The sequence below is a fragment of the Cydia splendana genome, chromosome 1 (assembly GCF_910591565.1).
Source record: "Cydia splendana chromosome 1, ilCydSple1.2, whole genome shotgun sequence".
In the NCBI taxonomy this organism is placed as follows: Eukaryota; Metazoa; Arthropoda; class Insecta; order Lepidoptera; family Tortricidae; genus Cydia; species Cydia splendana.
Genome location: NC_085960.1, coordinates 13,804,062 through 13,948,240, shown reverse-complemented (window position 1 = coordinate 13,948,240; position 144,179 = coordinate 13,804,062). Strand labels below are relative to the sequence as shown.

Below are 144,179 nucleotides of genomic sequence, written 5' to 3'. Positions count from 1 at the left end.
TCCTTAATCCCGCCCTAGGGCTGTAAAGTAGCACCATATGTACTGTAAACTACATTACAACCTCATTTAAGTGTTACAATATGATTGTAGTGATGGTGTACTTTAAATCGGCGTATTATAATTATATCAACATATCTACCACAATTATAATAAGTACCTAGGTAACATTAAAATTAAAATTTAATTTCGTATTTTAGAGCACATTTTATGGTATTAAAGTTTAGTATAAAAGTATAAAATAAAAATATTAAACAGGTGTGTAAAGAGCTCATTTTGTCCTTGGTTGTTTGCCAAACATTTTCCTGGCATAACAAAACTTAGTTACACCGTCAGGCAAACAAAAATGAAGAAGGCTGCAAGTGCAAATCGAATGTGCTCACCGAGGATTTTGTATAACACACGTAAGTAAGACTACAGAAATACATACTTACTATAAAAGTCTTGAATCATGACTTCATGACTGAGGTACAAACCTTGCCAGTGGCAAAAAAAAACATGTAATTAATTTCGATAGTCTGTCTACATCGTGTGAAAATACTATAAACATCATATTTTCATAGGGATTTGATGTTTATGATGGCATTTCCACGGCCATTGAGATGCGTACGTAATCATAAAAAGACTACTTACCATAATAATTAAATATAATGTCTAATGGCTCTGTTTAATAAAAGTAGAGACTAGAAAATGGCGGCAAATAAAAAAACTGTGAATTGTAGCACCGGGTATAAGGCGATAAAACAATAATGATACTTGAATATTGTTTATTGTTTATTAAGTAAAAGTTCATGTGGCTCTTATTTGTCAGCAGCAATGTTTTCATGGTTAATCCGTTTAAAAAAAATATGACAGAATATATCTGAACGAAGTTGTATTGAACTCGCGTGCGAGATGTTACAGTATAGGTACCTATATTAAGAACTCCCATTATGAATATCGTATATGGACCTACACTACAAACTCCAAATTAGTCGCTAAAAAGCAAAATCATGGTATTTTCGGAAATAGTTACCTACTTTAGATACTTAACATATGTACTTTAGGTTGCATTATGCATATTAAATATCAAAATGACTACGGCGTACTAGTCTATTAAAATATTATACCTATCAAGTACTAATAGGTACTTAATACGCTGCTTTCGTATCATATAAATCAGTCCTCTCTCATCTTGTTTTTCTTTAAATTAATCAATCATAATATATGTATCAGACGCAAATTTCTTTTAATATTTTTATCACGAATGTCATGATTTATCGAGATATTATATAAATATTTTACAAATTACCTTTAAACTAGCAATTCTTGTATATACCTATATATATTTATATATTTCGGAGATCTCGGAAATGGCTCTAACGATTTCGATGAAATTTGCTATATTTGCTGTTTTCGAGGGTGAAATATCGATGTAGCTAGGTCTTATCTCTGTAAAAACGCGCATTTTGAGTTTTTATAATTATATATGTTTTCCGAGCAAAGCTCGGTCTCCCAGATATTTATTATTCTATTTATTTATCTCTCTTCTCTATGAATATAAAAACACATTAAAAAACAATACAAAATATAAACCCAAAAAAAAAACCTATAAGGTGCCGCCTGCAGCGAGGCAGGGCCCAAGCTGCCAAATGGTATCGTCTAGGGTCGTCCCATTCGTTTTTTGCCATGTTCTTAAATTAGTCCTATTCTGCTTTCGTCACCCATTCTACATTCGTCACGTTCGTCGGTGGGCTTTCTCATCTTTGGTCATATTTGTTGTTTGCCTTTTTCTTATTCCGACCCATTCCGGTATTCGTCATTATCTTGTTTGGGCATGTTCGATGTTAGTCTATCTCGTTTTCAGTCTCATTCATTATTCGTCATTTTTTCATCGACACGTTCGTTGTTGGTCCCATTCGGTTATTGACAAGTTCTTAATTTGTCTTATTCTGTATTCTGTCGTATTCTTCATTCGTCACTTTCGCTGGTAGTCTTTGTCATCTTTGGCCATATTTGTTCATTGTCTTTTTCCCAGTGTGGTTATCAATTTCATCATCCCTTCCCTCCCGTGAGTGTCATAGAAGTCGCCCTGAAGAAGGTTGACAGCAGTTACCAAAGCTTTATTCAGTCTGAAACTATCTAAGTAGCCATATATGCTAATCTCCCCTACATGTGTATTGTTTAGGATACATTTAATTAATATTTAAGTATAAGGATTATTGTTTATGGAATCAAAGCAAAAAAACGAGACAAATAGTGAATGGGACGAATATCGAATGGGACGAATATCGATCAAGCTGTTTTTCAAAAATAAACCACGATGGATTTCTAAAGGTATCAAGATATCCTGTAAAAAAAAAACGGGAAATGCTGTGGAACTATAAATCCAATCCAAGTGCTTCGAATAAGACAGAGCTGCAAGCGTATTCTTATAAACTGAAAAAGATAATTCAACTTACACAAAAATTACAAAATAGACGGCACATACAAAAATCAAATAACAAAAATCGTGCTGCTTGGCAAATAATTAATAATAAGAATGAAAACCAACCTATAGAATCAATACATAAAATTGTTAACAAAAACAATGAAATGCTTACAGATCCCATCACTATTGCGAATGCTTTCAACGATTTCTATATAGGCGAGACTAATGTTGATCAAAACCGCCTACCTAATACTGATGAGAAATTACCGACAAATACCCTTAATACAATTTTTTTACATCCTGTGACACCTATCGACATTATTAGAATAATAAAAACATTGAAAAATACTAGAAGTACCGGAATCGACGAGATTACAACAAATGTGATCAAATACTGTGCTGAGGCAATATCGTATCCTTTAGCATTTATTTGTAACCAAATGCTTGAAAAAGGGATATTCCCAGATAACTTAAAAATCGCGGTAGTGAAGCCGCTATTCAAAAAAAATGACAAAGAGCAGCTAGAAAATTATAGACCTATAGCTTTATTATCCATCTTCTCTAAAATAGCTGAAAAAATCATTTATGAACGGATTTATAATTTTCTAGAACGAGAACAAATACTTGTACAAGAGCAAAATGGATTTCGAAAAAAAAAGTCGACGACCACAGCCATCTACGAATTGATAAAAACTGCCACTCATTATGTCGACAAAGGGGTACCGATTTGTGCGATATATATGGATCTATCGAAAGCATTCGATTTCGTCGACCATAACCGTTTGCTGAAAAAGTTAGAACGGTACGGAATCCGAAGTAACGCCCTAGACTTACTAAATTCATATTTAAGCAATAGAATGCAGTGTACTGAAATAAAAAGGCTATGTCCTGAGACAAAAGAAGAAACCGCTTACTATTCTAAATTAAGACCTTTGATTCGTGGGGTTCCACAAGGGAGCATCCTAGGCCCGTTGCTTTTCTTAGTTTATATAAACGACTTGCCAACACATGTTCAACATCCCATGATACTATTCGCAGATGACAGCACAGTTTTAATAAAATCAAACGACCCGACTACATATGAATCTGACATAAACAATACACTTAAGACTATCATCAACTGGCTGGAAACGAACAGACTAAAAATAAACATAGATAAAACAAAAATTATGCAATTCCATCAATCAAAATCAAAACCATTAAATCTTGACGTAAAATATAATGATCATAATGTTGAACACACAGACGTAACTAAGTTTCTAGGCATTGACATAGATAATCATATAAGCTGGAAAACACATACCTTGACGTTATGTAAACGATTAAATAGTTTTGTATTTGCCCTTAAAAGAATCGCTAAAATTTCGGATCGAAAAACTGCGTTACTAGCCTATCATGGATATGTTGGATCAATTCTTCGTTATGGTATGGTTTTCTGGGGCAACTCTATAAACAAAAAACTAGTTTTTGGTGCTCAAAAAAATTGTGTTCGCGCCATCTGTGGTGTAAAACGAACTGAAAGCTGTAGACCTTATTTCAAAGATCTTAATATAATGTCATTGGCCGGTCTTTATATTTATGAAGTGTCAGTTTTTGTTAAATCAAACCCCGATTTATTCCCATTAGTATCAGAAAACTCCAGGAACAGGCGTTTCAAGTACAAAATTAACCCAGTAGCTGGCAAAACTGCGTTATTGCGAAACGGCATACTGGGTATGGCCTCTAAAGTATATAATCATTTACCAGAAGAGTTAAAAGAGTTACACCTAAATCTATTTAAAAGAAAATTAAAGGCAGAGCTAATTGAAAAAACATATTATAAAATAGAACATTTTTTTAATGATAAAGTTTAATGTAATCCTATTTAAAATAATAATTCAATAATGTATTATAACGACATGTAAGATGGAAGTCTATTTTGTATTAACTCTCTTCCTGTTTCATATTTTTTTGACTATATAACATTATAACACTTTAAACTCTCGCGTTTTGTACACTTATTTAATTACACACACATATTTAATTATTAACTAATTTCGGGTAGTTTAGTGGTGTTTTATTAATATCTCCGTTGACATTTGTTGGGACGTCAGTCTTTCCGTGACCACAGCTGGTGCAACTCAGCTGAAACGTCGGAATTAAAGGTAAAAACAATGAAATTATATCGCGGTAGACCCGTTTGTGTAATTAAATATGTATATAACATTATACCTAATTATTTTTATTACTTATTTAAATCAGTAATAATATGCATGCACTAGATTAAGTAGTTAACTAGGTTAAACATACTCTAATTTTCACATGCCTAACGGCCGAATGTATTAAGGTTCAGAATCATTATTGTAACATCTCATGTACCATATGTTCTTGTGAATAAATGACAATTCAATTCAATCGAACGGGACCAATATTGAACGGGACAAATAAAGGATGTGTCCAAATTTCAAAAGAGCCTTAATAAGAAAAATACAAAATTAGAATAAGACCAAAGACGATAGGACGAAAAACGAATGAGACAAAATAAAGAAATTGACTAACATCGTAAATGCCCAAAGAAGATGATGACGAATACCGGAATAAGCCGAAATAAGAAAATGGCAAACAACCAAATATAACCAAATATGAAAACGACCACCGATGAACTTGGCGAATGTAGAATAGGTGACGAAAGCAGAATAGGACTAATTTAAGAACTTGACAAAAAACGAATGAGACGACCCTAGACGATACCTGCCAAATGATCAGGGTTGCAGAGAGAGTGTTGTTTGTTGACTTAGTATTGAAGTGACAACATACATCAGTGGGATACATAATGTGTAAAAGAAGTATAAATTCAAAATTTTGATTAGCCAGTTATTACAACAGTGAGGAACCGCCGGACTATCGGCGTCGTGTAACGCAGGGGTTACTTGTAGTACAAAACCAATTTTTAAACAAGCAGATACGTCTGCGAGCGATATTCCAAATGTTATATTAAAGGAAAAAATGGAAAAATTTACGCTTCCGGCAGGACTTGAACTCGCAACCGCAATCCGTGCGTTTGCTCTTAACCAATTGAGCAAACGCACGGATTGTGCCAGTTCTTGTTTGCGAAGGCGAGTCGCTCTCTACTGCCACTAATCATGATTCATCCCACACTTGTTGTTAAGGAAATAATTCCTGAGTTAGCACACCTCGCGGTCGTGGAGATTTTTGACGTTTAGGAAACCGCAACTCCACACTTCCGTGTCTACTGAGTAGATTTTGATAGCATTTTCACTATTTAGTGGAGTCCTTGTACTTCTGTCATATGATTGGAAACGCCATAAAAATGTACTCGTACTGTGCTATGGCGTAACAACTGTTTCCTCAAGAGTGATTCGGAACAAACACTCAAAATAAAGAAAATATATCAAATAATGCAAACTATGTCGCCAATTTGTTGAAATCTGGCTCTTCTGTTTTGACAAAATGTCAAAACAAACGTTAATACTGATAAACATAAACAAGCGCCTTTACATTCCTTCTTTCATTCGGCTATAATTTAGGTATGTCGATTAATAAAAGACTTACATATTTACTATTATTACAGTAATTGATTCGAAATTGCTATTCAAAGAAACATCTAAACCAACAAAAGTCATAGCATCGCGTATACATACTGCTAATAGCAGCCGGACGCTGCATCAAAATGCAGCGTCATTGACCGTAACTTTCAATACATATTACATACTGCTGCAGCGACGTCTGACCCTTCCTACATACAAGTTTGAATAACTACCTACCTACAGACCCGCTGGTCAGGTATCCCAAACTGCAAAAATGTAGCTGCTATCATCTGAAATGAAAACAAAATATTTTTCACGCCACTGTTCGGAAATGTGGCAATAGATGGTCTAAAACCAAGCTGGAAAGTAGGCAATAGCTGTAGCACCTGAACCACCACTACTACAATGTTTCATTGTTATCATCATCTGTCATTGGTGACGGTTCGCTACAGCAATGAGTATCATTTAAATCATAAAAATCAATAAAAGGTCTTTTTTGGCGCAACTTTTTCCTTCAAAAATAAAATTAAGTTATTTATAGGACCAATTTCTTGTTAGAAAAAAAAAAGAAATGTCATAACCATTCAGTTCATTTTTTTTTAACAATTATCCATTCAGTTCACGCTTAAGGCGTTTTTTACTTTTGTAGCTGTTTGTGTTTTTTTTTTAGCAAAAACGCTTCTAAGTTTAGAGTCGGTTTGAAGCAAATAACAGAAAAACGCCTCTTAAAAGTGATAAAAAAAGTAAAAAAGGCGGGATTTGAAAATACTTACTGATATGGATAGTGTAAATTGTGTTTGACTAAAAAATACAAGAAACGCGTATCTACGCTCGCTATAAAAATGAGTTCTTCTAGTGAAGAAAATGATATTCTTACGCTGACGCCTACCGAAATTCAAGAGACAGCACAGGCAGTGGCTAGTAATTTGCTACCTGAGAAATCGCGGGCAAGTACTTATAGTTATGCAAATGTTTTCTTATTTCCTCGCAGTAGTCGTGAAAAGCACTATGTAATGCCTCGGCCGGAAACGCTAAAGATGGACTCGTATTATTTGAGGGCCTCCACTAGCGTGTCTGCCCTCAAACGACTCGTCCATCTTTTAGCGGTTTTCCATCCTCTCCTACAATGTACTATATAAATCATTGAAGAGTAAGTACGAAGTGGTAGAATTAGTTTACGAATGACTAACAAACGTGGAATGAGATTGAACTTGCCGGTGACGGTGACAGATTGTTCATTTAGTTGAGCCTGTTCCGCCATTGTTTTCAAGTTTGTTTATTAGTAAACAAGTGGTGCCAGCCACTCTATAGATGTCCCGTCACAGCCCACCGGCCCGCAGTCATCTCTCGCGATTCGCATTACCTAGCTGGCTTTCGATCGGGCCACACCACTCACCTATTATCTATCTTATTATGATATTTATGTCTAACTAATAAACAAAAGTTTTAGTAGCAGTTGGATTGTTTTATGTGTGTGAAAGATGCAGTTGTCAGACGTCCTCTGTTTTATATTTTTAACGGTGAGTTTTTTAATATTTAATTATATCAAAATCAATATATTAAAATAGTACCTACCTATACCTACCCCTCAATAAAATTAAAAGTATGCTATTGCAAGAATAGGTGTAGGTATTTTGTGCGCCGCCCTCCTTAACATTTTTTTTATTTGGACCTATAACTATAACCTGATAAAAAAAATAGTTAATTATCGGCCAGTATTTATTTTTGGTGCCGAATTTCTTTTTAGTCAGATTCTGATAAAATTTGGTGGATAGATGAGTTCCCTATTCTGTACAAACTGAGTGCATTTTCAAAATTACGTTTTAAAAATATCACTGTGAAAAAAAAAAACATACATTTTAAAATCACATAGGTACTTAGGATTTCGCATTTATTCAAATCTTCCACATTGTATTCAAATGTAACGGAAAAAACATCGATAAAAAAGTCGGCTCTAGTGGTAGTAGGTAGGTAGTAGTTATATGGTATACATTTTTGTACATGTGGCTTACACATTTTGCAAATTCTTTAACACTATCCAAAACTAACTCACAAAAAGAAAACTACTTATTTTTTTTACCTTTACAAGTATTTGTAGTTCTACTTAGATATAGAAATTTAAATTAATTACACAGACTTCAAATATTTTAACCCAGTACGACTTATTTCAAATTGTGAATTAAGCACAAAAAAACATTAAAATGAGTTTAAAGGAAGCATCTAACACAATTTCATTAATTTCGGAAACATTCTCAGCGTGCAGCATACTGTCACTAACAATTTTTTCTAAGCAATGCACTCAAAAATAAGCATCATGGCATCTTGACCAGATTATCATTGTAATTTCATAAAATGCCATTTTAGAATTCATCGCTTCTAATCATGACATGGTTACAGTGCGACATAAAATAGTAGAAATTAAATAAAATGGAACTAAAAATTTTCCATACTAAATTGTTTACGTCAAAAATGTGACAGTTACGTAGGAAGTGGCGTCCTCAATAATTTTCTACAACTTCTTGTCAGACTATAGGTTAGGTATGACTTTTTGATAACGTGGCCTACCAATCATTCTATGAAATGATTGCCACATCATGAAATGATCAATTGTAAGATCTGGCCATGCCATATAAATTTAACGTAAAAATACACCTACTTTTGACCGCATAGCATAGTATTTGCACCTAAAACTATACCCTTGTTTCAAAAGTCGTATAGGACGTTGTAACGGGAACCTCGGACCTTTCGGAGAACAAGCAAGTTAACTGTCACTGAGCCATAGCAAACAGCTTAAGACAAACAAATTCCGTCACGGACTAAACTTGTTTGAGACCACTTTTACCACTCCATACAATTATGTACGGTATTTTCTAAATATCTACATAGTAAAAAAATTCCACAGTATAATTACAAGTTTAGGAAATAAAGTTGAATTTTAATCGATTCGGATTAAGTGTATAATATTATATCGTCACATAACCGCCGATACAGTTTTTTTAGCAAAACCTCAAGTGCATACTGCTCCATACATTTCAGCTCTTACTTCCCCAATAATTGAGCGCGACCAAAATCAACGCCCTTGAGTGGCAACCTCACCGGTAGCGTGCGTTCAGTCTGCAGATTAAAACACAACAGCGCAAGCAAATTAATGTTAAATGCTATCCTATCATATATCAGCGCGTAAGTACCATAATTATAATCTGAGGTACAATTTGACTCGAGAAAGTGACGTGGTTGATCATATTGTGGCTTTAAAGGGCCCACAGATTACCAGTTCGCCGGACGATATAAGACTGTCAGTTGTTCGAGTTCGAAACTGTCAACAACAACCCTTTTTTTAACTGACAGGCGGATATCGTTCGGCGAACTGGTAATCTGTAGGCCCCTTTAGTGGTAGATGTCGAGACAGAAAACAAGCCGACGTCGAAATCACAATTTTTGTTATAGTCCTTCTCGAGTCAGTGATATTGGGCTCTACACTCATGAATTTATTGCTTACACTGACACACTATAGCACTATCCTATATATTATATTAAGCATGACTCATGTTAGACCGGGCCGTGTCAGGGCCGGAGCTTCCAGAGCTTACTTTTCTATGACATGACAGGCGATCACGTGATGATTTCCATAGAAAACGACACGCCGGAAGCTCCGGGCCGGACACGCCCCGGTCTAACGTGAGTCATCATTTACTCTTTTCACTACAAGTAGGTAAACATTATGATTTTTAAGTATGTCTTTTAATAACAGGCTAAAGTGTAGGTACTGGGGCCCGTTTCTAAAAAGCTTGCAACTTGTAATACAAGCGTATGACGTTTAGCATCGCATGTAAGAAAGTTAGATAGGTTAGAAAGAAGTAGGAAGGTTAATTTACAAGAGTTATTTAATATTAATAAAAATAAAAATAGGAGTATAAGGCCGTGAGTCCTGTATAACGGAGCCGAAAATAGATTAACGTAAGACACGAAAGTCATTTTTAGGAGGCACTTCCCTGCAAGTCTCTACATCGCAGGCATCGCAGTTGGAGACGGCTCAGCTGTGGCTCCGGATCCTCAGCAAACTGAACGGAAACCTTCCGGAATGTAGAGCTTGCGCATAGCGCAACCCGGGGTAGTGCAGGCTAGACTGTTCCAATTTAAACCTCAGACTTGGTCCCTAGTATATTGGACATATTAGAACATGCACTCAACAGTGACTGCGACATCCGGCCCACAGAGGAAGAAATATTAGGAAAGTGATCCTTTAGCATAATTTTAGTGTTCACGGATGTAGCAGTCACAAAGAGAAATATAAAAGAAATTAAAGATTCACAACACTTACCCGATCCAGGGAAATGTACACAGCATATTATCAATAAGGCACGATACAAATAGCAACAAGATAAGTAATTATAATGTATTAGAGATATTTAATATCTTATTTGCAAAAAAATGTCGTAGACGTTCATCTATTTTCTTCATGTGACAGATTTCCGAAAACTATTTTATTTTGTTTTAAAATTTTTACAACCGGCCAGCACAAAGCGCCTAGCGCAAACGAGGTTTAATAGCAAACCGTTACAAGCGGATGCCACTACTTGACAGCTTTTGTTAGAAAGGGACTTCCACTTGTACTACAAGTTAGAAGCTTTTAAGAAACGGGTCCCTGGTATTAAATTATTATATTAAAGCAGATTTGTTTAGGTCGGATTCCTGGTGGAAAGCCAGTGTCGTGCGGTCCAGTGACTGGGTCAGCGTTAGGATTAAATTACATACGCAAGGAAAGGCATCACTTGCCGATACGTAGTTGTTCCAGAGCTTATGTTTTGCACTTGAAAAAGGAGTTATGACACCAACACTAGTTAAACAGCCGGCATATCGCCCTGTCTATGTTTGTAGACAGCGTTTTAACAAGGAAGATCTGAAATATTTTGGAGTCGATGGTGTCCTTTTAATCTAATTTTCTTTAAGTAAAGTCTTGTGGAAATTAAGTCATTCCGGGATTCGTTGCTGCCTAAACTTTACCTTTGAAATCCATAAACATAACCGGAAATGAAGACCAGCCACGTGCGTCATCCAAAACAGCCACGACCACTCTGACAAGAGTGCACGACTGAGAAGAAGAAACTTTACCTAGTGGTTTACTTCGATATACATCAACCCGGAAACAGTGTCCCTCAAATTCGGTGTACTCGACTGCGATCGCCAACCCGCCAGTCAAGCGTGGCGATTATGGCATTCACCCCCCCATCATGCAGGTAACAGACAACATACGCACTATGAGGACTGACGAAAAGATCTGAGAGCTGGAAGAGGAACTGAGCAGATTACACTGGGACATTGTAGGGTTATGCGAAGTCCGTAGAGAAGGGGAGGACACGACAACCCTGAAGTCTGGTAACTTGCTCTACCACCGGGAGGGCGACCAACAGTCCCAAGGTGGTGTCAGGTTTCTCGTTCACAAGTCTCTCGTAAACAACATAATAACTATCGACAGTGTGTCGAGCAGGGTGGTATACCTAATACTCAGAATATCCAAAAGATATTCGCTGAAGGTCATTCAGGTATACGCACCGACCTGTGGGCGCAGCACGGTTCCATTTTTATCGTCTATCACTATGCGCGTCCCTTTCGCACTTACGTACTTGTTAGAACGTGACAGGCATGGTGACAAGGGATAAAAACGCGACCGTGCTAAGCCGCCTGGTCACACTCCGATGGTGAAGTAGAGGCTATGTATGAGGACGTAAGTAGGGCCATACATACTTCTAAAACCTACTTTACTGTTGTTATGGGGGACTTCAAAGCAAAGTTGGGGAAAGAGAAGCGGTGATGAGTTGAGAGTGGGGCAATTTGGGTATGGGCAACGGAACCCTAGGGGTCAGAGGCTGGCCGACTTTCTGGAGAGAGAGGAACTCTTCATGATGAACTCTTTCTTCCAGAAGCCGCCTCACAGGAAATGGACCTGGATGAGTCCTGACGGTTCCACAAGAAACGAGATAGACTTCATCATGACCGACAAGAAACGGATATTCAGTGATCTCTGTGATCAACAGGGTAAAGACCGGTAGTGATCACCGAATCGTAAGAGACTATTGAGCAAAACCAAGGCTCCAAAGTGTTCGCAAAGGACAAGTCTATTGGGCAAAGCCAGCTGACAAAGCTGAAACGGGAAGATGGCAGCATAGCGTCGAGCAAAGCGGAGGTTTTAGGCGAGATCGAGAGGTTCTATGGACAGTTATACATTTCGATCGCAAAGCCCGTTGACAGCTTGGTAGGAGATCCAAGAGCCAAGCTGTCCCGACATTATACCGAAGATATCCCGGACATCAGTCTGTACGAGATTAGGATGGCCCTGAAGCAGCTTAAGAACAACAAGGCGCCGGGCAAAGACGGAATCACTTCAGAGCTTCTGAGAGCGGGTGGAACACCGGTACTTAAAGTCCTCCAGAAGATCTTTAATTCCGTCTTGTCCGAGGGCAAAACGCCTGAAACATGGAATAGAGGCGAGGTGGTGCTGTTTTTCAAAAACGGTGATAACAGCCTATTGAAGAACTACAGACCCATCACGCTCTTGTCATCACGAACCGTCTCGAACACAGACTTGATGACTTCCAGCCTCCCGAACAAACCGGTTTCCGAAAAGGCTATAGTACCATAGACCACATCCATACGCTGCGGCAAGTTATACAGAAGACCGAAGAGTATAACTTGCCATTATGCTTAGCGTTTGTGGACTATGAGAAAGCCTTCGATTCGGTGGTAACATGGGCGGTGCTTAAGTTTCTTCAGCGATGCCATATTGACTATCGGTACATCGAAGTGTTGAAGTGTTTGTATAGTAACGCCACCATGTCGGTCCGAGTACAGGAGCAGAGCACGAAGGCGATTCCATTGCGAAGAGGCGTAAGGCAGGGAGACGTTATCTCTCCGAAACTGGTTACTGCCGTAATGGAAGACGCCTTCAAGCTCCTGGAATGGCAAGGACTTGGCATCAACATCAACGGCGAATACATCACTCACCTTCGGTTTGCCGACGATATCGTAGTCATGGCAAAGTCGATGTAGGAACTCAGCATGATGCTCGATGACCTCAACCGAGTTTCACAACGGGTGGGCTTGAAAATGAACATGGACAAGACGAAACTTATGTCAAATGCCAATGTTGTGCCCATCCCAGCCTCTGTTGGGAACTCGGTACTCGAAGTTGTTGACTCGTACATCTACCTAGGACAAGTAGTCCAATTAGGTAGGTCCAACTTCGAGAAAGAGGTCAACAGCCGAATCCAACTCGGTTGGGCAGCGTTCGGGAAACTACGTAATGTCTTTTCGTCCGACATACCTCAGTGCCTCAAGACGAAAGTCTTTTAATCAATGTATGTTACCAGTGATGACTTACGGCTCCGAAACGTGGTCTTTCACTATCGGCCTCATCTCAAAACTCAAAGTCGCTCAACGAGCTATGGAGAGGGTTATGCTCGGAGTTTTCTCTACGTGATCGAATCAGAAATGAGGAGATCCGTAGACGAACCAAAGTCACCGACATAGCCCACCGGATTAGCAAGCTGAAGTGGCAATGGGCAGGCCACATTGCACGCAGAGAAGATGGCCGATGGGGTCGAAAAGTGCTCGAGTGGAGACCACGGACTAGCAACGACGTCCACCCACAAGATGGACAGACGACCTTGTTAAGGTCGCCGGAAGACCGTATGGAGGGGTACGTCCAAGGGGGAGGCCTATGTTCAGCAGTGGACGTCTTATGGCTGAGATGATGATGATGATGATGACATCAAAGTCAAAAATTAAGGCTCTATAAGCGTTCTTAAATTGCGGCTTGCAGTATCAAGAGAGATGTACCTTTGTTCTTCCACGACTCCATGAAAATCTTTATATTTTGTGTTTATTATCTTTAAGTAGACTATACAAACACAACGATATAGCAAATTGATGCTGTTGATTGGTTTTCAACACTGCCTGTTAAAGACCTATTAACTTATGGACATCACACGTATATGACATATGATTTAGTTTATTTTGTACAATATTGCTGTAGTATGTTGACCTTTAGCGTATGTAGGTATGTACCAACAGTTAACTGATGCCAGTTAAAGTTTATGGGCATCTTAATGGTTCTCTGCTAAGCGAGAAAGGCATTTTTTACTTTTGACCCATAATTTTAGTTCGTAATACGTACCCATGGAAAGAAAGCGCGGTCAAACCAGCTTCGGTAAATTATAATGTCATTTTGATATTATAAGTTACGTAAAATATAATTCTGAGGGCGATGTTCTGCACCTTTAGAAGATCGCTGGAGACTGTAATATATAATCATAGGTAATATGACATGAATTATTTGAGAGGAAAATAATTGCTTTAATCTCTTATTATAATTAAGAAATAGGAAGAAAGAAAGACGAGAAATTGCATAGACGTCTAGTTGAAATAATTAATCATTTTAGTTAACTAAATTACGTAGATACTGTACCTATACATGCATGTTCATAACTACTACAGCATAGGTACTTCATTTTAGTACAACAAAGTAGTTTAAATCAGCTAACCTACCTTTGTTCTAAGGAAAGAAGAAGGAAGGTATGAAAAAAGAGTAGATTTCTATTAAAAACAATGTTTTCATCTATTATTATCATTTATGTACAAGTTGTATACGTACATTTGTGACTAAGGTGTAGAGTGTTCGAAGTTAGAGTTTGTAGAGTTCGGGCGTGTAGAGTTAGTTTGAAGCTTGGCTCTACATGAGATTTGATAACTTTTTGACAGTGCGAACTATATTAGTGTAGTAAATGAAGCAAGTTGTTGTATGGAGACCCATGCATTAATTTCTCAGTCGATGAAATTTTGCTTGGTTACTGTATAGTATGAGCCGAAACTAACATATATAAATATCCAAAAAAAAAAACACTCCTAAGTTAGGTATTTATACGTCAAAATACAAATCTGTTTATATATTGAACCGAGTAATTCCTCAGTCCAAAATTATTTTACCAAATAAGTTATTTGTATCAGTATGTGATACTAGAAAAAAATCTAAAACTTTTGTCAAACATGAGAATATTTTTTTATGATAATTCCTTTTTTGACGCTCATTTTCATCGGAAAATTGCTCTGCCATTTTTTCGTTCTTCTATGATCTTAGAATATAATTTGGCGTAGTGGGTAAGAAAATCCAAAAAAAGACGCATACCCAAGTTTATGTATTTTAGAACTATTAAAAACTGAGAGTAGAAAATTTCTCAGCCTGATTTCTTTTTAAATATATAATACTTAAATCCAAAATATCCAAAAGAAATAGGCTACAAATATAATCCCTTGTACACCTCGCTCCCTATACACTGCTCCCGATGTTTAGTTTTTAATACGCTCGTTATTTTTTTGGATGTTTTTATAGTTGAATGGAAAGAAAACTGTGAACTTAATTCAATAAATAAAATGGATAGAGAAATTTTCCACAGCGAGTAAAAAGGCAGTTTCTGAATAAAGTATACTTACATGGTAAGTTTTTTAGATTTTCAATTTGTAGGTATAAATCGGCAATAAAATGGCATTCCAGTGAAAAAATTTGACTGAGCAATTTTTCGGTCCAAGACACGGCAAAAAAATATATTTTCTACTCATCGACTATAATCTGTGTATTAAAACTTCATATACAACTCTATAACCTCACTCTTTTTAACGTTGGATAGTATGGCACTTCCGACTCAACTAATATAATTGTATCGATACGGTTTAGTCAATTATAAAAATGTTTTAAATTAGAACTTCATACATTTCGATAAAATATTGCTTGTTTAAGGAGACTCAACTCCATACAAATTAGCCAACGATGGCGTTTCGGAACTAATACCGTCGCGGCATCTGTCATACTTCCGTCTACTTAAACACGCTGCTGCGTCGCGTCTGCTTTGTGATTGGTTGGCCAACTCAAACTTTTTTTCACAATGGACGCCCACGAGATTTTCTCTGCATTGAAATTTGAAAACTTGTAAAAGTGTTAAAGTTTTTGTTTTGTGAGTGAAACTGTGAAAAATACTAAATGAAAATGAGTGACAGCGATGAAAATATGTTGCCCACTACCTACTCAGGAAACGTGATTAGATTGAAGGTTGAATTATTCATAATTCAGTACTGGAACTAAGTATTGCATTGGGTTAATTTTGGTAACACTATATTTTTGATTTTTTCCCGTAATTACCCCAGGTGCATACCTTAAAAAATGTACGTAGTAGTTTTTCATATTAACTGTTTTACTATTTCTGTTAACTTGAGTAAAATAAGTCAGGTAGTAGCAGTAGAAAGTATGGTATTATTCATTATTTATTTTAGTTAACTCGTAGAAAAAGTATTGTATACAATAGTGATATAATCAAGTTTTTCAATCTCGTACCTTACTTAGGCAACTCAGCAAGCTTCGTTGCCTAAACACGGTACTCGACTGAAAAACTCTCTATTATATCACGATTGTATAATAAAATACTATTTTGTTAATATTTCTGCGGGGATATTTTTTTTTTGATATTTCATATATTGTTGCAATACGTTACATGAATATGTCTGGAGAAGAAAGTTTTAACGGAGCATTTTTCCGTAAAAAGATATTAACGATTTAAGACTTTAGGTATTTACTTAAATCCTATTATTATTTTTCTTTGGAAATTTATACAATACTTTTTATTTATTGATACTTTATCATACTGTAAAGTTTTTTCTGGCAGAGGAATTACTGCGGGGTCCACTACCTTTATTTACTACACTATATGGCCTCGTCTTAGTAACATTTAACATCATGACAATGTTTTAGTGGTATTTCTATCACATTTTCATTAAACATTCGCAAGTATTCCTTAAAATTGGATTTAACGCATGCTTTCATCGTGATCTTAGCGACACTTATAATATAATTTATAAGTATAAGTATAACAATTTGCGCATAACACTACAAAACGAAAGTGTTCACGCATGGTATGAAATGACACCACTTTAAACCGTTAATGTTACACCGATATCGTCACAGTCAAGTGTGAAGTGACAGTTTTTTATTGGTTCTCAGCTATAGTTTCGCAGAATATTAATACCAATTTAGTGTCCTATACAGTTACAGGGTCTCATGGTGTATTTTTTGCGAGTTAATACTCAAATTTTAGTTATTTTTAGAATCATTTTTGGTTAAATTTTGTAAAACTATTTTCTTTAGTAGTGACCCTGGTTTATGAGGTCCCGGGTTCGAATCCTGGTAAGTGTTTACCACAAATATCTGTCCTTGAGTAATTGGTATGGCTATCGTTGTCTAGTACCCACAACACAACGCAAGACTTTTATCTGTAAAAAGCTATATATTATGTGTGTAAAACTGTCCAGTATGTATATATTTATTTGCCAAAACAACACTACTTAAACTTGAAAGAGCCCAAAGAATTGTACTCAAAGTCATGACCTTTAAAAACTATCGTTATTCAACTACAAGCTTGTACAGTGAAATTTCGGTTCTAACTGTCAGGCAACTATTTATTAAGCAATTGATGCTCATACAGCACAAAACTTCACCTGACTTCCTCTATTCAAGACGAAGAAACGATATTGTATACTCCATTCCGAAACATAGTACTAAGTTTGCAAAACGATTCTCTATGGTTTTGGGCCCAGTAGTCTATAACAAAATTAGTAAAACTATAACCCTAAGAAAACTTACATCAATTTCTTGTAAGTCGAAATTAGAAGAATACTTAAAACTGCTGAGCTACGACAGCACTGAATGTTTAATAAAATGAGTAAATGGCATACACACACATTATTACTTACATAATAAACACACACCCATAGACACACACCTACAGACACTCACCCAATCACACTTCACAACGCTAACACATACCTATAGATTTAAGTAAATACCATACCTGAATATGTACAACTTGACATATTAAATAAAGTTATTACATAAGTTTCATATACCTAATATAAGTATTCGTTTTCACGTACATAACTATGCACCTATATAATTAAGTAAGTATAAAACCTAATTAAAGTTATTTAATAATCGTCTTATCACCCCTATCTAAAAGTTGTAAATGTATTAAAAAAAAATAGTTAAAATAAATAAAAAAGGTAAAATATATATTATAATACTAACTAACAAATCACTATGCCTACTTATATGCATAAAAACAAACCTAAAATGCATCCTTAATAGTTATAATTAACTAATTTATGAGTAATTTAAGATTAATGTGTTTCTTTTGCATATACTACATGTTTACACTTATGACTGCAACTACATCGGAATGCGGTTTTTTTGTCAAGCGACCCACGTGCACGGGTAACATTTATTTAACTCGACTGATAAAATAAATGATGCTAATTATTGACTGTTAAAATATTGAAAATAGAGGATGGCGAATCCTGTTTCCACCGTGATACAGTTTAATACTAGTACGGGGAACAGATGTACGAGTAGCTTACTTCATTCATAAAAATCATAAAATGTTTATATTATTTTATTGTAATCTTTAATACTAACAGTGCAGTTAACTGGCCAATTGTAGACCTTATTCTAACGACTTAGGGATTATGGTTGGTCACTGAACTGTGCGGTAACTACGCCATTATTTTCTTTGCACTTAGCGGCTAAGGTTATTAACTATAATTATAGTTGTGAACTAAAATGTAAGCTAAAATTGTGTCCTTTATTACTGAATAAAGATATTTGTATTTGTATATTTGTATTTATGTAAACAGCAATATTTTATACGAGTCCCAAGACAGAGACAAAAATGATTACTGTTATAAATCTATGATGGATTATAAGAAACGTACCTAATCCAAAATATATGTATATTAACTCCTATAATGAGCCTATGAGTTCACTAAAAGACAACATGTTAGCAATACCAAACAATACCTATGTTGTTAAGGCGACGGTAGCGGTGGGTAAAATTTCAGACTCTGTCAATTTACCCCATTTCACACACAAGCGCACTTCACGCACACTACCTCACTTTACTGGGACAGGTCAGTGACCCATCATGTTTTTTTTAAGATTGGACTTTTAGTTTAGTATTGACCACTAGCCTCCTTTGAGGGTAAAAGCGTTCCATTGAAAGATGAAAGAGAAACAATGCATTTAATCTTGCTTTCCTTGTCTGTTCATGTCACACGTGACGTACTTACCTATTTAATTAATTTGATTGATGACTGTTTTACTACCTAATATCTAATATTGCTTTGTCGAGATACGCGTTTTGTACAATTAAAGCGAATAAAACAAGATGTCATTAAGTCAGATATAAAATGTTATTTACTACTCTATACGGTTTTTCATAAGGTGCAAAATCCATTCAATAGGAATTTAAATAAATAAAGTTTCAGCAGGGTGGCATTTCCATTTTGGCGAATAAAGCGAAACAGAATAGTTCTATCGAACCTGCTTACAAATTTTCACGAGAATCAGTTGAGAAATGTGATCTGCAAAGGAGAACATACAAAAGCATTTTTGCCCAAGCTGAAACGGAGACCTTTGCTAACGCTCGGCCAATGATGGTTTAGGTACACCTATAAAAAATGGTTGTCCCTGCTGTAATTTTAATATCTTTAATCTTTATATTTCAACGGTATAGTTTTGCCTTCAAAAATAATCGGTACGCTAAACAATAGCGGTACCTTACTACTTATACGTTCACGAAATCGGTATCTGCATAACTTGATTGTTAGTAAACTAACCTGAAAAATAATCTCAAAATCACCGAAACATTTATGTACAGTCACCTGCAATAATATGTTACGTCATTAGCGCCAACTTTGCCTCCAGGGAAACTTTGCCCAAAACGACAAACATTTAAACAAATTCGTTAATGTAGAAAAAATTATAATAGTTATGGCCACCCTGCTATTTTTAGTAGAAAATAGGTTATATTTCTGTCAAAACTATATACCAAACTTGTGCATAACTTGACTTGGGAATTTAGAGTTTGAGCGAGTTGTCTAATATAGGGTATATTTCGGCGGGCATAAAATTGATAAATAATGAATGCAAGTAGAAAAAATTGAGAACTCTTTGACAAATATATCCGGGTTTGAGTTATAACACATGAAGCATAGATTATGTCTATTGAGATTGTAAAATGCTTAGGCGAGCCTTATTTGGAAATGGGAAAAAACGGGTGGGCAACATTGCCCAGCAAATTTATTTTAAAGTTTTTACACTTATCGCTAAGTTATTAACAGGGAATGGTAGGATTGCCCAAAACCTTTAAGTGATCCTTAGACATCATCATCATACGAGCTGTATTTGAATACCAAATTGACGTGGGCAATGTTGGCGAAAACCCCGGATATCTTTGCCCACCCTCTAAAACGCAAAAAAATGAGTAAAAACACGATAAAAAATATTTTTTTTTAATAAACTGATGCGTTTGATCACAATGGACGTGCTGAGCAAAAAAAGTCATATGATGTGATGTTTTTTGAGAAATTCGTTTTAAAAAATAAGCGGGCAAAGTTGTTGATAATGACGGTACCTACTCTTCGAAGGCCGCAAAAATATGTGACATGGTCTTATGGTTCTACAAATAAGATCGTGTCAGATATTTTTGCGGCCTTAGTTGTGTAACATAAATTGCAGGCGACTGTACATTTGGAATAATTATTTTATTTAGTTTCAACGAAAGTTTCAAGTTTAGTGCGAAAATACTTCAGATATGCAATATGCACAAAATGTAGACCTAATCGAAATAAAACATTGCTTTTTATAGCTAATTTATAAAACATTCGATACATAGGTATACATAACAATAACTAGAGCGCTATTGGCCTGTAAGCTTCATCTCGGTCTCCAAAGCCGCAAAAACTCGCTAGTACTTAGTGCTGGTCTAGCCGTTATTTTTTCTTGAAGATTTTCAGAGAACAGCACGTACACGCATTATACATATAGATGGAGCGAACCGCATAATCATTATCATTTATTCGTCGCAATCCATGGTATTACAGATCTAGGTACAAGACTTTCAGGTATTACTTATACGAATTACATAACTCTTCCTGTTAATAGGCATTATTTTAAGATAAAAGTTCTATAATATAATACAAGATTACAATTGTCATCAAAATTCATTGACGTACAGAAGTCAAATACGCTTTTAAACTGACGCAAAATGATACCAGCATAATAAAAATTGATCCCAATCAGTAAAGATGAGTCTTTAAACTTTTTTCATTTTAAGCGAGTTTTGAAGGAACATAATACTTAAATTCGACTGTAATCGTATTGTTTTAAGATAGTTTACTGCGGTTTTCAACCATTATAACAGCAAATCAAATTTAAATGAGACGCGAGCTGATATTTATGTACCCTATTTTATGAAATACAATTTATCTACTGGTATACTTTCTCGTGTGCGTATATGATTTAATGTCAATATAATTGTCAAAAGCAAGAAAATCAAGCTGTCATTTTCATTTGAAGAAGTACACGTGTGCTCCGGTGTAGCCCCAACGGGCATCTGACTTGAAGAAGAATTTTGAGTGATGTCGTCAATGTATGGAAATTGTTCGAAAGTTTACATTTGAGATTGAATTTCTGTGTTGTCTTTGTGAGTAAAAATATAAATCGATAATAAATTGGTAGCTGAATTATCTAGCTTTCAGAATCATACAATAATTCAATTACTGTCAAAGACAAAATTGTTTTGCTTCCATCTCAAACGGAACTCCATATTTTGATTTTTTGATACTTTTAGTGTCGATTTGTAGAGAATAACAGCAAATTAAAAATACAATGGCATGAAGAGTCGGTACACGGTTTCTTCGTGAACAAATTTACGTGTAATTTAATGCAATTATTAAACATTTATTGAACAAATTATGGTTACAAAGTGAGGTCTAAATCGAAAACGTCATATACCGGCCCCTTAAGTAAATAAATCACAGCGATATCACTATGAGCAAAAAGAATAGATAGTATAGAGGGGTCCTGTCATTGTAAATTTTGTAGTCACTGTAAATTTACTGCCATCTATCGACACACGACTAAAACTCAAAATGAAAACGTATAAAGTTATCAAAAAATGTATATATATGGATAAATGATTTTATTATTTTTATATCATTTTGATCCATGTTCATTCACTGATATCTATGTGTTAAAATTGTTAAATATGAAACGGTGTCGTTACGCCATCTAGCCGAGGATAGGCTAAAGGTGTGTGCGGCATCTATTCGAGAATGACTTTTACTTGAATTCCGAGGCACGTTTTTAGGGTTCCGTACCCAAAGGGTAAAACGGGACCCTATTACTAAGACTTCGCTGTCCGTCCGTCCGTCCGTCCGTCCGTCCGTCCGTCCGTCCGTCCGTCTGTCACCAGGCTGTATCTCACGAACCGTGATAGCTAGACAGTTGAAATTTTCACAGATGATGTATTTCTGTTGCCGCTATAACAACAAATACTAAAAACAGAATAAAATAAAGATTTAAATGGGGCTCCCATACAACAAACGTGATTTTTGACCAAAGTTAAGCAACGTCGGGAGTGGTCAGTATTTGGATGGGTGACCGTTTTTTTTTTGCTTTTTTTTTGTTTTTTTTTTTTTTTTGCATTATGGTACGGAACCCTTCGTGCGCGAGTCCGACTCGCACTTGCCCGGTTTTTTCCTTAGACTTTATTCGTCTTATACGAAGTTACATATGTCTTTGCTATGAGTAAATAAACTGTATTAATGCCATGTGGTTACACTGCTCACTATCACTTCACACGTCAAATCATTGTCAAACATATGTAGCTGTCTATAATTAACCTAACAACCATGCTCGTAACCACGTAACCCTAACCTATGCTGCACTTTTCCATAACCGGCGCGGCGACGTTCTCACTTTCGCCGAGAAAACTGCGCCGTTTAACGAAACGTAACGAGCTGTTAGCTGGCGTGGGTGATCGTTGGCGTTAATAGGGACCGTGCGCGTTCGAGAGCTTGCCATCTTGTGGCCTGAATCGGAAACATGTGCACATGACATGTACATTGCCAAAGCAAGTATGTACTACCATCTACCGTTCACGTAGAGTACGTTGCCTTGTGCAATAGGTTCTGCCATCTTGTGGGCTACATCGGAAGCATAAACGTCACATTTACGCCTCGCGCCAAAAATCTGACGGCTCCTGTGCTGCCTATAGTTCACGCTCGCCCCCTATAGTATGACAACTGGTTAGCCTGGGTGCACACAGCTTTGTTTGCTTTGACAATTAAGATTTTCTACCAACAATAGGGGATATTACTGCAATGTTCTGCCGCCAGAGTGCAGCACTACCGACTCAGTAAATTCATAGAATAACTTATACATACTGTGCTTTAAACTGTTTTTTGACAAGTTTTCACAGACAATAAAATATGACATAGATGCATCAAGGCGGTTTGTTAACAAGGGCCTACCGGTAAACGCGAAAATCGAAATTTAGTTATCTGCCTCTTTATCGCTCGAATATGCAAGAGTGATAGAGAGATTATATAACGAAATTTCGATTTTCTTGTTTCGCGGTAGGCCATGTGATTGACGTGACGTGTGATGTGTCAATGTGGTTTGTTTACTGTATGTGCCACAAAGGTGCCACCTACGCAGCGCTTTGCTTAATATTCCCTATTGATTTAAACGTTCCGGGAGTGGGCAGTCAACGTGAAAAAAATGTTCAATCGCTGGAAAGTGCAGGGGTCAAAATGTCCATACGGAACCGGATGTCTATGTGGCAAAAAGTAGGTTTGTTAGGTAGCTTCAGATGCCCGAAGGGCAAACCGCCCAGAAATAGGAGCCCCGCGGTCTAGTTACGTCTAGTTACATTGACAGCCGGTTCCGTATGGACATTTTGACCCCTGCACTTTCCAGCGATTGAACATTTTTTCACGTTGACTGCCCACTCCCGGAATGGATTTAAAGTATTTAATTTTGCTCCTAATTTATTGCGACGATCTTAATCTGTTGCTGCTCGAAAAGCTGTTGCTTTAAATATATATTTTCTATATTTGTACCAATAATACAACATATTATCTTACATTACTGTTTTAGAGAAGCTCATAAACAAATGAAATTAAAATGTTTAAACCAACCCACCTTAGTTAGGTTTCAGGGGTCTCTTTCCGGTGCATGCGACACTAAACTCAAAATACGACACTAAACTAATTATCAAATACTACCAATATTGAAAAAAACTATTCTCATAACGAATGAAAGCCAAATGAACTTGTTGCCAAAATGACCCGTTCTCGATTTGCACTTTCCCCAATATGGGCCAATTCCAAATGGACTGAAGCTCATAAAAACCGATACACAGAAGGCTCTTTTCCCAAAATACCCTAAATTTGCACTGCGGGAAAGTATCAGAACACCTAATTTCCATAAATGATTGATTCACAAAACGGCCTGTTCCCAAAATACACCAAATCCTCGATTGTCATAATGTGTACACGGTACGTTGCTTTTTAGGATTCCGTACAAAATATGTATCTTATACCTTTAAACGAGCAAATCTTGTATATTTATTTATTTACTTATATATATATATATTTCGGGGATCTTGGAAACGGCTCTGAGGATTTCGATGAAATTTGCTATGGGGGTTTTCGGGGGCGAAAAATCGATCTAGCTAGGTCTTATCTCTGGGAAAACGCACATTTTCGAGTTTTTATATGTTTTCCGAGCAAAGCTCAGTCACCCAAATATTACAAACTAATATAGGTACTTATGCAAAATAGTATCGATACTAACGAAATTTGAGCGAAATCAAAAAAAAAACGTTACCGGACTCTTTGCGGCTCGGCCACGACATTGAGCGATTTGAGAGACTTGCGACGGCGGCAGCGATAATAACCATAGGTTGGAGCGAGACACAGCCATAGGACCTTTCGTTATCACCTATGGTTGTCGCTGCCGCCGTCGCAAGTCGCTCAATGTCGTGGCCGAGCCGTTAGTTCATTATAGGTACTATCATAGAGAAAAAAATACAGAGAGTGCTCACTCCATACATCAGTTTTAGTACCAAAACGACTATTATTTTCGTAGTCGACATCTAGCATCGAGTAGCAGAATTATCAGTACTGTTACTTGACAATAGATGTTCCGAAAACCGAAAAGTCTAATGCTCAACAATTTTAACTTAATATTATAACCGGATTAACAGGAACTCTATTTTCAACTCTTTCTGCTTTTAATATTAGTTGTAAATTGTTGTTCAATACAATTTTCGTGAGTCGCAACACTAGAGAATTCTAGTATCAAGTAGCGGTACTGATAATTCCGCTACTCGATGCTAGATGTCGACTGCGAAAATAATAGTCGTTTTGGTATCAAAACTGATGTATGGAGTGAGCACTCTATTCTTACTATATTTCTCTATGGTACTATTGACCACTGAGCTAGCCCGAGGACAGACAGACGGACATGGTGAAACTAAAAGGGTTCTTAGTTTACTACGGAACCTTAAGTAATGAAGTACTAATAATATAGCTAAAACGATATGTACGAACAAATAAAAAAACACTTATTTTTAAATCTTAATCGTTTATTTTGACGTTTCCTCGGTTTGATACTATGATATTTTATATGTAGATGTGTTATACACGTTCCAAAATTGAAGCACTCACCTCGTGTCATGTGTACGAGTTTGTCTCAGTCTGCCTGACGCAAGCGCGAAGGTGTACACCGGTGCAAAGGTGTACTTTTCCACAAATAACGTGTATTAAGCAACAAAATGCCGACCTGCGTTATGTTGAAATGCTCAAATTATCCGCGGAAGCGCAAAAAAATTGACGGCGTCACATATCATTGGTAAGTAAAAGCTGAAATAACCCGTTTTTCTTCGGTTTAATCTTGAATTAAATAAACCCAGCCGCCATTTTCGCCGGCTGACAGAACGAGATAAGTTTATGTTCTCATCAGCGAGAATGACAAGGACGCACCAACTGCGTACATAGATTATCATAGCAGACGCGTCATGGTAAGTTGCATTCGTTGTTTGGTGCTTGTCGTACAAATAAAAGAAATATACTTAAATTTCAATTTTAATATTGAAGTTTTTTACTGCCATATTATTGTCCGGGTCGCGTCAATTAAGTAAATAGGTATATTGCTGTTTATACAAAGATTACTACAAAATTAGTATTTATTGTCAGGCATTTCATTTTCTCACACAGTAACAATTATTAATAACATAAAATTGTTAGTAAAATAAAGGATTTTGTTGTTATTGAGTTTGCTTTTTGTCAAAATGTTTCTATAGTATAAGAAAAATGATGAATAAAGAGTATAATATAATATCTTTTATTTACATAACTAAGTATGAAAACTTTTTACTTCGGTAGCGAGTACATTACTACATACAACTGCATTAAAATGATTTGCACCTTCTGTCAAACATCTTAGTCTTTGATATTTTTTTTTCTTAATAAGTTTTACGCTTCGCGCCTTATTCACTGTTTGCCGTCGTGTTATGGTGGTATCACTGATTTACCAAATTCACGCGCAAGTGACAAACACTAGCCGTCTCTTTTTTGGTTAGGTATTCTTTTAATTGTGCCGTCTCTTTTACGCATTTGCGTATGAAGTTGTAAACAAATTGTAACTAATGCTGCCGTGTCGTTGGCAGCATTGGTTGGCATCATTTTTTTCGCTTGATATGTTAGTGTATGGCTTATCTACATATAAAATATCATAGGTTTGATAACCAACAATGTCACATCGTTGCCTCTTCGCATCACTGAACAACGGATTTTTTATACGAGTGTCTTGGAACTTGGCTTCTCGCCTTAGTTTATATAGGAAGCACACTAAGGTTGGCTTGTGCGGCATGCGAATATTAAGCCGTCGATGCCAGCCCTCGACCGGATTATTGGTGCGGTGTTTTTCTTGAGAGCAACTCAATCTGTGGGCTCCTAATTTTAACCAGGTGTCTTCCATGTAACTCTTGAAAAGCAGGAATTCATTTCTTACTGGAGACTAGCTAAGTAGTGTCACCCAAAAATCGTATATCTCCGACTTCGGCAACAGCGGTATAACAGCACACAATTGAGTAAATTTGCGGCCCTCGCGGGTAGTATCCATTTTTAATGATGCTGGTTTCTTAAAAACCGCACGATTGTAATGAAAATAGCATCCCGTCAACTCACAGTTCGGGTACACTGATTCACATGCATTGATTTGCGCTAGTTCATAGTCGCATTTAAACTTATGTATAATTACTCCCATTTCATCTCGCAGCAACGTGAACAATCTTGTATAAGTGCTTTGTCTTTTATTCGGGAGCAGCGCTCACGTACAGGTACAACAGTGGTTGTAGTGTTGCTAGCGCCTATGTTAGCGTGTATAGAGTACAACTGACAAAATGGTTTAGGCTTCCTTTTATAGGTCCCATCACCTAAGTATTGTATTGGTTTTTCCGCTGATTTTCTCATATATTCGATGCAAGTCTTCGTCGAAAAAATTAAAATTTTCTCCGTGTCTCCATCTTCCACTCTTCCACTGTCAAAAATTCGTGGGCTAATAAATCAGGTAGGTACTTTGACATTTTCTAACCGATTAAACTCCGTATGCTTTTGGTTAAGAAACTTCTGCCTGGCTCTATATAAAGAACTTCTTACTTCATCAAAAGAGCACATACTAAAGCTGGAATCGGCTTCATGCAAATTTGTCCCAATTTTTTCAAAAACTCTCTTTACCGGTGTCATCTTTCTGCATACTTCTTTCTTACAAGAATCTATGGCAATATTGCGTATGTTCTCATTGTAGTGCCTCTTGCAGACATGGTCACTTACCTTCAGTACCGTGTCTTTATTTTTATTTAATGTCTCGGATGCGAACACCCTGTAGTGCGATTCGCACATTTCCAATTATTAGAATTTTTATTGGGCTGCTATTTAACTGATCACCAGATTTAGTAAAATTTAATACCAAAAAAATCTATTTTACCACCCTAAAATCATGAATGATCACCAAAATTATAACACCATTTTAATGTGAAATGATTACCAATTTTATTACATTTTACTATCCTTTTAAAGGAAATGACACCAAACTAATCATTATTAACCCAAAAATAGTCAATGATTACCAAATTTCAAACCCCATTTTAATGTGAAATGATAACCGAATGTTTACATCTTGCTATCCTATTAAAGAAAATGACACCAAAATAATCATTGTAAACCCAAAAATAGTAAATGACCACCAAAATTAGAACTCCATTTTAATGTAAAATGATAACCAAATTTTTAATTCTTGCTATCCTATTAAAGCAAATGGCTCCAAAATAATTATTGTAAACGCAAAAATAGTAAATGATCACAAAAATTGTAACCACATTTTAATTAAAAATGTGCAAACATTTAATATATCGTTATCCTATTAAATTAATTAATCCACTTCGTCACCTTTTTCTAGTAGCATTTTATTTCTGTAACAGTCGCAGTTCTAACCTAACCTAACCCACTTTTCTAGTAGCATTTTGTTTCTGTAAGGGTCGCAGTTCAAACCTAACCTAACCCAGTTTTCTAGTAGCATTTCTTTTCTGCAAGGGTCGCAGTTCAAACCTATCCTAACCCACTTTTCTAGTAGCATTTCGTTTCTGTATGGGTCGCAGTTCAAACCTAACCTAACCCACTTTTCTAGTAGCATTTCTTTTCTGTAAGGGTCGCAGTTCAAACCTAACCTAACTCACTTTTCTAGTAGCGTTTCGTATCTGTATGGGTAGCAGTTGAAACTTAACCTAACCTACTTTTCTAGTACCATTTCGTTTCTGTAAGGGTCGCAGTGCTAACCTAACCTAACCCACGTAACTGATAGCAGTTTAACTTTCTTTTCTAGTAGCATAACTAAATGCTACTAGAAAAGTAGATTAGGTTAGGTAGGTATGCGGTGCGGGCTACGGGGGGTTGAGCGGGAGGGGCTAGTCATTTTGACATCAGTTTACTTTATTTGGTAATATGTATACATTTTTTGGTAATCATAGTGGTTTATTTAGGTGAAAATATCGCATTAATTTGGTCTTCAAGATTTGGTGATCATTAAGGGGCCGGTATATGACGTTTTCGATTTAGACCTCACTTTGTAACCATAATTTGTTCAATAAATGTTTGATAATTGCATTAAATTACACGTAAATTTATTCACGAAGAAACCGTGTACCGACTCTTTATGCCATTATATTTTTAATTTGCTGTTATTCTCTACAAACCGACACTAAAAGTATCAAAAAATCAAAATATGGAGTTCCGTTTGAGACAGAAGCAAAACAATTTTGTCTTTGACAGTAATTGAATTATTGTATGATTTTGGAAGCTAGATAATTCAGCTACCAATTTATTATCGATTTATATTTTTACTCACAAATACAACACAGAAATTAAATCTCAAATGTAAACTTTCGAACAATTTCCATACATTGACGACATCACTCAAAATTCTTCTTCAAGTCAGATGCCCGTTGGGGCTACACCGGAGCACACGTGTACTTCTTCAAATGAAAATGACAGCTTGATTTTCTTGCTTTTGACAATTATATTGACATTAAATCATATACGCACACGAGAAAGCATACCAGTAGATAAAATGTATTTCAAAAAATAGGGTACATAAATATCAGCTCGCGTCTCATTTAAATTTCATTTGCTGTTATTTACGGGTCATTATTGTTGAAAACCGCAGTAAACTATCTTAAAATAATACGATTACAGCCGAATTTATATTATCTTCCTTCAAAACTCGCTTAAAATGAAAAAAGTTTAAAGACTCATCTTTACTGATTGGGATCAATTTTTATTATGCTGGTATCATTTTGCGTCATTTTAAAAACGTATTTGACTTCTGTATGTCAATGAATTTTGATGACAACTGTAATCTTGTATTATATTATAGAACTTTTATATTAAAATATTGCCTATTAACAGGAAGAGTTATGTAATTCGTATAAGTAATACCTGAAAGTCTTGTAACTAAATCTGTAATACCATGGATTGCGACGAATAAATTATTATGATTATGCCGTTCGTTCCGTCTATATGTATAATGCGTGTACGTGCTGTTCTCTGAAAATCTTCAAGAAAAAATAAAGGCTAGACCAGCACTAAGTACTAGCAAGTTTTTGCGGCTTTGGAGACCGAGATGAAGCTTACAGGCCAATAGCGTTGTGGCCTGGTTATTGTTATGTATACCTATGTATCGAATGTTTTATAAATTTACTATAAAAAGGAATGTTTTATTTCGATTAGGTCTACATTTTGTGCATATTGCATATCTGAAGTATTTTCGTACTAAACTTGAAACTTTCGTTGAAACTAAATAAAATAATTATTCCAAATGTACAGTCACCTGCAATTTATGTTACACAACGAAGGCCGCAAAAATATCTGACACGATCTTATTTGTAGAACCATAAGAGCATGTCACATATTTTTGCGACCTTCGAAGAGTAGGTACCGTCATTACTCATTATCATCAACTTTGTCCGCTTTTTTTTTTAAACACGAATTTCTCAAAAAAAATCACATCATATGACTTTTTTTGCTCAGCACGTCCATTGTGATCAAACGCATCAGTTTATGTGAAGAAAACATTTTTTTATCGTGTTTTTACCCATTTTTTTGCGTTTTAGAGGGCGGGCAAATAAAAAAATATCCGGGGTTTTCGCCAACATTGCCCACGTCAATTTGGTATTCAAATACAGCTCGTATATATGATGATGATGTCTAAGGATCACTTAAAGGTTTTGGGCAATCCTACCATTCCCTGTTAATAACTTAGCGATAAGTGTAAAAACTTTTAAATAAATTTGCTGGGCAATGTTGCCTACCCGTTTTTGCCCATTTCCAAATAAGGCTCGCCTAAGCATTTTACAAAGGCTAGGGTTGTCACTTTTGAGAAAATCTGTTACAATAGTTTAATGACCAAAAATATGATTTTTGTTGTGTTTTCATTCGTTAACGGGATAAAACATCTAAATAAAGGATAATAAGACAAATTTAATACAGTATATATTTATAAACTTATTTTAGTGTACAAACATAACCTTCTTTTACTTGCGAAGTTGGGTAAATTAGATGAAAGTGACAACCCTAATCCGTTTTTGGTGGTGGGCAATGTTGGTATAGCTGCCAAATTACCGGATTACTTTGCCCACCGCTAAAACTTTTGTGTATTTAGGCCTTATTAGTTTAAATCTCAATAGACATAATCTATGCTTCATGTGTTATAACTGAAACCCGGAAATATTTGTCAAAGGGTTCTCAATTTTTTCTACTTGCATTCATTATTTATCAATTTTTTGCCCGCCGAAATATAACCTATATTAGACAACTCGCTCAAACTCAAAATTCCCAAGTCAAGTTATGCACAAGTTTGGCATATACTTTGTCAGAAATATAACCAATTTTCTACTAAAAACAGCAGGGTGGCCATAACTATTATCAATTTTTCTACATTAACGAATTTGTTTAAAATTGTCGTTTTGGGCAAAGTTTCCCTGGAGGCAAAGTTGGCGCTAATGACGTAACATATTATTGCAGGTGACTGTACATAAATGTTTCGGTGATGTTGAGATTATTTTCCAGGTTAGTTTACTAACAATCAAGTTATGCAGATACCGATTTCGTGAACGTAGGTATAAGTAGTAAGGTACCGCTATTGTTTAGCGATACCGATTATTTTTGAAGGTAAAACTATACCGGTTGAAATATAAAGATATTAAAATTACAGCAGGGACAATCATTTTTTATAGGTGTACCTAAACCATCATTGGCCGAGCGTTAGCAAAGGTCTCCGTTTCAGCTTGGGCAAAAATGCTTTTGTATGTTCTCCTTTGCAGATCACATTTCTCAACTGATTCTCGTGAAAATTTGTAAGCAGGTTCGATAGAACTATTCTGTTTCGCTTTATCCGCCAAAATGGAATTGCCACCCTGCTGAAACTTTATTTATTTAAATTCCTATTGAATGGATTTTGCACCTTATGAAAAACCGTATAGAGTAGTAAATAACATTTTACATCTGACTTAATGACATCTTGTTTTATTCGCTTTAATTGTACAAAACGCGTATCTCGACAAAGCAATAGTAGGTAGTAAAACAGTCAACAATCAAATGAATTAAATAGGTACGTCACGTGTGACATGAACAGACAAGGAAAGCAAGATTAAATGCATTGTTTCTCTTTCATCTTTAAATGGAATGCTTTTACCCTCAAAGGAGGCTAGTGGTCAATACTAAACTAAAAGTCCAATCTTAAAAAAACATGATGGGTCACTGACCTGTCCCAGTAAAGTGAGGTAGTGTGCGTGAAGTGCGCTTGTGTGTGAAATGGGGTAAATTGACAGAATCTGATATTTTACCCACCGCTACCGTCGCCTTAATGATTTTTGGTGATCATTCAATATATTTGGTATTTGAATACAATTTGAAGTGCAGTCGTAATTAAAGTGGTGGTACTTTTGTATTTTTAGGCCTTATTTTTTTGGTGTTCAGTAATTTTTTTTGGTAAGCATGATTTTTTTATTTAGGGTACCAAAGTATTTTTTTTTTCATTATATTTGTAGCCTTTTTATTGTAGTGGCTAAAATTGTATCTGTGCCCGTCATAAAGGAGAGCGGAGCGCCCTTTTTGGTTTTCAATAAAAATAATTTATCTGCTAGAACTCCTCTCGACCATTGCGAATCTCAAGAAACAATAAATGATGACATCGATTCCTTTTACGCAGCGAAATGCTATACATGGAAGTATTCTGTCCGCTCAATTATGACCCAACGCAAACTACCCCGCGATAGGCGGTACTTACAAACTGCTCGATTGGCAATCTCAGTACCACCGAGATGACAGTCAGTGACAAATGGCTAAATTGATTTATAAAAACAACGTTTTTTTGTAATTAAAAATATATTCATGTGTCGTGAAGTGGTGCAGAAGTTATTTTAGTTCATACCAAGGACAGTGGAATCACTTTTCACTTGTAGTAAACAGATAACTTCAGTAGAATTTGGAAAAAACATGACGATTTGTTTTCAATACTACCGTGCTAAGCTAAAACGTAACAAGTGCATACGACTTTCATAACAACATACGACTTTTTAAATTGCGAGGATAATAGGGATGGTGTTATGCTAAATGAAGTAGACTATTTTATTAACTTGTGTTTGCTTTAGGTATTTTCTATATAATTATAAATGTAGTAATAAATTCCTTCTTACAGATTTGTATTTTCCTTTTTTATTTCATGAGATGGAGCTATAAAAAAACTACCTAGTTATTTCAAATTAATAATCGAATTTGGTATTGTCATTTTACATTACTTTCCATTCAGATTCCCACAAGATGTTATTCGCAGAGAACTATGGAAAAAAGCTGTCCAATTAGAGAGACATGAAATTGAGTGGATGCCTGGCAAGATATCTAGAATATGTTCTATTCATGAGATATAACCCGTGAGATAATCATACCCGGTCTCCTATATGTAGATACATTTTTCCTATCATGCTTTCACTGAATTAATTTAACAAATACACACATTATCTGAAAATGTTGATCATTTGAATCCACTCTCTACTGTCACATATATGTAGGTTCTCTCTCAAGCCATTTCCGTCAGTAGAAAAGAGCGGCAAACATATTAACTCACATTATAGACGGGTCTAACGCGAATTATATTCAATTACCTTGATTTACCGACGTAAATTTCGTTTCGTATAATGTGAGTTAATATGTGTTCAAAACGCGAAAGTTTAAAATATTATAAGAGCGGCAAATTTAGAAAATGTAAGCGCGCGAACGGCTGTGGTCCTATACAAAATTTTAATTTTGCACCTTTTTCTACTGACAAACTTTTTTCTGCTTGACCGGCTATATACATATAAAATATTCTGAACTGAAAGTGGGGATTTATTGTGACTCCGCCTGTTCAAATATTTTTGACCCGATTCGTGTACCCATGTAAATTTTGCAGACTGTATAGCCAGTCCGATTTCTAAGATCAAGTTCGCCATACATTTACTATGGCGTACTTGATCTTAGAAAAACGGATAGACTATACCTGAACGTGACTTCGCACTGCCATGCAGATTGATAATCGGGGGGCACGGCAGTGCCCCCGCCAAGTAAAATATACAAAATACTTATTATAGCGGAAAACATATATACAACAATGATATATTTACTTATGTTGAGTTAGTCTGTCATGTCTTAACAACATTTTAACTAGTTATCTTTTAATCTGCATTAAATTATTATACGTGAATTATTTGACTGGTTCTTCACTGTATGGCATAAACCTATCCCTGTCCAAGTCATATTCTAATCAAATATGAACCGCGAACTCTCAGCGGCCAGTACGTACAGCAAGAAGGTTATTAGCGGATTAATGTCGCTGATTGGTAGTTATTGACATTATATGCATTTCATCTACACTTAGCTATGTACCATTAGTGTAATAAAGATGACTATTATTTTGTTTACGAGCTTTGATTACAGGCTCTGTAAACGCGTCGTCTTATTTGAATGTAGGCGTAATTGTGTATGTGTGCTAATTTGGCCCGAGAATTTGAACGGTAATGTTCCTAAAGGCGGTATCCATGGTTATATATGATCGCAGCTTTTACGTCTAATATTGACACTTCATTTTTAAGTGGCCAATGTTAAGACAGCATCTGTAGTGGCAGTTTACACGAGGTTTTATTCTATTAAAACATGACAATCAAGAATTTAGTGTATTTTGGGAAAAGGCCGTTTTGTGAATCAATCATTATGGAAATCGGGTGTTCTGCGATTAAAATTTAGGGTATTTTGGGAAAACAGCCTTTTGTGTATCGGTTTTTATGAGCTTCAGTCCATTTGGAATTGGCCCATATTGAGGAAAGTGCAAATCGAGAACGGTTCATTTTGGCATTAAGTTCATTTGCGTTTCATTCGTTATGGGAATAGTTTTTTTTAACAATTTAACTGTCCCTCGCCTTCACTACTCACACGTCCGTGCATTACAGGTAATTCACAAATATATAGGGTGATTTCGGGGTCGTGATCCAGAACCACTTTTTCTGACTCTGTAAATGATCCACATTATCATATGGTATTTGATTAAAAGATAATTACTTGAATTATTCTTATTTTTCAAGTAAAATTAATGTTATACTAAGTAATTATGGTCACCCTATGACTTTTGACATACGCTGTATGGAAAGCGACAAGACGTCACATTGAGTAGGGTCACCAAATTGTATGCAAAAATGTTTTTTCCTGCTTGTCATCTGGAAAATAATCATCATTATTGGTGATAAACAATAATTGTGTGGTACTATACAGCACGTCCACGGATGATTTTATTATTTATTTTGCGGTACATATTCATGAAAAGAAATGTACTTTTATGTACTTATGTTTTTAAAAAATGTACTCGCACGGTTTTGGCATAGCGACATACAGGTCGTGGTCGTGCTCGGTAGATACTGCCTGGCACGACCACACTATATTTATGGTTAATTTAATGTCAAATGAATACAAAACAAATGTACTCAAATTGTACTATCTACAAGCACATCAAAATGTGACAGTCATACTGCAAAAATCGCTGTCATGATTAAAAAAGGTGAACCTAAGGGCTGATGTAGAAGGCGCGCGAACTCGCATGCGACATTCATTACATTTTTTTTCATGAATATGTACCGCAAAAGAAATAATAAAATCATCCGTGGACGTGCTGTATAGCCTTTTGTCCGGGTCTGCCTAAAACGTAGTCTGACTAATTCGCGTTATGCCTAGACCAACCGAGAAATAGTCGCACTAAGACTTAGGCCTAATGAGTTTTTGTCCTAAAGCGAACTTGGCACAGTGAGACTCGGACGTATTAAGATTTTGTGCAAAAGCGAATTTGGAGGCGTGAGACTTAGACTTATTACGTATTGGTCTAAAAGCGAATTTGACACGAGATATTTTTTTACGTCAGCCTAAAATTTGATTCCGTTTTAAATTCAACCGCTAGCGTCGTAAATAAAGTACCTTTAGGTACTTCCTTTCCTATTCCTTTAGGAAAGAAAGGCTCCGACAAAATTGTGACCGTATTGTTGTTTCAATTTACTTATATTTGTCAGAAAGGACGTTTATCACGAGGAATTTCGTACATTGACCCACCTGTTCCTATCTTCATCGCACGCGCATAATTATATTGCTGTCCTTCTCGCACAGTGTCATTGACCCGGCAGGACAGCAATATATCTCGTGTCAAATTCGCTTTTAGACCAATACGTAATAAGTCTAAGTCTCACGCTGCCAAATTCGCTTTTGCACAAGTTTCAAGTGGCCATTGAAGAGGTAAAATGTAATAGAAGTTCGTATGGTATGCTATTGTATTATTTGTGATATAGGCGTAACCTTTATGAGGGATCCACTTGTCGAATAATGCACAGGGGCCAATTGTCAGATCCGATACCCGTCACTGCTGGAGTTAAACAGGGCTGTTTGCTGTCACCATTGCTGTTCCTGATTGTCTTGGACGACGTGATGCGCAGAGTTACCAGTCAAGGGGAAAGGGGGCTGCCCTGGGTCAATGGCAAAACCCTTGAAGATATTGACTTCGCTGATGACCTGTGCTTACTCGCTACGACACAAGACTATCTCCAGTCGAAGACCGATGACCTGGCCGATGCCGCAGGAAGAGAGGGATTGCGTATCAACTGTGCTAAAACGAAAGCTATGCGCCTGCACGCCCAGAATGCAACGCCTATTCTAGTAAACGGGGAGCCAGTTGAAGAAGTAACAAAATTTACATATCTGGGAAGTGTTATGAACCCCCTGGGAGGTGCAGAAGCGGATGTTGAAGCTCGCATCAATAAAGCCCGCGCCGCATATGCGCAGTTGAAACCCGTATGGACTTCCACAGTCATCACTCGCCGCACCAAGCTAAGGGTTTTCAACTCGAACGTAAAGTCGGTCCTCCTATATGGATGCGAGACATGGCCCGTCAAGCAAGACATAACCAGTAGACTCCAGGTGTTTGTAAACAAGTGTTTGCGGCGAATCGTAGGAGTCTACTGGCCACGGACCATCTCTAATGTTAAACTATGGGAACTGACTGGCCAAAACCCTTTAGCTAAGGAGATACTTCTGCGGAAATGGCGCTGGATAGGACATGTTTTACGAAGGCCAAACAATCACCTATCCAAGCAAGGGCTGACCTGGAAAATTCCCGGAAAAAGAGGACAAGGTCGCCCACGTACCACCTGGAGGCGCACAGTGGAAAAAGAGGCGGCATCAGTTGGCCTCGGCTGGGCGGAGCTGGAAGAGGCCGCGCTGGACCGCGAAGAATGGAAATCCCTTCTGAGAGCCCTATGTCCCTGATGAGGGATAACAGGATATCATCATAGGCGTAACGTGTTTTAGCCTAACTGCTAATTAGGCGTATCGCGAAATGGACAAACAGCTACTTAGGCTTACTACGTTTGGGACATATTGCGAAATAGGTGGTATAAGTAATAGGTCAATAGCGATTTAGACGAATAGCGAATTTCAAATGAAGTTTTGTCATAACGCGAATTAGTCAGACTACGTTTTAGGCAGACCCGGACAAAAGGATCATTAGGCTCATCTTTGGATTCTGTATGATGTCTGGCTCTCTTGCTCCACGACCCCGAAATCACCCTGTATAGAGCATTCCGGGAGTGCGCAGTCAACGTGAAAAAATGTTCAAACGCTGGAAAGTGCAGGGGTCAAAATGTCCATACGGAACCGGCTGTCTATGTGGCAAAAAGTAGGTAGGTTAGGTTCGTTAGGTAGCTTCAGATGCCCGAAGGGCAAACCGCCCAGAAAAAGGAGCCCCGCGAAGCGGGGCTCCGTCTCGTTACGTCTAGTTACATAGACAGCCGGTTCCGTATGGACATTTTGACCCCTGCACTTTCCAGCGATTGAACATTTTTTCACGTTGACTGCCCACTCCCGGAATCGTATAGAGCATTCCCATTTCTGATGTCACTTGGACGTGACAGAGCTAGTTTGACGGTGCATGTCATGTAATGCACGGACGGTAAACGTGTTAATATTGGTAGTATTTGAGGATTGGTGTATTTTGAGTTTAGTGTCGCATGCACCGGAAAGAGGGGTCTCAATCCTATCATTTTATATAGCCGCAAATCGGCAGAGCCAGGGGCAGTAATTAAACTCTACAGATATCGTTTTAATTGTTTCATAATCGCACTCATTCATTTTAGAACTTAAGGTATAAAATTATATTAAAATCCCGAGATACTTTTTAAAATTGGAGTTGCAAAAAGAACTAGGCCTGATTTAGTTAAATTGTGTTTTATCCCATTCTTACAAATACGTAAGTCAAAATGACAGATAAGGACAAACGATTATTAGCTAATAGGGGATATTAGTGCAATGTTCTGCCGCCAGAGTGCAGCACTACCGGCTCAGTAAATTCATAGACTAACTTATACATACTGTGCCTTATACTGTTTTTTGACAAGTTTTCACAGACAATAAAATATGACATTGATGCATCAAGGCGGTTTGTTAACAAGGGCCTACCGGTAAACGCGAAAATCGAAATTTAGTTATCTGCCTCTTTATCGCTCGAATATGCAAGAGTGATAGAGAGATTAGAATTTAGATAACGAAATTTTGATTTTCTTGTTTCGCGGTAGGCCATGTGATTGACGTGTGATGTGTCAATGTGGTTTGTTTACTGTACGTGCCACAAAGGTGCCACCTACGCAAAGCTTTGCCTAATAGAGTCGGACCAAGAAAAGTCTGCAGCGGATTTGATAGCACGCAGTGCAAGTGTCATACGTCATAATTTCATAGATTTAGATTTTAGATTTTTAGATATTAATAACAAGCTTAAATCTAAAATAGGCCCCTGAGGCATTGTACCTACAGTCGACGTCAAAAATATGTTTACACATTTGCACCTTACTCCTTTGTAATAAGGCGAAAAATGTAAACATATCTTTGACGTCGACTGCACCAAGGATGCTGGCGGCATTTCCTCGCTGTATCGCAATGCTGATATACGTTGATTTGATAATGAAAATCAGGGGAGGTTCTTTATTAGCCGAGTCCACACTGAACGAGCATGATAGGCGCGAGGCAGTTTCCTCGCGCACAAGACGGCCAGTGTAGACGTGCCTCGCGCGCGCCGCCTCGGCAGGCACGTCTACATTGGCCGCTTTGTGCGCGAGGAAATTGCCCCGCGCGTATGCTCGTTCTGTGTTGACCCGGCTATTTTCCAGCTAAATATGAAGGAGTCAATATGGCACTTGAATGAGGCTCATTTAGACGATGCGAGAACTCGCATGCGAGTTTCATTACATTGCAGGTTTTGATCGGTCTGATGAATTGGACGTAACAGTCCGCAATGTAACTAAAATCGCATGCGAGTTCGCCCGCCGTCTAAATCAGTCCTAATGCACGTAATTTTAAGAGTTAACAGACGTAGACATCAGGAACAATCTTCGGATTTGGCGCTCAGTAGCGCACGCTTGAAGGTGGAGCGCGCTCGAGCAACGCGCGCTTGAAGATGGAGCGCGCTCAGGCAAGCTTGGAGAAGGAGCGCACTCAAGCACGCACACTAGCCGCACCGACGTAGTCTTCCAAAAGTCGTTCAAAAGAAGTAGGCCCGTGCAAGAAGTATGAGCAGATTAAGAATAGTTAAGCTTTTATGAAGTTAGGCCAGGAGAGTAAGGGTTTCTTGAGGGTGCGGGCCTGCCTAGGCCCCCCGCACGGACCCTTAGTTTGGAAATGTTCTTGGTTGAGAGCTTGTGATGAATTGATCACTATGATGGCCGCTAAGCTGCTTATATAGTAATCCTTAGGAACTAGCGAACCAAATTTGAAAATTTAAAATAAATTATAAACCAGTTACATATTAGTACATAATTTTAAATAACCTTTTCTGAAACTATACAACTTGGACTTCTTGGTAGAAAATGTTGACAGTTTGACGGATCATGTCAGTCAAATAAATAAATATGTCAAAGTAAAGTAGAAATCGAGAAACCCAAGGAAAATACGATTTAAATAAGCTAAAATGATACAAATATGGAAAAGGTAAGGTTTAAGACGGCTTATGGCCGCATTTAGCATGGTATTGGTAGGGAGAATTTAGAATTGGTAGCCAGAACGTAAGATATTTAAAATCACAAGTTTCAGGGAGTAATTTAGAAGACAAGAAACAGAAAGACAAAGCGTTAAGGAAATATAACAGATTGGAGAATCCAGAGAATCAGCCCGTGGGAGCAAGGACTGCGAGCTAGGACCCAGGTACGAGATGCTATAATGGTTAATTCTTGACAGTAACCGCCAAGAATTTGACTATCGGAAATTATTTCTTCTTTTTTACTAGATAAATAGCACTTAGTAAAATTGAAGTAATGGTAACACTTGCAATTGCAATATATTTTACGAAAAATAAATATTTTCTTGATTCATCCATCCTTGTGAGTTCACCAAAAAACATGAGCTATCGCGTTCATAGCTGCATCTAAATGTATTATTAAATAACTGCTAGGTGGTATCGCGTATCGGTAGGTACCTAAATTCTATTTAACTATTATTTTAACTGTTCTTACACTTTCACCACCTAATGAGATGAATACGGCTTCCTATCCTCTTTCAACATCGTAACACCTTTTATAAGGTTCACTACTTGTTACGACATATGACATATCTACCTCCACATGTGTGAGATAATATGTAGCATAATAAAATAGTATGACATTAATAAACGAGTTCAGTAAAGCATGCGGCAAGGGCAGTGGGACTTAGATTTAAAGTAAATACCGATGGAGTTTGTATAGCGGTCTATTCCTAAACAAGGAAACAGAACCATTTATACGAAAATTAGCTTTATTGTCGGTGTATGTGTTTGTTTGTCTATCTATCAAAACTATAGAGGGTAGAGGTACCTCTACCTTCCATAATCAAAACTTTCTTGCATAAACGACATCTGTCACCTGTCTGTGGTCCTTTCCTGTGTCTTATTTGTATTTTTGTGTTCTGTATGATAAAAAGTTTTTAAGCTACTCGACACTTGTACCATTTTATTGCATATTTGTAACACCTTGATATTTGTAATAAATTGTAGGGCAGTAATCTCAGCTCAACCTATTTCTTTCTGCAGGTATACCTACTTACATCTCTTGTATAGTGATAACCGGTTCTAAATAAATTTGCTACACTTCATGGCTTGAGGATCCTCCATTTCATTATAATAAAATCGATTTACATTGGAGATTTCTAATCTCCCACGCAATTACACAACTCGTGTGCGACTGAGGAAGAATCGATAATCTCTATTAGTTCATAATTATGTGAAAATTCATTGTGACATTGTCGCGAACCTGGAATATCTCAAGAACACTTTTTACTCGGAAACAAAACTGTTAGTTTCTTTAGATACCATTCAGGGCAGATTGATTAAACGGCGCGATTCAGGAAATGAATTAGAGATTAACTAGATACGATATAGTAAAGATATGTGACGTCCCACGGGTAAAGGCACCTTATGGCGGTTGGCGCTTACGCTATTATTAACGTCTCTCCAATATTATTGCGACGCTATGCGACGTAAGCGCCAGCCACCATAAGGTACTTTTTGCCGTGGAACGTCATATCTAGTGAATCTCTAATTCATTTCCCGAATCGCGGCGCTAGCCGCCATAAGGTACCTTTTGCCGTGGAACGTCACGTCACATATCTTTACTATTTCATATCTAGTGAATCTCTAATTAATTTCCCGAATCGAGCCTTTAGTAAGAGTTAGACAAGAGAGTAGAGCATGTACTTAAGTATGCTGAGTATTTCGACTTTTAACCTATGAGCTATGAGATATTCAAATGATTTTCGAGAATCGTCTTGTTTTTTACTTAATATTGATTTTTATGGACGTGTGTTAGAGCTTTATGGAGCCAGACCAATTTTTTCAATCAAATTTTTATTGAAAATATTCAACAATTTTCATCGTTTGTGGTGAAAAAATAATGTAAGGAAAACAACGAGAGAAGTTAGGTAAGGCGCTTAACTATTAATAAAGACAGAAAAGTTCGATTATCTCGTAAACCATGAAAATTTTACTAGACCTATAAACAGTGCATTTTCTGGACCAGCCTAAGGTGGCTGTCGGTGGTCAGAACGTTATTCATTAATTACTGGGCACCCTGTATAATTATCCAACTATTACTCACCAAATTTCACGAGAATTCGTTGAAAAATGCGACCTGAAGACGAGAACATCCAGACATACGAAATATTTTTTTCCCAAGCTGGAACGGAGACCTTCGCTTTCGCTCGGTCAAAGAATGTGTCTGGAAACCTAGAGATGCTGGCATGCAGCAAGTAGTTACAGTAAAATGCAAATAACGGTTTAATAATTAACTGTCGTGGCTGCGGTTGCGGGTGCTTGAACCCATTTCCTACCTTTGCCTTGAGAGGAAGCATTCAATTCATTTCCTATTATATCAAAAAGCAGACGTCGTGTCTTTATTATTTCATTTTCTCTATTATTTCTTAACGTGTAATTATTTATACACCGTGAGCTGGTGAAACCCGACAGATTTTAAAGGTGTATCTGAAATCGCTCTTGTTTTAGAGATAATGACAAATCTTGTGAAAATTTGTACCCGTAATAACTTATAGTGAAAAACGCCTGTTGGCTGCGACGCTGCCACTATGTGACTTGGTTTAGTTATAGTTAGACATACCTACTGACGTACATTAAAGTTTTAAAGGAAACTCGCAAATGTTAAATAACTTCACTTATTCGTTGTAATGTTTTTTTTCTTTCGTAAAGATGTAAAAAGAAATAACGTGTCGTGTAAAAAGGAGTCACATTTGGCCAAAACATATTTTGCTCCATATTTTCTCAGGAATACGTGGTTATCTGTTCTCTCTGTCGGGGTTTACCAGCCCACGGTGTACACCAAATAATGTTTGTTGAATGTTTTTGGAATTTCATTAATAAGCAACACAGATACGAATTTAAGAAAGTTTATCGTCTTCTTAACAGTTTCACTTTATCGCGTAATACAGAAAAGGGTGTAATTTAAATATGGAGGTATGCAAGTTACGCCCATCTGTAACGTGTGGTGCTGTCGCAATGGCTAATTTCTCCTGTTTGTGTAGTGACCCCCGGGATCACAATTATCATACAAGTAAAGACATACACATCCGAGACTTGAATACTACGTGCACATGTAACGTGTGTCATGTTACTCATGTCCATGTTGTATGAAAAAAAACTTTATAAATAGGTGTGGCGTTGTGGATCCATGTCAACTTAAAGGTACCAACCGGTAGATTGTGTTGTTATACCGTCGTATTTTAAGATAGATAGGATTCTGTTTATTTAAGTATACGTATTATACCTAACGTTCATTTAAAATCGCTTTACTTAAAATATTATTTGTGACGTCCCACGGGTAAAGGTATCTTATGGCGGTTGACGCTTACGCTATTATTAACGTCGCTCCAATATTATTGCGGCGCTATGCGACGTAAGCGCTACCCGCCATAAAGTACCTTTTGCCGTGGAACGTCAAATTTATTTCTACAACAATAAATAAAATAAAATAAAATAATTTACACAGATCGACCTAGTCCCACCCACAGTAAGCTCAATAAGGCTTATAGTAAGTACAATACTTTATTTATAAATGTGAAGATGATGAATTTATCTCCTTAAATCTTCCCCAGCGAGTATGCGCCCACTGTTGGGCATACGCCTCTCCAAATCTCCTCCAAGCAGCCCGATTTGCCGCTTCTCTCCTCCAGAGTGGGCCTGCAATCTTTTTGATGCCATCCTCCCATCTTGTTGGAGGTCTGTGATCTGGTCTTTTTGAACGAGGCCTCCACGCTAGGATAAGCTTGCTCCATCTCCTATCATCTCTGCGATATACGTGTCCGGCGAAGATGATGATTTTATCTGGTTAAATAGTGAGCTATGAAGATATTAAAACTTCATGGCTGATCGGTGATCAGTTATTTCGCGCCGCAGTAAAAACCAAATGTATCATGAGATCCATCTCCGTAATCGTAAAAACATAAAAACTGAAACAAACATGGCAACGAATGCAAAATGACGAATCATCTAAAAGTGAAACTGGGCCGTTGCTGTCACGCAGCTACTGCTGTATCAACATGATATTGTTTAAAAAACCAGCCAAGTGCGAGTCCGACTCGCGCACGAAGGGTTCCGTACCATTACACAAAAAATGGCAAAAAAATCAATTTTGCTGTATGGGAGCCCCACTTAAATATTTATTTTATTCTGTTTTTAGTATTTGTTGTTAGAGCTGCAACAGAAATACATCATCTGTGAAAATTTCAATTGTCTAGCTATCGGGGTTCATGAGATACAGCCTGGTGACAGACAGACGGACAGACGGACAGCAGACGGACAGTGGAGTCTTAGTAATAGAGTCCCGTTCTTTGGACACGGAACCCTGAAAACAAAGCGCTGATTGTAACACATTCCTGAAATGTTGAAAGCTACGAGTATTAGACACGATTATTGCTACAATTTTAAGTGTTTGTTTTGATAAAAGTAATATTTATTTAAACGTGTTAACATAGTGAGTTTCAGAGACAAAAGTTATATTTTGAATTTAGCAATCAATACATATCGTCACTTGTAATATGAATTAACGTAACCGCCAAATGTCGATTTTTCGGCAAAAGCCAAAAACTAATATGCAAATTAGAAAAAGTGGTGTAACGTAGGTAAAATATATTATATTTTACCTACGCAGAGCCTCATGACTCAGAAAGTAACATGATTGTGGAAATTATGACATAGGTAAATACCTACTCGTAGTCAGCAATCAGTCAATCAAATTGTATTTGTCACCTACTGCACTTTTACTCTCTTATGGTTACTGCAATGTGCACATCACTATAATAGAGGAAGGAATTCGTTTTAGTTGATTTATTATGGTTATTTGTTAGCTTTGTTTTTTATTAGACTGTTATCTTTACACAGTAGTTTTCACTTTCTACCTGACTATAAGGAAAACAAAATAAAAACTTCCAAAATTTGGACTTTTTAGATAGAAATTACAGGTAGCGAAAACCATAATGGCACCTTCAAGTGTTCTTCAATCATGGCCCCAAAGATGCATGCGATCCGGAAATTCTAATTGCTATAATTAAAACGTCTGCCACAACATAATATTGTTGTAACAACCACATAGTGCAGACACGTATGTACGGTTACTTTCTGTAAATCTCAATTAATTACACGACAAAGACGCATTCCCGACGTGGCTCTCGAAACAAAAAGTAAATCACGGGTGTGTGCGTGTCCGTAACTGTGTGCTTCGTTATTATAGAAGATGTACCTACACAGTTCCATATAATAAAATAAAATGACAAATTTACTAGCTTCCGATCTAGAATTACAAAAAAAAACGGTAAATGCCAAGTACATCAGTCATTTGTGAGGCGGGTTTGTAGCGAATTTCAAGGAGTACTTTTATGTGTTAAACATGTAGGTACATATTCCTTTGATAGGCATCAATTTCTTCTCTCTTTCTAATAAGATGCTACTACTGGGACAGTTTTGCATCTAACTGATACTAATTCAGAAACTGAAGCACAAAGGCTTACACGTTTTTCTTTTTCAATATTTTCCCTAATAGCAAAACGGTTGGTAAATAAAACGAAATAAGTACAAGAAAACAAAAGAAAAATGATAACATGCTTACTAGCATGTTATAATTTTTCTTTTGTATTAGAGTCAGACCAATAAAATTCTGCAGCGGATTTGATAGCCCACGCACTATCAAATCCGCTGCAGACTTTTCTTGGTCCGACTCTACCTAGTCTGACAAAAAATGTAGAAATTAAAAAGTGACAATACTTTAGTGTTGTCCCGTTTCCCGTTTCTTAGGTTGATTTGAAAGAGACGACACTACAGTACTGGCACTTTTTAATTTCTACTCTTTTTTGTCAGACTGTACCTACTCGAAAAAGACAATAAAATATTATCCACTGATCCAAATCATCCTTCATTACGAAAACACGCTCTTTATCTTTATCCCTAAGGTTTGGTAAGATTGAGAATCTAATGCTTTTAATGTGAAATCTTCCGAATAGATACAAATAGCATCTAAAAATTTTCTCGTAAAAAGGACCGCACTTGTGTGAATATGATTAATTAAATTACCTAATACATAGTTATAATTATCTGAACCGAGTCGCCGAGCGAATATCCAAGCTTACCTAAGCGATTCGTGGCAAAATGCCGGGACAACGCTAGGAACATCATGATGATTTAAACAAAACACGTGTCTTACTAATGATATTCCATAAACTTTCAGTAGGTATGCTCCATGAAAAAAAAGTAAAAAAAATGCATCGAAATGGTACTTTACGTGCCTTTCAAAGGTATTTTTAAGACACGCATAAATTCTTGAACTGTCAAGTTAATTATCATTTTTCTCCTTTACAGATAGCAGTCGCAGTAACATGCGTCGGAGCAGAGAACACAAAGCAAGACCTAGTTGAGAAAAGAACCAGTCGGCGGGCCAAAAGAGAAGCAATATTAATAACTGGGTATCCACCAAATAACTTCAAAACGAGTAATGCCAATCAACGGGCAACTAAGCTAAGATACTGGCATAAGAAACCGAAACGTGGCTCCCTCAAACCTATGTATGGGCCGCCGCCATCTGCCCCTAATCGATTGACTATTAAAAAGTATAAGAATAAACAATTAAGGTCTAAGTATAACAAATTTAATAGTAAACGAAACACAAGATACCCATCGTCAAAACCCTATTACGGTCGACCGCCACAGCGGCCGCCTAAACCATGGCCTCAGACTTACTACCCACAAGAACCTGTTGGCTTTGGTGAACCTCCTCAAGAATTAGCACAAGAATACGTGCAACCACCGAAACAGAGCTACGGAGAACCCCCTGTAGATTCTTATGGAAATCCCTTGATGAACAGTTTTCCGACGGGATTATCAACTATTGAAAACCCTAACAACAATTTCGCGGACTTTGAACTACAGCAGTTCCAATCACTGCAAGGCTATAAGCAAGATGCCAACATAGATGCTAACAACGCATATTCCAAACATCATCCAGTTTATGCTAAGCCCGAAATAGAAGAACATGATCACGTGGAACCGCAAAAGTATTCAGAATTCAAATTCGATTCTTATGCAGATGTATATAATCAAAATCCAATAAAAGAATACCAGCCTACCAACCAAAATACCAACCATCATGATTCGCACATTGTTAAAAAATATAAACCTTTGAAAGGCAAGTCGAGAGCGAACGAGTACGATAACCATGACCATGTGATTGTGGGAGGTCAGTACGCAGAACCGCCCGGCCGTCTAGTTCCAAACTACCCCCACGAGGCCCCGCACCACGAAGGGGACGAAGTAGCACAAGACAGTTACATTGAATCGACACCGATTTCATCCACTTCTATATCGCCATATATCAACTACAAACACAGTAATATGGCCTTCAGTCCGCAAAATTTGAACGACGCCTTCAGCCCCTTCATCAATTGACACGCGTACCAAGCAGGTGTTTGAAATTGCCTTCATTGGCTACCTCATATTCAAGATCATCAATAAAGCAGGTGTACATCATATTTATAGACATTCTGATATTCTTTAAAAACCTGAGGCTAGATGACTTGCTACAAATATCTGTCCGAGCCCTGTCAATATGCATTTACCTTTATGGTATTTAATTTATCGGAAAAGTAGTACCTAAGTAGTGAGTGTTCATTTAAAAACAAAAAATACTGCCTGTGTTTACATTTAATGCTGTCGTGCAATATGTTCGTATTATTGTTTTGTGGGAGTATCTCGATAAATAAATCATTAATAATAAAATTAATAAAGAAGTTCTAGTTCATTTTAGATTCCATCAACTCTCAATAGCCCTTACACCCTGGCGGGTGCTGCCTCTGCGTGCGTCCCATGACACGGGTAAGGGCAGCATCCGCTCGGTGTACCCCTTACATTTCATTAAAATATCAAAAGGGCCTCTACGTGTTGGCTTCGACTCCGCGCACGTCTCCCAAAGGTCCGGAACACCATTGTTCCGTGATGGGAAAGACATACAAATTAATAAATTAACCCATTTTAACACTTTCTAAGTCTGTTCATTCTTAAAATAGTAGGGGGAAGCGGGGTAGATAGGCACAAGGGGCAGTTTTGAACACCCACACTAATTCCTTAACTAAAAACTTATGTTGACCTTCTACAATGCTAAAACGTGGCTTTGTATGTGTGAGTGAGGTACCAGCTTCGGCACATCTCTCCTGCTAGCCGTTCATTGTGGCTTGGTGCGTGAAAACGTGTTTCCGCGGTTGCATAGTAAATAAATTATGATTTTTTTATCGAGTTGTGGTGCGAAGTTTTAAACTTTATCGGATGAACATTATAATGAGCGCTAAGTACGTTTATTCAGTAATAAAGTTAGCTTATTATTTTAAAGTAATATTTAATAGTATATTTTGAAATAAATATTCTTAATTTATTTCACCATTGGGGTACTTTGGTACAATAAAGTTTGGGGCAGCTTTGAACATATCAAAGTGCCCCTCTAGTGTATCTAAGTGCCCTGCCAGTTTTAATGCTAAGAAAATATTTTAATTTATTTGTTTAGAGAATAGTGTTAACGTTCAAGGAGAAAGAAAATTGATAAAGAAAAGTTAAAACAACTCAAGTAACTTTTTTTCAAAAACTGACACTGATTTCATTAAAAGCTTTTTTTTGTTGTTTTAGTGCACCTGCTTAATAACTGTAGTATGTTCTAATAGCACCGCACTTAATAGACGTTTTATAATGTTTAAAAAGTTTACTACCAATGGTCAGCTAAGTTGATCTGTAACGTGTGCTCTGCGGGGCAGTTTGAAACACTTACGGGGCACTTTGATTCACGTGCCAAAGTACCCCAAAATGATGTATCAAAGTGTCCCATGTAATATATCAAAGTGCCCTGCAAGTGGGGCACAATTGAACAAATCCCATTTTTTGTTAAAATAATATCTCTTTTACTGGCCATAAATAATAATATCTCTTTTACTGGCCATAAATTTAACAAAAAAAGGTATACTTTGTGTACCTTAGTAAATTTGTCATCTACTAAGTACAAAAAGAATGTATTTTGAGTTTATTTTGCGGCCTAAAATCAATTTAAAAATAAGGTGTACCAAGCTGCCCCGCTTCCCCCTACCTACCTAGTTTGCATTATTATTTAGCACATAACTTTGCATACGCTTAGCTTATAATTATTTGTAATTATGTATAGCTAATTTATTATAGAGATAGTTTGATTCTCGGGGAATAGGCATAGGATAGTTTTTATCCCAAAAATTACCCCTTAAAAGTGAAAAGTGAGGTATAGGTTTGTATGGGGAATCAATAAACGCTGAACATGAAATCTACGTCTACCCTACCAAAGATGCAGGTACGGTAGATATACTTAGAACCTAAACTTAAACAATTATTAACATCGGTTTACCTTTATTTTGCCGTCAATTTTTCTGCAGATTTTAGTCTCACAGAAAAATTTTCAAGTAATTTCAAATCGCAAAATAATCTTTACATAGAATATTTACTTCAAATAATTTTAGTTCGGATTAGTTATGTTTCACCAAAAAATTTAAACATTAGTTTTGTTTCAAGAACAATTTGTTCGTGTAATTTCATTTCACAGAATCATCGATCTGTAGAAAAGTCACTTCTTATAAATACGGTTCACAAAAATTGTATATACAGAATAGTCATCTAGTCTAATTTTATTTATTTAGTCGTTAATTTAACGCAATCTGCTTCTCTGGAAGGAATTCGTTTATAGGGGTTTCCGTTCTAGCCTAACCCACTTTTCTGGCAACAGTTCGTTTTCTTGGGGGTCGCAGTTCTAACCTAACCTAACCAACTTTTCTGGCAAGTTCGTTTTCTTGGGGGTCGCAGTTCTAACCTAACCTAACCCACTTTTCCGACAAGAAAACGAACCCTTGCTGTTCGTTTTCTTAGAGGTTGCAGCTCTAAAGTAACCTAAACACCTTTTTTAGCAATTTCAATGAATAATACGAGTATGTGAAAGGTAATTTAGTAAAATAATAATTGCTGAAATTAATATTCTGTGAACTGTAGTGTCGCACAAATAATATTCAATGAATAATAATTCTACAGTCAGTCTTTTATTTTATTTAAAAATCTTTCAATTCTGAATTTTAATCAAGTTACAAAATATGTTTTTTTGAAATGAATAATCGAAGAAACAGAATTGTAACAAAAATGTGCGATTCGATTATTCTATGAATAATTTTCTGTATAACAAAATTCTGCAAAAAATTTGGCGGTAACATAAGGGTACACCATTAACATCAGACGTCGCCGACGCTGATATACTTACATGGGGCCGGATAGTCGGCTCTCCCAACTAGTCGGTACATCTCTACTTCCACCAAACTCAAATATATATTTTTCACCACACCAGCTCGGAAAGGCTTACTTTGCACTTCAAAAACGGATAGCAAAGTTGCACTTTGCTATCAGTAATTCACATGTGAGGCAAAGTAATCAAATGCAAATTTTGAGTTGTTTTCTTATGTTTGCTGGTAGAATTGACTTTTAAATGATGATTTTGGATGATAAATATTTAATATATAACATTCATTTGAATTTGATTTGGTTTGATTTTGTTTGATATTTTACATTTAATATTTACTTCGGGTTGGTGTGGTGAAAAATTTTGTGTTTCACTCGGGGGCAAATTTTGTTTAACCCTCGTGCTTTGAAACCCTCGCAACGCTCAAGATTCCATTTTTCGAACCACTCGCTACGCTCGTGGTTCAATTTTGGAATCTTTCGCTTGCTCGGGTATCAATATTTGCACGAGCGGTTAAACAACAACTTTGCCCCCTTGTAAAACAAATAACTATTATAAGTTTATAACTTAAACCTGAAATAAATTAAAATTAAAACAAAGTTTCACGAACATTATTTTATTAAAACACTTAACAGATTGCACCTTAACCTGAACCTAGCAAAATTATAGTAAATTAATTGTTCTAAAAGTATTATTAATAATAATTTATTATAAACACAAAATATCAACATAAGATTAAGCATTCAGAAAAGACTATTGAAGATGTGTATTTGTAACTCGTCAAATATGATGTGCATCCTAATATTAAACCTATCAGCCAACTTTGAGTGGACAGTAGATCAGTTTGCTTTTAAAGTTTGACCATTCATCAGGCGCTTACTACGCTATTTTGGCGTATTTTGTTTTTATATTTACGTCCCTATGGAACTATAACTAGTGCATGACATTCTATAATGTCATCCACTAGTTATAGTTCTTTGTAACTCTTAAAGTTAGTGCATTTTGAATAGATCTACGTCTCTTCCTCCTGGCGTTGCCGCAGGCGGCCCGCGCGGCCTCGCAGGCGGCGTGCGCAGCCTGTTTGGTCGCATTACAGTCCGAGCATGCGCACTGCAGCTTGTGCTGTAAGTGGGATAACCTCGCTCGAGCTTCAGCAAGATTTCTAGACTTCTCCTGTAGACCAATCTTTGTCTTTTCTAGTACACAGAGAGCGGATTTTTCCACTTGGGCTGCTACATTGACCGCTTGTATCATTAATTTGTGCTGTAGACAAAAACGATTATTATTAATACATCATTAATTTATCAGATTACACATTAGTAAAGACGCAAAGGTACAATTTTTGATTAGGTTTGATATCTTTTATCTTTTATAGAGCTCAATATAAGTTGCAAGTGAAAATGACCACCCTATGACATAGGTACCTACTCGTCTTTTTGTATTTTTTATGCAGAATATTTATGCCGGGACCACACTAACGGTAAACGCCATTGGTTATCGCGATAATTGACACTTCATACGGCCACACTGGGATTAACGGCGTTAGTGTGGCCCCAGCATTAGGACTATGAAGTGAATTTGAAGCTAAAATAGTGCATAATAAAGGCCGGCCGTTGAAAGGTAAATATGTAATATTACATAGCTTTCTGTATAAACATTATACTCAGCCAAATGTAATTTTGGTGGAGATTATATTTGTTACTAAAACTAATTCGTAAAGATTTCATTAATACTTATTTTAACTGTAGAGATATAATTTTGAAATTTAAAGATGCGAGGTGCCTGCATAGCTACCTACTTCTGCCGATCCGCAGTTTGCATCTGACGAGGGCGTGGTGACTCGTCGTAGCCAAAGAGATGTACATTCGCCATCAGATATATCGGGAAAAAAATACAAAAAAGGAGCGGCCGAGGTGCTCAAAAATATTTCAACACGCACTCTAGCGCCTTGACTATAGAGGCGTGTTCAGATATTTGTGAGCACCTTGACCGCTCCCATATATCTGATGGCGAAGTGACTGTACTGAGACTGAGCTAAGCTTCGAGCAACACGGAAGGGAGGCGGCATTCGCACTATTTCCCCTCTGCCGAGGTACAAGATTAGCGCGTCAATCTAATCTAGCGCGGGTAATAAAACTAGTTGCACTTGGATTTTTCACTAGACCGAGTCCAGACGCGCGCGTGAACACTGCTGCACAAAAATGCCCGTTTGCTCGGTTTTTTGTTATAAAAAGAGGTCGGGGACATCAAATTTACAAAAAGAAAGTGTTACATTTCACATGTAATATTTTTTTTTACATATCATACGTTTAATTACATTCAAACACAATTATTATATTTTAGTCTCATGTAATTGTTGGATTTATCGATTTTGCTCGCTCAGTACAAATTGCGGATCGGTCGAGTGACAAATCCGACTTCTCATCTCTCAGAATACAATAACATACTTCAACGAAAATGTGTTAGTGTGCGTGTTGTGACACTTGTCACTCGTCCGTACACAAAAAGAGATCGAGGTTTGCAAGATTTGTATTTGACGTGTGTCATTTTCTATGTATTTGTGTCGTCATTACAGATTGGATTTTGTATGTAAGTGTGTGAGAAGTGCGACTGTGTGCACCTTTCCCCCCGCGAAAAATGGCAGAAAGATTTGTACGGTGAGATATCGCTTGGGCCCCTCCCTTCCGATGTGTCGGAAGCCGGTGTTGCTCGAAGGAGCTAAGCCTTTAGAGCCTGCGCTCCCACATTGCCCCCACTATGGGGTTTTCTAACATAGTCGAGCTTACCTGACCATTAGCCTGCTGCGCGAGCTGGCTAGCGGCGGCCACCGTGCCCTGCTGCTGGTGCACGGCCTGCAGGTTCTGCGCCACCACGGCCTCCGTCTCCTTGACCTCCTGCTGGAGCTGCTCAACAACTGCCTGCTTGCCCGCGAGCGCGGCCTCCGCCGCTTTCGCTGCTTGTAGAGCCTTTTCCGCTAGTTGAGTTTTCACCTGGAACGGGACTCATATTTTTTAATTTCAACAACTCAAATGGCGCAATGCTCTTGACGCGACTTCATTGTTAAGAGAATAAGAGAACTATGAAGTTCTTGGAATAATGGATTACCTACAGCCTCCTTGTATTCGTACGGCGTACCTACCACGTTCCTGGCCGACTAAGACCGGAAAATAAGATTGTATTTTCGCATTAATTATTACCAAGAAAATGTCCCCTGATAATTTAAGAATACAGATTAATAAGTGGCTATGTCCTCGGCCCGTAGACGACCTTAGTTCTTCTGTCAGAAGTAGTATTAAAATTACTATCAGATAACCAGCCAGCAATATTTTTTTAATAAAATAAAATGTGGTTCATCAACCTAAACTAGTGCAATATAAAGTTGGTCAAGCAGATCTTGTCAGTAGAAAAAGGCGGCAAATTAGAAAAATGTAGGCGCGAAGGGATATCGACTCATAGAAAATTTGAATTTCGCGCCTTTTTCTACTGACAAGATTTGCTTGACCATCTATATAAAGGGGTTTGAGACCTTCTAGTGGATTTATTACCTGTGGCAGAAAGCCTTGGTCTTCCAATTAATTACTAGTATAGTTAAAACGTAAGATAATTATTTAAAAAAAACGACGAAGCCTGTTGCGGATATCATCATTGGTATGTTTGGGACGAAATATGTTGCTGATTTGCATTTGTAGCCACCGGACGAAGCCTGCGTTGCGGATTTCTTACATACCTATAACTGGAGTATTTTTTAAGATTTTGTTTTTGTCGGTTATTGTAACATGACTTGTAGTTATAGTGAGCTGGGAATATAAGTAAAAACGTTGTTGACAATATTAAACTGAGAAAACAATAATATAAATTGAGAGTCGCTAACCATATGCGCGGCCTGCGCTCCAGCCGCGTTTTGAGCCGCTTGCGCAGCCTTAGCTTCCGCCGCCGCTTTCTGCGCGATGCTGGACGCGCACTTGGTCTTGGCGCAGTCACGTCCTGCCGTCTCATGCGGGGGCTCTGGACTTTGTACCTTTGTCAAAAACAAAAACGGAAAAAAATCTCTAACACGTGGAAATAATTCGTAGGTAATAAATAATAGGCTGCGACATTGAACTTTTATGTTACGCTACTGTTGATTTTAGGCTGTGTTTTCACGACTTTATTTAAAAAAGTACTACATGTACATTTGGCATTAACTGGCCTCGCATCGCTCGACCCTCACGCTTGGCAGATATTGCCTATTATCCGGCTTTTGTAGTAATATGGTATTTTAGGCTAGATAGACAGAACGGCAGCAGTAGCACAATAATAAACGCTGCACCTAGATTAGCGAGGAGGCAAGATCATTATACCAAAAACCGGCCAAGTGTGGGTCGGACTCGCGTTCCAAGGGTTCCGTATATTACCCAATTTTTAATAATGTATTTTTTATAGGTATGTAAAACGCGAGTGAATTGCCTTTAAAAAACCCGGAGGGTTCGGATCAAAAACTAAGTAATTAGTCCGACTCACGCTTGACTGCATATTTCTAATAGATTTTCCTGTCATCTATAGATAAAGAACTATTTTGTATATTTTTTTCAAAATAATAGACCCAGTAGTTTCGGAGATAAAGGGCCGAATGGTCATTTTTTGGCTATTTTCAAAACTCTTTATTTTAAAATTACAAAAAAAAATATTTTGAGATTCTCAAAATGAGCTCTTTCATTTATTTGATATGTAACACGATATACTTTAAAAAACATTATTTTTTTAATTTTCTCATTTACCCCCCAAAAGTGGCATTCATGTTTAAAATTCATTTGTTTACGTAAGATGTCCGTCTTTGGGTCACAAATTTACATATGTGTACCAAATTTCAACTTAATTGGTCCAGTATATTTGGAGAAAATGGGCTGTCACAGACGGACAGACAGACGCACGAGTGATCCTATAAGGATTCCGTTTTTTTCCTTTTGAGGTACGGAACTCTAAAAATAAAGAACATGCGTTTATGGATCGGGCCCGGGGTGAATAGCGGTTATTCGACTGACAAGAACTGGGGTTTTAAATATAAAACCTAATAATTGCTGTCAAGCAATTATTTGGGTTGACACAACTTGACGTCCCTTTCCGTGCACGGCCGCAGATAATGACTTGAATTTTGACAACATTTTACATTACAAAGGGACAGAATGATTCTTCTCTGAATCGCTGTCGAGGTTTTGTAGGAAGTGTCCTTTCTGTACGGTAATACTTTTAATTATTATCCTACTAATGAATATTATATTACGCTAACGTAATAGTACAGTCAGCAGCAGAAGTTGCTAAACGGGCTAGGTGTTCAAAATGCTCTTGACGCGACTTCATTGTTAAGAGAATAAGAGCGTGTCAAGGTAATTTTGAAAACCTCGCCCGCTTAGCAACTTCTGCTGCTGAGCTGATGTACCTGACTCTGTACACGCTGTTGTAGTGCTTTATCCTGCGGCAATGTCCACACCGAAGTCGCCAAAAGTACTAAAAAACACAACCTCATTATAGGCACATTAATAAAATGTCACTAAATGCAAATAAAATGTAAAAATTAAAGATTATTCTGCAGAAATGTTTTGTCATCAGTGACGGAAACAAATCACAATCTACTGTCATTTCAAACTCATTTGACTTATTTGGCATCATATCATATTGTTGACCAGCCAGGACAAGAAGGCCAGCTACAAGAGAACTAGCAGATACTCTTTTAATCTTATGCCTAGGTAAACGTGTAGGTATAAGATTAAAAGGCCAGACATGAAGGGATTCGCCGAATGCCGAGCCAATTAATTCAAAGACGTTTTAAAATCGTATATTAGTCGATTTTAAAGAACTCACAATAAACTTGAAACCTCTGTATAATTAGGTATTTCTGTAAAAAGAAGACAATTTTTGAAACTTCAGTTACCTTATGTCTAACGTGTCAAAACTGTAGTCATTTTCTGTAAATTTAAATTAAATTATTGTGTTTATATAAAAGCGTAATATTATGAATTGATGATGAATGACGAGTCGATAAAACGTTAAATTGCTTCCGAGTAAATTGCAAAAGTTATATTCAGCAAGCTACTTTGAAAAAGCCGGCGATACCCAGAAGTTGTCGGTAAGAATATTTTTTAATATTAAGGTCAATGTGGCTAATTTCGTCATAGGGACTATTCCGTCCACTAGCGTTTTTCTCGAACAACTAACAAATTTTTTCAATTCATTCATTCAAATGTTTCAGCAATCAAAAGCAAATGATTATTTTTTCCTACGATTGAAAATCAAAGAAATATAATATGCTCGTGGACGGAATGGCCCCTATGACGGAATTATCCACATTGACCAGGGTTGTTGACGCATGTTGAATTTTATAATTAAATCTAATGACCAAATTCACACAGTAAATACCTCAAAGTTTCAATATTTAAGCTCTTTATGTTTTTTTAAACATCCAAAAAGGAAAAAAATAATGGTACCATTCGATTCCTTACATTTTATTAATAAAATATTGTACAGCAACTACATATATAAACGTAATATTTCACTGACAAAATTGCAATTTCTTTGTTTTTCATACATCGAAACGGCTTCTAAGCAATACTGACGTCACGGTGTATTTTTGTCGTCAGTAAACTGCAATTGTCAGACACTGACTATCATTTTCATTTTGTATTATTTTAAGGCAATGGAACCTATATAGACATTTGATCCTGAAAACAAACCTGATCGACTGATACCAGGAATAAAACAAATTTTTATTCATGGTATCAGTCGATCAGGCCTTTAAACACTGTGTTTTTTTATTTCCGTTAATTTCAAGGGTGTATTCTTGAGCGTAAATCAAGTAACTTTCTCAAAGACACCGGAAGGTATTCTAATTAACTCCATTTCGGAGATAATCAATCATAAGGCCCCTACAAGCGTGTACACTTGCCTTAGGGCCTGTTTACATATTGATCAGTGTTTAGTAGGTATTTGCTATTAAGCATGAGCCTACTCAGCCTAGATAGTACCTATACTATCTCGGATGATCGATGTTCGAAATGTCATTATTTAATATATTTTCAATTGTTTGGTTGAGTTTAATGTAATGCCCGTGTTACAACAACGCTATTATAACAAACAATTTTTTTCATTACCTGTACCATTTAGCTTTCTTAAACGTACTTAACCCCAAACCCCTTAATACCCGGAAGTTAACGGAATTCAAAAAAACAATGTGTATAAGCTTGTTTCATGTACACACTGGATAAAGCGATAATCAAAGAAACATAGCAACATCAAGATTGGGTAATTCGCCAGTAACTGGCCACCGGCCAATAACTGGCCACCCTAAACTAAAAATGAATTATATTCAGCTATAAGGCGGCTAGTTATTGAAGGCTGTGGCCAGTTATTGAAACCTTATAATAAAATGAATTCTGTTTGTAGGTGAATAAAATTCATTTTAGTTTAGGGTGGCCAGTTACTAACAGGTGGCCATTTACTGGCGAATTACCTAGGTACTTTACGAGATTCGTACAATGCATACAAACTTTGAGCCTGTATTCAGCCATGATTAATCCCCATCTGTTTTATCTTGCAGATTTGGAAGATGATTTGTGTCTCCGTGTCATTAACAATATTGGCAGTCGAATCGCTTGTGGCTCGCATATCCTCTTTCAGTGAGGCGTTCATAACCTTCAGACCAAAAGAACTCGTCGAGTGTTTGAAGAAGACAAGGAGATAATGACCTGCATCTCGTGTTTATTAGTCCTATTAACCGTTGGTTGTCTCACCAGTGTCCCATTAGTTTACCGCAAATTCTTTATGAAGGAATGGCCTGCAAAATCATCAAAGAGTAAATTGTGCCCTGCCAAAAAAGAGGCTTCTTAAATGCAATAAAGATTAATAGTAAAATAATAGTGTTTTTCTAAAATTATACTAATATAGGAAAAAAAATACATTCACACGATATCTAGATATTCTAAGTAGGCAAGATTCATCGTGTCTGAAATTCGCTTACACTACTGTCACAGAATAAGTAATACTATAAGTCAACGTCTAGGGTTGTTAACCAGGTCAAAAGCGGGTAGGGCTATACAATTATACATCGTTGTACTGATATAAGACACACAGATTCCTGACTACTGAGACTACTGAGTCTGTGCGGAAAGAGAAGAGTCCAGGCGGCGTAACACGGTCGCGTTTTTATCCCTTGTCACCATGCCTGTCACGTTCTAACAAGTATGTAAGTGCGAAAGGGACGCGCATAGTGATAGACGATAAAAATGGAACCGTGCTGGGCCCACTGCACGGATATGTTCTTGTCTACGTATCAGCGTAATAAAACGGTATCCGACACTTTTTATCCCGCGGTCTCTTTATTATACTGTGCCGCGGTGTTAAAAAGTGACAGTTATTTTATCACGTGGATAAACATTAAACTTGGATAAAGCCATCCATAATACGCCGGCTGGAATGTATGGGGCCCAATACATTCTACGACTCTTCTCTCCGAACAGACTCTATTGTGAATGTATGCGCAGCCACGAGTTTCAATTAGGTCCAAGCAATCCGTTTTTGTTAAAAAAAAAACAATGGGTTGCACTCCGGGAGTGCCGACAGAAGTGAAAACTCAATGACTAGTGAAAAATGTCTGCAGCACTATGTATAATTGACCCATCCTCCTTTCTATTGAAAAACTTAAGTTCCGAAATTGCTGGTCAGTGAGTTTGTTTAAAATTCGAAATTCAAATTTGTAGCGTTAATTGTTTAAAATTCGAATAGAAATTGTATTAAAGTTACCTTGCAGACCTCGCATCAAAATATATTTGGTCATGATATTTTGAGTTTTATTCACCAGTACTAGAGTTCACTTTTATTAGCGATTTCATAAAGATGTAGCTTTATTGAATTATATTTGAGTGATATAAGGTTAGAATGTAACTGTGAGATCCTCGTATTTCAACCCGTACAAGATTAGAACCTTTTTCATGTAATGCCATTGAGTTTTTATGTTTTCCAGAAAAAATAAAGAAGAAGAAATTTTCCAATAAAGAAGATAGATTTAAGCTACTGTTACACATGCTGATTTCTAGCACGAAAGCATGCCACTATTGAGCAATTGCTACTTAGTAGCATGTGTGTCGAAACATTGCTAATAATGAGCATGCTCGTTTTGAGTTTGCTAAAAATCAACGGTCGTGCGATTTTTGGGCATGCTACCTGCAGCGCGGGTGGAGGGGGGCGTGCTTTTAGCGCTTGTGAACAGGTTTGCTTATTGAGCATGCTAGTATCGATCAGTCGTTTGCAACAGGTGCGCATGAACAATTTTAACGCCAAAATGTCTCGCTGGGGCGACGAAAAAACGCTCAAATTTGTAAATTTGTATCGAAATAACGAGTGCTTGTGGAATCCCCGCATACCGCAGTATAAAAATAATGTTTTTAGAAATAATGCGTACCAAGACATATTAACGAACATGGAGGATGCGTCCTTGACTTTGAAAATCATTAAAACTAAGATTAAGAATTTAAGGTCTGTGTACCATACCGAATTAAAAAAAAATGAAGAATCAAAGCGATCCGGTTCTGGTGCCGCTACAGTATATAAACCATCCGCGGCATGGTTTCATGAAATGAATTCCTTCCTTGGGGACACCGGCGAGTACAGGGAAGCTACTTCTACGGAAATGGTGAGTTTCAGTTTTTAATTAATAAATAAAAATGCACTTAACTGTTTGTAAAAAATAATTATTTAATATCATAGAACAAGTACAGCATGTTTTACATTTAACAGGGCAGAATTTATATCATATGACCTTGCCACGGTACCGCTTCTGTAGTTTCAAAGAGCTGCGCATAGGTGTTTCTTATTGCTTTTGCCCTTCGAGAAGCGTGGTTATTGTAGCGTGTAGGTGGTAAGCCTTCCAAAGCTCGCCGCAGTTGTGCCCTCCATGCTCCTGGTACCACAACACCTTGTTGTATATCTTCAAAGTCTACGCATCTTTGCGTGATGTACATATCTGATGTTTTCCGAAGCCAATTGTGTAAAGCGCAAGCAGCTAATGTAATTCGATCAACTTTTTTGGGGTTCATATCGATGGTATTCATAAAAACTCGAAATCTTGTTACTAAAATACCAAACGCATTTTCAACGATTCGTCGGGCTCTCGATAAACGGTAGTTAAATATTTTTTCTCTACGCGTTTGGGTTGTTCGATAGGGCTTCATAAGATATGACTTTAGAGGAAAAGCAGCGTCCGCCACAATAACCGATTGGTCCGGTAAATTGAGAGTATTGTTTTCCAAAGCTTGTGCCAAATTCGATTTTTGATAAACACCTCCATCAGAAGCTCTTCCATTAGTTCCAACATGTACGTATGAAAAACAATAGTCATCATCAACTAAGGCCAGAAGTATAATGCTATGGGCGCCCATATAGTTATAGTAGTCAGAAGTATCATCAGGAGCCAGTATATTTATGTGTTTACCATCTAACGCTCCAACACATCCTGGAAAGTTCCATTTTGTACGAAAGCCATGCTCAATGCGTATCCAGTCTTCACGGCTTGGAATCTGTAAAAAAGAACTTTATTACATTACAGTACACTATTATGTTGCAGGATTCAGACCAGTCTTCGCAGCATTCGGACGTGTTTTTGCAGCATCCAGAAAATTCAACTACGCCAGAGAATGTAATGTCACCACCTTCGACGATCCCAGAAGACAAACCTCAATCAAGCTCATCTAGTCAATCTAGTGTCACATCGACTCGACGTAAAAGAAGAGCCCCACAGGAGGAGCCAATTAATGATGCACTCAACCGGTTGGAAAACATAAGTTCTGCGATAAATACACACACAGAATATGATGAATTCCATTATTTTGGCCAGAATCTTGCAGCGCAACTGCGAAGCCTGCCACTGTATGATGCATTAGACGTACAAACTCAAATCCAGAACATTTTGACTACAGCAAGACGTCGCCATCTGTGCCTTAACTTATCTCCCGTGACAGAAACAACTTCAATTAATACTCCATACACGCAAACTATAACAACAGGTTCTGCTTTAAGCGCAGCTCCACAAACAGGCACACAAATTTACAGACTTCCTCTCTCTTCGCTCAATAATGACAGCCTTGATTTATTGCAACAAGCGTGGCAGACTTCTTAAACCTAGTTATTACTTAATAAGTATGTTCAAATGTTGTTGATCTCTTTTTGTAAGTAATAGAAGCATCTATAAGATCTTTAGTTATTACTTAATGTGTTCAAATGTTGTTGATCTCTTTTTGCAAGTAATATAAGCATCTATAAGATCTTTAGTTATTACTTAATGTGTTCAGATGTTGATGATCTCTTTATGCAAGTAATAGAAGCATCTATAAGATCATTGTTATTGCTTAATGTGTTCAAATGTTGTTGATCTCTTTTTGCAAGTAATAGAAGCATCTATAAGATCTTTAGTTATTACTTAATGTTCAAATGTTGTTGATTACTACCTACTTAATACATAATGTTATAAGCAGGTGGTCGTAATTTTAGCAGCAATTTAGGAAAGCATCTGAGCCAATTAGAATAAACAACATAATAATCTAAACTGATCATCTCCTTAAAAAAAATTTACAAATTTCTTTAATTCTGCTATGCTGGACTGAAATTGCTGAAAAAATTACGATCACTGATTTGACTGATTATTAGTGATTATACGTAATAGATTATACTTAATAAATATTCAAATCTTGTTGTTGATTATCTACTACTTAATTCATGTAAGTGTATAAGTAATAGAAGTTCTTATATAAAAGGTTGTTGTTGATTACCTAACCACTTAATTCATATAAGTGATAGAAGTACATAAAAGAGTTACTTATTTCTTAAAAAATGGTTAAATGTTGTTGATTACTACTTAATACAAATGAAAAAATAATAATTAATTATCTATATTCTGGAGCAGTCAGAGGGCCTACCGCGAACCACGTACGACGTATTGCCTCTCTGTCGCACTTGTAAATTTGTGCGTGCGACAGGAAGGCAACACATCGGACGTGGTTCGCGGTAGGCCCTCAGGGCTACGAGTTCACAGATTTATGAACATAATTTTGATACACTCCAAAATTTGATTGGAAAATTACTTTTTTGTTCAAACATTATTGATTATTTTTAATAAATGCCTTATCTCTACTATAAACTGTTTTACTTACCCTTATATAATCCTTCAAAGCACTGTATATTGCTTCACATACTTCAGGTAGAAATATCGATATAGTAGATCTTCCAACCCTGTAAAGTGCTTCCAATGTATGTAAAGAATCTCCAGTTGCTAAATATCTTAATGTCACTTCCAACTTCACTTTAGCTGGGATAGCATTTCGCATGTGTGTATCTTGTTTCTGTATAGCGTTTGCAACTTGAGATAGTAAAAAGTCAAATTGATGCGGTAGCATCCGCAAATAGTTTTTATAACCCGCAGCATCTTCTTCTCGCATTTCTGTAAGCAATTCAGCACTTGCACCAAAGTCCTGTCTTCTAGATATCCAATCACGGACCCAAATCTTTCTCTTTCTTTTCTCTTTTTGCCGAGCTGATATAAGTTTCTGGATGCATTGCATCGCCAGCAAAAGGATGATCTTATTCAGCTCCATACGGATAGCTGTTTGATTGTCCATAGCTTTGTTTGAACTGACAGAGAGCGAGAGAGCACGCTATAAAACAGCATGTGTATTTGGAGTGTTTGCTTTGAGTATGCTTATTCAGGAGCATACTTAAAACTAGCATGCGTATTGCTAGCAAATGTAAACTGCTCATAAGCATGCTCGTATTGAGCATACTCAATAGCACGCTTTTTAGCATGCTATTTTAGAGCATGTGTAACAGTACCTTTATTTAAATGAGTTCACGTCTCTGTTCGAATTTTAAAGTTATATCTCTTGTCAATGTCAATAAGTGGTTGCAAAGCGGATAGGGCAAAAAGGATAGCCACCTGCTTACTAAGTTTACTGTATGTAATGTAGCAACATATTTATATTGATTCTCTTCTTATATTTAATTACACAGATTCTCTTCTTCTCTAGAATATGTAGAAATGCTGATTATACGACTGTTATTAATAATATAACTAGATAAAATACACAAAAATGCGGCCTTTTTTCCATAATGACCATGACTAAAAAACTCTTCCGTTATCTGCTATCTTTGGTGTCTAGGTGACAAAAAGAAAAACAAAAATTCAAAATTAGAACTATCACTTCAATGTTATTCACGGTCTGTCAACTTTTGTATTAAAAATTTATTGTCTAATATAATAATGTCTTGAAATTATAGTAAAAAGTGCTTTGATCGCAAGTCTACCCACAAGCGATCAATACTAACTGAGCGCGTCTTTGGGAACTGTCCTTGTAAGTATAAATTAATTTATACTTGTACTCAGACTTATATTATCAACAAGGCCTATATCTACCATAGTTATCCCTGTAACATATAAGAGGAAATGTGTCTGTGTAATCGTATTTTCTAAATTGTATGGTTATAAAGGCTTCTAAAGGCGGGACTCCACCAGGGTGCGGTACTGTGCGGCACAAGCATATTCAGTACAAAAATGCTTGTGCCGCACAGTGCCGCACACTGGTGGAATCCCGCCGTAATAAAATTTAAGAACCCAAAATGCTGCTAATTGACAGCTGTCAAGGTCCAACTGGATGCAGTCTTTGTAGTCAAGGTACTTACAAGTGGGAAAAATTTAAACTCTCACTGACTTTGCTATTCGTGATATCTTATTTGTTTCCATTCTGTCCTCCCGAGGCGTAGGCCATTATCTATAGATCACATTCTAAAAATCTTGTTAACTTATAATCATCATTTTCCTCGCGTTATCCCGGCATTATGCCACGGCTTATGGGAGCCTGGGGTCCGCTTGGCAACTGATCCCGAGAATTGGCGTAGGCACTAGTTTTTTACGGAAGCGACTGCCATCTGACCTTCCAACCCAGAGGGTAAACTTGTTAACTTATAATAAATTGAGAAAAAAAAATCATTAAACAAGCGCATCGGCAAGGTCCGGTTATTAGAGTTCGTGGTGTTCAGTGATAATATCTGAGAGATTGAAGAACTGTTCCGGTTAATCCGGACATTTGTCAGATAAGCCCCATTTCTTTATTCGTTTCGGGTATCAACCATGCACATATTCAGGCATAATTTGTTGTATGGGACTTACATTATTACGCTACATCAAACGCATAGTAAGAAACTACTATGAAATGCATAGTAGTAATAATCTCTGGCACATAGGTATACATAATTGTAAGCCGCATACCTGCTTATGTTAATTTACTTTGTTCCAGAGGCAGTTGCTGGTGACACTTTACCCAGGAGCTGCATGATTTGCCTGTCACTACTTACGGTGATTGGTGTTACTGCGTTTATTCTGTGCGTGCCGTTCTACACTAGAAGTCTACTCCAGCGCAAGTGCTCGTGCTCGGGCCTACCGATTTGCCCTGACTGCGGCATGCCTTATTGAAACTCAGACGCGCTTACTACAAACGTTCAAATGATCTGTATCACGACCGCGACCGCAGTCGCGGCTGCGGTGATTGTAGCGTGTGGTCCGGTCGTTTGTGAGAGAATTATGAAATGTGTTTGCCCAGGTGGTAAAAAATAATGTGCTCCAAGTAATTTAATAAAAAAATCGTCATTATATGCATTTTTAATCATGTAGAAACATTGGTCAATGTTTCTACTTCACTTTGTTTTTCACATCAAATACCGGGTGTGGCCTGTAACATAAGCAAAAAATTAAACTGTAGGCTGTACTCCTCATACTGACCAACATTTGTTCAGCGACTTTTAAAAATAACTTGGGGTTTGATTTTTAATACACTTTTAAAGTTTATTCTAAGACGCAATGTATTGCGAATTTTGTTATGTTTAAGGCGTGACAAGCAACGTCAATCACAATGATATGTGATACTCGGAAGTTCATCAGGATCCCCTGGGGGATCAGGCTAGGGGATCCTGGTGAACTGCATGGGCGTGGCGATGGCGTCCATTGAAAATAATATTTATTTTGTATGAAAAATAGGGAGTCTAAATACTTAAATCTAAATCTAAATATATAAACGTGAAAGACCTGACTGACTGACTGACTTAAATCAACGCACAGCCCAAACCGCTGGGACTAGAAAGTCCAAATTTGGCAACTAGATTCCTTATAAGGTCTAGGGGTCCACTAAGAAAGGATTTTTCAAAATTCATCCCCTAAAGGAGTGAAATGGGGGTCCAAAGTTTGTATGGGGAAACAAGATTAGTTAGACTATTTTATTCCAAATTTCACAGGAGTATTCCTAAAGATAAATGAGTAAACACGTGTTTCAGGTTTTTTGAAAATTGAACCCCTAAGAGGGGGAAAAGTCCCCAATAGGGTTGATATCTCAAAATATCAATATGGGTATCGTTTTCATAGTATTTTGAGACGCTAATAACAAAAATGGCATCAAAATTAAAATTAACGTACCCGAAGTGAACAATCATCCCCCTGGTGGGGGTGCAATGGGGTTGAAATTTCAAAATATCAATATGGGTATCATTTCCATGGTTTTGTGGGACGCTAATTACAAAAATGGGATCAAAATTAAAATATAACGTAGCCGACGTGAACTATGGCCCCTGGTGGGGAATGCTAATTACGAAGATAGCATAGACGGTTGTAACATACACGCTGATTTACAGCCACACGTGATCCAGACTTTTGAGAATGCAATGCCTTAAAGTAAATTTTTTTAGCTATTAGCTCAGGGAAAATTTCACTAATACCTACAATGGCTGTTGAATCGTTGGATATTGATGGGACCATGTTGGCTCACACCGTAGTACCTATAATTGGAGATGGAGCCTGTCAGGCCGCGTAGCCAAGATGCCAATCGCTTACTCTCCGTAGCGATCGAAACGCAACTGTCACTGTCGCGCTAATATGGAAGAGTTGTCGAAGCGACAGCGATTGTAACCTTGGCTAGGCCGGCTGTTTCGCGCCATCTCCTATCTTCTGTATGATACGCAGGTGATGGCCAGGGAGGTGCGCGAGCAAATCGTTAGTCACGTGGTGGCCAACTGGGAGGAGTTTGTTATTATGTCTCATAACAGTAACGGTGATAATTACTCCAGCTCCGTTGAAGACTGCCTTGAAATGTCGCGCCCGTTTACTTACGGCAGTCTCTGCGAGTTGGTAGCGGCAGGACAACTGTTTCCGTGGGTTTTCGAAGTTTACCGCCACAATGAGCTATATATGAGAGTTGGTACTGTGGGTAATCCGGTGGGCCAACTAAGATTTTCAAGTGATTTGTCGAGCGGTCATTTTGACGTATATATTCGCAGTGAATTACTCGTAAGACCCACAATATCAGAGCCCCCTTCTTCACTCCTCTCTGTGGTTGCCAAGAAGATTACCACGAGAAGGAATGAAGAGATTACCACCCCACCACCCCATTTAGAATCAGACTCATCATTATCTCTTACCGCTACCAAAACAGTTACTAAAAAACGCCGTGCCAGGTTCACGAATACTACACGGAACAAACAACTAAAAGCTGCCGCAAATAAATATATGCAAAACAAATCATCAGATCACCAAGCTGCCGTAAGCAATTACCAAAAAATGAACCCTGATGATGTACACAGAGAAGCAGTAGCTAGGTATCAGCAAGCCCACCCCGAGGTAAACCGTGACACCTCTGCTAGGTATCAGCAAACCCACCCCGAGGTAAACCGTGACACCTCCGCTAGGTATCAGCAAATCACACACACTGATACACTTCATCCATGTAAAACTCCGCACCATTTTGCAATTCTCTCTCAAGTTGCCGTTTAATGTCGTCCGAAAAACTGTCCTTATATTTTTCCCAGAGACTTAACGGGTCAGTAAGTTGACAAAAAACTAACATTATTATGAAAAGTTCACGCAGCTTGAAGGGAGAATCGCACAACGCAGCTTCCTCTAAAGTTGAGTCCCAAATGTTTATCGTCCTCTAGCAATCCAAGGGAGAACCACTAATGTAGTGTATAAGGAGGTGCTATAGGTACAAAAGGCTACAACTACATAAATAAAAAATATAAATTAAAAGGTGTTAGGTACAAAACGTACATTAGATTATATTAAATAAGTCGAGCTCGATTAATCGATATAATTACAATTCAGTACGGTTACCATCAGTTTGTCACTGACATAAACGCCGTCGAGAACGTAATTTACTTTCTATATACCCCGTTTGCACTAATATGCGAGTGCGAGCGAGATGTATAGAAAGTAAATTACGTTCTCGACGGCGTTTATGTCAGTGACAAACTGATGGTAACCGTACTGGTGTCTTCAAGTCAAGAGTGAATACTGTGAATAAGCTTTTACTGAAATAGTGAGCTACACCTTCGGCCTTTTCATCACTTTCCAGCAGGTGAGACTAAGGTCAGTCACTGTTCAGTCCGTAAAAAAAAAAAAAATTAAAAAAACTCTCCTGCGCGTGCGAAGCCGCGGGCAAAAGCTAGTACTTAATAAAAGTGTCACCGTTTGAGGAGTACAATCTATGTTTTAATTATTTGCTCGTGTTACAGGCCATACCGTACTTAGGATAGGATAAATATCTAGGCGAATATTTAGTGGTGTTATTTTATTTAAATATATCTACTGAATACATTTATTTTTCCTCAATATGATCTGTATCGCCTATTAAAGCAGGCATTTAGTTTACGTCCACTCATTTGTCAACGGTGTGTGGATAAACTGGTATTTTGTACAATTGAATCTGGACCGATTTAACCCTTTATAAGGCCCCATTTATACAGATATGCTACGTGAAAGTTAAATACACTACCATGTTTGTAATGCACTGGGGAACACATCTACGCCAAAAAAAAAACGAAATCATTAAGAAAAACATGTGGTCAATATATGCACTCAGCCTGTTAGTGCACTTGAGTTTTCAGATGATCTGTTTCCAATACCCCTATTCATTGACATTGACATAACAAACATAAGGTGCTCTGTACAGACTGGCGTTTAATTGACTACATACGGTAAATCGAACATTATTGTGTATCTTGTAGTGGGTAGGATTAATATACGAATATCACTGAAAAAATTATAAGCTCTTGCAATTCACGATGGAGAGTGGATTTATCAAAATTAGACCTTGTCATCATACCAATAAGAGTCTCGCTACTCGCCATCGTGAATTGCAAGAGCTATAATTCAAATTATTAGATACAGCGACGTGTATATTTTTAATAGTATAATGGAAACAATGACGATAGCTTGCTTCCCTTGACAGGCATAGTGCATAAATTGACCACATACTATAGATTAATTAATTACACAAAAATTAAATACTGACCGAAAAAGTATGAACGAGGAAAGAAAGCCTGATATATTCGCTATATAATACCATTATAGTTAAATAATAAAGAGGATGTTCTTCTCCGTAAATGTTTATTAACTAAGTGGTTTCCAAATCGTCTCTGCCTTATAAAGGGTTAAATTATGGATTGTTGAATTTGGTAAGAAAATAGCTTCGAGTCCCAAGGAAGGACATAGGTTAGGGGTCATCCATTAATTAGGTCACACGAATTTCTGGGTTTTTTGACACCTCCCTCCCTCCTTGTCACACTTGGTCACATTTGGCAAACCCCTCCCCCCCAGTGTGACGTCACATTTTTTTCTTCGAAATCGGAAAATCGAATTATGTATTTCAGTTAGACCAAGAAAAGTCTGCAGCGATTTTGATAGCCCACGCAGTGCAAGTGTTATTTAAGAAGTTTGCTCAGTATAATCCGAAACCTCCCTGGCAACGGGAATGCACTTATTTTTAGCCACCCTGTATACTATATATATACTGTATATCCATCAAATATCCATACTTCCATATTATAAATGCGAAAGTGTGTCTGTTACCTCTTCACGCTTAAAAAACCGCTGAACTGATTTGGACAAAATTTGGTATGGAGGTATTTACTTTAGGTCCCGAGAAAGGACATAGTTTTTATCAATCATCATCATTCCACGCAGACGAAGTCGCGGGCAGAAGCTAGTTTCTAATATTTACGTAAAAATAACTTACCAACCATTGACGTAGATATCTAAGGACTGGCCTTACGGGCAATAAGAATGAGGCATGAATGGTAGGTACAGTCGAGGACATAAATATGTATACATTTCTTCACCTTAACCCATTGAAATAAGGTGAAAAAATGTATACATATTTATGTCCTCGACTGTACCAGTACAGCCAGCGGTGTGACACCGCTACAACGCGATTGGTTGATGAATTCGCAATACGCGGGCGACTGGTTGATGAGTTCGCATCACGCGCGCGATTGGATGATGAGCTCGCATCACGCGCACGATTGGTTACGAGTTCGCATCACGCGCGCGATTGTACGCAACTAGTTGCGTTAGACTGCACGATTGGCTCGAATTCGTGAGTGACACCGCTGAACTACACTGGATACACAGCCGTCCCCAAAAAGACGAGCGACCGACCGCCCCGCAAGGTGGGGCGCGACCCGAGACAGCCTCCACAGCCGGAAGGCGGAAGAGGCCACTCGCACCCCTTCAAAAGGGTGCCGAAGGATTTCACAGCAACCGCTGAACTAGTACCATTTTTAGTGCCCGTAAGGCCAGTTCTAGAGATACGTCAATGTTACCAAAACAACACATATAATCTCGATTCGCTCTTGTTGCAGATTTATATCCGCTGAACAGCTGAAGCGAAGAATGACATGAATTATTAACCTAAAAGCTATGCTGACTGCTGCAGATTATATTACGGTGGCACTGCTGGCTATTGGTGTAATGTTTTTATGTTGTATGCCCTTCGTTCAATGTTCTTTTTATCTACGAAATTATGCGTGCTATGCTATGCTATGCTTAAGAAATGTTGAATTAAATTCACCGTGATATCACTGATAACATAGAGTTAGACCAAGAAAAGTCTGCAGAGAATTTGATAGCCCACGCAGTGCAAGTGTTACCTATTTTAAACGTCAAACTTCTATGAAATTATGACGTATACATAACACTCAACTCTAGCAGGTTTCGAGTTAAACAACAATGTTAAATAAGTATTTCAGCAAGACTCGAGCTTGCAACAATTCAGAAGTCCGAGTTTTTCCAAAGCGGTGATTTTTTCCATTTTTAGGGTTCCGTACCTCAAAAGGAAAAAACGGAACCCTTATAGGATCACTCGTGCGTCTGTCTGTCCGTCTGTCACAGCCTATTTGCTCCAAAACTACTCGACCAATTCAGTTGAAATTTGGTACACATATGCAACTCTTTGACCCAAAGACGGACATGTAATTAAAACAAAAGAATTTTGAACATAGGGGGCACTTTTGGGGGGAAAATGTCAAACTTAAAAAACAACGTTTTACAAACTATATCGTGTTACATATTAAATGAAAGGGCTTATTTTGAGGATCTCAAATATATTTTTTATATAATATTAGAATAAACAGTTTAGAAGTTATTCAAGAAAATAGGCAATAAATTACAATCCCCCCCCCCCTTTATCTCCGAAACTACTGGGTCTAAAATTTTGAAAAAAATGCACAAAATAGTTCTTTACCTATAGATGACAGGAAAACCTATTAGAAATGTGCAGTCAAGCGTGATTCGGACTTAAGAAAACAAAACGCGGTTGGGCTGTTTTAGGGACACAGCCGTAATGGTTTACGTGAAACGGGGTGTGGACAGCTATTGCGAAGGCCGAAGGCTGCTCAAACACAGAACAAAATAAGTACCTACAAGTCTCTGAAACTCATCATCATTAACTTAATAGATCTTATTTTGTTGGTGGAGTATCTTCCAGCTTTCCCTATCTTGCCAGCTCTTGGACTTTCTGATTCGACACGACCCCTACTTTTTCTTCCACTTGTTCTAAAAAGCTGCGTCTGGGTTTTCCTCTACCCCGCTTGCATCATATCCGCCCCTCCGGGATAGTTTTAAAGAAGTGGTCGTGTCGTATTAAGTATGCAATCATCTGAAACTACTAGGCGTGAATTTTGAAAAAAAAAACACAAAATAGAGTTATTTACCTATAGATTACTGGAAAACCTATAAGTCTGCAGTCAAGCGTGAGTCGGACTTCAGAATATAAGTTGTGGGTAGGCTGTATCAGGGCCACAGCCGCAATTGTTTATTACGTGAAACGTGGTGCATATTGTGGACAGCTAGTGCGAAGGTCGAAGGCTAAGCTCTGCGTGGGGCTGTAGGCCTGAAGCATCCGAGAGAGGCGCGCCTCCCTCCACGCAAGGTCGAAGGTTGAGCTGTAGGAGGTTAGTGCTCAAATATAGAACAAATAATTGGTTTAAGTAGCTAAATGAGAAGGCAGAACTACACCGAGTCAGACGTATATCTGCTATCTTGAAATAACAGAGATACGCTTAACCAACGCAAAAAGAATATAGACGCTAGGTTATGCTTAACATAATACTTGAACAAAGTTTTGGTTAAATTAGAACTTTGCTTTAGTTAATGCGTAACTAACTTTACTATCCTCTGATAGCTCAGTTAAAAACATGGAAATGCCTGGCCGTGCACCTAGCCAGCCCTGTGTTCCAAGTTGAATGTAAGAACTTTGCTTTGTTCGCTTGTTCTAAAATGAGTGCAGTACGGAACCCTTGAGACGCGAGTTCGACTCGCACTTGACCGGTTTTTTTTCTATTGTAGTAGGGTATTGCTCGCAGACGTATCTACTTGATAAAAATTAACTATTATCTGATAACTTAACAAAAAGAGATATGTGTTCCATATATAGAACAATTAAACTGTTGCAGAGCATCCCTATTCAGACAAGTAGCATATTCGAGGGTGCTGATACTCTCGGCGCGTTATTTACGCTACTATTGATGCTGATTGCTGACTGTACCTCTATTAAATTTTTTGAAGTATAGCAATCATCATTCGCCTGCCCTTATCCCATTCATCTCGGGTTTTTGAAGTATAGCAATATGAAATCTTTATTGTGGAACTGCCGAAGTACCTAGGTAGTTTAAAAAGAAACCCAATTATTTTAAGCAGTGTCTTATTTTTAAAGAGGCTACGAATATTCGGCAACTATTCAGTATTCGGCCTATTCGGCCGAATGTTCGTATTATCGGCGTATACCGAATATCTGTTGCACCTAAAAAGAAAAATTACACAATAAAAATAACCAAAAACTAGGTATATTTAATATTTAAAATGTATTCTTGGAAAGTTGTTAAATAGAAAGACCCTTTTTTGAGCATTTGTTGATTACAAAATATTTTATTTTTGGGTCTGATTTGATTGACAATAATTAAATTCATTAATTCTGTTCAACAAAAACTATATCTTAAGGTGGGATCAGACGGTTCACTCGGATGAATACTCGATATACTCGAGTGAATGTTTCATTTTCCTTTCATTTCACGTTCACACGGCTGCTGGAAAGATTATTAATTTTTTTCTTTTCTTTCACTATGGCGTCGAATGAAGTTGTGCATCTTGGTATAAGTTTAATTTGTGATCATTTAATAAAGATTTTAACAAATAAGATGCAAAGAAAGCGTCCTCGGTAATGGCTGCGACCTTGGATCGCAAGAAGAAATTTATTTGGAGCCTCGAATACATTGCTGAGAGACCTAGCCGTTGAAGATCCGAAATCGTATTGCAATCATTTGCGGATGACTTAAAGTAATTTTGTAGAATTTCTATTATTAGTAATAGGTCCGTTAATAGCGAAAGAAAACACTTTAATGAGAGACAGTATACCTAGCCGAATAAAACTCCAAATTGTACTGCGATACCTTGCTACTGGCGATTGTTTTGGAACTATGGGATATTTATACAGAGTACCTAGAATTACCATGTATCCTACTTTGTTCGTTCCACTTGAACACCATTTTATTGCTTTTACGTTATCTTTGTCTAGCTAGATAGTAGGTAGTATACCCACAGGATTCGGGAAAAATATGCAAAATCCGAATGAACGTTCATTTCTGTGTTCACACTATTCATTTTTTGTTCATTCGAAGTGCGAGTGAAAGATGCCGAATGAAAATATCCAACATTGTTGGATTCTTTCACTAATTAATTCATTTTTCATTTTTGGTTCATTTTGTGTTCAGACGTGTCACTTTGAGTGAAAGATGAATAATGAAACTTGAAAATGAACAAAAAATGAACCATCTGACCCCACCTTTAGCAAACGTTGTGCTTTGTTGGCGAACAGTTTTCATAATAATTGTGACTCAAAATGTTCGCATGCCATGCCGAATATTCGGCGCTTCAGCCAAGAGAGGGGCCGAATATTCGGCATTCGGTATTCGGCCAAAACCACTATTCGGGGCATATCTACTTATTTTGACTTGTTTGATTTCAGGCGGCATTAGGGCGATCCTGTTTTCCCGCTGCCCCCGAAACTCTCCAGCCTATTGGTCGCTGCTCACGATCGGCATAGTCTTGTGCATTGTTTGCTGTCCGCTGCTGACCAACAAAGGATGCAGTTGCTCCTCTACACCGGTCTGTCCCGACTGTGGGTTAACTTATTAATCATCGCCATGCATATATTCGATTATCATGTGTCAGGGTATAAAATTAATATTACGAATATTCCATTTTGATGCAGATGCCATAATGTCATGAACATGAAATGTGCCCTGATATAATATTTTCTGTAAATGATCAGTATTTTCTTTTATTTCACTAATTTATTTATGCCTTGTATGCAAAATCATTTGTTATAGAAGCAAATAAAAGTGATCTTTCATTATTAAGTACTCATTTTACTTGGGAAAGGTCTATTGTTTTATTAGTTGCTTTAAGTAATGGCTCTGTGAGCTATAATAGACCCTGTAATCCCTGTAAAAAGCTAATTTGACAAATACAGTCCAAAACACCAGAACCAACCGCTCAGCCGTGTCAGTCGTGTGTTACGGACGTTTGAAAAAAAAAGCGCGGAAAAGTTGAAATTTAATGGAAAAGCCCGGAATTTTTTAACGTATGCAACTTATTATTATTAGAAACGTCATATTTTCATTACAAAAAAAAATATTTCAAATCACCAATTTGAAAAAGGGCTTTTTCTTCCCTGCTAGGAGGGATCAAAGTGGTTCTTTTTTCCCTGTTAGGAGGGATCAAAGTAACACTTTTCTGTACTAGGCCACTATTCTTAATTTTTTGCACATATTTTTTTTAACTAAAATAATATTTTTAAACATCATGTGATGTGAAAAGCAGTATGTGTCACATCGTAGCAAAATGATTTCCACCTTGGGCGTAGCACACACTTGAATTCCTCACTACGCTCAGGGTTCTACTTTAGAATCCTTCGCTTCGTTTAGGATTCAATGTAATGTAAATGTGTCATTTTGCTCCCTTGTGACACAATCTGCTATTTTGCCACACATTGCCACAATTTTCTCATTGCAAATGCCATGCAGGGTTATATACTTTGGTCCAATTCTAGTGTTTAAAAAATAGTCTTGATATAAAATGACAGACGTAAATCAGGAAACATTTTTAATTCTACACTAAAACATACACCATAATATCACTTGACTGAATCCTTGTCTAATCTAACGTATAAATTGAGCAATACGCTATGTCACCCAAAGAAAGTATGCACAAACTTGCATTGCTTATATTCGCAGCTAACATAAAAACAACACTAAGGGCCAGTTGCACCAACCACAATTGACAGACTGATCAACGTTAGTCAGCAGTTAACTATGAAACACCTATACAAAAATATTTAACGAACATTTAAGGGTGACATACAGTTTGGTGCAATAGACCCTAACAGCTACAACAACGACAGTTAAATCAGTAACCATAATTATATATTTTTTCTAACATCAGTCGAAATAAATAAATCGAAAAAGTTAGAATAGATCCTAAATTGTGCATCTTTCTGACGGTGACTGAACAACATAAGTTGTAAACATTGGCTTCACCACTAACACTAATGCATTGGAAGTGAAATAAATAAATAGCAACATTTATATGACACTTAAATTAGTTATTGACTAAAATTCGATGAATAAATACTACGTTCGTTCTTTACTTCTGAAATGTTTCTCCGGGGTCACAACTGTGACCGTTTCTTTTTTTATTCTTCTGTTTGACTTTCCTAAGATCGCCTCGTCTAATTTCTGGATAGTGGCTGACTGAGTAGGATATTCACCTACTAGTCTAGCAACGGACGTTGGTCTGACAATTTGAACTTTTTCGTTATTAACCATTGCCATTTCTGTAAATTCTGTATTTATCTTTTCTGCACTAGTTCTTTCTATGCTAGATCTGTAAAATCTTTTGACGGGCGGTGAATTTACAGCCTCTTTTAAAATAGTCGAATCTATTTTATCTAAAGTTTCAACTTCATCGGTCAGTTTCTCCTGTTTGACACCAGTGTTATTTAATTCCTCCACAGTTTTAATTTCTTGTTTAACTATTTCTACGGACGGTGTACTTTTAAAAGGCTTAATGGTGGTAGTAGTAGTTGGAGTAGGCGATGTAATAGGTATAGTTGTTGTTGAGCTACTTCTTCTTAACGACATTTTTCTTTTATACTTTCTCTCAGTAGATTCGGAAGAAGTGGTTTTAACGTTTTCTGCTGAAGTATCATTTTTGTTAACATTTATATCAGCATTGACTGTAACTAATCGAAATTCTGAGCTGGTTTGTTCGTTTGATTGTCTATTAATTGGTGTTCGAGGTTTATTTGTTCTAAGACCATTAGTGTTATTAAATGGCTTATAGTTTCTTGTTCCTCTGTAAACTGGAGCTGTTTCATTATTGGTTCGATGGTTACTCCTTTCGTCAACAAAAGGCTGTGGTGTTATAATTTGTATGGCGTTAGGAGCATTTCCAACCTCTACTTGCGAATTTTGATTCTGATTCTGGTTCTCTAAAATAGTGATTGCTTCTTTAACGCCCGCTACGTCTTCAGGATTGGTTGAGTGACCTGTAACGTAAATATAAAAAAAATATTGAACTACAGGTTATATTAAGGCGGATCCCTTTGTTGGACATAATTATTGAAAGTCATAATGTAATGATTGTCAGATTATCATTAGTCATAATTCTGAAACCATTAACTTTTCAGGATTTTCGTAAGGTTATGCGTTATGCTATAGATAGGTTATGTAAGGTTAGGTTTGTTTTATGGCGATCCTGAAAAGTTACGCATTCTTGAGAAAAACCAAATTATGACTACCTAACGAAAATGCGGACAAGCAATGATTTAATACTTTATGGGAAACAATAGAGACTCATTTAAGGATAGGGTGGTAAGATTCGCTGTCAACGAGTAAATTTCGGTAGCTCAGTTGGTAGGGCGACGGGTTGCTCCTATGGTCGCGAATTAGATTCTCGCCCAGGAACTGTCCTTTTTTTCCACTTTATTTCATTGTGGTGTCCTTTGCAGACGTTTCTGTTTAATACAAAATTAATTTCGTTCGTAGTTTTCTTTAAAAATGAAACTTTTTTCACTTGTTACTAAACTCGTCCTTATTTTCTTACAAAATATGTGACCAGGTTCTTTACCTTAGTTGAATTTAAGTCTGTACTTACTGTTTTCGTCTTGCATCTCTTTCTTATAGCTAGAGAAGAAAGTGAGTGCTTTCATGAGCTGGTAGCTTTTCGAAACAGGGATGTTGGTATCGTAGAGGCGGCGGGTGCTCGGGCAGTCCACGTAGAACCACCAGTTGCACTTCAGGATTGTCTGGTCGAAGAGGGTCGACTCAGGGCAGAGGAAGGACTTCATAACTAGACCGTCGTCGGTGAGGGCGCACACGTGGAATACCTGAAATTGAGATGGAATGTGTTTTATAGGTTAGGTTATGATATAGCATCTGGTTGCATATATTTGGTTTTTAGAATCAATTTACTTGAAGTTTACACATTTAGACAAAAAATGTAAAGACTGAAAGAAAAATATATTCAGCCTCTTAGGCGTACAGTTAGACCAAGAAAAGTCTGCAGCGATTTTGATAGCCCACGCATTGCATGTGTTATTTATACGTCATAATTTCATAGAAGTTTGACGTTTAAAATAACACTTGCACTGCGTAGGCTATCAAAATTACTGCAGACTTTTCTTGGTCTAACTCTATCCAATTTTGATATTATTTTTAATAATTAGGTAATAGTTTATGTATAGGATTGGTGGATCTTTTATTATTTCTGCATATTTATGTATACAAAACGCTCGATCGCTGTATAAAAATATAGGTACTCACAGGCCAATTCGAGTTTTAGTTATTCGATCTGTTTGCGATGTTATACTGATCTGTCAGTGTCAAAAGTGATGTTTTTGGCTGAAGAAATGTCACTGACAGATCCGATCAGTATCCTATCAGAGACAGATCGAATAATTGAAACTCGAATTGACCTATTAAGTATAATCGTCTGCAAAACTTCACTTAGGATGAAGTTACATCGTGTAAACATTAATTAAGTATTTGAGTTAATTTGCAATTTTCTATTCGACAGGTAACTTTAAACCTTAACCTCAAACGTATGTACCTACATCTAATAGCCAACAGCCTCGTCCGTTCTGGTTCCGTCGGAAATGAAAGGTACATTTAACATTTTATTTTAAACAAATACCTAAGGGTATTGACGTCCGTTTCTATCAACATACTTGTGCTGTCGCTATCAGATATCTGATATCTGATGGCGACTGAATGACGTGAATGAAATAAAAGCTCGTAAAGTATGTTTATGTTAAATGTGGTTCCCTGACATCACAGATGAATAGTAAAGTTTAAACTGGAGCGTTTGAGCAAAAAGTCGTCAATGTGATGCATTTCTCCGATTGTAGTTATCTGACGATCTGCGGGCTCAGCACGGTTCCATTTTTATCGACTATCACTATGCGCGTCCCTTTCGCACTTACATACTTGTTAGAACGTGACAGGCATGGTGACAAGGGATAAAAACGCGACCGTGCTAAGCCGCCTGGACATGATCATTAAACATTCCAGTTTTGCCATTCGTATTACTTTCTCTTGCTGATCAAACCATGTAGGAAATCATACGTTAGATTGTCATTTATCAAAATATTTAGATCAACTCATTGATCCACAAACAAGTAAATTATTAACGATTTTAAGTGCCTACTTATGTACTACTTAGATATGTATGATAATCATTTCACAATACAATTTTATTATAATTTTACAAAACTTACCATACATCCAAGGCTCTCATCACCGTACAAACCAGGGAAGTACTTTTGGTCACCGCAGTGGAAAGATGTGTCAGGCAGATCCACCTTGGATTGGAAGTGGTCGTCAAAATTCTTCTCATAACCAATGGGGTAATATTCTTTAGGGGCGTTCATTACTTTACCCGATGTGGGGAACCTATTTAGAAAAAATTATAATACGGTTTTAGTAGAGAAACACACATTTTTGAATACATAGACTATATTATGTTGGCTACTGCAAGTACCTGGCAGGTTTTTGTTTAACTTGTGGTACAACGATCTCTGGCTCCGGCTCTGGTTCGGATTGAAACACTATTGGCGCTTCAGTAGTCGTTGTCGTAGTCGTCGTGGATGTCGTCGTTGTCGTCGGCAACGGTACATTCGCGTACTTGTTCAACAACTGCTGCTGCCGTAATGCTATCGCCGCCTCCACTGCCTCCATTGATATGTTACCGGCTTTGGCTATCTCAACAATCTTCGCATTTATGTCTTCCTTGTTAAACTTTAGGGTTACATCGTCACCATAACCGGTTATAGAGTTATAGTCGTCGACTTTCTTTGTATTGTACACAGGATAACTCGCCAGATCTTGGATTTGTTGAGGAGCAGGGTCTACAAAGTGAGAAATAGGATTGGTTTGGTGGAAAGATTGAGTGTTTTGATTGAAAGAGAAAGTGGGTGCTTTTGAAAATGGAACAATTTTAAAAGAGTTATTTAAGACTGGTGCAGGTATGATCGTCATAGCGGCCTGGGTAGGCGGAGCTGCAATAGGCATGGGAATGAATGGGTTTAGTGTAGTCGGTATGGAGTATAGTTTTGGAGTGTTAACTATAATGGGAGTCGGTGTGATTCTGTAGAGTGGCTGAGCCATATGTGTTGCAGTCATCTGTGACACCATTTTGGATACTTGTTCGTGTGATACGTGTGGGTAGTTCTCACTTGGATAAGCCACTCCGGCTTTGGCTTGCGGGACTTGCAGAGGTGTGTAGACTTTGGTTACTGCAATCGGGAGAACCCTCATGTTTTCGTCTTTCGGCGGTAGTGGCTTAAATGCTGGTACGCCCATGGGAAGTGGTTTAGCCATAGTTACGGTGGGGTTGACTCTGGTCAGTTTAGTGGGCGCTTCGATGGTTGGCCCTGGCACGATGATAGGCCGCATAGTACTGGATGCCCGGCGGTGTAGACTTGTTAGTTTGTCCATTGCCGATTGGTTCGGACGGCTGGGTGGTGCAGGTGGCCGCATCATAATTCTGTTTTGTTTTCCACGTTTCTGAAATATTTTACCGACTAATTTAGTAAAATTATTAAAAATTCGTACTAGATTAAGAATGTTCAAACAACAAATAGGGTTTTTACTAGTTTGAGGCGAAGTCAAAAGGAAAGGTTATGAATTGACACTAGATATTATATGATACATGTGTGTGTAAATTTGTATCTTATTACGTGTGTTTCATAGTGTCGAAATTACTGAGCCGATTTTGATGTACGAGTATGAAGTGTTAGTAAATTTGATTGTAGGTATCGCTCGGGTAGTATAAGTTACATTTTAACCTACTTTAAAAATGTAAGAGGAAGTACGAAAAAATCCTAACCAAGTCACATATTTCCTGAACTTTTTATTATTTTGTTACCTCTTGTTTCCCAGCCTGTCTGCCTGCGTCATTGACAAGGTTAGGGGGCGCTCCGTTCTTAACGCTGACTGAGCGCCGCCGGCTCGGATCCAAGTTGGTGAGGGACTGCTCGAAACCAAGCTCGTCACCCAGGCTGAAACCTGGAATTTGATAAGGAAATTGTTTACATTCAATTGCAATAATAAGTTGTATGTATACGGATAATTGAAGTTGCATGTTTAACACTCAAAAGAAGTTTGCCAAACTAAGTCACACACGTGTTACTTAGGTACATTTCCTTAAAAAAAAACATATTAGCAAAACCTGTTGATATTTTAGAATGTTTAGAAAATAGCCGACTTCGTCACGTAACACCATAAACTTGTGTGGTCTACGAGTAAATTACGTACGTAGTCTTGCCTTTTTGTACGAAGTTGTAAATAAAGTAATCAACTCATTCAATTGCTTTAGAAAGCCACTGAATACATTATTACATTCTTCTAGTAAAAGGGTATTTAGATTTAACCAGGTACTTTTTAAGTGATACGGATTGTATTATTTAGGTAATATTGCATAATAACAATTTTCTACGCGACTTTACGTGTTAAAAACTACACCTTATAATAAGAAGAAGGTATTTGATATAAGATTCTGCTGTAACCTTGATGCATATAATTCAAATTGCTACCTGCTTAATTAATAATACCCTTCTTGTACCTTTACCTACTAGGTATTTATATCAAACATGAATAAAATACGATATTACTATCTCATGAGTAATGAAATTTTAATGGAGCTCAACTTTAATGGCAATGCATTTCTCAATACAATAGAAACATGAGATGTTAAATAAGTCGTTGCTTTATGTTCTGTGTAGAAGACCATAAAAAATATCCCATCAAAACATAAATGTGAAATGAGAGCCAAATTCAATATTAAGAATAGGTATGCGTCGTTGTAGGCTTCGCCGGAAAAAGAATTGAGATTTACCTATATGGGTGCCAAGTTCTAGTTCGTTTGGGATGTAGGTAATTAAAGTTCAGGATTTGACTTCCGCGACTGCCGCGTGTCTAGATATTGGTTATGCACTACTACAACCACACTTCAAAAACTTGCATCTGTATGTCAACGGGTCATCGTTTCCCAGTAGAATACAAACAGACGCTTCTTTACACTGGCAGAAACACCAGAAATGAGTTTCAATAGCAAGCAGACTAAAATCGTCTCTAAATCTACACCTATAAAGCTCTATGTCGTATTCAGAGTGTTAAAGAAAGGTGCAAAGACATCAAATATGCATTGGTAACGGGTTCTACTTAGAGGTAACGTACTATATCGACTGCACAACGTGCAGGTGTTTTCTAAAGGCAAGGTCAAGAACGTGTAAAACTGGCCTTTGCTATTGTACCTGACACGATGAAAAGTTCATTAAAAATAGATGTAATATTCCTCTTAATGCATAAAGTCCAATAAGGTAGGGTCGCCTAAGACCGGATGTGACCTAAGTTCGTATGCATAGAATTTACGAATTTACGATATTTTTCACTGATGGCAACATAGTTTGCTTCGCCATTGTGTTCCGCCCCTCCCGTCATTCCGCGATCGGCACTGCGACGATTAGCACCTGAGCACCGGAAGTTTTAAAAAAAGTTGCCGTTTTTCACCTTGATCCGGTCTTCCCTCCTCGAGTTTGTTTTCACGCTATGGTATTTATAATTTTATTGCCTTTTAAGTTAATTATTGCGTGGTTTTAGCAAATTCTCTATAGATTTGTATACTTTGATTACGCCTAGGACGTCTGTAGGAAAAGATCCGGACTTTTCTCCCCTTGCCGAAGATCGGACTAATCACTGAGGCACTTAAAAAACTCAGCGGTTCTCAAAATTTCGGATCGTAATAAAGGGATATATAATGAAAAAAAAACGTGATACATGACAAGACAATATATATACGTGAATTCAGCCCTTTTTTACAAATAACCAATATATATCCGGTCTTAATTCACCATCTTAGAACGCTCCCAGGCTGAGTTATTAAAGTTTGAGAATCTCAATTTAGCTCCAATTTGCCTGAGGAGGTAAGATCGGACTAAAAAATCGCTAAAAAGAAAGAATTAGTTGGTCTAGTCACACCACGCGGAATATCAGGATGATTTTGTGATATGTTATTGTCAAGTTAAGATCGGATATTTTCCTGTTATGCACTCTAATGCCGCACCAACAGAGTTGAAGTTGTGCAGTAGTCCGAACTTCGGCAACACTAGAGTTTCGTGTAACGTATCCAGAAAAAAAAACCGTCACTTTGAAGGCGTGTCTCACACAAACTATTGCGTTTATCGAAATAAATAAAATATGACCAAATTCATTGTTTCATTGTTAATTACTTTCAATAACAGATGTTTCGTTCGTGGCTTCCGACCTCCGTGGCGACCTGACATAGATAGACTGACTGACTGGCTGACTGACATACATATTTGGAACTTTGGAACTATGAACCTTTAAATTCAAAATTAGACATGACAACAAGAAGACAAAAAGTTCACGACAGACAGCCGACCTGGACGGACGACCAGACAGATACAACATGGTCCTTCAACCTCGAAAACCAGACTATGGAAACAAGAAGTAAAAAGAGTAAGGTCCTTCAACCTTAAAAAACTAGACTATGGAGTCCTCGGCCCGCCCGCCCGGGAGCCGACGCCACGCGCCAACCCCAGTTAAGTATTACCCGTGCGCCCTTTGCCGCGACCGCGCTACGCGCGCATCAGCCGCGCGCCCTCGCCGTGCTCTGCGCGTTCCGCGCGCAACAGCCGCGCACCATCGCCGCTCCGTACATGCTGGCCGCGCGCACTCGCTGCTCCTCGGGCGAAACAGTTCAATCGCATACTTCCACAGCCTCGTCCACCGCAAGTAACTGACGACACACTGCGAGGGACGACGCCGCCGACCGCATGGAAGAGCTCCGGCGCGAAGTGGAGCACCTGGAGCTCAAACAGACAAGACAAGACTTCGCGCCAACGACTACGATTGAACGCCGCTAACTAAACTTCTAGCAAGACAATCTGCCTAAGAGCTGCCGTTCTTTTTCAGAGACGCTCGCGGCTGTCTGTCGTGAACTCAATTACCTAAGTCGTCCCGTAATATAAGACACGACGTCGTAAGGGCCTTTGTTACAACCTACGTGCAAGCATCGTGGCAACAATGACACTGACAGAAAAGACAAAAGAAATCTGACAAATATAAAATATATTTGGGAATTATTTCCAAATTACCGTCTATCCTACAAATATACGCCAGAAATTACGATCGCAGGACAATACGAATTTCGACCGACTGTATCATGAAGACTGTGAACGCGGCCACGCACATCGCACATAGTTCCCATTCCTTCAAAGCCCGTAGAGGAGCCGAGCCGTGCGATGGAGCCCGCGGCGCGGCGGCGCGCCACGCCGTATCACCACCCAAGAAGCTCGCGCTAACCATAGTCTAATAAAACATGGTCTTCCATTCCCAGAGTGACACGGGCCTACGTCACAACAACATGGCCGCTGTATATAGCGCTATCGCATATTATCATATAGCGCTGTCGCATGATGACGTAGGCCCGTGTCAGTTAGGTGACCTAGAAAAGACGGGAATGGAGTACCAGGCGGAGTATATTATTATACCATGGCGCTAACGACGAAGCAACCTACGACCAGCTGACCCGCCATGTTCAGATGTTCACAGTAAACAAACAGAACAGTAAGTCAACTAAGTGTGTCACATGCGAAGACAACCACAGTATAGAGAAGTGCTCTAGATCCCTGGCCCTCTCTATGGACGCCCGCGGGAGTACGTGACAACTCAGAAACTGTGCTTCTCATGCATGTCACCTCGACACCAAATCCTATGTGAACACTGCAACAGGTCACACCACATGACGTTGCACGCCGAGCCGAAGCCCACCGAACTGAAAACAACGTTGCTCGAGCCGAAGCCCACCGAACTGAAAACAACGTTGCTCGAGCCGAAGCCCGCCGAACTGAAGCCTACGTTGCCCGAGCCGAAAGCCCGCCGAACTGAAGCCTACGTTACCCGAGCCGAAGCCCGCCGAACTGAAGCCTACGTTGCCCGATCCGAAGCCCTCATCAGCCGCCGCTGTCGTCACTCACACCGACGTACAACCGACTAGTCACGTCACTCTCAAAATCGCCAGAGTGATGGTCAGTGTGCCGCTGGGATCGGAGACTATATTGACAATACCTGACGAAGGAGCGAATGCTAGTAGGACGAGGACCTCGCGCCCTGGCTTGGAGTCTCCTGCCCTGCGACGGACCTAGGACTCACGGGCGCCTGCAGCCTGCAGCCAAGGGGCCGCAGCGCGTCAACATCAACGTCCACGACGTGAAGGCTGAAGACTCCTATACTTTTGTAAAACTGTTAAATGTTTAGCTTTGCCTATGTTTAATAAACATAACATAACTTTAGGTAGGCTATTTTGGTAGGTTAGGGCGTAACTACGATTTAATAAAGTTTTTCTGACGACTTAGGGACGACTGACGACATTGACAAATAAATGTTACTTCTTTTAGGTAATGACTATAGACCTTATTAGGAGCTTAGGGAGCTCTTCTCAGGGCATAACTGCAGTGACTCTAGGGACACGTAGTGCATGGCAAAATCCTGACTTTTTCCTAATGACGTTGCAGTCCTGCATTTATGCACCTGTGACGAACTCAATGACGCAATAAGACGGTCATTTTCGACCGAGGGATTTGGTGTCAAATCCAAGCTTTCCTCATGAACCAACTACGTATGCACAACTAGTGTCATAAGGAAATTGTTTTTCTAAATCCTTCCCATAGACACGTGTGGTACTAGACACAACTGGTTTACTGTCATTTAATTTGAGTTCCCAAATACACAACTATAGTCTTGCCTGTTTTTGTAGAATTGTAGTCGCCATCAGATATACGTATAGGTCTTCCCATACAACCATTTCCAGTCGCCGTTACGACGCGGTGTAGACACATCTTGTTTCGACACCGTCTGTTTCGGTCACAATTCCAGTCGCAGAGTCACGTCATGCTCCACAGCAGAACCAACTTGGCTTTTTTGAATATAAATATATAAGAAAATATCTATATAATATCTATAAAATTCTAGACTAGTTTAAAAAATATCTATATCACTAGCTTCGTTGTGAGCTTTATTATAAGGTGGCGCTGCTGTAGAGCATACTCCACAGCAGCGCCACCATTAAACATCTATTACTGCTTATCGTACAGGCACATATATGACATCAAATAATTCTATAACAAATCTATACTGTCGTCCACTGACCTAGCTTACGAAATTCCTCATTTTATTTTGAATATACGAACTTACGGTGCCACAAACTTTTTGTGAGAAATAATTATTGCAGCGCCTGACTTGAAAATCTAGGCAATTACACAAAAAGTGTAGAAGTAAGTAATTACTCTCAGGCATTTGTTTACATACGTACTACAAATATGTATTTTTTAGCGTTTTTAGAGGGGAGTAAATAAGGAATAATTAACACCTATTATTCTAAGTCTAACGCTAAAAAGTACACATTTGTAGTACGTATGTAAACAAATGCCTGAGAGTAATTACTTCTACACTTTTTGTGTAATTGCCTAGATTTTCAAGTCAGGCGCTGCAATAATTATTTCTCACAAAAAGTTTGTGGCACCGTAAGTTCGTATATTCAAAATAAAATGAGGAATTTCGTAAGCTAGGTCATTATAGAATTGTTATAGAATTATTTGATGTCATATATGTGCCTGTACTATAAGCAGTAATAGATATTTAATGGTGGCGCTGCTGTGGAGTATGCTCTACAGCAGCGCCACCTTATAATAAAGCTCACAACGAAGCTAGTGATATAGATATTTTTTAAACTAGTCTAGAATTTTATAGACATTATAGATATTTTCTTATATATTTATATTCAAAAAAGCCTAGGTGGTTCTGCTGTGGAGCATGACGTCCCAAGCCGTCGCCGTGTCGACACAGTTACCAGAAATGGGGAAGGGTCGACACATGACACAAAGTGACATAAAGTGTGGTCGCCGTGTGCACACATTGTTACAAGTTTGCGACTACTTTATACCAAAATCATTTGTTCATTCGTTCATTTTGTTCCTGTCAAATGGAAACTGTCAGATGGAAAAATACTTAAAAAAAACCGGGCAAGTGCGAGTCGGACTCGCGCACGAAGGGTTCCGTACCATAATGCAAAAAAAAAAGAAAAAAAAAACAAACAAAAAACGGTCACCCATCCAAGTACTGACCACTCCCGACGTTGCTTAACTTTGGTCAAAAATCACGTTTGTTGTATGGGAGCCCCATTTAAATCTTTATTTTATTCTGTTTTTAGTATTTGTTGTTATAGCGGCAACAGAAATACATCATCTGTGAAAATTTCAACTGTCTAGCTATCACGGTTCGTGAGATACAGCCTGGTGACAGACGGACGGACGGACGGACGGACGGACAGTGAAGTCTTAGTAATAGGGTCCCGTTTTACCCTTTGGGTACGGAACCCTAATAAAAAATAAGTGACATTAATACGCCATCTCTAAAACGGATTACAAGACGTAATTATATATTGTTTGCATTTATATTACAATAGGACTTAAATTATTATGGGGGAATTAAACTGCTCGAGTGATTTGATAAACTAAGTGTAATATAATCAACGCGCCACCACATTGTTTTAGTTTAGCCGGCAATGAAATTGTTTACTTCTCAGTGCCTGTGTTCATAACTATATTATTTGATGCATTTTTAGTACTTCGTTGCGTTTACTATATTTAAATAACAGAAATAACTCTTTACATACTGCTAAACTTGTTAATTATGATGTATAAATATGGTTTCAGGCTGTCAACGTCTCAGAAATATTGCAGTCACAAAGTAGTTGCAATGTTTCGACTTTGTGTCGACTCTGTGTAGACACATGACACGCGCTGTCAAAAGTAATAACAAAGTTACTGGATTTGCAAAATGGCTCCTTGTGTTCATTCGTTTTCAGATATTCTCAAAGTGTAAGAGCCATGCCGTGGTCAGAGATGAGGGCATTAATCGACTAACTGTTTATTCGACTAATTAATGGAATAAAAAAACTTAATCCTCAAATTATAATCGCGATTAATTTAGTCGACCTAACATAGATTGAAATTGAATTAATCTGAATATTAATCGAATAAATTATCGATTAAATCTCGATTGAAAGTTGACAGGGGGACATTTTTGTACGTAAATGTAATAGGATTTGCATGTAAATATTTCCCACCTTTTCGGGGTGGGGACAAATGGGAACACACAATTTTTGGATGTATTCCCATTTATTCCCGCAGGGAACAGATGGAATAGGATTTGCATGTAAATATTTCCCATTTTTTCCCACCTTATCGGGGCGGGAACAAATGGGAACACAATTTTTGGATGTATTTGCATTAAAACATGTATTCCCATTTATTCCCGCAGGGAACAGATGGAATAGGATTTGCATGTAAATATTTCCCATTTTTTCCCACCTTATCGGGGTGGGGACAAATGGGAACACACAATTATCTGATGTATTCCCATTTGTCCCCACCAGGAACAGATGGAATAGGCGTTGCATATAAATATTTTTTTCACACAATTTTCAGATGTATTCCCAGTTGTCTACGACGGGAACTGAGGGAATAGGCGCTGCATATAATACGTACACCATTTGTCTCCGCATCACGTAGGGCGGGAACAAATAGGAATACACCAGTAATGAGTGTATTCCCATTTGTTCCGACGAGAAACATATCAGACATCTTGGAATCCAAAATGATCATCATTTTCGAATTCTGCACTCCCTAAAACCTATAAATCGACATCCGTGACGACGCAAGTTATCTTTATTTTCAAATCCACCCAATTGCTACAGAATACAAAGGACAAAAAAAGAAGCAAGGAGGTAATGAGACAAGCAAAAATACGATGATTCCTCGACGCAATTGGGTGATTCTTAAATTGTGTCCAGATTTTTTTTGTCATAAAAGTTTTTATTTTTCACATATAACTCTCACAAGTTCCGTGACATTTCGACCTTGTAATTTTTTAAATGTTTTTGTTTATCTATGAGGATCTCACTAGAATAATGTAATCAAGGTATGTTTATGCTTGATGATTGAAATAGTAACTCAAAAAATATATATTTGTGTCTTATATTCCTGCCGAAGACTTTTATTTTTCCTTTTCCTTCTACACAAGTTAGGCCAAGTAATAAGAATTTAGGGCTCTCAATTTTATCTTGACTTCTACATCAGTAAAGCTACGAGGCCATGTTTGGTCTCTTTTTCGTATAAATTCGCAGTACCAAATTTAGGTATGGTACAGTAGCGGCGCGTGAGAATTTTTGTTAGGTAACCCGTAGCAAAAAAAAAAACACCTACCTAACCTAACATTAGGTACTTACTTCTTCTGCGCTAGATGTGACCTTGGACGCGAACCGTTGCAGTTAGTTAGTGTAGCCCCTAGTAGTATATAATATAACCTTTGCCGTACTTGTCATCACTAATTAATCTCAAAAGATAGCGTGCTAAAAGTGTTGACTCATTTAGCAATCAATTTACAACACAACAATCAAAATGGGCTACGTAAAAATACCTATTCTTAAAAAACACGAACTGACCTTAAATACACCTGCACTGCGAACAATACACAACACTTACTTACACACAAAATACTAGCAAAACTGAATTTCACTGGTTAAGTAAGTTTTAAATATCAATTTATGCACAAAAGTAACTAAATCACATATAATTTTCCAATAACAAGTGTTTGTAAAACACCGGGAATGGCGTATGAATACCGGGAAAGCTAGATCTAGAAATAGGACTTTATTTGAAGAAACCTCCGTTAATAAATAACTCAATTTGAAACTACATAAGATTCTTGGGCTCAGTAATAAAAGTTATCTGTATTTTCAAGGTTTCCGCAAAATATGATATTAATAGCAGCGAAATACGATAACATTTTGCACATTAACATTCAATTAATGTTTTATATGGCAACATTAAAGAATTGTGGAAAACATTACACACTCCAATTTTAACCTTATTGCCTTGAATTATGGGTTATATTTTCAAATGAAGCAATTTCCACAAAATTGTGGAAAATTACACACTCCAATATAAACCTTATTGACTTGAATTAAGGTTTTTATTTAAAATGAAACAAGAAAAAATTGTGGAAAACACTACACACTCCAATATAAACCTTATTACCTTACATTTAAGGTTTCTATTCAAATAAATAACTCGACGCAGGACCGAGTTATTTTTGAGCTCTTATACGCGGACTACCATAGCGGAGTTTATGCGTGTGTGCGTGAATTTTCGTATCTGTGGTGGTGGCTCATCAATGAATAGTGAAGTTTAGACTCGAGAAGCTCACTTCGCGCGCCCGCTATGATTGGTTGAAAAATCTATTACTAATCTTTTAGTACCTAGTACGTAGTGTTTTCGTTATGAATAATAAGTTTGGTATATGTAGCAAGAAATGTTAGGCAAGCCGGTGGGAATCGGGTTGTATGGAGTCGCCGCCACTGGTATGGTATCACATTGACACCATTCCGAAGTAAAAACATATAAACTTATTAAAATACTTTCTTTTGTGTTGTTAGTCGGACTCGCGTATTAAGGGTTCCGTACATTAAGTCCGACTCGCGCTTGACTGCACATTTCTAATAGGTTTTTTTGGGTATAAAATTAATTTGTTTACCTTACATGTCCGTCTTTGGGTCCCTAATTTACATATATGTACCAAATTTCAACTTAATTGGTCCAGTAGTTTCCGCGAAAATAGGCTGTGACAGACGGACAGACATACAGACGCACGTGTGATCCTATAAGGGTTCCGTTTTTTCCTTTTGAGGTACGGAACCCTAAAAAGATTTTTTTTTAATTTTGTGGAATGGTGTCAATGTGATACCATAAATGGATTCAGCACCCCAGATTTATACGAAAACGATACCAAACACGGCCTAGCACCTTCACTGATGTAGATATATCAAGATAAAATTGAGAGCCCTAAATAAACTTTCAAGAGCGGATATCTCAAAAACTATTCAACATATCAAAAAATTGACTGAATAAACTTGTAACAAATTAAATTAACTTTCATTTTGTATAAGTGGCCATGTCGCTAAGATGCATAGTTTCCGAGATATAATCGAAAAACCGGAAAATGGGACCTTCAAAGCCCCCTCTCTCCCCCCCGCTCAAGGGCTACGGCCGCGGACTTTTGATATGTTCACCTCCTAACTTGTCCAAACCAAGTCAAAAATTGTGTTCCGAGCATTTCCCTCTACGTACAACTTTTATGAGCATTCGTTGCCTGACCTAAGTAGCGTATTGCATTTCTTTAAAAACTTTTCTGTAAAAGGTTGACAGGTGTTGGGTGTTTATATGGTTTTGGTCGATTATTATCATTTGCATCGCCCATGATGACTTACTAGAATTACGAGCACACGAGACACTAATAGTAGTTTGACAAACCTTGGTTTTCAAGAGGTATTTTATATTGACATTTGCTGTCACAAATTTGCTGTCAGATTTAGTCGCAAACCGCACGCAAAGTGCACACAATGTGTCGACACCTTGTTACGGAAATGTGTATACACGGCGACGGCACTTTGTTTCGAAACAATTCTAGACACATTGTGTGGACTCTGTTACGACACATCTGACATTTAGTTACCACTTTGATGATTCTGCGACTGGAATGGTTATATGGGTTTTTCGTGCACATTTGTGGAATATTTCCAATTTATTAAAAGCCAGTAGGAATATGTGAACATTATAACTTCCATAAATATTCCCAGCGGTAGAGCTAGCGTAGCGTAGCGGTACATTCAACCTCCTTAACCTTTTCGACGCCGTGTCAAACACAAAGCAGTCACCCGGACGCCACGTCACCAAAGTGTCAAAACTGAAATTGAACTTTATGCATATGCACGTAGGTCTATGTTGCTCTGTGGTCTATGACCCATTAATCAGTCTTTGGCGTTGAACCTGCGGTGCGGATATATCGGTCATTGGCGTCCAAAAGGTTAACGGGCCTGACTTCCTGACTACTTTCCCCGGTATACTCCAAGCTGACGTTGTCATGGGTGCTAGTCTCCCCCCGCGTTTTGAGGGAGTATATCCAAATTTGACAGACCTACGACGTTCCGGACCGACTGTACTGACAAACCTACGACGTTCCGGACCGAGAGCGGTTAGCGCCGTTTGTCGGCCTGAGCCGGCCGCATACATATCGCGATGGTGCGGCGGCGGGGCGGCGGCGGTGCGGTGTCGGCGCGGAGGTGCGGCGGCGGTGCGGTGTCGGCGCGGAGGCGGCACCGTGTTCAGGCGCCCTGACAAGCGACGACTTGACCTGACTTTGACTCGACGTACGGACTTGAGTCATGACTTGACCTGACTTTGACTCTACGTACCGACTTGACCCTGCCTGGCACGGACCAGGTCAGCACGGCTTGACATGGTCTGACCCGGCCTGACGTGGTCTGACCAGGCCTGACACGGCCCAACGTGCTGACCCAGCCTGGCGTCTGACCCGCCTGACATGGCCTGGCGTCTGACCAGGCCTGACACGGCCTGACGTGGTCTGACCCAGCCTGTCATGGCCTGACGTGGTCTGACCCAGCCCGATACGGCCTGACTGACTTGACACGACCTGATTTGACGCGGCCTGGCGTCTGACCGGCCTGACACGGCCTGGTGTCTGACCCGGCCTGACACGGCCTGACGTGGTCTGACCCGGCCTGTCACGGCCTGACATGGTCTGACCCGGCCCGACACGGCCTGACACGGCCTGACTTGACTTGACACGACCTGACCTGACTCGACATGGCCCGACTTGACTAAGCCACGGTGGTCGGAAGCCCCTCAGCCTTTGAGTATTGGCAAACATCCAATACTGGAGGTGGGGATGTCGTGGCTTCCGACCTCCGTGGCGACCTGACATAGACAGACTGACTGACTGGCTGACTGACATACATATTTGGAACTTTGGAACTACGGACCTTTAAATTCAAAATTAGACATGACAACAAGAAGAAAAAACCAGAAAAAACCAGACCAGTTCACGACAGACAGCCGACCTGGACGGACGACCAGACAGACACAACAACAGCACATTTAGAAAATAGTCGTAGGGTATGAAAAAAAATATACTGAAACCCTGTAAAAATTAAAAAAAAGCGTCCGATCTTAGCCGACCCTACCTTACGTTAGTCTTGTTAGATAAATTTTAGTAATATAGCTCGATAAACAACAAAAACATATCAACATTAAACAAAAAAATCGCAGTTTTCTCGCGCCTCCTGAAAAATAGCATTTTGTCCTTTACGCCAATTGAACCCAAAGGTATCGATCGATATGTACAATTTTGAGACAATGACTTAGAAATTTGCTTTGGCCAACTGTCAGTGTCAAAAGCAACTGCCTGATTCGGAAAGGACAATACGACCAACTACTGTGTTGCCACTCTCAATATTATTATTAGGTTCCGATTATGGTAAGTTATTTAATTAGCGTTTTAATTTTTGTGTAAAACGCTGTCATTTGGTGATTTAAGCCAGCCGGTACCGCTCCCTCACCCCGCTTGTACACCCCACTCCCTACACACTGCTCCCGATATGTTTAGTTTTTAATACGCTCGTTAATTTTTTGGATGTTTTTATAGTTGAATGGAAAGAAAACTGTGAACTTAATTCAATAAATAAAATGGATAGAGAAATTTTCCAAAGCGAGTATAAAGGCAATTTCTGAAAATAGTATAGTTACATGGTTATAGTTACTTTTTTTAGATTTTCATTTTGTAGGTATAAAACGGCAATAAAATGGCATTCCAATGAAAAAATTTGACTGAGCAATTTTCCGGTCCAAGACACGCCAAAAAAATATATTTTATTAATATTGGTATTTCTGCTGGGATATTTTTTTTGATATTTCATATATTGTTGCAATACGTTACATGAACATGTCCGGTGAAGAAAGTTTGAACGGAGCATTTTTCCGTAATAATATATTAACGATTTAAGACTTTAGGTATTTACTTTAATTCTATTATTATTATTCTTTGGAAATGTATACAATACTTTTTATTTATTGATACTTTATCGTACTGTAAAGTTTTTTCTGGCAGAGGAATTACTGCGGGGTCCACTACCTTGATTTCCTACACTATAAGACATAAGTTAGTAATATTTACCTATGCTAGCGTGCGCCTTTACTCCGCCAAGATTCCTCACTCTGAAGAGACCAGATTTCTTGAAAGCACAGTTGATTTTGAAGCCGAAGTCTGATTCTAGAACGCATGTTGGCTGCGTGAATTCTGGAAATAAAAAACAAAAAATATGTAAAACAAACATATTAAAATAATTAAAATATCGTAATGTATCAGTTAAGGGGTTTACATTTTATAATACTTTACAAAAAAAAACTCCAATTCGACGACAGCCATTTTGGAGGCAAAGTCTCCAAATTATTATACACTAGTAATTTATGCACTTGTATGTATTTTATCAGGTTATGGTATCGAGGCAACGTAATGTTCCAGCAGTTCACACAAATTTCAGGCTTTTTGCAAACTCAAACGGAAATCATTAGGTTTAGTAAGCTTTTTAAAAGGCGATAAAAATTATCAAACATAAAGTATCGTCATTTTGATTAAACAATTAGGGGTGCTCATCTATTGATTTTTTGACCTAACTAAAATGCCTGCAAGTTTGTCAAAATTACCGCTATAAACGTTTTCAATTTGGGCCTATTTGAAGTACAAAGATACAAACACAAGCCTTTGTGTTAACTGCATTCGGAAAATAACATAGTTGTGAAGATTACAATTAAGGCAGTAGAATAATATCCTTAATTTACAATGCACGTTTTAGTGTTTAACTGTACGAGTAGTTAAATGAACTCTATTGACTAGTTAATAAGGCTAACAGCAGACAGCTAACAGCTACAGCTGCTAAAAGCTAGTGAGTGGTTAAGAATGTTGAGATAATTATTCAAATTGTTTTAACTGGTCTTAACAAAATTACCCATCAAAACTACATCATACTTTTATTATTTTATCCTACTGGCCTGCGTTCCATCTATGGCCATCTACATATGAAGAGCTTCATATTACCACCCGGCTTTCAACTACATGCTTCCAGGGAATGTTGACCTTCTTTGACCACATGGCCCGCCAAGACCCGTCCAGCTTTGAAAAGCTTGTCCTGTTGGGATGCGTCGAAGGGAGAAGAAGTAGAGGCAGGGCTCCAACTCGTTGGTCTGATGCCATACGCGACGCCACGGGCGTCAACATCCAGGGGGCAATACAGTTAGCCCAAAACAAGGGGGTTTGGAGAGCGGTGGTGAAAAACTGCACTCCTTATGGTCACGACCCTCAGCCTTGAGGAACCGACACAGAAGAAGCAATGTAAGTATACCTACCTTAAATTATACGTAGGTACAGAGAAACAGCAGCAACTGGTTCAGGACATAAAATATAAGGCTTAGTAGTTTGACCTAGATTTCACCAGCCCACGAGACATGGCCTTAAAGAACTAATGTTTTGTTTGCCTTTTGACAAACAGAATAAGTGATATCATAGTCTAAATATACACTCAAAGGGGCCACTATGCCCGTCAATACATATTGTATTGTATTGTAGTTCGGGCGATTTTCCCCAACTCGACGTCTTGCGCCTATTTTACATATACATATACTAAGTAAGTACTTTACCTTAAGTAATATAATTTAAAATTAACAGGCATTTCCGGCGTTGGGTACTTCCTGTGCATCATTGTGATATGTAAGTCTAAGTGCGTCTTACTCTTACTCTACATGCATAGTCTAATAAAATAAAACATGGTCTTCTCTTCCCAGACCCAGAGTAACACAAGCCTACCAGGCCTATTCGGATTTCGAGATAATCACAAGATCTTGAGACGATTTAGAGATCAACTAGATCTACATTAGATATCGACTAGATGTGACTTGGATATCTAAGTCATAACTTGTCGAAATCGTTCAAGAGGACCTCCAGAATCGCGGAAACGTCAAATTTGTCATATCTATCTTACAAATATCTTTAAATTATCCGTATCGTAACTTGTTGAAGTCTAGTAGAAATCTAATTCATTTTCCGAATCGAGCCGTACGTCACAATAACATTGGCTACAAATATAATGACCACCAAAAAATACTTTGCTACCCTAAATAAAAAAATCATGCTTACCAAAAAAAATTACTGAACACCAAAAAAATAAGGCCTAAAAATACAAAAGTACCACCGTTTTAATTACGACTGCACTTCAAATTGTATTCAAATACCAAATATATTGACTGATCACCAAAAATCATTAATGATCACCAAATCTTGAAGACCAAATTAATGCGATATTTTCACCTAAATAAACCACTATGATTACCAAAAAATGTATACATACTACCAAATAAAGTAAACTGATGCCAAAATTACTAACCCCTCCCGCTCAACCCCCCGTACCCCGCACCGAATACCCACCTAACCTAACCTACTTTTCTAGTGGCATTTCGTTATGCTACTAGAAAAGTAAGTTAAACTGCTATCAGTTAAGTGGGTTAGGTTAGGTTAGCACTGCGACCGTTACAGAAACGAAATGGTACTAATAAAAAACACGACTGCGAAAAAGCGAACTGAAAAGACAAAAATAATTTTTAGTTGTGTTAGTTACTCAACTTAATGAATGTAAAAAAATATTAGAATATGAGTGTTTAGTGAAGGTTATAAACAACAAACGCAAAAGTTTTATGCTCATTTAGAATCGTGACTGTACCTGTGTATTTTATTTCAATTGCAGTCGGGGACCTTGATGTATTGACATTTTCCCATTTAAAAGGTCCCCGACTGCAATTGAAATAAAATACACAGGTACAGTCACGATCCTAAATGAGCATAAAACTTTTGCGTTTGTTGTTTATAACCTTCACTAAACACTCAAATTCTAATAATTTTTTACATTCATTAAGTTGAGTAACTAACACAACTAAAAATTATTTTTGTCTTTTCAGTTCGCTTTTTCGCAGTCGTGTTTTTTAATTTTTAATTAATTAATTTTATTTTATACTTTTTAGAATTTTTACATTCATTAAGTTGAGTAACTAACACAACTAAAAAATATTTTTATCTTTTCAGTTCGCTTTTTCGCAGTCGTGTTTTTTAATTTTTTATTTATTTAATTAATTTTGGGGTCATGATTTCGTTAATAACCATTTGAAGTCACTTTATATTTCTTTTGCGAGGGCGTCCTCAGTACAGAAAGGCACGCAGAGCGCCGCATATATCGGGCTACGCCCGACTACTTTGGAACGCGTACAGTGCGCCACGAACGTCGGGCTACGCCCGACGCTTTGAGCAAGAGGGCACTGAAGGCGTCTTGGTAAGGGTACAGCGTGTCACGTATGTGGGCCTACGCCCGACACTTAGTGTGAGAGAGTCGAAGGCGCCTGGCTTTGGACCGAGTGCAGCGCGCCACGTACGTCGGGCTACATCCGACTCTTTTACCATTAGGGCGCCGAAGGCGCCCGGCTTTAGAACGCGTACAACGCGCCTCGTACACGCCCGACGCTTTGAGTAAGAGGGCGCCTTCGGCGCCCGACACTTTTAGTATGAGAAAGTAGAAGTCGCCTGGCTTTGGACCGCGCGCAGCGCGCCACGTACGTCGGGCTACGCCCGACTCTTTTAGTATGAGGGCGCCGAAGGCGCCCGGCTTTGGAACGCGTACAGCGCGCCACGTACGTCGGACTACGCCCGACGCTTTGAGTAAGAGGCCGGCTTTGGTAATCATACAGCGTGTCACGCTACACCCAATACTTTTAATATGAGAGATTTGAAGGTGCCTGGCTTTGGACTGCGTGCAGCGCGCCACGTACATCGGGCTACGCCAAAACCTTTAAGTGTGAGGGCGCCGAATGTGCCCGGCTTTGGTATGCGTACAGCGTGTCACGTACGTCGGACTACGCCCGACACTTTTAGTATGAGAAAGTAGAAGTCGCCTGGCCTTGGACCGCGCGCAGTGCGCCACGTATGTACGTCGGGCTACGCCCGACTCTTTTAGTATGAGGGCGCCGAAGGCGCCCGGCTTTGGAACGCGTACAACGCGCCACGTATGTCGGGCTACGGCCGATGCTTTGAGTATGAGGGCGCCGAAGGCGCTCGGCTTTGGTAAGCGTATAGCGTGTCACTTACGTCGGGCTACGCCTGACCCTTTTAGTGTGGGGGCGTCTTTGGCGCCTGGCTTTGGACCGAGTGCATATACTTGGACAAGTTGCAGGAAGCGCACATCTTTCTTACGCTCTGAGCCGTAGGCCCTACGTGGAGCTCACCCTTCGGCCTTAAAAAAATGTCATCATCATCATAAATGTTAAAATTAAATCAAACCATACGGTTATAATGATACTTTCACGATTTGTTCTGCCAAAGTCGGTGCAGAGTTAGCTTAGACGGACTCTGTATCGTATCGATTAATAAATAGAAGTTATATTTTAAACTTTTCGATTCCATAAGCGCAATTACGAACATGTTTTAAAAACTATGAGTAGTATGTACCTACCTAATATAATATACTTAATTATATTTTTTTATGATCAGCGGTCAAACCCTTTCCTTTTATTTTAATAAGTATCCCATTCAATAATAATATTTGGTTTTATGAGATTAGCTTCTCTTAACATATTTTGTCAATTCTTACTTTCTCAAAATGAAACTTAAACCCACATGTTGCATATATAGTATCAATCGGCTTTCAGCCCTTCATTTTGATACCCTACTCGATAGGTTTGCACGATATTTTTTTCTAAAGGTTGCGTAATATGGCGTATTAAGTCCGCCATATTGTTTTTATAATGACGTCACATAGCCTATGTTACCCGGAATGACGTAAGGATTCTAATGATGTATCATACGTCTAAATCGGATAAGGCATTCAGAAGTTAAGGTGGAATAAAGAAACTCACATACATACAAACATGAACGCTGAAAACAATACACTCTTTTTGTTTGGGCAGTCGTGTAAAAAGTAGGTTAGGTTAGGTTTGAACTGCGACCTTTACAGAAATGAAATGCTACTATAAAAGTGGGTTAGGTCATAGTCTAATAAAACATGGTCTTCCATTCCCAGAGTGACACGGGCCTACGTCACAACAACATGGCCGCTATATATAGCGCTATCGCATATTATCATATAGCGCTGTCGCATAATGACGTAGGCCCGTGTCAGTTAGGTGACCTAGAAAAGACGGGAATGGAGTACCAGGCGTAGTATATTATTATACCATGGGTTAGGTTAGGTTAGAACTGCAATCCTCACAGAACCGAAATGCTACTAGAAAAGTGGGTTAGGTTAGGTTTCAACTGCGACCCATACAGAAACGAAATGCTACTAGAAAAGTGGGTTAAGTTTGCTATCCTATTAAAGCTAATCACTCCAAAATAATCATTCTTCCAGAAACAAAATGCTACTAGAAAAGTGGGTTAGGTTAGGTTTGAACTGCGACCCTTACAGAACCAAACTGCTATCAGAAAAGTGGGTTAGGTTAGGTTTGAACTGCGACCCTGGCAGAAAAGAAATGCTACTAGAAAAGTGAGTTAGGTTAGGTTTGAACTGCGACCCTTACAGAAAAAAAATGCTACTAGAAAAAGGTGACGAAGTGGATTAATTAATTTAATAGGATAACGATATATTAAATATTTGCACATTTTTAATTAAAATGTGGTTACAATTTTGGTGGTCATTTACTATTTTTGGGTTTACAATGATTATTTTGGAGTCATTTGCTTTAATAGGATAGCAAGATTAAAAAATTTGGTTATAAATTTACATTAAAATGGAGTTCTAATGTTGGTGGTCATTTATACTATTTTTGGGTTTACAATGATTATTTTGGTGTCATTTTCTTTAATAGGATAGCAAGATGTAAAAATTTGGTTATCATTTCACATTAAAATGGGGTTTGAAATTTGGTAATCATTTACTATTTTTGGGTTAATATTGATTAGTTTGGTGTCATTTCCTTTAAAAGGATAGTAAAATGTAATAAAATTGGTTATCATTTCATATTAAAATGGTGTTATAATTTTGGTGATCATTCAGTATTTTAGGGTGGTAAAATATATTTTTTTGGTATTAAATTTTATTAAATCTGGTGATCAGTTAAATAGCAGCCAATAACATTAACACTTTATATAGCGCTATTGCATATTATTATATAGCGCTGTCGCATGATGACGTCGGCTTGTGTCAGTCACGTGGTCGGAAGAGAGTACCAGGCGGAGTATATTATTATGCCATGGTTACATGTATATCGTAATACTATTGTTCATTCTTCTTAAAATAATAAAATTATTATTAATTAGACTAAATAGTCTAGAAAGGAAAAATTATTTGGTTCAATAGAAATGTAAAATGAGATCTTAAGTAATTTTCTGCAACAGTCTTAACTCTGTCTGTACTATAAATATAAAACGAATAACAGAGAGTTCTGTTGAACGTAATAATGCTCAAAATCATTTTTGAACGAGCGTTAGCGAAGTTTCAGCTTGGGCAAAAATGCTATCGCATCTCCGGATGTACTTACTCCTCTACAGGTCGCAATTCTCAACCGATTCTCGTGAAATTTGATGAGCAGGTTCGATGATTAAATAGATTTTTTTGTCGATTCAGTTTTTAGAAAAAAATCAAAATTGTGGAGCCATACATTTATTCACCCATTCACCAGTATGCCGGACTCGCTTTCAAGTCGAATGTATTGCATCACTTTCATACCCAACAATAAAATCCGGATCTAGTTCCTTATAATGTTTAGTCGGACAGAACCTACAAAACCTTATAAAATTGATTGTCGCTTCGTTCGGCCGGCAATTCCCAATTTCCCGGCCTTTGTCGTAGTAATAGGGTAGTAGTATACTATTAATTCTGTTAATCGTTGCAGAAGATATTACCGGTACCAGAAGACAGTAACAGGTTATACTTCCTTTATGTTGACCTAATATAATCTAAACCTATCACTCGATGTAAAAGGATAGTCGTGTTACCTATATTATAATTTATAACAACATCGTAACATAGCATCTGTCAAATTCAGCGTTAATTTTCCCAGTGCTTTAGCTGTTTTTTATCCTATGGCAAATCTCGACGCACGTTCGTAGCGAAAACCATACTTAGTAGCAAATTACCGTGATTGTAAAGATGGCATAACTCTACATGATATTTCTGCACATAAGTAATCTTAATATTACGTCGGTTACTCAACGCGGTTTCTACTGGACAGTTTTCGCTAGAAATGATTAAACTAGCGAATTACACCCGACTGCTTTGTCTGGATTATGATTAAAAATTATATTTATTATAAGTATAAATAAGATACAATTGTAATGGCTTCTAAAATTAAAGTAGGTACATATTGTTACTTAGTAGTTAGTACCTAGTATTCATGGTTTTATTAACAAAAATATAGTTAGTAAAATTTATCCAAATTTCAACTCAAATTAAGTAAAATTTCCGTAAATCAAGGCACACACAGTCGCCATCAGATAGGTATATCGAAGCGGCTAAGGTGCTCACAAATATCTGAACACGAGTGCGTGTCAAGATATTTAAAAGCAACTCAGCTTGTCCGATATAGGATGGCAACTGTACATTTTTTTAATGGAAAGTTAAATAAATTGACTTCAGTGATTATTTTTAAATGATTCATAGGTATTTTAATGAAATGCTGTAATTAATTAAGTAGGTAGGTATCCATTATCCAATGACCCCAGAGTCATCCTAATCACTTGTGGATATATTTTACACAACCGCGTGTAAACAGACAATGGTAGGAGCCATGCAATCGGCATTTCATTTAATAATTTACGAATATTTCATGAAAAGTGCAAACAATGGCATATTTCTGCACTAAGAACCGTTCAGAAAATTGTTTGGGTTTTGGTAATCGATTAATATTTGTGTCAACTGAAAGAGGTATTCATGAAGTTGTTACTTTTATCGAAGTTGCAACTCGAAATAACTAAACTTACTGCCCTATTCGAACTTTAAAATACGTAAAATATTACGTCTAGATACGATATGGATTAGATATGTCAGTGCCAAAAGTGAGGTTTTTTATGAAGAAACGTCACATTTGACACTGACTTCTAATCCATATCGTATGTAGCCATAATATTTGACGTATCCTAAAGTTCGAATCGGGCCGTTATGGTCCGTCTGCCCTCCTAAATGAAATATTTTGCGATATAAACATAAACTAAATATGAATCAGCCGAGCCGGTGCGACATGAACTGCTTGCTTTACAACACGCGGATGCGTTAAATACAATTTGCCGCCTATTCCGGTTTATTAGTCTGATGCCGTGCTACATTAACGGATTATTTGTTGCAACAGTAAGCGCCACTGGCACCATTCCACTAACTCGGGTTAACCGGTTAAACCTGGAGTTACCATGGTTACCAGTACAATTTGACACTGGGTTAACGGTTTAACGGGTTAACCCCTGTTTAGTGGGATGGTGCAAGTGGCGCTAAGTCAATTGTTTTTATTCCTTCTATTTTCCTCCGTGTTACGTTAGCAGGTCTATTTTAATTTAACATTTGTTTCAATACGTACTGCTCTGCTCTCCCGTTCGTTGAACCGATGTTGAATAAGGTAAACAATCGTATGTCACGAATGTGGTCAGCCGGATGTTTGGGAGAAAGCCCGGGCTACTTGCGGACGGGTAGCGTCGGCAGCGTGAGGCAATCGCTCAGCAAAATGGCTGCTGACCTTTTTTGGCTAAGAGTGAATGGCCAGGATTATATAAAAATATTGCTACTGATGCAAAAAAAATAATCGATATAAATTAGTAGTTAGATGTTCATAATGCAATCATTTTAAGATACTGACCTATAAAAGATTTTGAAACCATAATTTATAAGCAACGACGGCATAAATACAAAATATTTTAAATTATGTAGGTATATAAACGGCTTATAACCAGATTAAGTCTATCTTGCATTACATTGATTGCTTATACAGGGTGTTTGGTACATCGTTTGCCAAATTAAAACGGCAGATAGGTTGAGTCATTTGCTATCTTCCCAGGCCTAGAAATTTTTAATTTTGTGAAATTTTTTTTTTTCAGCTCTATGCCAGTTTTTCGTAAATTTCAAATTTTTACTTGCGCTGTAGTTATAAAAAATAACCATGGCCAATTTTTTTTATCTAGGCATGAGAAGATAGCAAATGACTCAACCTATCTGCCGTTTTAGCAAACGATGTAAGTACCAAACACCCTGTATATTAATATTTTAGAAAACCATTATGTGTATTTATAATAGGTAACAGATTATTCAATACGGTATTAAAGTACTTGTAGGTATCTTTTACAATGCAGATATTTTTATTGCCCCATCTGTCAATAAATCAAGACTGAATCAGTCTTTTCAACACATTTCACAACTTGAAAATTGTTTGAAGGTTAAAAAAAGTGTTGAAATTATAACTGGTGTGCCTGCGATCGACTGCTTTTCAATGCATCAGATTTTCCTTGAAAATATTATGTTTAGTTTAGTGTAGGTATTAGTACTTATGTACGAACTTATGTACGAATTGATATTTACCAGTCGCTTTTCGGTGAAGGAATACATCGTGAGGAAACTGGACTAACCCCAATAATGCCTAGTTAACCTTCTGGGTTGAAAGGTCAGATTTAGCAGTCGCTTTCGTAAAAACTAGTGCCTATGCCAATACTTGCGGTTAGTTGACAAGCGGACCCCAGGCTCCTATGAGCCGAGGCAAAATGCCGGGACAACACGAGGACGATGATGTAGTAGTATTAGTTTAATGGCAATATTAAAGACTCAAAAAAGTATATCCATTAAATCACTAATATACATATATTGTGTGATATGATATGAGTCAAATCGGCAACATTTAAGGTTGTAAGATTATCATTAGCCTTCGTTTGAATCCCACTGAACACGGTAAAGTGACAACGTCCCACATTAAAGAAATATAAGTATCAATCTTTCTTGTAGTCAGATAGTACAATAAAATTATATAGAACGAACATAGTACAATAAAATTATATAGAACGAACTGACAACTGTAACACTTAAATTACGCTATCTGCCAATTTGGCATGAAATCGTGTGTTGGAGAGTTATTTGTAGAAAGAAAAGTGAAAATATTGCGACCTAACGAAGCGTAGAGCGGCAAGCGTGCGCAAATTGTATGGACAGCACGTAGCTTGGACAATTATAACTGATACATTTTAGAGAGAGAAGGATGGTATTTGCGATTCAAATGGGAAATTTGCGACTAATGGGCAACTATGGTTTCTCTAGCTAGAGTTAGCTTAGTACCTACCTACGTTTCAAAACAGAACTGTTGTACCTACGGCGTACTTTCGATAGAGATGTCGGTTTACGTATGTGCACCGAAGGTCATTGGGCGTTTTTGACCCGCTTTATGAACTTTCCCGTACAGAGACCAAACTAGTTTTAAAATAGAGAATTTAATCTCACTTTTCCAAATATGTATTTTTGAAGTGAAAACTTCTTTAGCGGCGCTGAGCACTTTTTGAGGTGGGGAAAAAATGATAAACATTAAACTCGATTCAGACGCGTAACGTAACGGTGACGTCATGTGTCACGGACAATGTTATTCACAAAAGAACTTTAGTCATAACGTATCATAATCAGGTCAATTAGGTATTTAAAACTGGACTTTTATTTAAGCAATAAAGCTCAATGTTCTAATCTTGTACGGGCTGAAATACGAGGATTTCACAGTTATATAACTTTATATCACTCCAATATAATTCAATAAAGCTACATCTTGATGAAATCGCTAATAAAAGTGAACACTAGTACTGGTGAATAAAACTCAAAATATCACGACCAAATATATTTAGATGCGAGGTCTGCAAGGTAACTTTACAATTTCTATTCGAATTTTAAACAATTAACGCTACAATTTTAAGCTCACTGGCCAGCAATTTCGGAACTAAAGTTTTTCAATAGAAAGGAGGATGGGTCAATTATACATAGTGCTGCAGTCATTTTGGACTAGTCATTGAGTTTTCACTTCTGTCGGCACTCCCGGGGTGCAACCCGTTGTTTTTTTTTATGTATCAACCGGCAGAAAAAAGTTATTCAACAGTATGTGTACGAGATAGTGACGATAGTGTTATTAATGTTTTTACTTTCAGCATTGTGCAAAAGTGTGGTTCACGCAGCATGATAAACGTTTTATAGCACAATGGCAAATGAAATGTAGTCAATTGTAGGTAGGTACCAAAATGCACATACGACAAATGAAATGTTGTCAACTGTGGGTAGGTGCCAAAATGCGCATACGACAAATGAAATGTTGTCAATTGTGGGTAGGTACCAAAATGCGCATACGACAAATGAAATGTTGTCAATTGTGGGTAGGTACCAAAATGCGCATACGACGCCATCGCTTGAGGCCCCTGTACACAATGGGCCAGCGTTAGAGGGAGCAAGTGATATTGCTATCTCATTCTACCGCATGGCTGCATCCCTTGGACTGGCCGGCGCTGGCCCATTGTGTACAGGGGCCTTTGGACCGCCTCGCAGTCGTACGTCATCTGACGTTTCGATCTTGGTTTTTAGAACTGGATTTTATTTTAGTTCTTCTTGATATTAAACAATACAACAACAGCAACGCAATATAACAGCAGCTATTCAAAGTATTTCTGAAATAATTACAATAGTTCTGACTTAATTCATTGCAAAAATGCTATAATGATAAGAAATGATTTTTATTTTTTTCTCAATTCTCCCATGGCTTGCAAGAATGCGACTCATACCACTGAGTAGCAGATACATTTACCTACATACACTGTGGGTCATATACTCATATGTCTGAACAAAACGCCTTTTAATCCAATTTGTGCAGTAGTTTCGGAGCAAATAGGCTGTGACAGATGGACGCGATCTATGGGTTCCGCTTTGTTTTTTTGAGGTACGGAACCCTAAAAATCTAAAAATTGATATTTTATATATTTTTACATATATGTTTATCTTTTACGTGAGTTCCTGTTTTCCGGATATTAGAGAATTGTTCGCGGAACTTCGACCATTGAATGAAATATAAAGGCTAATAATTTAATATCACAGTATTATTATGACACTATTCATCTTGTCGAAATTTCAGAAGAGTGAATTTGACCAATTGCTACATTTAGAGTAGAGGATTTATATGATATAGACGATATAGTTCATTTCCTACTACTTAACTCTAATATGTTTTTTTTTATAAAAACAATTCAGCTGACGTTTATAGCAGTTTGCTGTCAAACTTATACAAAGTGATCAATTGATCATGGTTATTTTATCTTAAGAAAAAAGTCACCTAGACATTAACTAAGCAATTGTTTTTCACTTAACTCGTTCGAGCGACGCGACGACAGCAGTGAAACAGTAATCTCACTTGATTGCCTCTAAATCGCCGTGAAATCGCCGAGCACCGGCGCATCTCACATTGTGAGCAGAGCACATTACTTGCATTACACATTGTTACGATTGTGACAAGTTATCAACATAAATAACTTTCGTTTTCGTTTCAATTCATCGGATTACAAACCGGCAGCAGTGGTAGTAGGAATTTTCTACGTCACGTAGGCAACTTAAAAATATATTTAGGTACAATGTATTTTAACATTTTTAACTGTCACATTAGCTCAATCGTTAATGACACATTGAAAGGAAAAATATATATAATTTTGCAGCAAACGCCATATTATAACAATAACATATGGGAACAAAAAACAACGAGATATGATGATTAAGTTATTAACTTATTAACGAAAATTGTAGACATAATTGGCCTGATGACAAATTTTGAAATCCCTTTTAATATTATCGGTACACTTGTATTGGTTCCGAAGAACACAATATTTCAGCTATACTCATAAGATTTAACATAAATAATTGCATTTTATTATAGCTAGTTTAAACCTCGCGCGAAAACGCCTCACACGCAATTTGTGACGTCATAAATTATGGTGGTAGGCATTGTTTACATACTTACAGTTACGAATTTCCCTTGAATCCGACTGATATTGTTAATTCAGCACCATATATTACGATTAGGGGTGATAAATACATTACAAAAATTGTTCACAATAAGTCATTTTATACAAAGACTCTCACACGGTTGCAATTTAAGATGAATTATTTAGATAAGTACATGTAAATTTTGAGTGAAAATCACCGAGCGCCGGGTTTACTTTTTAATTTTTAATTTTTTCTAGTTACGACAGCCAACATGGCAATGATAGTTCCATTCAGCCAAAAAATTAAAAAAGTTTTTTTGTGAAATATCGTATTATTTAGCGTTTTATTTATATAATAACAAATAAATATTTACTTTATATCGTGTAATAATATTTTTTGGACGTAATAAATGTTTAGTGGCGAAATAATATTTTTTTTGAACTTCCAAACTCTTTGGTGAGGACGTAATGGATTACAGTCAGTGAGGTTGTCTATGTTGCTCTAAGAAATATGTCATACATTGATGACGTCAATTCTTAGCTCGCTTCTGATTCGCGTTTCAGTCAAAATGTCCGATTAGAGAATTTTGCAGTTTTATTTTATTGAATATATTAATAATCCTAATGTTTATACTGAGATTGGGCCATTTTTTAGAATCCTATTTACGTATATGTTTCTTTGAAACCATTATTTCCATGATTCTTTGTTACTGTCATCAGGCCAATTGGTTAATAATTTATTTTGCACGTAATATAATAATTAAAGAAAGTGTATGTTTGTACACGCATTCAGGATTTTTTCCCACAAATACTAATAGGAGTTTACGATTCAGAGAGTTAACTACAATGGGATTTCATTTTATCTCATAAATTTAAGGCTAATGCGTTATGTGCAGTCTAATACTTAGCTTAGCATGTTAGTAGAATGTGGTAATTACAAGTTTTTTTTTCTAACAAATTATGTTGCAGTTTTCTACTGGCTGGCGGAATAGCGAGAAATAGGTTATCCACCCATAAATACCTAACTGGGAAGCTGTAAGTACGGATAGGTATGTCTGTTTTATATCCGACTGGCGATAAAAGGCGGATAATTGTTCTTCGTGACTTGTTGCTACGTACATACCTATGAAGCTGTGCGAATAGGCTTTGATAAACACTGAGGCACTTATTAAACTAGATTACAAATAAATACATTATAAATTTCTAAACCAGAAACCATCATTTGAATCATGAGTCGTTTTATTTATTATCGTTCAAATAAGTAAATAACAAGGTATTTTTAGCACAAAAGGAACGCTACTGTCTTTATATTCATAGCAGGTATTAACGTTGTTACATCAGTCGAAACTCGCCTGACTAAGCATTTCACATGCCGCCGAGGTTTGACACGGGTTTTCCTGCACTTATCATTTAGAACACGTTTTGAATCTAGCCGTTACTCGGATTATGGTCAGACGAGTTAGTATGGGAACTTCAGCGATAGACTACTTAATTTCATTCTGGTTTCGTTAATGTGGGACACATAATATTTCTAGTATAAGACGGCTATGCTAACTAACTACGCTTCACCAAGAAGCATATGCGGAACGATACGTATATATCATTACGTACCTACATCTGTATGTGTATTGTGTGGGGACTTTATATGTTTACAAACGTTAAGTCAGTAACTACCTGACTACTTATATTAATAACAATGTTGACCAACAGCCATTCTACGGTATGTACGGTACGGTATAAGTAACAATATTTAAAAAAAATAATTATAAAAACCCTTTTCTTTCTGCTAGAGTGTCGGGTTACAATTTATGGAAATTTCAAAAAAAATACATGCGTTTTCATTGCTCTTGAATGTGTTAGAATCTATAATGTATTGTACTTGGCGATATTACTTTTACACTTTTGTAGGACATGAATAAATACTGTGACTGGATACCAAGTTTACATATTAACGACAGTAGTGTAGTAAATAAAGGTAGTGGACCCCGCAGTAATTCCTCAGCCAGAAAAAACTTTACAGTATGATAAAGTATCAATAAATAAAAAGTATTGTATAAATTTCCAAAGAATAATAATAATAGAATTAAAGTAAATACCTAAAGTCTTAAATCGTTAATATCTTTTTACGGAAAAATGCTCCGTTCAAACTTTCTTCACCAGACATATTCATGTAACGTATTCCAACAATATATGAAATATCAAAAAAATATCCCAGCAGAAATACCAGTATTAATAAAATAAAATTATTTGGCGTGTCTTGGACCGGAAAATTGCTCAGTCTAATTTTTTCACTGGAATGCCATTTTATTGCCGTTTTATACCTACAAAATGAAAATCTAAAAATTTTCCACTCTCAGTTTTTAATAGTTCTATAATAAATACATTTCGATACGCATTTTTTTTGGATTTTTTTACCCACTGCGCCAAATTATACTCTAAGATCATATAAGAAGAAAAAAATGACAGAGCAATTTTCCGATGTATATGAGCGTCAAAAAAAGGACGTATCATAAAAAAATATTCTCATGTTTGACAAAACTTTTAGATTTTTTTTTGGTATCACATACTGATACAAATAACTTATTTTGTAAAATAATTTTGGACTGAGGAATTACTCGGTGCAATATATAATCAGATTTGTGTTTTTACCTAACTTAGGAGTGTTTTTTTTTTGGATATTTATAATGTTAGTCTCGGCTCATACTATACAATAACCAAGCTAAATTTCATCGACTGAGAAATTAATGCATGGGTCTCCATACAACAACTTGCTTCATTTACTACACTACAGGGGTTTCTCGCAGACCCGTCCGTAACGTATCAAAGGTCACTTTCGTTTTCATGGGGAAAGTTACCGGTTGGCCGGGGTTGGCTTAAACGACATTTTATCTTGACCGTGAAATATTACGAAACGTTGTATAACCTGAACTGAGAATAATCGGTTTTATAAGAATGGCAGTAAGGCGTGTAAATTTAAGTGAATCTTTGATTCTTAAAGAAGTTTTTCGCTTATAGCCCACTCAATTTGGCTCGGGTGATAGATGTAATACATTAGTTACCCGTAGGTCGTTCATTCATAACAATCATAACTATAGTATTTTTAAACTGGATGGGTACGCGGACAGGTGTCATTTCAATACAGTTTTGCGCGATTTGGTGTTTTAGGTTATATGGAGATGACACCTGTCACTCGCCATCGAGTTTGCAAAATACTATATAACCAGGATGAACTTAAATTGTCAGGCCACGGTTGTAATAATTTTATAAGTATAAGGGGGTGGGAGGGAGGGGGAGACTTATGTACGAAATATCATTTGATATTTACCACTGTCTTTCTCGTGAAACATCGTGAGGAAACCTGCATACATCTGCGAAGAAATTCAAAGGTGTATGTGAAGTCCCCAATCCGCATTGGGCTAGCGTGGGGACTATAGCCCAAGCCCTCTCGCGTATGAGAGGAGGTCTTTTTTTTGTATTGGGAGGAAAATCCGTTATGGATACCTCTGCACCGCAGGGACAGGCGGAGGTTATGTCGGACTTTCACCGACTAAAAACCTCCCAGTAGTCCTCCTCGGCGCATTTCGGACGGCTCTGGGATCTCCAATGAACGCGCCAGTGCCGTTCTAGCGCTACAGGGCGATGAGAGGAGGCCTGTACCCAGCAGTGGGACGTATATAGGTTGAATTATTATTAGTATTATTTAAAATATTATAGTATTATTATTCTCAAATTCTTTGATATACTTAATAAAAAGAGCCAATGATTACTAATCGGCCCGCTTGGTGATTTAATTATATAAACGTAAGATAAAACATAATCACGTGCCTACTACGTGCCTATACTATCTATTGTGTAGGGTGTGTGTAGATATAAAACAATGGCCTGATCTTGACCTATCTCAACTGGCGTCACTTTAGTCCATGGGCCAGGCAAGATTTCGGTATAATTTTGAGGTACCAAGTTTCCTTTTCACAGCAGTTAGATAGGCTTATTATCATGTTAAAAAACCATGATTGCCATCGCAAAATGGTAGCTAACAAAAATGGCCGCCAATCCAAGATGGCGGCTATTGAGTTTTAAGAAATCAACCATAATTCGAGAAATATACGTCCGATTTCGTTGCTGTTTATTTTTAACCAAAGCTCTATAAGTGAGCTTAAAATGATGTTTATATATTATATCGATAAAGTCAACCATTAATTAGTAATTAAAGAAATATCGAAAATTTTCTCATTTATTTGTGATACTTTTTTTTTAATTAAATTTTTAAAAAATATGTCGTACATTACAAAAAAGTTTTAAGTGAGGCAAAATAGTGTATTAAATTAACTTTAATTTGACGTACAATTTGTATGGGACTGATGACTGAAAACACATGGAAATATGAATTTGGTTTTACTTCCGTTGAAATTCACCGTTGACTAAATCACTGCGTACAGAACAAAAAGCTTCGGATAGATGTTGTAGGGTACAAAAATCAAGTTTTTAGTATATTTCAATAACTTTAGCAAATGATTATAATAATATTAGAATGATAGTATTATTAGTTTTATTTGTTACAAGTAAAAACTACTTTAAACTCTTGCGTTTTGTACACATAATGAATATTACTAATAGATCTAACGCGATTAAATTTCAATATTCGTTGAAACGTCGGAAAAAAGGTAAAAAAATGAAACTTAATCGCGTTTGACCCGTTAGTAACATTAATTAGCTAAAAACTAGTTATTCAGTGAAAATCTTTTCGGCTACAAATCAAGATGATGCAAAGTGAACGAGATATTTGTATAATATGTAGCGAAATAGGACCATTTTGTAAAGTACACCCCCAAAAAGATGGACAGTAAGCAGTATTATTCAATTATAATGCAGCATTAATAAGGAATGTTGAGTCTATTCTTATCTTATTATTATTGTTTTCGGGAGCCCTTGCTTGGGGGACACTTCGACTCATAGGGATCTTTTGCGCAATTACCCCCTAGAAAAGATCCGTCAACTACTCAAGAGCTTTTCCCACCATATCCATATGCCGGATGATGGAGCTCATGGTTAGCGTTTTAAAGTCCTTTGGTTCCAGATATCCTGTTCCAAAGTCCTTTATTCTTTGTCTGACGAGGGCGTGAAATTCACAAATTAGGTGTTTTACTGTCTCTCTTCGCCACACATACGACAATCGGTGTTGTCAGAGTGTCCCATCTTGGCCAGAATTCCTTTGACCCCGTAATGGCCAGTAAACACCCTTGTTATGATTTGGAGTTGTCTTTTGCTAAGTTTCCAAAGCTTTTTGCTCCAACCGGAGTCTACTCCTTGTATAAAGAGCTTTGCGTGCTTTAGACCCGTCAGACTGTCCCATTCTTCCTGATGTTTGATCTTAGTATATATGGTCTTTAATAGCCGTTATGATGGTTCCCTGTGAGAGCCCCACGAATCGTTCCGGACCTATAAGGTTACTTACAGATTCAGCTCTGGCAAGTTCATCTGCATTTTCATTGCCTATGAATCCCTCTTGCCCTGGGATCCATACCAGTTGCACTCTGTTTTGCCTTCCAAGCTGGTTCAGAGCTTGGACGCCATTGTATACCAGTCTAGAGTCCACTAGAGTCTATTACTAAACGACGTGATATAGGTACCGGATGAAAACTCTTTACTTAAAAGTTATATTTAAAGAAAAATCTTTGAAGAATCTGTTACGCTGACGACATCCTCTATTAAGTAAGAAATAAGTTTCGCAAGTAAATAGAGAATTTTGAGATTTCACTCTTGGGTTTATGATAACATGCTTCTGCAGTTACAATATCATTTCACCACACCAGCTGATAAAGGCTCTCTTGATTGTTCCAAAGCTGATAAGATAGTTTCATTTTATTCACATGTGAGGCAAAGTAATCAAATGCAAATTTTGAGTTGTTTTCTTATGTTTGCTGGTAGAATTGACTTTTAAATGATGATTTTGAATGATAAACATTTAATAGCATTCAGTTTGAATCGATTCGCTTTGATTTTGTTTGATATTTTACAGTTAGTATTTTCCTCGTGTTGGTGTGGTGAAAACCTCGCTACGCTCAAGATTCCATTTTTCGAACCACGAGCGTAGGGAGTCTTTTTGTCTGTAATTTTATCAAAGACGTGATATTGGTGAAATGGACTCTATATTGGCAGTGATATTTCACAGTATATACCTAACAATTCATCCGGTATATCACGTCGTTTAGTAATAGCCTCAAAACTCCTTATTAATGCTGCATTAAATAACAATTCCCAAGATTGTCCGTCTTTTAGGGCCTATCTCGCCACATATTATACACATATCTAGTTCACTTTATTTGTAGCCGAACACATTTTCACTGAAGACATTTCTATTTATACCGAATACCAGTTTTTACTTGGAACAAATCAAAACCAATATTACTATCATACTACTATTCAGGGCTCGGAAGCGGTATTAAAATACCTGTTAATATCGTTATAAAACCTGATTATATCATTCATCATGGAACGCGAACTACAAAATTACTTCTAACCGGTAAGAAGGGGAACGGAATTTTATGGTTCGCGGGGTACGATATAACACCGGTTACGGTTACTGTCGGCTTTCGGAGACTCTCAGTTAACCTCGTTGTCATGTGTGAAAGAGATTTTCTATCTTACTTCGACATTTTCAATTTAATCGGTTAATTTAGTTCGACAAAAACGAAAGGCGAACGCATCTCAACGGTATCTCAATAGAACAGTTCTTTAACTGGTAACCGAAACGAAATCCTTTTCGTTCCCGGGTTTATGAACGAAACCGGTTTGAAAAATAAAACGGTTTCCGAGCCCTGCTACTATTATTATAAATTATTAAAATATACTAAAAATATCATTTTTGTACTCTACAACTTCTATCTGACGCTTTTTGTTCTGTACGCAGTTCACTGACGAAATTACTATTTCAATCGAATACTAGTTTTTACCTAATTAATGTTACTAACGGGTCTAACGCGATATAATTTTATTATTTTACCTTTTTTCCGACGTTTCAGCGAATAATGAAATTTAATCCCGTTAGACCCGTTAGTAACATTAATAATTTTAATTAAGTATACAAAACGCGAGAGTTTAAAGTAGCTTTTACTTGTAAAAAAGAAAACCATTATTACTATCATTTTACTATTATTATAAATTATTGCTATTATTATTAAACTATACTAAAAACATAATTTTTGTACTCTACAAATTCTATCTGAAGCTTTTTGTTCTGTACGCAGTTATTTAGTCAACGGTGAATTTCAACGGAAGTAAAATTAAATTCATGTTTCCATGTGTTTTCAGTCATCAGTCCCATACAAATTATACGTCAAATTAAAGCTAATTTAACACACTATTTTGTGTCATTTAAAACTTTTTTGTAATGTACGAGATATTTTGTAAAAACACAATTACAAAAAAATAAGAAAATTTACAATATTTCTTTAATTACTAATTAACTGTTGACTTTATCGATATAATGTACAAAGATAATTTTAAGCTCACATATAGAGCTTTTGTTTAAAAAAAATTAAATTGCAATGAATTCAGTCGAATACTTCTCGAGTTACGGTTGATTTTTTAAACTCAATATCCGCCATCTTGGATTGGCGGCCATTTTTGTTAGCTACCATTTTGAGATGGCAATCATGGTTTTTTAACATCATAATAAGCCTATCTAACTGCTGTGAAAAGGAAACTTGGTACCCCAAATTTATACCATTTTCAAAAATTTGACCAGCTGGCCCATGGACTACTTACAGAGCTCTAGCTTACGGATATTACGTAACAGTCATTATAAACACATTATTGCATACATTGACTCGACCTAGTGATCTAATGGATGCAATGGGCGCTGTGATACGACTTAATCATGTACAAGAACCTAAGCTAAACTTTAGCGTTTTTTTATACATAAATATTTTAAAAGTTAGTTTTTTTACTGAGGTCCATTGCAGCACGGGCATTAACATTCGCATAATTAAGGTTACCAATTTATACAAATGTACCTAATTGGAACTAAACACGTAAAAACCCCATAAATATTCATTAATTTGAATATTGGAATAAATATAAATATAATGGATTATAAATTCAATTAGGCTTGCAATATAAAAAATCATATAATATTTTTACGAGCACGGACAATCACTTATTCAAACTTTAACTTCAAAAATAGTTTTATACTTGATAAGTACTAAACTAAAATGCCTAGTTTGAATGATCTAGCAGCTAACTAAGCACTAGAATTAAAAATATGTAGGTACTTTGCTTATATCTATATGTCAATAGTTCTGACCTACACTTGACTTGTTTGGTTGACAACGGTGTATACTTTAGTATAAATAAATAGCTTTTTCACTTCTCATGCTCAAAAAGTGCACCTTTATGTCGTGCGTAGACGACATAAAATCGCATTTTATGCTCTAGAGCATAAAGTAAAATCATCTATTACGACCCTTATTGACTTAGCAATAAAGTCCAAATTCTGCCATACAAACTGCCAGCCCTGCCGGCGCGCCCCCGACCGGCGCTCTCCCGATCGGCGTGCCCCGCGCCTCCGACCGGCCCAAGAACAATTTTCTTTAGTCTTGAATAAATACGTTAAAATAACCTAAAATATTTGATTTTTTGTATATTTTCCTCGCAATCGAAGTGAAAAGCAGAGTGTACAACAAGGGCATAAATGTCCATTTTTACACTCGTCTACTATTTTGGTCTTCGCTTCGCTCAGACCAAAAAATTGCCTCGGGTAAAAATGGTTCACTTTATGCCCTTGTTGTACAATCTACTATATACCTATAGTACCTAGTGTATTAAACTGTTAAACAGTACTTAAGTAAACTATTCGTTCCTTATGTTAATAAACAGGCTGATTGACACTGTATTGTGGCGACACGTACGTCCTTCAAACTAGAAGGGATTAGTGCTAAATGTAATCCACAAATATATTCATTCATACAGTAATATTCATTGAACCCTCTAGAAGATGTCAAAAGAAATTTTGAATAACAAATCCCAAAGGTTTTGCATGTCAAACCCCAGTCATGTCGACAGACCGTATTACAAAAGGAACCATTCTCTCATAAATTGACACTAAAATGTTAGTCAACAGCAGAGTCGACACCATCTATTGCAATAAATATTACCCATTATAAGCTGTTAGCGAGTTTACGAAACCACACAAGGGTCAAGCTATTGTTTAGCTTCAAAATTAATTTTTAGGGGAAAGCTTGTATTTAGGCAACAGTTGAAGGTTTTGATCTAACATACACTGACAAGTAGACACGTAATTCTTAAGTAACGTGTTACGTCCCTAATCGCTTACTTTGTTGTTTGACTTGTAGCTTGACTTGATTGTTAGATGGCTGCACAGGTTAATGGTTGTGATGTGACTATCCCACCGTATAACCGTAATAATACTAAATAATACAAGAATTCACAATTTATATATGTGATATAAATATAACTAACTATAAAAACAAAAAGAAACATTCCTACATTTCAATACTACGGGTGGGCCAGAAGGGTGTTGGCAGTTTCAAAATTGAAAAAAAAACTTCAAATCGTACAACATTTTTAATACTACTTTTAAAAACACAAGTTATGGAAATTTTATGACTCAAAATAATGTGTAGATTAGTGGCCCACCTGAGTTTCTAGGCGCTCTTGAAGGCAAAATCTCAAATTCTGGATTTTTTTTTCGAAATATTCCCGTCGGGGATATTGGCGATTTTACCGAAAATTTTTCCTTTTGAGCTGCTCAAAATCTTTCGAATTTTTCTCAAAGACTACAGATTTGAGGTAATCCCACAGAAAAAAAATCAAAAGGACCGAGATCGGGGCTGGGTGGTGACCATTTGTTATCATTCCTTCGGAAATGAGATTAGAGCATCTGATTGGCAAAATGAAGTCGGCTATTCGCATCATTTGGTTTTAATTCATAAACAAACTGAATCTTTTAAACCTTAAGATGCAAACTATGCTTCAAAACTTGTCGCGATGTTGAATTTTTAGCCCAAACTCTCTTACGCGTTGATTGTTGCGGATTTTGCCGAAATAAACGTCGAACTTGCTCCACAATGTCGGCCGTTCTCTCAGAGGCTGGACGTCCGCCAGGCATTATTGCTATGGTCGAGCTGGTTGTTTCAACCATTATGATCAATTTGCGTATAACATTAACACTTGGAACCTCACATTAATCTCGTAAATGGTATTCCTGTCGATACACCCATGGTGCAGTAATCAACGATTTAGGGTTTTTGTAAAAAGCTCATACACAAAATGCAGGCTCCGTTCCTGTGTACTGCTCTATGCCAATAAAATTTCCACGAAACGAGGCGTATAGCAACATACCCCCCCGCCACACCCCGCCAAGCGGTTTTGAAAAATTCAAGATTAAAACTACCAACACCCTTTTGGCCCACCCATATGTAGGTAACTATAATGCATACGAAATATACATAAATGCGAATATAAATACATATGTGTATATATTGTGTATCTGTTTGTTTGTTACCTATCTTAACCGATATAAATCCATGGAAATACTGAAAAGTTAAGACTTTCTACTGCTAAGTAGATATCTAAATAGTCCCATATATATAAAACTAAGTGCTGGCGGCAAGCGTTGCGAGTCATAACATCGCGTATTAGGAGAATAATATTTGAGAAAATGTTACATTTTCTGCCAATACACAAATAAAATTGAGAAAAAAACCTGTTGACACCTCGTTCATAATTTTCACCATAATATGCTTAAAACTTTGACACTACAGAATAACACATGGTAAAAACATAACATAGTATAGGTATACAATATATGTCAGCTAAGTTCATAAATCTTCGTTAGTGTTCCTGTAGTTGGGTTGACCTTTACAAACTCCTAACGTTTACTATGGTTCATTATAAAAGAAGAATAGAAAAAGTAAGAATCACAATTAAAACGTATTCCTTACGATCATCAGTCATAGGTATCCAAAACTTTCTCTAGCGACTATACTCGTACAAAAGAAATATTAATGGCGTCTTTAAACTGTAAATGAATACTGTGACATGACTATGACTGTAAATGACAATACGCGCATCCGACTGCGTGTGACTTGGTGTGACTGACACTTATTTTATACATTACTATCTCGATGTTAGTTATTTTCTGACATCGGATTTTAGGGGGCAAAGTTAATGAATGACAGGTAAGGTGAAATCCTATATCGATATAAACATAATTAGGTATCGATACTTTTCCCATAACTACATATAAGTACTAGTTATCGCTCCAAGTCTTTATATGTATTCGTGTTCAAAGGGCGGATTGTGGTTGTATATGTTATTGCAAAGCGAGGTAGACGCCCAATCGAGAGCGCGAGTGCAAGGTCATGGGTGTAGACTTTCGAAACCGATTACCGACTAATACGGATTACACCTGTTTCGTAGCAAGAATGTAGATTCGATACACTTATATGAAATGCTCAGTATATGTCTAAGACGTCAAACATTAATTAATGCTATAATCAAGAGTTCTTACCTACTTTCTATAAGTTAGGTTAGACCAAACACGTCTGCGGAATTTTCCTTACAAGAGCGGTTTTTTCAATCGTCAGATATAGAGCACCAGATGCTTTTGAATGCTGATGTTAATGCTAATTGATGAAGTTGACTGATTTAACCACACTGACCTAGTACACAGCTTTCAAACTAAGGGTCAGAGTGTTAGCATAAGGACTATGGGTAGGTACCCTTTAACTAAAATATGCTGCGAGCAACACCGGGAAAGGAGTCGGCATTCTCACTAGTTCCCCTCAGCTGAAGCACATGCCCAGCTGGGCATGCACACAACTAGCGCGGTGCGTGTTGTGACTCATCCGTATACAAAAAGAGATCGAGGTGTGCAAGATTTGTATTTGACATGTGTCATTTTCTATGTATTTGTGTCGTCATTACAGATTAGATTTTGTATGTAGTGAGTGAGAAGTGCGACTGTGTGCACGTTTCCCCTCCGCAAAAACTGGCAGAACGATTTGTACGGTGATATCGCTTGGGCTCCTCCATTCCAACGTGTCGGAAGCCGGCGTTGCTCGAAGAAAATAAGAAACGAGACGCATGCAGGAGATGAATATACTGCACGCTAAATAAAATGTGTTTGAAGTTTTGCAACCAGCAAGAAATAAAGATCTTCAAAACTAAAAACGAGAACTAAAATAAATGGGTTCTGTTTAGGTTCTGGCGGACAGAAATGGACATACGTACCTACTTTTGAATTAACAACAAATTAGTCGATGATACCAACGTGCTTATCAAATTATCCAAAGAGGAATGATGTTGAGTCCGCGACAGGTTTACCTAAATAGGTAGGTACTTCCAGATTTCCACCACAATACTGACACAATTGATATAAGAGAAAGTTTCCTCGTGCGAATGCGATCGGTAAAGTGACCTTGTTCCAAAGAGTTCAGTGCAAGTAAGTAATTAGCTCGATGCAATGAATATCAGCCAAGTGTAAGGCGTGTTCGCGGAATCGCCGCTGTTGAGTACGGTTCGTGATGGTTTTTTCACGATTCATTTATGCTAGTGACAATCGTACCAAGCAATGGATTTATACCAAGTTTTTTATTTACTCATTCATGACTTACATTCTCGGTCGTCCGTTCAATGGGGCTTAGCATTCAAGTATATTTGTCTATCTTTCTACGGATGTAACGAAAGCCAAATTATCTATTTGTTAAATATAGGACGTGTATCTACCTACAGTAGGTCATATACCACATCGTTTCTTGATTTCTAATAAATAAGTAACAGAAATTTATATACTCGTAGTTCTTAACTAAAGTCTACGGTGTATATGTTAACGTGCCTGCTTGAAGTGTTTCTAATTAATTACAACAATTTATTTGAGGAGTCATTGTTGGTGCCGCATCAAATTGATTTTCCCACGACAGTCGTCTCGTGTGACATTGACCGCTGCAGTCAAGGTTGTACTGACATATTCAGTACAAATGCAGCAATGTATCCGACTTGCCATATCAGACAGCAGCAGATAACTTTTACCTACCTATTAAAATGTTCCTATTACTTTCTTAATGGTTGGTATTATTGCATTTGTAAGTAATACAAATCTCGTGTCTCATTTGCCTGGCTACAATTTAAAGTATACGCAACATAAATAGTTTTTAAATACTTATCCCATTGAACTCAGAACTAATTATTTAAAATACGGAGAAGAAATAATTCCACTAGCTTAAGTTAAAACCAATTACAAAAACACAAAATTTCGTATAGGACATGGCTAAAAAATTACCAAAATACCTCTCAGCTATCACCTATACCCTGTATAAAGAAAGAAAATGCATTTATTTACGTAACACCAGGTAGATAAGAGAGAGTATAAAAGTGGCGGGCGAAACCGAAACACCCCCATTTTTAAGAAATTTCTTTATAAGAAATGTCACCTTGTGTGTTTCATACTGATATTCAGGATCTGAGTAATTTAACTCTTCTGTTCCCAAAAATTTAAGACAGTGAGAAGAAGATACCAAATTTTCAAAATTTTCACTACGTCATAACATTTAATATTTGTCAGTCATTAAATTGATTGTCAATAATTTTCAGAAAGAGAAAAGACAATTTCATTTCCTCATTATAAGTACCTAACTATTAGCTTTAACTTAGTAAACGTTTGCAACAGAATGCCTTTGTACATTTCAGACGAAAATGAGTAAAAACTGTTGCTCAACGGAAACATTTCGTATAATAATTACTATAGCATTGTTCATATTAAGTACTCAATAGTCATCCTGCATAATGCCCAAGTATGTTACACAATCATTCCTATGAAGGTTGAAGTAATAGAGAATATGTGAATGTATTGACTGAGCATTGAAGGTTTAACTTTTAACAAAGATCCGATAGTAATTTGGTATTTAAAACCAATTCAGAATATGGACAGCAGGCCATTTTCATCATCATCAGACATTATAATAGTTATACCTAATCAAATAAGTACTTCGCGTTACGCTTATCATACTTTCCTATCATATTCTTGAAGTATTTTTCTTCGAATGTATCTATACTTTCATAAATCCGAAGGCTTTTTCTTATTTCGCAACGCCTTTTTGTAAGATTTTGATAATTCATTAAAACGATATGTTATTATTGTGAAGCAGGTACAGTCACCTGCGATAATATGTTACTCTTCGAAGGCCGCAAAAATATGTGACGCGCTCCTATCGCTCTACAAATAAGATCGTGTCAGATATTTTTGCTGCCTTCGATGTGTAACATACTATTGAAGGTGACTGTACATATAATACCCTTGTTAATACATTTGAAACTCATTATAAATTTAGTACGTTAGTGACCGTTGTTTTAATTACCGTGACCCGTAACACCGCCACAATAGAAAGATCTGAACCCCTAGTGTAAAATTCATTTGCGTTAAGGTGACCCACCCACAAGATGGACAGACGACCTTGTTAAGGCCGCCGGAAGTCGCTGGATGCGGGTCGCTTCCAACCGGTACGAATGGAGGTCCAAGGGGGAGGCCTATGTTCAGCAGTGGACGTCTTATGGCTGAGATGATGATGATGAAGGTGACGTTCCATTTCTAACGACAGCTCCAACTACCGTCGCGACAACTACAATCGCAACTGGGATTGTCATTCATTTTACTATGCAAATTGACAGTAACACCAACGACACAACGACGACGTGGCGACCACGGCAGTGCATATATCGTTGGAAACGGAAAGTCACCTTTATGTCTATTTTTGTATGGGATTTTGGACAAAGCGCCAAGCGGGATGTTTTGGAAACTCAAAATCCCATACAAAATGACACTTAACGCAAATGCGTACATCACGTCACACTATCGAATGAAAAGGGGTACTGGATTACGGAATATATATCGCTAGGACATTCAACCTTTCGAGCAGTTTTCGTAATATGCTATTGTTGTATTTCCGTATGTCATACGACAGGGTCAGTTTACTAGAAAATACCTATCGCCAATTGCTTTCACTGTTCATTGTTCCCAGGCACTCTCTAGCTGTAAATATTGACTATTGTTGCAGGGAAACGGTGGAAATCTTTCATAGTCGAGTGAAAACTTTCCCGGCGAGACGAGTGGTGTTTACTTTTTTAATGTTATTAACGGCTATTAATAACATCGGTAACAATATAAGAGATGAGCGGAGTAGACAAGCACTCTTCTCGAGTAGATCTCAAGCGGTTCCTTTTCAAGTAAGAACTTATTAAGTTAATTTTGTTAAATTGCAAGCTGCAACCCAGATTCCCAATTTCTATCGCTCGTATTTCAAAAATAGCATTTTTCCGTTTTCACAGAAATTCATAAATCGTCCCCCTGGTCTCACTGCCGAGGTGAAAAGTTGTATGTGCCACACGAGGACAATTATTCTTTGTTCTCAAAATTGATCGAAATGCTGGTCAACTGATTGATTACCGAAAATATCTTCAGTGAATATTTCGTAAATAATGTACTACCTACCTATATACATTGTAAAGACCTAGTCATATGTGACGTTCCACGGCAAAAGGTACCTTATGGCGGCTGGCACTTGCGTCGCATAGCGTCGCAATAATATTGGAGCGGCGTTAATAATAGCGTAAGCGCCAACCGCCATAAGGTACCTTTACCCGTTGGACGTCACATATTTACTACGTAATAATAATTTATATGATTTCTAAGGCCCATAATCAGTTGCGATTAGAACATGGGCCTTCGAGTAAGATTTATTACATAATAGATACCCGCTATTTGAAAACTGCTGCTTTGTCCTTAACCAACTTCAAAAAGGAGGAGGGGCAATTCGGCCTCAATTCGGCCGTATGTTTTTTATATTTGTTGCCTTAAAACTCCGTCATTTCTCAACCGATTTAAATACAGATTAGTCCCAGTAGTATTGATGATCGGATCTACGAGGAATTGAAGGAACTCATCAAATCTTACGAGCATACTATAGCGATTGTTTTGTTTTAAACAAGAAATTGGTCCTATAAATAACTTAATTTTATTTTTGAAGGAAAAAGTTACGCCAAAAAAGACCTTTTATTGATTTTGTATGTTTTTAAATGATATTCATTGCTGTAGCGAACCGTCACTAATGACAGATGATGATAACAATGAAACATTGTAGTAGTGGTGGTTCAGGCGCTACAGCAATTGCCTACTTTCCAGCTTGGTTTTAGACCATCTATTGCTACATTTCCGAACAGTGGCGTGAAAATTTCCTTTACACCACCCTTAGAGCAGAGTTGCAAATTAAAGCAAATATGAGGTTGCAAAATTAAAAGCGTTAAGCGTGTAACGTAATAAAACAATAAGCTAGACATTATTATGTGGACCGATAGCCATCTAACACCGATTCGTTTAATGACTGTACCGCGGGTAATGATAAATAATGACGACAATTGTCGTTAATTTGACGACATCTGTCGCGGTCTGGCGGGTTGACATTATGCGCCTTGGTCTGTTCGGGAAATATCATAACGAAGGTGTCTTAATATTCGTAGAAAAAAAAACAGATTATTAATACGGGTATGTTTAGCTGCGGGATAGGAAATTGAATTGTGAACTAACTCATTTTGAATTGTGAAAGAATACATCCACGACCATGTGCAGACTAAGAATAAAGGTGAACCATACATTTTAAGCACGTAAGTACCTATGTAAATTAAGTAAAACAGTCATTAAGTTAACATGAGCACCATTAGTTAACGACAACTAACAGCTCAATGATTCCCGCTATTTTTCCACAACACTTCCAGTATTCATGAGTCTAAAGTGGTTGGTTTTCCATATCATAAATAAACACAAATTCTATACTTAGAATGTTCTTCAGAATGGCTAAAGAGTAAACTGAAAGCTTTTTGCAGTTCGATGCAAAATATCCCGCTTTCGTAACATGAGTATTGTCCGGTTAAACCAGTCTTGTATATCCTCACAATATAATCACAGTTCACAGTGACACAACCAGCTCCGTTAAACGTGAATGTTACAGAATTATTGCCCGTTTGCGGTAAATTATGGTTTCTATGACATAAACATAAACACATCATAGGAATGTGAAACTTTCTTTGAGTTTCATTCAGTGTAAATTGTAATACATATTATTATACATATAATAATAATATGTATCAAATCAGTCAAATAAATTCATATTTAGTTTCATACTATTACACCTATTTTAGGGTTCCGTACCTAAGTCGGCCAAAACGGAATCCTTTTAAGATCACCTTTTTGTCCATCTTTCCGTTTGTCCACCTGTCAAGACACTTGCTCAGGATCGCGTGGAGGTATTAAGCTTAAATTAATATCAGACACCCTGCTATCACCTCTATTGACAATGACTTAAGTTACAAGATGACATGTACTGGGACCGCGTCGAGCACCAGTACCACCACCTTAGCACAAGTAAAGGAAGAAGTCCGAAAAGCGAAAATTTGTAGTTATGTTTCAAAATAGCTAAAATTGCATAAAACGTATTTGCGTTATTAATTTTAAGTTTATCCCTCATCACAGTCTATTTTTGTTGCATTAGAGGCTAGGAAATCGAACTATTTAGGTACTATTGCGACTCGCTCTTGACACTCACTCGTCCCTCAAAAAGCCGGTCAGGTAGCTTTTTCTATCAAATTACATAAACCACTCCAAATTTCATTCTCTAATATTATTTAAGAAAAAAAGATATTTGTATACTTGCATTCATTTTATTATAGCCTTCTGTCTAATAAGACAGCAGTTATACTTAAAAAGAACAGTTAGTTGAAGTCGCGTGCCCACAATCTTAATAACCCATCGGCGCAAGCGCTGTGTGGATACCAATCTGACATCTACCTAACATCACCCACGAGCCATACAAAAAAAAACAACGGGTTGCACTCCGGGAGTGCCGACAGAAGTGAAAACTCAATGACTAGTCCAAAATGTCTGCAGCACTATGTATAATTGACCCATCCTCCCTTCTATTGAAAAACTTTATTTCCGAAATTGCTGGTCAGTGAGCTTAAATTTGTAGCGTTAATTGTAGAGTTGCACCGGATATTCGGTTACTATCCGGTATCCGGCCTATCTGGCCATTATTTTATTATTCGGCCGGATACAGGATAGTAACAATTATTGATTTTGGAGTAAACGAATTGGTTTTAAGAAACAGACACGGTCATAATCGTACTTGCTAATTATTTTAAAACAATTTAAACATTTCACTGACTCGCACTCATTTCGAACCTAGAAATGTGTCCGTGCGAACGTTCACTAGGAAACAGGTCAAACCTGCAGAATGCGCACCTGAAAAACCGAAATGTAGGTATAATTCCGCTGGCCGAATATTCGGCTGCCGGATACGGATATTCGGCCGAGGGTCAGGTATCCGGTATCCGGTACCCGGCCAAACAACTATCCGTTGCATCTCTAGTTAATAAAATAAGAAATTGTAAAGTTACCTTGCAGACTTCGCATCTAAATATGATGGTCATGATATTTTGAGTTTTATTCACCAGTACTAGAGTTCACTTTTATTAGCGATTTCATCAAGATGTAGCTTTAATGAATTATATTGGTTGTTTAAAATTCGAATAGAAATTGTAAAGTTAACTTGCAGACCTCGCATCTAAATATATTTGGTCATGATATTTTGAGTTTTATTCACCAGTACTAGAGTTCACTTTTATTAGCGATTTCATCAAGATGTAGCTTTATTGAATTATATTTGAGTGATATAAAGTTAGAATGTAACTGTAAGATCCTCGTATTTCAGCCCGTACAAGATTAGAACAATGAGCTTTATTGCTTAATATAAAAGTCCAGTTTTAAATAATTGACATGATTATGATACGTTATGACTAAAGTTCACTGAGTGCTCCACAAGGGTAAACTCACTGAGAGTATAGATGTCACAGCAGGCGTCAAACAGGGTTGTTTGCTCTCCCCACTGCTATTTTTGATGGTGCTCGACGACGTGATGTGCAGGGTTACCAGCAAAGGTCGAAGAGGCTTGCCTTGGACATCTGAAAAAGACCTCGAGGATATCGACTGTGCAGATGACCTCTGTCTTATAGCAACCACGCGTGAGCAACTCCAAGACAAGGCGGAAGATCTAGCAGAGGAGGCTGAAAAGGAAGGATTGCGCATTAACTACAAGAAAACAAAGGAAATGCGCCAGAATACCACCGATTCAACTCCGCTGCTGATTAAGGGAAACCAGATCGAACAAGTGGCGAGCTTTTGCTATTTGGGCAGTATTGTCGACCAGAGTGGAGGAACGGAAGCTGACATTGAAACTCGAATAAACAAAGCCCGAGCTGCATTCAGCCAGCTTAAACCTGTGTGGAACTCCTCTATCCTAACGAGAAGAACTAAAGTGAGGATCTTCAACTCGAATGTAAAGGCCGTGCTACTGTACGGGTGCGTAACCTGGTTTGTCCGCAAAGACCTAATGACAAAACTCCAAGTGTTTGTGAACAAATGCTTAAGGCAAATCCTACGTATCTTTTGGCCTAACTGGATCACAAACGCTCACTTATGGAGAATAACCGGACAAGCACCCGTACACAAGGAGATCCAGACGCGGAAATGGCATTGGGTTGGGCATATCCTCAGGAAACCTGACACCCACCTATCCAAAGTGGCCCTGACCTGGAAGATGCCCGGCAAACGGAAACATGGTCGCCCTAAATCTACTTGGCGCCGTTCTGTGGAGCAAGAGCTGGGTGTATTGGGGATGGGGTGGGAGGAGGCTACCCAAGCTGCCCAGGACCGGAGTCAGTGGAAGAAAAAGATTCGAGCCCTACACCCCAGCAGGGGGTAACAGGATGGAAAGAGAGAAGATGACTAAAGTTCTTTGGTGAATAACATTGTCCGTGACACATGACGTCAGCGTTACGTTACGCATTACGCTGAATCGAGTTTATCATTTTTTCCCCACCTCAAAAAGTGCTCAGCGCCGCTAAAGAAGTTTTCACTTCAAAAATTTTAACTATTGGAACTTTTGGTTTTGTATTATGACATGTTTAGTTACTTTATTCAATATTGTAGGCAGCATTTTAGTTTTAATAAGATATGGTCTTTACCATACCTTTACTTTTATAAAAATCCTATTTTATTATAGGTACTTACATGATTATTTATAATTATCATATAGTGTTGCTTTAAATGCAATGCATGTTGTTTTAGTATTACTGCAATGTTCTGCCGCCAGAGTGCAGCACTAATTTGTTTAGTAAACTATAGAGTAATTAACTTATACATACTAGGCCTTAAACAGTTTTTTGACAAGTTTGCACTATGACATTGATGCACCAAGGCGGTTTGTTACAGGTGGCCTACCGCGAAACGCGAAAATCGGGATTTCTTTATCTGCCTCTCTATCGATCGAATAAGCAAGAGTGATAGAGAGGCAGAAACCGAACTTTCGATTGTCGTGTTTCGCGGTAGGCCATGTGATTGATCTATAGTCAGACCTAGAAAAGTCTGCAGCGATTTTGATAGCCCACGCAGTGCAAGTGTTATTTTAAACGTCAAACTTCTATCAAATTATGACGTTTAAAATAACACTTGCACTGCGTGGGCTATCAAAATCGCTGCAGACTTTTCTTGGTGTAACTCTAGTGACACATGATGTGTAATTGATGATGTCAATGAGGTTTGTTTACTGTATGTGCTAGTGGTGCCACCTACGCAGAGCTTTGCCTAATATTCCCTATTAGTAAATGTCATCTTAATTGAAACTTAAGTCATTGTCAATAGAGGTGACAGTGGGGTGTCATCTATTGGGCATTAGCATGTCGAGCACTAGTACCACCACCTTAATGTTTGCTTTGTATTCATTTAGAAGAAATTCCATCCTACACACAATTACCTATACTTAACACTCTGACATTATCTTGGTAGAAATTATTGTTAAATTTTAAAATTTCATACCGCTCGACAATTAACTACCTAACGAGCGCGAAAGCTGCGACCATGCATATGCATCCGTCCGTTTCAAAAGTTTTTTTGTATAGTCAATTAGATTAAATTGAATACTAGTTTTAGACTTGAAGAATGCAGACAATCTACCCATACTAACATTACTAACCTTTCACTGCTAACGTGAAAGTAAAACACTTACTTACCAACACCAAAGCATTATCAAGTGGCGATGTTTAAAAAATGAAGAAGTCATCGTTGGCCTTAATTTTGAAGCGCCAAACGAGGAATGGCTTTTAGCTCTGAATAAAATGCGCAAAATGAATATACCTATAAAACTGAAGCTTAAAATTATGCTTCAAAGCGCATATATTTATAACTAACATGTGGTTTGAAATGAGAGTGCTGTGAAAAGGTACACAAGGCCTCCGAATCAAGTTAAATAAAATGCAAATTTAAAAAAAAAATTATTACCTGTACCTATGGCATTATAACTTCGTTTGTAAAGAAAACTGCTCTAAGCAGTTTTCATTCGCAATCACGAATTCTGGTAAATTTATTCGAAAACACATTCGTATGGAGCAGGAACTTTATGAGGTCAATAACTGGACCAACGTCACAATACTTATATCAGACACGGAAGCGTTGAGGCCGTGAAGGGCCGGCCGGCTGTTCCACTGCAAGTGCGCAGCAAACTTGCTTCGACTAGGTCACATATATGCCACCTAGACCTAACTAGTTGGCCTGATTGAACACTTAACGATGCATTTTTATGAACACTTTCTTAGTCTACACATCCAGCGATTACTAATTATCTTTTTTTTTTTAGAAAACTACTTTCCATTGTACACAAAATGGACCCGTAAGCCGTAATAGGACTAATCCAGTCTTGTGAACACAAAGCTTACAGTCGACAGTGACAGCATTCCGAGAGTAAACAATTTTAAAGTACAGCCTATCCTATTATTTTGGATATAGAATTGACACAATCACACATATTTAGGACACTGAGCGGACTCGCCATAGCACGTATGGGATGACGTATATATACGTAGCTACAAAGAAAAGTGTGTACACACATTTAAAAAAACATTCAATCGAAATGATTCGAAAACACAACACAAAGTTTTGTTTGAAGTTAAACTCGGCTTGAAGAATTAGTTATGCTTAACGCTTGTAAAAATAATAAATTATTTAGCATTTTATTACAAGTCTCAAGCATAACTACTTCATTTAAGTAGGTATATACGTTTTTACGATTCATTTACATTAGTCCCATATTCACCATTCGACCCACGCAAAATAAAAAAAATTAAAAAATTCAATATTCAACGGCAGAGGTTAAGTGTAAGCACATTAAGCTAGACTAACTACTGAGTCATTTACCAATGTTGACATCAGTAACCGTGACACCGTTATCTCATAGGACTCTTTAGTATTCACAGAAAGTGGTGAGTTCGCACGATCTTATATTTTGGGCGCTATTGAAAGTTGTCATAGGTATTCGGATAAGTATATTGTAGTTTGAAGACAACTGAGTAACTTTTGAACTATTAGGACTGACGCTGCATCATCATCATCGGCCACAGCATCTTTGCAGATGATAGTTGCTGTGCAGCGTCTATGAAGGTATTTTGCGGAGGTAGTCTACAGGCTATCGCCTGGGACACAACTCTGAAACTATGAACGCTGCATAACAGTTAAAAAAAATTGTTTATTTTAATTATAGTACTTAGTACGTCTGTTTACTTCTATTATATTTATGTGCGCGGTCACTAATCTCCATGGCTGCAGTAAGTACCTGGCTGACGAGACGAATGTCCGGAGAGACATGAAGGAGTTGGGCCTGTCCACTTGTCCAGTGACGACGCTTTTCAGTGAACGAAGTGGCGCCTCAAGATTAGAAAAACCGAGCCCGCGTAACGGGATAAGGCGAGGATAAAGAAGAAGAAGAGGTCACTAAATTCGCGATTTGTATGTTGTTATTATTAGTACGCTATTACACCCTTATTCATAAACGTTTACTAAAGTTGACAAGCCGATAATAATCGTTTGTCTCTTTCCATCATACCAATACGTCGGAAAGGGACAAACGATTATTATCGGCTCGTCAACTTTAGTAAACGTTTATAAATAAGGGGGTTATTCTTTGTTCTCTTGTTATGTGTACCTACTAAAATTCAATCATGTGTGAAAAATAAATTATATTATCAAGATTAACATTCTGGGTCATTCAGCTACCAAAGAGTTTATAAAAGTGAAATCTTTGAACATCTGAATAATTCATAATATTTATAATTCAATTGATTTGAATTTTAAATATTATAATCATCATCATGCAAAAGTCGTTAGATAATTTATAAAATAACGTAATCTACTCTGCTAGGTGCTGAACTGTATTTTTTTTAATGAAGAAGAGTAAAGGATGACTGACGTTAGACCGGGCCGTGTCCGGACCGGAGCTTCCGACGCTTATTTTTCTATGACATGACAGGCGATCACGTGACGCTTTCCATAGAAAACGATGCGCCGGAAGCTCCGGTCCGGACACGGCCCGGTCTAACGTGAGTCATCCTTAAGTTCGCTTCGCAAGTTTCCAAATAAACAAATTAGAGAGAAAACAGACGAGACGCCTAGAAATGTGTCAGTATGGTTTACAATTAAGAATGGAGTTACACAGAAATATGCAAGACATATATGGTTGTAATGTATGGTTGGTAAATCATAATATAAATTATAAATAAAAATAAATATCCCTACAACCTACCCTTGCAAGCCTAAGGCCCCTCGGCAAGGTGCCCATCGCGCAGGCAGCGCGATGGCAATCCTTTGCGCGAGAAAGCTGCATGCGCGAGAGTCCCGTGTTGCCACTGTTGCCTCCCTTAACCGCTATAATTATAAATTGCATTATGTACCGTAAAACAGGGTGAGTAGGTTTCGCGGGGAGAGGTGGGTTATGAATGGAGAGAGAAGGTTTGAGAGGGGGGTGAGAAAGGATTTTAAGGCTACTGCTACAATAATAATGTATTCCAATTTAAAATGGAGCTATAGTAATACGCATAATAAAAAAAAAGCGATCCAGCAATCTTCCAAAATCACCTTTGTATGAAAACCCCTCTCACCCCAAAAATACGAGGCACTACGGGGTGAGGTGGGTTTTCCTCTTTATCGTGAAAGTTATGAAATGGAACTACCCAAAATAAAATACAAACGTCCGGAACACTTATTATATACACCATTCAGTTTTCATATATAAAAATAAAATGTTATCGAGGTTGGAATTTCAGTTTTGACCCTACTCACCCCATTTTACGGTAGTGTGTAACCTCATGACTAACATCGTTCCTGAACTTGAAGCGACATTCTACTAATCAATTCACTGTCTTTACTGGAAACGTTTATAGAGAAACTAAACAACGTTATTGGAGCGGACGGTGCAGCCTGTGAAATGACAGGTTGAAAAGTGACCGCTGGTGACAGTCCGATTGTCTCGGTCAGTATACCTAGCTGTTATTGGAAAAGAAATTTGTGCCCTGTCCGTGTATATGTACAGTCATCTGCAATAATATGTTATACAACGAAGGTCACAAAAATATCTGACACGATCTTATTTGTAGAGCCATAAGAGTGTGTCCCATATTTTTGCGGCCTTCGAAGAGTAAGTAACATATTGACGCCTCTTAAAACGCTGCAAGAGGCGTCAACTGCGAAAAGCCACTGTGTGGTTGGTAATGTTTTTACTTTACACAGGAATATGAGACATATGATTGTGAGGAGGCAATCCCAATGAAATTCTTTAGAGCTTGGACATGTTGCTGTATGCTGTAAGCCAGTATTCAATACCAAGTATGTACCTACTATTTTTACAAATGGTAGATGTCACTACACTAAAATGTGTCTGAGCTGTATAATTTGTAATTTTTATTCGTATTTAGCACCCTGACTCGAGAAAAATCCCGGATTCTTGAAAACTTTCTTATCTTTAAATGGTTTTAATTTACCTGTAAATCAAAACCATAAATAAATGGATGGATGGATGGTGTGTGTAAATGGAGACGAAACGAATATTTGATGATAAAAAAAGGTAAATAGAGAGAGGTAAACTTTAACACGTAGCGACGACGCCAATGATGATAGCCTCGTATGTTTGACACGTGTGTGAAATCATTGAACATCAGTTTCTGGCGACTAATGTAATTTACACCTTTCACAGTTGCAACTTGTAAGGACGTTGAAACACGCTTGAAAAACCACAAGCCTTCTGACTCAAGTATCAAGCTACGTTTTAAATGTAATATTGAAAGGAATATTGTAAAGGTTATGGCCCTTCAAACTGCTGACATTTCTGAGCTTTAAAAATAAAATTTCAATTTTAATTACAAGATACAAATCATATCTGATCTTTCTTTGGTATGGACCTTGGAGAAAACTTTTGTTTTTAGATAAGTACTTATTCATTCAACTTTGCACGCTTTGGACAGGTACACCTTTTATAGCCAAAATATTAAAAAAATATGTAAATATTATAAATTACACTTTCACAATAAACATGCGTCACGCATGCATGAGAGAAATTCCACAATAGCTAAACAAATAGTTTTGACATTGACTTTATTGGATAAATACACACGTTGACCAATTGGTCACGACGACAACTATTAGTATGTGTATGTAAAGAATGTAAGTAATGTACTGTGATATCTAAAAGAACAAATATTGACATTTCATACTTGTAAATATTTGTCCTTATTTAAGTCTTAAGTGATAAAATATATAAGGATATAGGTTGCTTATTGATTTGCGCGATAACCTCTGAAGCCATCAGAAGCATGAACTGTGACAATTATATCACCAAAGTAGGTATGAAACTTATAAAGAACATAAAGAGAAAACTTGAAAGTAACCAGAAAACTAACTTTTAGGAAAATTCAACACATGTACCAAAAACTTGTCTCAAACAAACAGCTAGAAGTTCGTTTTATATACATGTGTATAAAAATATTTAATAGGTTGCCAGCTGACATAAAAGACCTTCCAATCAACAAGTTTAAAAATAAATTATTTTTATGGCTTTGTGACATGTGTTTTTATTGCATACATGAATACTTTGATTACCTACCTATGTAATTTAATAGTACCTAATAGAAATTTGTGCGACTATACTTCAAATTTTGCATGCTACACTAAGCAGGGTATGGTTAAACTAAAATATGTTATTGTACCTACACATTTGTAAACCCATATTCATCAAATAAATAAAATACAAATACGTACAAAATACAAAAATTACTCAACATTAGTCACTGTAAAATAATTATCTTATCACTATCAGCCAAATAAGTTTTCGACTTCAAGATCTTAGCCGTTTCGCAAAACTTTTATTCGGAATACTTAAATAGCGATGTGACGGGCAGAATCTTTGTGGCGACTAAGTAGTAGGTATTTGCCAACATACCTACTTATGTCGAAATTTCTGTCTTAATCTTTCCAGTGTATTGGCCAATTTGGCAGCCCGCACTTAAGTAGCTCTTAAATTATTTTATAATAAACAATTAGTGAAAAACGAATAATTTAAACATCAACCTTTTACATGCAATTAAGCTGATTTCTGTAAAATATCTACGACAAAAGACGATTGAGTCAAGCAAGACAGAGATTGATGAATTTTAAAATCGGTAGTCGCAACGTTCACATACTACCTAGATAATGTTATTGAACAAACTATTGATATCCCGAGAGGTTAGCCAACAGTTATACCTCTAGTATCGGAATATGTAGGTTTTTATTAGCCTTATGATAGTGGTACTCCGGGGTATGTCCAGGGTCTAAAAATCTGTACGTGCCGATTTACTGTCTCTGTGTCATGCAATAAACAAAAACTTTAATATAACTTTATTCCTAAGTAAAACGTAATTCTTGCATGACCCATATTTAAAGAATGTTTCTCCTCGATTATGTTAGTTAAACGGCCGTGAATAACCTATAACTTCTACCGTATGCCGTGGAAGTGTGGGATTTATATAATTACAATACAATCGGACGTTTTCATCTGTTCACGCTTCACCGATGCAGCGAGTAACTTGATGTGTTTGAGGTAACCTGAGGCATATGAGCTATGGCTATTTTCCTACAATTGAAAGAGAAATTACAAACATACTACAAAAGTTTGGATTTCAAGTAATATGACGAAGACTTACTTCAAATACTTACCTATTATAATAACGGGCCTTACGTTATATAAACTATAGACTCAGTTAACCTTTTCAAGTTAGCTTAGGGATACCATTCTTATTTAGTATTTTTTTGTCTTGCACGAAACCTACGCATACCTACTCGTAAACTAACGGAATTGGTCTCGAATTCGCTACTCTCGAAGGACGATTTCCTTACAACATTACCGCTCAAGGCAATAAATTCCGTTATTAGTTGTTTAACTGGTGTATGTAAGGTAAGGTCAACTGAGAATATTTAAGGCTATATGTTAAGTACAATATTATATGCCGATGAATAAGACTACCATATTAGTTAGAAAACAAATTAATTAGTTTGTATTTATTCGACCTGTCTGGCCTTGTGGGTAGTGACCCTGGCTATGAAGACGATGGTCCTGGGTTAAAATCCAGGTAAGGGCATTTATTTGTGTGACGAGCATGGATAGTTGTTCCTGAGTCATGGGTGTTTTATGTGTATGTATTTATATATATACCTATTACATATGTATATCGTTTTCTAAGTACCCTTGTGGGTCCAGCTACAAGCCTTATTGAGGTTACTGTGGGACTAAGTTAATTTGTGTATGAATGTCCAATATTTATTTATTATATTTATATATACCTATTTAAGTTGTTAATATTATTAGTCTCTTCTAAACTGTTAAGTAATCAACTCTCTATCTCTTCAAACAAATGATTAATATTAGATTCGATCGATTTCCGTATTAATCTATCATTATGCGCTTCTTATGTCCCAAATAATTATGCAAATCCGAACGCCACTAGAATTTTAAAAACTTTCTTCATGAGGGAAAGTGGTCAGATTGGCCTTTACTACCTACGCTACGTTATACGTCTTGTTTAACTTTCAATGTAAATTTTAAAATGTTATGTTGTTTTCTCATAATTTTGTAAAGAATTTCGTGGTTTGTTCTCACGGGAAGATTTGCGCATTATTCATAGTAGCTTAACTAGGAAACGTTATATTTTTCTTGAATATTAAACCAGGGAAGTAATCAATATTAACAAATATCTTGTAAAGAGGGTCCACCGATCAGTATTATTTATATTATTCAGAACTACGAGTAACTAGTTGCGCGATCTAGGCTCGTAATATCAAGGGGGCCTAGCCAAAGTCACAATTATGCCATTCGAAATTTAAAATATGGTATGGAAATAGTCACATGACTTCTTTTTGTTGCATCTGGCATCTCGATACATTTTTTCTATTCGTTTGGCGTTGGTGCATGTACGATTGTCATCTTGACTAGGCCCCCAAGAGTACCGCTTTCGTCTATCTAACCCGATTCACATTATTATCATATTTGGCATGGATCGGCAGTATCCGTGTTAATGCGCCAGTCGTGTCATACAATAGTAAGCGTAACGATACCACTGGGCTATGCGTGCGCGCATAGGTCACACTTGCACCCAATTGCCGGACTACATGACATATATAATTACTGTATGACAATTAATTTGATTACACTGTAATTCAATTTCATAGTCGCTGTTGTTTTAGGTGAGTATAAATGAGTATATTATTATTATCCGTTTTTACTCGTAATACATACATAAAGGTACCTAAATAATGAATGTGACCAGAGATTTAGCAGGTAATTTAAACGATATCTCTATCAGATAAGTGTGTGCCCAGCTTTAGAATATCGGTTAACACCTGACATAGATGCGGAACTGGCGAACCGGGTCCGACTAGCGCCGACTGCCCTTCTCAATGAAACACTGACAATCAAGGTACCGTTAGTCGTAAAGCACGCTACACACTCAGTGAGTCCTATGAATAGCCTTTAAACTTTAAACGGATATCGTCCATTATTATTTCACGAATATAACATTTCTTCGTATAGGTATGCATATGTATCAAGTGGGGTACCGTAGGTTATCATAGCGGAGGTAATAATGTAAGTATAGGTAGGTATTAGAAATATTAGAATCAAAATTAGACGCAATGGGCAAGTTCATGTTTAAAATATTTAAGCACCTAACAGTTAGCCAATGGAGCCAACATCCCGAGGTACTTATACAAGTCTATCTCAATGATAATATGTGAAAATCGAGAGTGATGTTACAATTTGTTTACTAACTCCACGCCACGGCACAACCTGTCGCCGTAAACGCCGGATCTTTAGTGTTAATTGGTAACCACTTTCTCTCGCGAAAGTATTACATTCAATATAGCATAGTATCGACAGGCGATCGTTAACGAGCTAATATAGCGCTTATTAATGACTAATAAAGTTTAAAATATATTTGGCGAATAGTAGATAAGAAATATTTGTAATGAGTAAGTAATATAAATTATTAAATTAGCCTAATTAACTTTGATGAAATGAATAGGTACATGGTAATTGATGTAGTGTTTTGTGAATTCATGTCAATCGGTGTGATTAATTAATTTTGAATGAAATGCCAGTTACAAATACATATTTGTGATGCCTACCTACCTATATCAATTTCATAGTAGAGTGGACGAGAATGATAAACTTTATTCACAAGTCACTCAAGTGATATATTACCTATAAAAACGTGTAACTTGTAAAATGTGTAAAACATTTAGGTCTCGTTTATATTCTCGTCGTTCTAGTAGAGTTCATTCATCATTTTAATCGAGTAACTAGCTCAGTGACTAAGGTCGTGAGCGCATTATACCAGCACGATTAAAAACTTGAAAATTACTCATTAAAAACGACTAGGCATTATACCAGCACGATTAAAAACTTGAAAATTACTCATTAAAAACGACTAGGCACTCAATAAATAAAGTCGAATTTTAGTAACGATGTAGTTAACCTTTCAGTTGATCTACTTTTTAAATTAGTTTACCCGCTGTTTTAATAGCTCACCTATTGTCACGGCCAGTAGAATCAAGCATGCAACACATGCGTTGTGTAGACGCTGCATTATTAATTCCAATTTACACGACTTTTAATAAACACACACTTTTCACTGCATTACTATGGCAATTGTATAAAATACACTCAAATAACACTGAATTAATTAAAAAATAAACCCACGATTTATGAAAAAATGTTTGTTTTGTTTTATAATTCGCTAACGTCAAAATACGCCGAGTGATGGCGGCAAAAGTTTGACAGTTTCGTTTTTCGCGCGCATCGGGCGCTCGTTCGAAAGTCAAACGCCAACTGCGTTCACTAGCCAGTGTTATTCAGGTGTGCAGGCAACCTGATCGCAAACTGCGCTAACCAGCAAAATTGGAAAGTAATTAACTTACTTAAATGCTCATGGATTGGACAACCTTCTTAATGTCTTTGGGTGAAGCGTGCGTTTTGTATTCTTGCACGTAATTTTAATTTTGCTCAAAACCTGTTCCCTTGGAAATTGTACCTACTAAATTAACATTGAACTCACAGATCTGGTATTTCTGAGCTAACGTCATAATTAGTTTATTTTTTTAATGAGTCACACTTTATTACTAATATCCGCCAACTATTATAGTCATTTAAATTACATACTTAATAACACCGTTCTTAAAACTACGAGCAACATTTTCGCAGCAATACCTACTTAAACAAAAAAGCCTGCAAACGTGCATTAGGTAATACCTTTTCTCCCCATTTTCAGGCAATCTATTTTTATCTAAGTACCTATATCCAATATATCCATTCCTTCTGATCCATTATTATCTGGATACCTATCTGGAAATATCTACTTAGTAAAATTTTAACGTTCTATTTTATTTTAATGTCTTCCTGACAAATGTACAGTGAATTTTATATACCTAGGTAAGTTTTAAATAAGGTCTGTGCCCTGTTTATCAAAAGCTTGTAACTTGTAATACAAGTGGAAGTCCCTTTTTGACAGCTTTTGTTAGAAAGGGACTTCCACTTGTATTACTAGTTACAAGCTTTTGATAAACAGGGCACTGGTCTAAAACTTGCGTTTCAATTTAAATATTACAAATAGGTTCGCTAAGAAATCGCTTCAAAATTGCTACTGTGCGCCGCGCGCCGGGAAGTTACAAAAAAGAAAACAGTTTGAATCATAATACACAATAAATGTAAGATAATAAATTAGGTAATAATAAGGGCTGCTATTTAACTGATCACCAGATTTAGTAAAATTTAGTACCAAAAAAATCTATTTTACCACCCTAAAATAATAAATGATCACCAAAATTATAACACCATTTTAATGTGAAATGATTACCAATTTTATTACATTTTACTATCCTATTAAAGGAAATGACACCAAACTAATCATTATTAACCCAAAAATAGTGAATGATTACCAAATTTCAGACCCCATTTTAATGTGAAATGATAACCAAATTTTTACATCTTCTTATCCTATTATAGAAAATGACACCAAAATAATCATTGTAAACCCAAATCTAGTAAATTACCGCCAAAATTAGAACTCCATTTTAATGTAAAATTATAACCAAATTTTTTAATCTTACTATCCTATTAAAGCAAATTACTCCAAAATAATCATTGTAAACCCAAAAATAGTAAATAACCACCAAAATTGTAACCACATCTTAATTAAAAATGTGCAAATATTTAATATATATAGTTATCCTATTAAATTAATTAATCCACTTTGTCACTTACCTAGTAGCATTTCGTTTCTGTAAGGGTCGCAGTTCAAACCCACTTTTCTAGTAGCATTTCTTTTCTGCAAGGGTCGCAGTTCAAACCTAACATAACCCACTTTTCTAGTAGCATTTCGTTTCTGTATGGGTCGCAGTTCAAACCTAACCTAACCCACTTTTCTAGTAGCATTTCGTTTCTGAAAGGGTCGCAGTTCAAATCTAACCTAACCCACTTTATTAGCAGCATTTCGTTTATATAAGGGTCGCAGTTCTAACCTAACCTAACCCACTTTTCTCGTAGCATTTCGGTTCTGTGAGGATCGCAGTTCTAACCTAACCTAACCCACTTTTATAGTAGCATTTCGTTTCTGTAAAGGTCGCATTTCAAATCTAACCTAACCTACTTTTCTAGTACCATTTCGTTCCTGTAAGGGTTGCAGTGCTAACCTAACCTAATCCACTTAACTGATAGCAGTTTAACCTACTTTTCTAGTAGCATAACGAAATGCTACTAGAAAGTAGGTTAGGTTAGGTAGGTATGCGGTGCGGGGTACAGGGGGTTGAGCGGGAGGGGCTAGTAATTTTGGCATCAGTTTACTTTATTTGGTAATATGTATTCATTTTTTGGTAATCATAGTGGTTTATTTAGGTGAAAATATCGCATTAATGTGGTCTTCAAGATTTGGTGATCATTAATGATTTTTGGTGATCATTCAAAATATTTGGTATTTGAATACAATTTGAAGTGCAGCCGTAATTAAAACGGTGGTACTTTTGTATTTTTAGGCCTTATTTTTTTGGTGTTCAGTAATTTTTTTTGGTAAGCATGATTTTTTTATTTAGGGTACCAAAGTATTTTTTGGTGGTCATTATATTTGTAGCCAATAATAAGTATACATTTTAATTGTATTGCAAATATTGCTTCTTCCACACAACACCTGGAATCAGAATTTTTAGATTAGTCTGTACTTACTTCCTCACTGCGTCTGCATTTTTATTTGTGTCATATTGTGTATGAATTCATCTGAAATCATAGAAATAAATTTGTACCGTACCGTAAAATGGGGTGAGTAGGGTTCGCGGGGAGAGTTGGGTTATGAATGGGGAGAGAAGGGATGAAAGGAGGTGAGATGGGATTTTAAGGCTACTGCTACATAAAATAATGTATTCCAATTTAAAATGGAACTATAGTAATACTCATAATAAAAAAAAATCGATCCAATAATCTTCCAAAATCACCTTTGTATGAAAACCCATCTCACCCCAATTACGAAGGACTACGGGGTGAGGTGGGATTTCCTGTTTATCGTCAAAGTTATAGAAATGGAACTACCTAAAATAAAATAATAACTATAATACAAACGTCCGGAACACTTATTATATATGTCGCAGTCAAAAGTGTGAACTGGTCAAAAGAACTTTTAACCGACAAAAACAGGCAAAACTGCTTTTTACTGAGCATGTTGATCAAAAGTAGTTTTACCTGAAAATCATACCTATTTCTGGCAGCAGTTTCGTTTTTAGGGCGTAGCAAAAAAACTGGTCAGTTCACACTTTTGACTGCAACATATACACCATTCAGTTTGCATATGTAAAAATAAAATGTTATCGACGTTTGAATGTCAGTTTTGCGCCTACTCACCCCATTTTACGGTAATTATTATAATTCTCCTAGTTTGTTACGGATGCACCAATAAAACACGTCGTCTCAGGTGTGGTTTTCCCTGCACATATTAAGCAAGGTCGCTTTCGAAACTGATGCTTAGTCAGTAACTAATCACCTTACTGCCCAACTCGTTATATTGTTTTAAAAGCTTAAACATTTATTTCGAGTGCCGTTAAGTTTAATAATAGTTCACATTCTTTATTATTTATTACTAGACGGGCCCGCAGCTCCGCTCGCGTAAATGAAATAAAGAGTTTGTCTTATGTTTAGTTAAATACCGACATTATTATGTATTCAACCCTGCCATGGTTTAAAACTGTGATAGGGATTTCTTATTTGTAGCCGTTATTTGGATAACTCAGAAATCACATCATTTTTTGACAAATTTGCGAATTGAGTTATCCCTGTGTGATTTGATAAAAGGCAAGATTGTATTTTTTCATCTACACGTATTTATTTAAAACTTGTTTCAAGATAAAATTATTATTTGTTCTTATAAGGCTAGTTGCAAAAACGTTCATTAGATTAATTTTCGCCTTAAGACGAATATGGACGACCACCGCCCTTAAATCGCCTTTTCATACAAACATAGGTAGTCTAGTCCTCTCGGTCTTGCCATAGCTCTCGCCAGTCGCCATGGCCGAGGTTGAGCAGGTCTTGAGCAACTACGTCGTTTCAGCGGTACCTAGGACGTCCACTCGGGCGTCTCCCATTTTGTTGTCCCATGTACCTGCGCTCTCTTCACGGTACGATCCTCTCCCATTCTCTCTAAGTGTCCGAGCCACCACTGAATTTAGCCGCTTTTGTCTCTCAATATTTCGCCACTATAAGTATCGGACCACATCCTTATTTCTATTGCAACAAAATTATATTACGATATTTGGCTGACTGCTGACTGTACATTTGGTTATTTTTATCAGGTCGCTCAATAATATCTGAACATGCACTTTAATCTACTACATAACTTACTATCAACTCTGTATTTTTGGCCCATCTCAGCATTCTTAGCCCGTTCCCCGGACGAATGGCAATGTTTGCCGAAGCCGTGAAAGTAAATCTGAATAATATTACTCAAAAATAAATTTAAAACAACAAAATACAAATTGATAATAATAATATAGTAATTACTTTGATTGATAAGAATGATAAGTCATATATGACATAAATCACTCGTATGGGCTCTATAGACTAAGGTTGAGGTTGACAGCACTGTTTATTTTACTTCGTGTAAAAGAACTCAGAAATACCTGTATACCAACATGGCAAACATAATTTAGTTTACTTTAACTTACGGATTATTTGGTCTTATCTGTAGCACCGCCAAACGAAAGCAACCGAGAGTTGCCGAGAAATGGCCGATGTCGTAAAATGAAGATTGTTATGAAAATTTCTTTTCCTTATTGTAAATTAAATACACATCGGAAGCGATAGTTTTTATGCTCTCGTTCTATTCCCATGTGTAGATTATTGATTTGAACAGGTTTTTCTTATCATACGTGCGTCGTATTCGAGAAACGTGTCAAAAACTTTTTTAGAAATTTGTAAGGCGCCATCTCGCTTCTTCCCTCGTTTTTTATCCCGCTCTGGTTTTTCAATTTTATATATATGATTATTAATGAGTTTTGATGTAGGCGTTGAATTTATTTTCTAGTCTTGCAATTATTTAAATATTAAGGTAACAAAGTTATGAATAATTATGTAAAATTATATTTGGTAAGTTTTATGGGCTTTGAATTATTTCTCTTCGAAACTGTATGTACCTTCCCTATTGGGGTAGGTACCTGCTGTACACTTATTTTATTTAAAGTTGTCCCCTACACTTTTTTTTTCAAATTTGGTATTTTTATGTTATTTCTACTCAGAATCAGGAGCTCTTTCTATACTAATAGGAGGAAAAAAGTGTCCCAAGGTGTTGTTCCATTCCGTTACCGTTTTTTCATAGCCTTTGTATGGCGGTCACGGAATGGAAAGATCGAAAAATGTATGGAAATTTTGGGACACTTTTTTTCTCCTATTAGGATCAAAAGAGCTCATGATTCTGAGTAGAAATAACATAAAAAATCCCAAATTTGAAAAAAAGTGTAGGGGACAACTTTAAATAAAATGGCCCCACACATTATGGCCGAAGCCGAAGATAATTGAACATTGGATATGTGAAAATGTTGTGAGTCGAAACTCTGTTTATACCTAATATTTATCTTTACATTATTTTTCTTAAGTTCCAGTTTTAGCCAGTGTTGTGAGGGAGCTCGATTAAAGACACAAAAACCGGCCAAAAGCTTGTCGGGCCATGCTTAATGTACATTTTTTTCTTTCGGAGCGATTATTTCCAAAATATTCGCATTACCAAAAAAAATGCAGAAGACCATGTGAAGACCCGTATTAGTTTTGAAAGACCTAACCTTTTAAGAGAAAATAAAAATCATCCCCACTCAATCGAATCGGGCCGTTAAGTAAGTACCTACGCTTAATTGTGACTAACGAGCAACTACGGAACCCTGCACTGGGCTATAACCGCGAAAATCGAAGTTCGCAAATTGCGGGCATTTTTCTCTGTCACTCTTATTACGCCTTCCTTGGAGTAAAAGAGAAAGATCCCCGCAATTTGCGAATATCGGTTTTCGCGGTAGCCCCTCTGAGCATGGTTCGACTTGCTCTACGTCGGTCTAGGTGGGGGTTTTATGATTTTAGACCCGCTTGTTTATGTAAACCCCTTTTGTTCCTATGATTAAGAAAATGGGAGTCTCATCCATCAATCATCATTTGCGCGAATACTTTCCAAATGGTGCCAAAAACTTAAATTAGAAAGATAGGTAAGAACAAAACAACTTGAGTGAAGATTAAGTAAAAACTTCCCAGAATGAGTCAGTGGTTTCGCAAACTACGAATGAGTCGAGACAATCATGTCGTTTGTGCGTTGCACAAAAAGTGGAAGCGAATTTATCTGACCGTTTTGTTTTATGTTGGTAGTTGGTAGGTAGGTAGGTAACTTACTTACAGCCACTTTAGTCCAGTCGGTTATGAGTCTAAGTATACTTATTGCGAATTTCGGCGAGGTTTGTAGGTACTATGTATAGGTACCTAAGTACGAATCATTCCAGAGTTATGGATTATTATCAATATTATCATCATCATTAATCATAATTATGGCATGCAAAGCTTAGAACAAGCATAGTATAGCATTGAGTTCGTTATGGATGGTTCCTATATTACTTACTTACAAATACCAACTTTAAAGGTGGTATTCCACCAGTGTGCGGCACTGTGCGGCAAAAGCATTTTTAGGGTTCCGTACCCAAAGGGTAAAACGGGACCCTATTACTAAGACTCCGCTGTCCGTCCGTCCGTCCGTCCGTCCGTCTGTCACCAGGCTGTATCTCACGAACCGTGATAGCTAGACAGTTGCTAGAAATTTTCACAGATGATATATTTCTGTTGCCGCTATAACAACAAATACTTACTAAAAAGTACGGAACCCTCGGTGGGCGAGTCGGACTCGCACTTGTCCGGTTTTTGTTCTGAATATGCTTGTGCGGCAAAGTTCCGCACAGTGGTGAAATGGTGGCTTTCGGTGTAAGTACATATAAATACAATATAATTATATATACAATATGCAGTCGTCGGTCATCGTTGTCGTCTTTGCTGTTTGTGACTATCAAAAATGTGAATAATTGCTTCGTAAATAGGTACACGTAATTTATATAATACTAGCGTAATACAGTAAATAATGTCTATAGAGTTGCAATTTCATTTTAGAGAGTGTATCCATGGTCTAATAAAACATGGTCTTCCATTCCCAGAGTGACACGGGCCTACGTCACAATAACATTGCCACTTTATTTCAACATAACATGTTACATGGGTACATTATACCTATGGTTAATAAGTTAAAATATTTCTTTATAATTTTATAATTTTCATTTATATGTATTTTAGCTTAAATTTTACAATAACACGTCATTTTTAATTACTCGTTAGCAATATCTTCCGATTCACGAAAGAAATTTCAGACTTTCGGGTAATTCTGTTTATACTACTGGCAACACAGGATAGCGCTGTGCACATTTGACAATTCGGATCTAGATAACTTCATGCCCTGACCGTCATCCTTGTCGAACGCGTGTTAATTGTTATTTCCTTCTCGCTCAGTGTCAGCAGTCGCAGTGTTTTCCAAACTTTTCACGTCGTAAGCTTGGTAATTAATGTGTAACTGTGAATTAGTTTTTTAAACGTTTGTCTTGTATAGATAAATAAAGTTTAATTTAATACATTAGATTTGTTTTATTTTACTATGTTTCTACATGAATAACTTAAAATTAATGCCGTTAAAATAATTTTCACCGTTGGTTAAAATTCTCCCACATTTCAAAGTTTGAGAACCTGTAAACAGCATGATGACGTAGGCGCGTGTCAGTTAGGTCATAAGTACGCGAATCTCGGAATGGAGTACCAGGCGGAGTATATTATTATACCATGAGTGTATCTTACTTTGCCATTTACCTAATACCTATATACCTTGGTACATGGGTACCTGTGATTGGTACCTACGAAAATCCGGAGACGTTCATAGGTAGTACACGTACGTAGAGATTCCTACCTACCAACTTAAAAACATTATGCCTGCATTCAT

At 37.3% G+C, this 144,179-nt stretch overlaps 3 protein-coding genes and 1 pseudogene across 4 annotated transcripts; 2 read left to right on the top strand and 2 right to left on the bottom strand.

Moving 5' to 3' along the window:
* Window positions 1–7,294: 7,294 nt before the first annotated feature.
* Window positions 7,295–47,490, top strand: LOC134795652 (uncharacterized). Its single transcript, XM_063767564.1, has 2 exons — window positions 7,295–7,454; window positions 46,370–47,490. The coding sequence occupies exons 1-2, from the start codon at window positions 7,416–7,418 to the stop codon at window positions 47,450–47,452; spliced, it is 1,122 nt and encodes a 373-aa protein (XP_063623634.1). The 5' UTR covers window positions 7,295–7,415; the 3' UTR covers window positions 47,453–47,490.
* Window positions 11,166–12,012, top strand: LOC134798090 (craniofacial development protein 2-like; annotated as a pseudogene).
* A 3,621-nt stretch (window positions 47,491–51,111) lies between the features above and the next one.
* LOC134796764 (uncharacterized) lies at window positions 51,112–55,873 on the bottom strand. Its single transcript, XM_063769017.1, has 4 exons — window positions 55,708–55,873; window positions 54,163–54,309; window positions 53,078–53,281; window positions 51,112–51,554 (listed from the first exon to the last, which is right to left on the bottom strand). Exons 1-4 carry the CDS (start codon window positions 55,792–55,794, stop codon window positions 51,255–51,257), a joined length of 738 nt encoding a protein of 245 aa, XP_063625087.1. The 5' UTR covers window positions 55,795–55,873; the 3' UTR covers window positions 51,112–51,254.
* A 19,208-nt stretch (window positions 55,874–75,081) lies between these two features.
* Window positions 75,082–136,533, bottom strand: LOC134794879 (uncharacterized). 2 transcript variants are annotated; one of them, XM_063766719.1, is made up of 8 exons: window positions 136,172–136,527; window positions 93,348–93,470; window positions 80,104–80,243; window positions 79,412–79,742; window positions 78,718–79,084; window positions 78,455–78,629; window positions 76,834–77,065; window positions 75,083–76,225 (listed from the first exon to the last, which is right to left on the bottom strand). In XM_063766719.1, the coding sequence occupies exons 1-8, from the start codon at window positions 136,227–136,229 to the stop codon at window positions 75,309–75,311; spliced, it is 2,343 nt and encodes a 780-aa protein (XP_063622789.1). In that variant the 5' UTR covers window positions 136,230–136,527; the 3' UTR covers window positions 75,083–75,308. The 2 variants fall into 2 exon arrangements, with proteins under 2 accessions (XP_063622781.1, XP_063622789.1); XM_063766711.1 differs by having other exon boundaries at window positions 75,082–76,225; window positions 78,718–79,742; window positions 136,172–136,533.
* Between the last annotated feature and the right edge of the window lie 7,646 nt (window positions 136,534–144,179).

Coding starts and splice junctions, on each gene's coding strand:
- LOC134796764 (XM_063769017.1), bottom strand. CDS start 55,794: ATGAGGTTGTGTTTTTTAGTACTTTTGGCGACTTCGGTGTGGACATTG. Junction 54,310..55,707: donor AACAGCGTGTACAGAGTCAG/GTACATCAGCTC, acceptor TTTTTGACAAAG/GTACAAAGTCCAGAGCCCCC. Junction 53,282..54,162: donor GAGCGCAGGCCGCGCATATG/GTTAGCGACTCT, acceptor GTCCCGTTCCAG/GTGAAAACTCAACTAGCGGA.
- LOC134794879 (XM_063766711.1), bottom strand. CDS start 136,229: ATGCAGCGTCTACACAACGCATGTGTTGCATGCTTGATTCTACTGGCC. Junction 80,244..93,347: donor AAAGGCGCACGCTAGCATAG/GTAAATATTACT, acceptor ATCAAATTCCAG/GTTTCAGCCTGGGTGACGAG. Junction 77,066..78,454: donor ATGAGAGCCTTGGATGTATG/GTAAGTTTTGTA, acceptor TCTCAATTTCAG/GTATTCCACGTGTGCGCCCT.
- LOC134795652 (XM_063767564.1), top strand. CDS start 7,416: ATGCAGTTGTCAGACGTCCTCTGTTTTATATTTTTAACG. Junction 7,455..46,369: donor TCTGTTTTATATTTTTAACG/GTGAGTTTTTTA, acceptor TCTCCTTTACAG/ATAGCAGTCGCAGTAACATG.